Consider the following 113,593-nt stretch of genomic DNA (forward strand, 5'->3'; position numbering starts at 1 on the left):
ACCCTAACCCTAACCCTAACCCTAACCCTAACCCTAACCCTAACCCTAACCCTAACCCTAACCCTAACCCTAACCCTAACCCTAACCCTAACCCTAAGTAACCCTAACTCCTTTTCTTTCTCTCTATTCTTTTACTACTAGTTATATAATCTATACCCCTATCCCCCCTATTCTTAACCCCCCCTATACTACTATTAACGCTAGGTACTATTTACGCTAGCTAACTACTCTAATACGTATTTAATTAAATTAGTATTATAGTCTTAGTTTTACTTAATTTATATATAAACTTTATCTTCTATACTATTACTCTCTCCTTATTTATAATAGATAACTATGATGTAATAGGGCTACTCTATTAGCTAACCTACTTATAACCCTAGGCTAGGTTAGGTTTATTTCTGGGTAAGCCTTTTTATTATAAAATAGGGTTAACCTATAAATTCGAAATAGCCCCCTATATTTTTTTATAGAGACTTTATCGCCCACCAAAAGAATCCCAAATAGCCCCCATTTCATCGCTACATAAGAGATAGGCTATATATAGGTATATATAATATTATAATCTATTAGTTTAGGGGGGGTTAATATATAGGATAGGTTCTTTTTAGTTAGGTAACTTATACTTAACTAACTTAGCTTATATATCTATAATATTTAGGATATCTTCTATAGCTTATAAAATAGCCTTATATATTATAGTTAGTATATTACTATAATATCTTATTAAATAGGTTATTACCTTAGCCTAAACTATTACCTACTAGTATAGACTATAAAATAAAAATAAGAACCTAGGGTTATAGATAAATAGGTATATACTTACTAGTTATTTTATTATATATATATTATATCTATATATTTCCTTTCCTTTTCTTTCTCTCTATCCTTTTACTACTAATTATATAATCTATACCCCTATCCCCCTTATTCTTAACCCCCCTTATATTATTATTAACGCTAGGTATTATTTACGCTAGCTAACTACTCTAATATACGTTTAATTAAATTAATATTATAGTCTTAGTTTTACTTAATTTATATATAAACTTTATTTTCTATACTATTACTCTCTCCTTATTTATAATAGATAACTACGATATAATAGGGCTACTCTATTAGCTAACCTACTTATAACCCTAGGCTAGGTTAGGTTTATTTCTAGGCAGGCCTTTCTATCATAAAATAGGGTTAACCTATAAATTCGAAATAGCCCCCTATATTTTTTTATAAAGACTTTATCGCCTACTAAAAGAATCCCAAATAGCCCCCATTTTATCACTATATAAGAGATAGTTATAGATAGGTCTATTTCTTAGGAAGTAAGTTAGGTTAAATAGCCATAGGGTAGCTAATAAGTAGTTTATAGTAATATTATAGGCTTATAAGTCTATTAAGAGATTAACTCTTAATAGTAGAACTATTACTTAGATTAATTAATAAAGATCTAAACTATTTAGACTAGCTATAGTCTTTTTTCTTTATATAATAGTTTACCTCTCTATTATATTCCTTAGATTATATGGCTTATTTAACTATTCTAATAATCCTATATCGCTAGATTATCTCTATAATCTAGTAAGCTATTACGTAACCTCTTGTCCTAATCGGGTCTGTGGCTAGGCCATCCGGGCGGCCTAGCTTAGCCCCGCGTCCCGTGTAGTAGCGTTCGTAACACTATCGCACTGACCTACTAGATCTTATACGATGGCCTACTTGAGAGCCGTAGCCAGTGTAAGATAGACTGTGGTGCGAAGCCCTCTCGTACGAAAGCTTGCGCGGTACTTATGGCACTTGTAAGTGCCAGCCCAGGCATGGGGTTAACCATGAAATTAGCCAATCAGGCGACTTGTGTTACGTGCGCTGCTTTCTCGTGTGAGGGCCTGCGTACGAGATGACGCGGCTTGAAGATGCGCTGTAGCGCTAGGCGCATCTTGCTAGGAACAATTTTGGTTAGGTGGATGCTAGCCATACCGCTAGCCGACCACAAGGAGCAGCATGTCAACACAACAGCAGAAGAAAACCATTATGCCCTAATCATGGCCATTATCTTGCCGCCGCAATGATGGAGCTTCTTCATCTAGTTCCTAACCAGCCTTCTCATCAATCCACTAATCAGTCTTCGGCAGTTATTTTTCCCCAACATGCATCACCATGTCATAGAAAGTACTCTTCTTGGCCATTAAATCGTTCGGACTGCCAACCTCCAGAATCCTGCCTAAACCCATGACCACCACCATGTCATAGTCCATGATGGTCTGCAGCCGGTGAGCCACAGTTACAAGGACCCTGTTTTCACTGCCTGCACGAGAGAGCTCAGTGCGAAGTGCTTCTTGCACACCAGCGTCGGTGCGTGCATCCATGCTTGACGTTGCCTCGTCTAGAAGAACAAGCTTGGAGCGGCGGATCAGCACGCGACATAGCGAGAGTACCTGCCGCTGGCCGTGGGAAAAGTTCTCTCCCTTGGTCTTCACCATGGTTGACAGTGTGAGCCTCTCTGTAAACGCACTATTGGTCGTAGAATCAGCGAGGCCTGTTGCTGTCGCCCCCGCCTCGTCCGCTGATCGAAGAATGCGCTGGCACACATCTAAGGCGTCCTGAAGTTCTGATTCTGGAACAGTTTCGGAAGGGTCGAGGTTAGAGGCAAGAGTTCCTTGAAACAGTTGTGCCTCTTGTGGAATCGTGGAAATGCAATGTCGCAAACGCTTGTATGGAATCGCTTGAAGATCCACTCCGTCGTAAAGTATTTGGCCAGATACGACCTTTGTAAACCCGAGGAGAGATGAAATTAGCTATCGTTAAGTTAGCTTCGTGAATTACGTTGTTCTAGCTATCAGTACTGACCGTGCTTTTCCCACTGCCGGTTCTGCCAACAATGGCAACGCGCGAGCCAGGCTCAATTCTCAAAGAGATGTTCTTTAGGATGTCCTGTCCATTAGGATTGTATCGAACTGTGACATTCCGCAATTCTACGGCGCCAGTTTTTGGCCAACTCGCTGGCACGTACTCACTGCTCTTGGTAACGCAGTCTTTCTCTGGTGCCAGCTGGGCGTACTCTTGAACGCGCTGGAACTGCACGTCACTCAGCATTAGCAGATGGTAAAAGAACTCTCCATATTCTTCGAGACGTACCGTTTGCATAACAACGCTTAGATTGTTAAAACTAAATATCAGCGCTAATACCTTGTCGCTAAGTTGGGTTGCTTGAGACAAGCAGAAGCCCGCAAAGCCAGCCGACATTTTGCCGCTCTGCGACAATACAAGTGACGCTGCAAGGACATTGATTACCGTAGCCAAAATGCTCATTCTGAATTTCAGCCACTGGCTGGCGTTTGACTGAGCATGCTGTGCCCGGGACGATGCACAGAGCAAGCGGTTCATCTTTGCATGGAAAATTGCAGACGTGGACGACGTCGCACGAATCACCATAGAACCAGTCAGCCCCTCAGAGAACGCAGAAAGGACAGGAGACCGGCTGGAGGACACAAGCTCTGTGAGAAGGTGGCTCACACCCTCGTGCATCCGCGCAATCAAGCAGCCAAGGACCAACAGAGCGAGGGCTGGCAGAATGAAAATGGGGAGTTTGGAGGCAACAGCACCCATCATGAGCATACATTTAATAATGTCGCTAATGACTGGGACAATGGAATGATAGATAGACTGATCCAGAGTTGACATGTCTCCGGACAAACTATTCAGGACCGTTGATATAGCCTGCTCACTGAACCACGATAGAGGTGCAGCCATGAGAGCATTGATCATGTCCATGTGCAGCTTGTTGGCAGCCACCGAGATGCCCTTGCTGAAAGCCATCATACGTACACCGTCAATAGCCTCAGTCAAGTAGCTCAAGCCAATGTACCGCATCAAAAAGTATGAAGTGCTGCTTCCGCTGTCGCCGGAGTGTTCAACCCAGCGCGACATCCAGTAGTTGGTGTAAATGCCAGCGCCGGTGTGAAAGAAGCAGGTGGCCACTGTCAGTGTTGCAAAAAGTGGCCCTCCAAAATACATTAAATAAGTGAACACTGTTTTGTCAAGTTAGCTAGAGTAACTTGACTCTAACGGGAAGTATAACTTGCCTAGTAGCGGGCCAGCAGTACCTACTTTTGACCTTTCTTGGCCAGCAACCAATTCCACTGTTTCTCCAACATCTGCATCCTTGCCCGCTGACAATGAAGTGTGTATCTGATCTGGATGCTCCTTATTCACATTCACATTCGATTGGATGGTCTTAGGTTTACACACATGTCCCTTCTTTTCCGCGACGGATTGAACACGACCGTTGTCCATAACAATAGTCATATTGGCTTCATGTGCAACCCAGGCGTGTTGAGTCACAAGGATGACGGTTCTGTTTTGCACAAGATTTGAACAGAATACACCATTCCATAATTCGAAAGATGTCCTGGTGTCCAGTGCGGAAAAAATATCGTCAAGGAGAAGCAACGACGCGCGGGAAAACAAGGTTCTTGCGAGTGCAACTCTTGCGCGTTGTCCGCCTGCAATCCATTAGAATATAATATCAAGTGCAACAAAGTGCTCTTACGCATACCTGAGAAAGCAAAACCACCATCTCCAATCACTGTCTGATCCCCGTGCTGCATTTCTGCGAAGTCGACGTCCAAGCGGCAGGCGTCAACAACATTTCTGTATCGCGTCTCGTTATATGTATTGTGAAACAGAATATTGTCTTGGATTGTACCAGCTTGTAGCCAAACAGTCTGTGGAGCGTAGGCTGTATCTTGTTGGCGAGTGACACTCCCGCTCTTCTTGACAGTTTCTCCCAGCAGCGCTAGTAGCAGTGAGGACTTGCCACTACCACTATCGCCTGTCACCACATTCAGACCACCTTGGATGAATTTGATGTTGATGTCACGCAGATAGAAAGCAGCTCCGGCAGCACGCTGGAAGGTTGCATTCTGAATCTCGGCAGGCCTATTGGGATAGGTATCGAGCGGCGTCAGACTCTTAAAGAACTTGTCAAGTCGGCGCAGAGATACCATTGCCTTGGAAAAATCGACACTGACTAGAGCCAGAAAGACCAAGCAGTCTTTGACAATCTCCAGTAATTGGATGGTCATGTACGCAGTGGATGCTGTCAGTGGCATTTTCCGAACACTGACATGAAGACCAAATATTGTGACCAGTGACAAAATTGGAAAAAAGTCGGCTATAAGTGACAGAGCTGTGCTGAAGATGTCGATTGCCGTTACATGCTTCTGTTCTGTTGCTCGAGCTCGTGCGATATTTTTTGCGGCCGATTCTTCCCATCCAAAGTACTTGATGATCTTGATAGATCTGAGGTATTCAGATGCCAGGGAAATGCGTAAATCTTGCGCCGTTTTGAGCTGCTCCTCATGGTTTCCGACATACTCCATTACCCAGGATTCAAACGGAGATCCCGACAACGCGAGGATAATACCCACAAGACAAGGCCAACCGACAAGCTGGTACAGCCCAACAACAGCGGCAGCAGCAGCAGGGATGGCCGTCACACAAATCAGTACATCATGCAGCTGAGTGATATTTTGAATGTCGCTAGATATTAAGTTCTCCAGTATACCAGAAGCCGTACTTTGTGGCTCTTCTTTGGACTGGATGTTATCAGCGCTTAAGAAGTCACCGTGAAGCTCGCGCGACGCAAGAGCGCTCTGGTAAACTTCTGCCGTCAACATTGCGCTGACTTGTGCCACAAGCTTGCGGGAATATGAGCTATAAGCCTGTTGAAGTGCCGTCTGCACTATCCGCCCTCCGCAGATGATGGCGACCCATAGCCATGGCTGGAAGACAGCTTCGTCTGGGTGTTGCATGTATTCTAGAAGACGATGAAGACCCATTGGGCTTATAAGCTGTGCAGTTGCGAGAAACACGCCCAGGGTAGTGCATAAGAGCAGTTGTGTCCGAAGGAGTGATAGGAGCGCGCATGTCGTCGTAGGCTGCGTCTTGCGAACATCAGAAAACTTGCGCCGCAAAAGCTCAGGACTGTATGCAGACGGGAGTTGGTCCAACTGATCAATGGTGATTATACCATTTGCCCCTCGAACTAGGCCTCTGGCCCAAGAATACGTCAAGCAGTAGTCTATCCAGCTGCAGGTTTCCTCGTACGTGGGCTCAGACGCATGTTCGAGAAAGTCGTCCGCCTGTGCAATCCATTCATGCGGCGCGAGGACAACGAAACCCACCGAGCAGCAAAGTGAAGCAGCTGCACGAATTATTGGACGCCCAACTGAATATTCTCTGGCAATAATCATCAAAGGCAGCCCTTCCGCTGCAAGTATTAAGCCAAACATGCCGACTAACATCGCGTCAATATGATAACGTAGAGCTTGCCGATTGCCATCTGGACCGATGGCGCGTATAAGTTGCAGAAGAGTCACATAAGCTAGACCTATATTATTCATTGCGAGATTGTTACCTGCAGCAATGAATAGGCTAAGCGTAAGAACATTGAGAATGAGGCCGATGGACTCAACAAGGATGGAACTCTTGGGTTTCTGCTTCAAGACATTTCCAGGCATACGTCGCGGCTGCCGCAATAGCTGGAAGCCGAGAACGATGACCGAAATGACAGCCATGACCATTTGAGGCAGCCCACGCTGATACAGCATGATCAGAACATTGAGCCAGTGCGCACTTCGATACAGGCAATGAGTTAGTATGGGATTCGGAATATACAGAAAAGTCATCGTTCACGAAGGCTTACTCTGGTAGGACGCCATCATTACTATACATCTTTTGATGATTCATTTCCATTTTAATCCGCGTTCCACAGCTCCCAGCGATACAGCTTGCTGGCGAGATGTTGGTGATGTAGGGAAGAATAGGAAAGATGTTGGGTATTGAGCGCTTCTAGCCTTAAAATGGTGGTCATAAATCAGAGTGCAATCAAAGAAGACCGGATTAGGGAGCAAGATTTGTTTGCCATTTTCACTGGTATGCAGCGCTTCAGAATTTATATAGCCTGAGTTATGTGGCATGGGGCTGCAAATCCCCCCCCCTCCGCCCCCTGGGCGGCCCGGGCAGCCTGAACCACCTTTTGCCGTGAACTACTGCACGACGCCCCATGCGAATAGTGAGGCCGCCAGTGAACTCGCAACGCGGGCAACGAAAGACCTAGTCAAGCCCATCATCAAACGACACGACGATGGCCCAGTTCATACTTCCTGTTTTCGACGCGGCCGTTGCGTCCACCAGGGGCGGCCTATACTGAAATAGGTGTGCATGCATGCCCGTTGCTTCTCTAGCGACCGTTTCGGCCAGCGCTTTGCCAACCTGTCCCTCAATGTAACCACCACCAATACCAGTAACGACACCACACGCCCTTTCGACCCTTTCAATGGCATATACCTCCTGATATATCAGATGACACATTGTCTACTGGGAAGTTACGACGTGGCGAATAGCCCACGGCTACTTGCAGAAACTCTAGCAGTCTATGATCGAATGAGTGACTCTTCTGCAGGGCAGACCAAGTTTCTGATGATGCCAACATTGGGAATGCTTCGCAAGCTATGGGGCGGTGCGAGACTGCAGTTGCTATTCAGAAGTATCATGAGAGATCGTAGGAAGTGTGGCAGACAAGAAAACGACGGGATGCAAACTATGATGGATAAGTAACCAACCACTCAACCGTCCACCTATTAACAACTCGTGTCTGATGTAACTACCTACCTAGTTAGCCTCTAACCAAGCACTAGCGACTGGTCTACAGGCACCTATAGTTGCTACCACACCTGGGCGTGACAAGCGATATCAGAAGCTAGCGGCCGTAGTGCTCATTGACCGATGCATGATTTGGGGTTCGTTTCATCTCTGGGCATTTGACCTTTCTTGATGTCGTCTTTGTTACCACTATTGCGGCGCAGCTCAGAGTAACGCGCCCCTTTCTGGTCACCCAGTTCCAACGCAAAGATGCCACAGAATTGGGGCACAACGACTGAGGCAGCAATAAGAGGGCCCGGGATGGCGGATAGGATAGAACCGTATGACAGACTTGGAACGCGTGAACGTGCCGAGAAACCTGGTCGCCAGTCCGGCACGCATGGCCGTCAGGACAACGGCAATATACACTGTTACACTCGCCAGCGAAGCAAAATGAGTTTGGCATATAAACCACTATATACTATGACCAGGTACGGATCTGTACTTTTTGTTGAAGAAATAATAGTGAAATATAGCGCTATACTGATCCCAATGAGCCAAGTATCCGCGCATCAGCGTCAGGACAGGGCGTGTGTTCTATTTTAAACGACTCGGACGCACCTTACCGTGGACGAAACGTTGGTCAACGCGGGGGTAGATGTGTTCGGTGTCCAACGTGTCTATAGCCTCCCCGCCCGCCTGCAATTGCCCACTTCTCTAGAATCACGTAATATGTATTTCGTAATCGCTGTTGCTCGGCATTGTCTACAAAGCCTGCCTAGAAAGTCTGTTTCGAGGGAGAAAACAAAATTAAACCCCTGGGATCTAACACTTAGCGTGAGAAGTTGAGAAGCAATTCAATTTTTAGTGAATTAGAACTGATCTTATCATATCAGAGGCAGGCCAGAGCGGATCATATTAGAGGCGGGCCAGGGCGGAGGCAACTTAGTGCTGCCACTGCAACCCTCTCCCTGCAGGAACTTCTTTTGCACGCCTACGCTATATTGCTACAGTATGTTAATAGACCTTTCTTCTTGAACTGGTTTTTTGGTGTGGTGAGTGACCGGTGTATTGTGCATAAATTTGGCGTAGCGTATGTGTCAAGTGGCAATGGCATGTGGTCGTGTATGAGTGGCATATATTGCCTGGCATATGTGTTGATGGCATGTGGTCGTGCGTTGAGCGCATATGCATGACACTTCTGTCGCGCAGCATGTGGTTTGCGCAGCGTGTCGTGCTATGTGCCCAATGTGGAAGCGCAGCCGAGCCCTGCCAGATCGAGGCTGCCTAACGTCGGACGGGTTCGGCATAATGCGTGCCACGCATGCTACGTGTGGTCGGACCGGAGACCGAAAACCTTATCGACGCCCATTGGCGCTAAGCGCGTCGCTGTTATTTATAATATCTTTCTTCTTTCTTTCTATTCTATGTGTAAAAATCTCTGCCTGTAGAGAAATGATATCCCGCGACTGCGAAATTAATCCATTTTTATGTGCTCCTCAATGTACCCGCAGCGCGTGCGGCGGTCCTCATACGACGCATAGTCGAGCATGCCCTCACCAGGACCGCCCACGACGTACATCTGCGCGTCCTTGCCGTCCCCCTTCGCGTACGCCCCCTTCCACTTGGCAAACGCGCCCCGGATACCGCTCGGCTTGCCCGTCGCCGCAAACGCGGTCCATCCCCGCGTCGCGCGCACCATGAGCGCCTCGTCGTCGGGCGTGACCTTGCCGTTGCCGCCAAAAATGTCCGGGTGGGAAAGGTTGCCAAACACGTACGGCAGCTCCGAGGTGTGCGCGACGCGGACGACGGGCAGGCTCAGCGTGGTCTGGTTCCACATGTACATGTAGTTGCTGGTATCCGGCGACGCGGCGGAGAGGTACCGGCTGAAGAACGCGGCGGGGCAGACCATGATGAGGTCGGTGATGACGCGGCCGGCGCGGTAAAACTCTGCGGGCGCGGCGTCGGGGTCCGAGGTGACGAATTCGGACACGGGGTAGAGGGCCAGCAGGCCGTCGACGGTGGCCTGGGAGACAAACGGCAGCAGGCCGGTGATGGCGCGGCGGGTGTCGTTGGCGGTGGCGACGTCGTCGGGGACGGCGACGTCGAGGTCCTCCTCGGTCCAGCCAAATATGGCGTCGCGCTTGTGGAAGCGGCCCTCGCGGATGAGCTTCATGGGCTCGTCGGGGAGGAAATCGCCGTCGACCTGCGGCAGCCAGATGTCACCGATGTTGTTGGCGGGCCCGTCGAGGTACGTCTCGACGGTGGCGTTGAGCAGGTCCTTCATCGACAGCTTACGCAGGCAGGCCACCGTGTCGGCGGTGCAGTGGGTGTACTCGGCGAGGCGCTGCATGGCGGCGCGCGTGTAGTCGCCCTTGGAGAGGCCAATCTCCATGGCCGACTCGCTCTGCATGATGCCGCGCTCAAAGGGCGCGGGCTTGGTAGACTCGCCGCCGTGGGCAAGCAGCTGCAGGCCGACCGACAGGCCGCCGGACGACTGGCCGTAGATGGTGACGCGGGACGGGTCGCCGCCGAACCGGGCAATGTTGTCGCGCACCCACTCGAGGCCGAGGCGCTGGTCGCGGAGGCCCGCGTTGGTCGAGCCCTCGGCGTCGAGCACCTTGTCCTGGGCAAATCCAAAGGCTATATCAATCCCAAAACACTGTCAGCAACGATTCTCTCTACCTGTGCAGCAAGAAAATGGATATAAGCTGGGAGGGGGGGGCTGTTACATACCGCCGAGACGATAATTGATGGCGACGTGGACAATCGGCTCCCCCGCCCGAACCGACTCAAGCACCGCGCCGTCGGGCTGGTAAAAGATGTCGTCCTTGCTGCCCACCCAAAACGAGCCGCCGTAGATCCAGACCATGACAGCGTGCTTGGCGCCGGGCTGGGTGCCCCGGGGCCGCACGACGTTGAGGCGCAGGCAGTCCTCGGAGCGCGGGTCGCCCTCGTCGATGCGCACCTGCGGGCACATGGGGCCGGCGTCGGTGGCGGCGACGACGGCGGGCGACGACGGGTAGACGTACGGCACGGGCGCCTTGAAGCGCGCCACGCCGCCCGTGTCCTGCCCGAAGCGGATGCCCAGGAAGGCGTCGACGCCGTTGCGGACGAGGCCCTCAAAGGTGGTGCCGTTGACGGTGACGGAGGGATTCTTGGGGGGGTTGGTCGTGTAAGCGGCCGAGACGACCACGGCGGCGGGAAGAATCCACGATGCCTTCATTGTGATGGTGTTGTGCTTCAATCTTATCAGATGGCACGGTCTGATGTCCAAGGACTCCTGCTCTCAAGGATGGAAAATTCTTCACTTTTTATAGTCGGGAGAACCCGACTCCTCTTCCTCATCTGCCGGGTGGCTAGACTCAAATCAGGCTGTCGATGGAGTCCTTCTCGTGGGGAAGCGCCATGTAAGCCTAGCTGGCCTTGCCTTCACCATCATTCGCGAAAAAGCAGTCCCAAGCAGATGGCGGAGAAAATATCCGAGGAGGCTGGGCCCCTTGCCTGCTCTGTCCAGATGCCATGGCATGTCCAAAGCTGATGTGAGAAGCAAGTCAAAACAATGTGTACTGGTTGCAACAAATTGCGAAGGTTGTAACCTAGCATATACGCTGTGTTAATTTGCATATAACTATACCTAATCTAGCGAAGACCCAGTAATTAGTCCACATATTTTTGTAGGGATTACTACCAGCTTTATGATAGAACCCGTAGACCTCCGGAACTTTTAAGAATCTGGCTGGCGCCTCTGGCTAGAGGCCCGGTTGTGACGTAGGCTGCGATATAGCTTCTTGAGGCTGCGAGAAGCTATAGACGTGTGCTGACGACGAATTAGGCACTATTTGATAGGAATTTTGCCCTCCTTATGTTATCTGTACAGCGAATAGGCTTGTGTGAGCTCCTGCCTAAGTGAAGCTATCCTAGGTAGCTAGCTAGTGCCTCTCTCTCGCCGCGCCGCGTGACGAACTCGTTAACGTTGAAGAGCTGCCCCGGCTGCCCCGGCTAGACTTTTCCTCGAGCGCATCAAGGGTTGCCATTTGGTGTGTTCCTGTCGATAGGGGGTAGGCGCGCTGGCTGGAAAGGAGCTACTACGACGTGAAGGGGGCGGCTTTGATGGTCACTAGGAATCCTGGCCTCTTTTTAGTCTATTCGTATACAAGTAGGCCATTTAATAATTAGGATTAGCTATGTGCAAATTAACACAACGTAGTGCTAAATTACACCCTTCAACAATTGCATTGCTTTGCACGCGTCCACGAGTGGGTAACCGCGTAAAAATTATTCGGTACCTAAAAAAGTGGTAACACTATGCGGCCGTTTTTATAGGCACCAAAAAATCGCCCACTTGGTATGCCTTTTTCGGCTGCTTAGTGCTAAACTTACATTTTTAAAGAGAGTTACAGCGGGCGCTAAGTATGCTCAAAACAATAACCTAAGCTTTCTTTAACTTCTTTCATATCTCTAGATTTTTCAATTTTATTATCCTTTTTACTTTTTTCTGTACCAGCTGCAGGACACATCAACTTTCGTTCCCAGGGCGCTGAACGACTATTTCAGCTTTATAGACACCGACACCTCTAGCTACATCGACCAATATTTGGCGTCTTCGGAACAGCCATCATTTGTGGAGCCGTCTCTGTCTGGAAATATTATCCTTGAAGATGTTACCATTGCGTGGCCTTCAGATCATGTCACTAAAATTGGAGACAATCTTGAATCAAAAACTGGACCCGAAAGGTCTTCGTTCCAGGATCTAAATATGGACTTTCCTTTTGGCGAATTAAGTATCGTGTCTGAAAAGACAGGTTCAGGCAAAGCCTTTTGCTCGCGGGTATTCTGGACGAGGCAGAGCTTGTCCGAGGTCACGTCAAGGCACCATCTGCCCACCCACTTCCGTGGCATATGTTGCTCAGGTTCCCTGGCTGCACAGTGGGACAATACAGGAGAATATCCTGTTTTCTAGTCCGCATGACCAGGAAAGATGCAATCGGATGATAGCCGCGTGCGCACTTGTACCCGATTTTCATGCTCTTGCCGAACCAAACCCAAATTGGCCGCCGTGGTGTCAAGCTGAGTGGAGGGCAGCGCACACGAGTCGCGTTTGCTCGGGCTGTCTACTCTTCCGCGAAAACACTGGTACTCGACGACATATTCTCTGCTCTTGACACACATGTGTCGTAGGAGGTTTTAGGCGCTTTGACGGGGAAGATCTGCAAAGGTCGCACCAGGGTTTTGGTGACGCACCACGTCTCAATATGCTTGCCTAATGCCAAGTACCTCGTTCACTTAGAAAACAACAAGGCCTTATACTCTGGAGCACTTGGATCTGCATAAAAACGCATACTGCATCTGGAGGGTCAAAGCCAGTTTGTCAAATGACATTCACGGTACTTCGAATACCTTTGATATATGGCTGAATGTAACACCCGTTGGGGCAATTTTGAGGGCTTTTGCGGTCGATGCGCGATCTGTTGACGAGCTGGCTCTTGCCACTCTAGCATCGTTCATCGACAGTGCCCTCAATGTTCTCACCGCAAAGTATTGGGTATGAAACTTTGTCATCTATCTTTCAAGTCACAGATGCTAATAAATATAGGTTATATACTTGCAAATACACCAGCATAGTCACCATTCTGCTGGTTGCCTGGTGCAGCCAGCTCATTTCACGCTACAAGAAAGCCACTGCTATGGTAAGGCACACAGAGGGAGAGCCGATGGCCGATAATCTCGAGCATGTAACAAGTACATCTGCGGGAATAGCCACCATTAGAACATTCGGCGCTAGCAATACCTATATCGAGGCCATGCAACGTTATCTTGATGCAGAGTCGACAGCGAAGGGACACTTCCACATCTTCAGTCGTAACTTAACTTTGAAGATGGGTCTATTGGGCGTCATGTTTGCCATGGTGACGGGCGTTCTTCTTCTGACATCGGACTCCACGAACAACGTGGCACATGTTGGGCTCTCACTAAGCTTTGTCATGTCGTTGAGCAACATGATCAGCACTACATTTAGCAGATTTAGCTTTCTCGAGTTATACATGGGTTCCATATTGTCTGTCATGCAGTATGCAGAACTCGACATAGAGGATCCAAGTAGCAATGATGTTGCCGCTGACTGGCCGTCGGCGGGACAGATTAATGTTCACAATCTCCAAGTTAGCTCCTCAGCTAGCCTCCCACCAGCCTTGAAATCCATCTCCTTCCACGCTGAGTCAGGAGAAAAAGTCAGGATTATCGGCCGCACGGGCGCTGGCAAATCATCCTTGACGCTGTCGCTCCTCCGCCTTCTTAATGCTCAGAAGGGGAGCATAAGCATCGATTCCATTGACATTTTAACTGTTCGAGTAGAAGATCTACATTCATGAATTGGATTTATTCTCCAGGCTACAACACTTTTCTACGGGACTGTACGATCCAATCCGGACTACTTTAAGCAGGTATCCGATAGCAAGATCAACGACGCACTGTGACACGTCGGGCTTTTGGCCGAGGAAGGCGGTACAAGCTCAGGCCGCTTCACTGCCGAATCGCCCGTCACTACGGGCGGTGCGAACATGTCGCACGGACGAAGGCAGCTATTATGCCGAGCCCGGATCATCGTCAAGGACCCGGCGGTTACTATAGTTGACGAGGCGACGTCGGCTGTGGATAGCGAGACAGATTCATTGGTCCAGGGCGTCATACGGAAACTATTTCGCGGTACATTGATTGTGGTAGCACATTGACTGGAGACGATAGTATCATTTGATAGGATCTTAGTTATGGGATACGGCACATTGCTCGAAGACGAGACTCCGGAAGAGCTGCTGAACCGTAATGGGACCTTCTGCAGTCTAGTGCAAGAATGCCAAAATAGTGCTTTTCTGAGGGGAGTGATTTTGAGTTGATAGACACTATATTTAGGAGTTATACACATCTTTACATGAAATATATTTCGCATTGCTTCCCTCCCAAGGGGGGCGCTAACGGCATACCCTATAGATCGACGTCTTCATATATTGACCCAAGTCATAATGATGATTGGACTTATTTGATGGCAAGAGCAAGATTCGCGCGACCCTTTCGCGGTAGGCTACGGTTTGTCGACATCAGCCCAATGAGCAACGTCCACCATTGCGGGCACTGAATCAAATTAGAACTACGCGACCAATCACTAGAAAAATATGAGGCTCCTCACTTTGTTCATAAACTTGAGGCTGGCACCTGCCCTGAGGGAGGAGAAGCTTGACGTGCAGCAGGATGCCACCATGAGCTGCATCAACCTCTGCATTTAGCAGGTTCTCCGAAGCCTTGAAGATTTTATCCTCAACAGTCGCCGATTCAATTATGGAAGGGATGGTGCTGGGCAGTCGGCGGTTGCAACTCATCCATTGCTCCGACGCCATTGGGGATGATCCTGTCAAGTTCTGGCTGTAATAAAACCGAATCATTGAGTAAAACCCGTCAAATCCCTGTTGCTCAGTGTGCTCTAAAAGAGACTCTATCTGCTTTCTCTGAAGGTATTGGCGCTGCTCCTGTTTCTCTAGGAATCGTATTCTGGTCTTTTGCCTGCCTTGCAGCCTCGCCTGCCGCTGGAGTCGCAGGTGGAAACGTGGTTGGAAGGTGGTGTGGTTTGTTCCATAGTCACCGATCCATCACTCAGTGGCGGGAAATCGAAACACAAAAGCTGGTCATATCCCGAAGGTGTCGTTAAATGATTATTACCTAGCCGAGCATGGCTAACTCTATATATGCCTGATTATTTCTTAGCAAAGTGGTAAAATCGCTATTTAGGGAATCGCACTTATCATTTCATCTGAGAACTTTTTTGAGGCGCATCTCCGAATTCTATCACGTCGCTCGACCCGTATCGCTCCATATTTTCCAGAGCATGCGTGGCACCTGGTAAGTTTGTCTTGGTGCATCAATAGACTCGTGGCTATGCCAAGTCCGTTATGGGCAGAAACGCAATGTGTCGACCTTCAAGCTCGGTCATTGATCGATCCATGATGTCCGCCGCTTTACGGTGAGAGCTGGATAACTCGCGGCGCTTCGGAGTCAAATATTTTTCTGGTGTCGATACGCCATGTGTCGGAGAGGGTGCCAGTGAGGTATCAACTGCAGGGCTTGAGGGTTCAGCGACGCTCTCTCTGACGTTCTCAAGGTCGTCACTGGGCAGTGCAGATGCATCTCCGTATACACAGAGCCTTGCTTGCAGGTTCTTTAGGCGAGCCTTTACGGATACTCTGCTCCCTATTACAGATTGGCGTGCATTCTTTGCCAATCTGCGAGGGGGTCACATACTGTAGTTTCTCTGGGCAAATCGATTCTAAATTCGTTTTTTTCTCTTTGGCATTGTGCTGTTGGTGCAGCTCAGCACTCGCAATTGGCCGATCGGTGCTCTGGTGCTCTGTCGCATCACAGTGCTAACTAGTTTAGCCCGTTGCTCCCTGAGACGTTGGGCTGGCTCCTCGTATGGCGCGCCTGGGGGGCAGAAGCGGCAAGGTTCAACGTGACCATCTCTTCGGGCATCCCCGCTGCTTAGAAATGCCAGAGGCTCTAGGAGCCGCATGGGCGCAATCTCAAACAGGCCGGAGCAGTCAACTAGTTGGTTAGTTCCATAGTTGCGGTCTTTTTAGCGCGCAAAGAAATCTCAAGTGCGGGTGCCAATCAGACAGATCAGGCAAACCTCGCACAGGCTCAAACTCGCCCCTTACGTAGGAGGGTTTTCTTGGCTTTTGAAACAGTCACAAAGTCAACTGGTTGTGTAGTAATAGCCGACACCCGGCAGCTCCGGAGATAGCATAAGACAAAGTCCCCTTGCCTCTTGCGACTGGTAGCCAGCTGCTTCAAGCCCCCCCCCCCAAAAAAAAACTCCAACACAACAAGCGACGGCATAGACATTCTTGAGTGAGAAACGCAGAGACGTCATCCATTACTCTTTTTAGCCTCCTGCTTTGCTTGAACACGCATCATGCCCGCTGGCGGCGTCACCGCATGGCTGAACGTAGGACGACCTCACGCCCACACAACTTCGCAGTGTGGAACGCTATCCTATCATCTTGCCTGCGGGCTAGTTCATACTGCAGCTATTTATTCTACATACTGTAGTCTCGGATTTCATGTGATCCGCATGTCCACTGGTTCCTTGCCGCTAGAGAGGGCTAATTTTTGGTGCTTCTACAGCCGGTGTAGTCAGGCTCGTCAAAGAGAATCAATCCGGATATATCAAATCTTTCGAATACAAGCCTGTGGCTGTGTTTCACAGACACAAAAGTGTACCCCCGGACCAAGAAGGTCTAGCCAAGCCTAGCTACGACTTCTCGCAGTATTGCGGCCTAATAAGCGACCTTAGATCATGCTTCAACGTCATCGTCCCGTACAGCCCCTTGGTCCCACCGCTGCCTCTATATTCAGGGTGGCAAGGCATACTGTACTATAGAATCTGCTAGGTAATATTCTCCTGTGAGCCTCAATGGGAGGGGGCTTTAAATTCGCAAAGGCATGAACAAAATGCCGAAGGTTAATGCCGAAGGTAAATGCCGACCCAACCTCCGTTTCTAATTGGCGAGTAAGCAAGTAGGCCGAGACGATCGCCATCCTTTATGAGTTCGTCAAACGGCACTTCCTCGTGACGCAGGTTTTACGCTAGACTGGGAGCTCTTTTTTTTTATGCGAAGCAGACAGCGCCTAGCGGGGTTAGCTATGCTTCGTGACAGGCAGGCGGCCGGGGTTGGTTTTTCTGGAGTTCCAGAATAAGGAATACTGCAACTTCCACCCGTCAAATGACGCCAATTTCGCCCTTGGCCAGGGTGGCCGGACATGCCCAGTCCTTACCAGACGCTCATAGGAGCAGGAAGCAAAGAGCTGGGAGCCAACAACAGTTGGTACACTAACCGTCCTTTAACTCATGGAGCGCCAAAACGCAATATAGTTAGCTCCTTTAGCATTAGATACTACCAGGAATAATACGAGAGAAGCAGTATACTTGCCGGCTGTTGTGCGTTATACCGTGAAACCAAACTGAGCAGCACCCTTGTCCACATACTCCAGGGTATCGGAGATATTCGAGTCAGTTCAGAGCTATAAACAGCCTAGCCTATCTTTTAAATCCCGATCCTGTTTGGATGTCAAGACGCACGCGAATGCCTTGCAACGTCCAATTCGCAATAGCAATCAGCACATGGTCATCAAGGCTTAGACAGAACTGCACAGTTTGTCCGCCCAAAGAGTGCAACACGGCAACAAAGCAGTTGTGTACCATCCCCGCCGAGGGCTTGCCAGTGGGAGCACAACCAGCTGCCATTATAATCCCGAGTAACGAGAAAGCCACCCGTCTCAAATAACATAGCATCGCCCTGCGAAGCAGAGACAGTCTAGTCGGCTTCTAAAACTGGTCCTAAATCTGATGCTATCAGTATTAGTTAGCACGGTGCTAGAGTTAAGGTGTCGTGGATATACCCATGCTATAGACAGGATGGGGCAACTAGTCAACATGAAAGAGTATGAAACAGCTCTTGCTACTGTACAAGGGCTCAAAAGTAGCCTTTCGGGGATTCAAGAAGCCTGTAGAGCAGGCTAGATCGGGTCAATTCGAGTGGATGCAAAACGCTGCCTCGAATGATATGCCAAGCGCCAATTTCCCGGCAATTGCGAATACAGGCCTCGGTATCGCATGCAAGCCTGACCGGCCTAGATATGTGTCTGAACGAATTCATGTGTCCTGCTATTGAACCAAGCATAGACTATATATCCCAATAGTTGACTCATGGCATTCAATGCTCGGCAGCTGCTTATGCATGCAGACTCTTGTGTCCTGTTCTATCATTGACAGCCCGAATATACAAATCGAAACGGTATAAATTGCCTTCAACCCCCAACTGCCCAAGTAGTAATACCGACAAGTCAACAACAAAGCACAATTTCTCATAACGTTCTCAAAAGCTTCCTACCTTAGCCGGTTATTTACAAGCTCAATCAACAATGGTGAAACAGATTATTCCCCTGCTGGCAGTCGCGTTTCCTGCCATGCTAGTCTCGGCAACGGCCATTGATAAGAGAATTGTCGGCGGAACGGAGGCTAAAGAGGGTGAAATTCCATTTATTGTCAGCGTTGATCCATTGAGCGCTGATACAATCCTGCAATGCGGAGGCGCCTTGTTGGACGATGCGACCGTCGTCACCGCCGCTCATTGCCTCCAAAAGGCCACGGAGTGTGCCGCAACCCCGAATGCGGAAGACTGCCGAGGAAGAGCCTTTAACGTTCGAGCCGGATCATTGGTAACTACTTTCTTTTGTCATGATCAAAGAACGAGCCACGTCTCCCGAGGGCTGGCAGCTCTCTCGGCAGACCTGCCATTGATAAACAAAAGCTAACTGCGATACAGAGCAGGGGCGAGGGCGGGGTACTTGCCAACGTCGCGTCTTTTCATATACATCCGGATTTCGTTCAGGGAAAGTTTGACAATGATATTGCCATCTTGAAACTGTCAACCAGAATTCCCCCGAGCAACACGATTAGTTATGCAACACTCCCAGCAGCGGGCTCTGAACCAGAAGTTGCGTCGAATGCCATAGCCGCCGGCTGGTAAGTGCTATTAGCGCAAGTTTACTGAAAGCTTAATAACGCATGAAGCAGGGGATCGATCAATTTTGGTGCTCCTGTGTCCAAGACTCTTCTCCAGGTTGACTTACCCATTGTCGCTCGTGGCGAATGCGGCAAAAAGGCCGGGGAGAGCCACGTGTGCGCCGGCTCGCCTGGCAAAGACACATGTCAAGGTGATAGCGGTGGCCCTCTCATCGACCAGTCGAAGAGGACGTTAATCGGCATCGTGTCAGAAGGTCAAGGCTGCGGCAGAACGGGGCTGTACACTAGGGTGGGTTCGTTCATCCCCTTTATTGAGGAGTTCCTCGAGGCGAGCAACGAAATCGGCTTTCGCTAGTGTAAGCGCCATAAAACTGTAGAAGGTTATTATAGATGGATAGGCAGAGTTCCAACAAAATCGCAGGAAGAGGTTCCGGCGTTGGATATCTGCCCAAAGGCATGAGCAAACGGCTCCTGTGTTTGGAAGAGTGAATGTCGCATTAGCTAGTGTTCTCGTTGGCGTGGAGTCTAGTTGTTACTTTTGGCCTTCAGACCGTATCTACATCATTTGGGATAGCAAGCACGCTGAAATGGCCGCTCGCACCAGTATGCCACCAAGAAGGCGCTGTAAGTCGGGAATTGCTTCCGCACAAAAGGCGGTAACAAACTAATACCACGACTTGGATTTCATAATTGCATAGATTTAGTCAGAAATTAATTGTGTTCATCAAAACTGGGCTCAAATTTACACATGCTGACTGGCGACGCAGCTGGTCGTCGCTCAGGTGAGCTCTTCGAAGGCTCATTCTTTCGTTGTAAAGCACGTCATTTTGACAAATTGCGCGGGATGCTTGTAATTCTCTTATGCATGCTAGACTGCCGCTGTCTGTCCAGATTATAAAGCTGCTTGGTCATGCACTTGCCTCCAACACATAAATGCTCATCTCAGATCTCTCTATGACTAGGCTTTAATTTGAGTCTAAAACTCTCTCTCTATATATATACCGTACGCGTGGGCCCGCCTCAAAAGATCGTTATTATCGGAGCCACACCCGGGAAAAAGACTCCGGCGTTACTCCGCCAGCGCAGGATATAACTAGAATTGGGTTGGTTGAGCCATAGCAGCACGCTGATGAATAAAAGTGGCGGCGGGTCAAATATATACACCTACATACCTACAATCTGTCTGTCCGAAGAGATAACATTTCACAATTTTTTTTTTCAAAAATATAACATAGCGTGCGAAGTGACATTTTTTCGATAGCAAGGCTCAGATCTGTTGTATTGACGTGTCTATCGTTGAGTTACTCAAGATCTAGCCAACGATGGCCAGCACCCGGGCGGGGCCGACGTCGACGGTGAACTAGATAGCCATCTGGAAGGCTACGGCAACGGACTGTGCGGCTCAAGAAGCCTGATATTTAGGAGAGCACACCACTATCACCATGGAAATGCAAAATAATGAGTCAGCAGGGTGCGGCATTCTCTAATAATAATAAATCCGCGTCCGGGCACCAATGTAGGGCCGTACAAAAGATCTTCGTGACTAATAATAGATCGCGGGGAAACCTTAAAAATGCACACTGCTGACCTTGGGAGCCTGGTAACAGAAGCATCATAGCTGCGCTACCTTTCAGGCACCATTTTACTCCACGCGTCATGGCAAGCCTTCAGAATCAAAGCGTTGTGCCTGCAACGTCGAATTATCTTGGCAAAATTGTCGCGACGGCTGCCGACGCCGCAGATACTGAGCTTCTGCCGCTGCACCCTGGCATAGCGCAGCCTATGCCACTATCTGTGGTTCAAAGAAAAGCCAACATCGACGATCATGCCGAGGTCGCCGTCTCCTTGTCCCAGGGGGCCGGTTCCCCCCTTTCTATACCAACAGTCCGGGCTGACGATGTAATCCAACCTGAACGTGGAATCCGGGTATCCAAGACCAGAGGAGTATTGGTCATTGTAACTCTTGCTGGTATAAGCTTCTTGAATACAATGGGCTCCGGTATACTCATTGCTGCCCTACCTCGCATCGCCAGAGAGGTGAACATACCCCCAGCTCTCGTACTATGGCCAGCCGCAGTATTTGCCTTATCTGCGGGCTGTTTACTCCTCATTTTTGGTGCAGCTGCAGACGCGATTGGAGCCAAGCCCGTCTGGGTCGTCGGCAGTTATCTCTTTGTCATTTTCACTATCGCGCTTGGCTTTGCTAGAACCAGTTTGCAAGTCATCATGTTTCGCATGCTGCTCGGCGTGGCAATATCTATGTGTCTACCGACAGCTGTGAGCCTCATCACCAACACGTTTCCAAAGGGACCGTGGCGCAATGTGGCCTTTGCTATGAACGGCATGGGACAGCCTCTGGGCTATGCAATCGGCCTAGTGCTCGGTGGCATTTTTACTGATACCATCGGTTGGAGATGGGCATAGTAAGTTGATGATCCATTTTGACATTTGCCGACCCCTGTTGTTCAAATCATCTTTCTTCATTAGATGCTAACTGTTTCTAAAGTTTCATGATGGCGACTATTAATTTTATTCTCGCAACAGTGTCCATCTGGTCTTTGCCTTCCGTGACGCCGATCTCGGACAAAAAATGGACTCGTCGCCTCGCTGAAGATATAGACTGGCTTGGGGCTATAATCATGAGCGTTGCTCTTGGTCTATTACTCTACGTCTTGGCCACACTGACGACATCTTACAGGACAATTAGACAGCCGCAGAGTATTTCTTTGTTAGTTGTCTCGCTGATTTTACTAGCCGCTTTTCCGTTGTGGATGAATCATCAGACCAAACATAGTCGGCCGGCTCTTATCCCAAATAGTCTTTGGAGGAGGGCATCCTTCACTTCCATTTGTGTTTCAGTCTTCTTCTGCTGGGCATCCCTCAATGGAATTGAATATTTTACCACGCTCTAGTAAGTCTTCAAGTGAGCGAAGTTATTTGTTACTAACTAAAATCTATCAGCTTCCAGGAGGTCCAGGGTTTATCTGCCTTACAAAGCTCAATTCGATTTCTGCCTCACATCGTGATGGGCATCTGTGTCAACGCTTTGACAGCTTATTTGATATCGCGTGTCAAGGTTCATACCCTCGCAGTCGTATCTGCACTAATTACCATGGTGGCACCGCCATTGATGGCGACTATTACTATGGGCGAAACTTATTGGTTTGCGCCCTTCTGGGCGATGTTCCTTTCGCCAGTAAACCCTGATGGTATGTATCCAACTTTCACACATGTCGCTATGAGAGGTCGGTTTATTCGCGCAAGTAAAGCCCTGACATGTATGTAGTACTTTTCACTCTGTCAAACCTGGTGATCTCCGATGCGTTTCCTTCAGACACACAGTCCTTAGCGGGGGGCGTCTTTAGCGAAGTTGCACAATTCGGTAATTCGGTCGGTCTCGCGGTGACAGCAGCTATTGCTGCATCTGTCACTGAGCATTCGTCAGTTTCAGTTCATAATCCTGCAGCTGCTTTAATGGAAGGCTATCGAGCCGCTTTCTGGACTATTTTTGCTAGCACGGTTGCAGTACTCGTAACGTCTTTCTTTGGGCTACGAAAGGGCGGTTACGTTGGAAAAAAAAACGAATGAGGTTGCGCAGTGGAAAGCAGGGGTGAGCTCACGAAACTCTCCGCCCGCGAGGTCCTGGGATTAGTTTTGATTAGTAGCAGACGAAGTTTGCGGATAGGAGATGCAGTGAAGCTGCGGCATTCAACATCACAAGATATTAAACACCTTCAAGTATGAGCATTGGCTGACTCGACACAAGCATTGCCGGATAGCGTCTCCCATAAGCTCTAGCCAAGTTCTTCCCACTTGGAAACCAAGTTCTCTGAAATTACTCTAATCGGCCGCGGACCTCTCGCCGATGGCAATAGTGACGACGCAGATGGCAATGCTGCAGTGAGTCGCACCTTTCGGAAACCGAGTGCCAAGGCAGTGCCAAGACCGGAAGACTCAAGTTGTCAATATTTCGACAAGTATCAAACGCTCCGAAGATGTCGTAAGAAGGCTTTGAAGCTGACCTGCCCTTTGAAAGTGGACAGGCCACGTTGTTGTGCGGCACGGCTGCCTTCTTGAGTCGTTGTACTCCGTCATTATAAGCCCATTATCATACTGTTAGATGAGGTTTCCAGCCACGGAATATACAAGGTCCACAGCAGATACGACCCCCATCATGCACGGCCACCGGCATGGAGATGAAGGTTAAGTGGGTAGCAACATGTACGCCACAGCCTCTTCTGTCGATATGGCAACGAGCCTTTCTCAGTCGACTTCGAGCGTAAACTAAGACTCCCTACACAAAATGCGACACTCCAGGAGCGTGAAACAGGATAGGCAGGTCCCATTTGAAGGGTGCGTTTTGTCCCTCGTAGCATTTTCTTCCTTATATCAGTTGCGCGCTGTGTTGAAGGCCATCCTCAGAGCAATATATATAGTCAATCTGGAATCACAATGCCGAAAATGCTGAACCGACCGTTTTTCTTTTTCCTTTGAGGTGGGAAAGGGCTCCCGGTACGACGGGGCAAGCTGTAAAGCTGTCTTTACTACGCACACGCAGCATGATCTACATGAAGAACGTCATTTTATGCCTAGCCTAGATAGTTATGCCGTCTCCGGCAGTGCTCTCGAAGACTATCAACACGGCTAAAGAGTCTTCCACAGTATTGACATGCAATTGACGGATTATGTAGTCTCTCGTGCCGATCTCTGTCTTTCACCGTCGCAAACCCTGGTGGATATTCTGAATCGGTCCGATGGCATCCAGGAACTCTGCAGAAGTGTTTGCGGAAATGGAGCCGATAATGCTTGTCCAGGTCACACTGACGCTTAAAGAGCACTTTGGAATTGCACGATGGATGCGGGCATCGTAGAGCGAGACAAAACTGAGTTTCCATGCTTTGGTTGATCGGTGACGAGAATGTGAGCCAGCGGTCGTTGTGCAGCACCGGATCTAAGTTGGTTTCGATATTCTCTTTGGGGGAGACCGAGTCCGGAATTCCTGAGAAGACTGGGTCGTCACCCAGGAGCGAGCCTTTCGGACCCTGGGATCGCTGCTTGTCTCCGAGTGCCAAAGAAGAACTCTCCTCGCGTCCTGTCATAAATTCAAACGATTCGGTTCGCGGGTCAATTGTGCTCATGCCTTGACATATCGACTGGTCCAAGCCGACAAAAGATGAGAATTGTAGCTGCGTCTCGCTCAGCGGGGCGTAAATCATGTCATCGATTGTGAAACCGGCGGTCGAATCCCGTTCGTAATCGTGTTGGAAAACTATTGCCGCGTCAAGAGTTCGCATCAGGTTATCCGGAAGCCTCAATGTATGATCGTCAATGACTTGGCTGGCAGGTAGCAAAGTCGAGCCCAGCCTTTTACCGCGTTGCGGCTGGGGCGTGACGTAGATATTAGGAGATGACGGAGAGCTTTGATCCGTCGATTTTGTAACGGGGCGCGGACCTTGAGACGACGTGTCATAGAACAATAGATACGATGCAGGAATCGACCCCTGAAAGGCAGACGGCTGGACCTCATCGCAACCCGTCGTGGTTTCTAGCATAGCCGGCAGCGGAAGCTTGTTGGATGCCATTCGACTTCGTGAGCCGCATTGCTGATGCGTGCGCCGTATCATTTCCGGACTAGCAACAGGCGGACGTTCAGGACTACAATTCGGCGGGCTGGCCATCGATCTTCAGACTTCGGTGTCTGAGGGTCAACCTGGCCAGCATGATGGCGATTCGCGCTGGACAACTGACAGCCGACTAACAAGATAGGTAACCGGAGTTCTGCCGGACCAGAGGTCTCTCGAGGCTGTGACATTCCATCGCCTCGGTCCTTTTTGATGGTCGTGAGTTTCAACGACAAGTGCTGGTGGTTGCCACGGCTCTGATGGCGTGTTCCAGTATGATGCGTGATGTCTTGTCGAACGTAGGACGAAATCGCAAGTTTTTCGGTAGGAGCAACTTCCATGTGCTGCGATGCTGATGCGCGATCGTCGCGTTGGCGAAAAGTATTGTCGAGTTATCCAACGAACGGATAGTAAACCACCCACAACGGTGGCGGTGCTGCTTTGCGCGGCATCTCTGAAGCGATGGAGATGGCTGTTCAGTTTCTGCGAGGTCTGCCGTTAATACGGCGCCGCACGAACAAGCTTCTGACGGGCGGCGGAAGGTGCGTTCATCTCAAATCGCCGGCTGTTCACACTTTTTGTTGTGTGGAAAACTGGTATCGGCCCGAATGCTGCATTAAGTGTCGATGGGCGGAATCATTGCCAACGCCAGGGAGCGATCTGGGTCCGGTCTCGTTATGTTTGATGGTAATCGTGAGCAACACAAGGTAGAAATTTTGGCGTCGGAGGAACCTCGTAAAACCCGGCCTGTAGCTGGGGAAACAAGCTGTTCTTTATCAACTATAGTAGGTGCCGAAGACCCACAAACCATCTGCCGGCAGTGGTGGTGCATACGGATCTATTGGGCTCCCCAACTCACAGCGCCAGAGTTTTGTTTGCTGAGTCGGTGGACTACCTGGGCAAAGTTCCATCATCCATCTGTCGAATTCGAAGTTGAAGAGCCTCACCGCCTGCGCCCCGGATAGTCTATCGTGCGGATCGCAAGTCTGGGACACTGCGGCAGCTATAATTTTCCAGCTAAAAAAGTGCCTCTCAAGACCTATCCCTTGAGCAGCTTACAGTGGAGCTCCCGACCTCAACGCTGTTCCAGGACCATTACATACATCGTTGTCTCACTTTGTGAAGGCACCTGAATTCCGTTAAAATCGATATCGCAGGCGCATGATGCATCTTCATCGCGCTGTCTCCCTGCTAGCCTTATTTTCTGGCCCCCTCGCTGCCACAACTGTCTCCTTCGCCCCTTCCAAAAGTCACGCGGAAAACAACGCACATAGCATCTTCAACTCGATCCACTCAGCCGGCCGGCAATGGGGCTCGAGCATCAACCACAACGGCTTCGCCCTCGTCCCGGGCACCATCCCACGCGGCTCTCTCTTTTTCCACGCGGCTGCGACGCCCACATGGCTGTCGGTGGGGCCTGCGAGGCTTGATTTCGAACCCGAGGCTGCCGAGGCCTTTGCCGCCGAATGGTTCGGCGGCTGCCGATCGCCTGGTGATGAGGAGGCGTTCCCCAAAGATCGGCCCAAGGGGCCCGGGTTCATACACACGTACCGTAACAGAAGAATCCTCAAGGTTCTGCTAGCTGATGGACTATCGGCAGCGCAGACGGACTACGGTACACTCGACACACAGGATGCACTCCTCCTCGAGAATAGGACCCTTGCCAACGACGCGTGCGAGGCGGATCGCCACCGTGCCCAGGCCCTGTGTGACGTTGTTGGGCCATGGGGCTACGATGGTGTTATTAGAGCTGGACTAGGCTTCGAGTTACTTCTGTGCAACGTCACCGGTACCATCTGGCAGATGAAGGTGAAGCGCGCGCTGTCCAACGCTCAACGACTCGGCGACGGTGCGTTGCGGATGGCGCAATGGGTGCGCGCAGCCGCGCAGCGCTATGATGGACTCGGATCCCGGCTCAAGCTCGACTTCTCGTCCATGGTGACAGGCCTATGGTACCCCGTCAACACAACGAACCCAAATCCGTTGCATCCAGAGATGAAGCGCCTCGCCGCCACGCCGCTGACGCACCTACGCACCATCAAGGAACGCGCAGAGGCGATCGCGCGCGCCGAGTTCCAAACTTTTCTGATTGACTGGCAGTATATTGTCGACAACATTGTGTCGCGCTTCGCGGAGCGGCTGGCTGCCATGGCCGATCCGAACATCGACGACGCCGAGTTTGTCGACGAACTGGAAACCGCAGCGCTGACATACATCGACGCGACTGCGTTCCAGAATGGCGGTCAGGTCCTTGAAACATCGATCAAAGACTGCACCGATCACTATCTTTATCCAGCTCTTCCCTTTTCCAATCACTGGAACGAAGCAGATCATATGCTCTACCATGCTGTCATCACTGTCCTCTCCGATGTCTGCGGTATCCTCATACGTGGCTGGTACGATCTCGCAAGTTCGTCTTCTTCTGCACACATAGGTATCAGTGCACAACAGCGTGCGACCCTGGATAAAAGCAAGGCACAGGTGAGAGAGCTAACGACGCGTCTGGCGTGGACGACGTGGCGCAAGACGCGCGCGTGTGCGGTCGATCAAATTGACATGGTTGCCATGTGGCCATACGGTGATTTGAAGGACCACAAACACCCGGGATGCCGCGCAAGAGACCACCTCAAAGCTAATAGGACTGGGTATTGGGGTGGCAGTGCCTTGAGCGAGAGCAGACCGGCGTTGATTACCTGGTCATCTGAGGAATTATAGATGCATTATTAATGATGTATACTTGGTCCCTGAAAACACAATATCGAGCAAGACTTCTAGTATTATAAGCCCCCCTTTTCTTTTTTTTTCGATAAGTCACTTATCTTACGAACAACATCTTCTCTCTTGCCTGGATAACAAAGTCAAGGAGGGGTTAGTCTCCGCCTTGAACTCTATTGCTTCTTACAGGAAGCAGCCCGATCATCCCAAGACGCCTAGTTGCTATCACTTTTTCTTCCACTAGTTAATCTTCCACCTAGAGTTACTCTTCTTTATGCTTTTCACGAGACAGTCATTAAATCACTCGCCTCCATCGCGAATGTCACCACCTTGCCCATCAGACGGCTTCTCAAAGGTTTAAGTTGCCCAAATGCATCATTTTGACCTAGCCAATAGTTAAATGTAGCAGCTATAGTATCTAACCAATTGTTTTGGTAGCAGACATTGAGATAATAATGTTATAGCGCGCTTCTACTAGCCGCTCCAAGGAAGCGGAGACCAAACAAATTATCGAACTGTCTGATTCTCTAGCTATATTGAGAGATATACTGCCGAGTAAGTTCCTCTGCCGGTTAAAATGAATTTGCGGTTACCTAATTGTAGCCTACCAAAATTCGCAGCTGTTGCCGCGCTTGTGGTTCGAGGACTATGCAACGATCAGATAATAACGAACTTGATTTCTAGCCGCAAACCAACTGCTTGCGCATCAACTTTTAGTGCATATTGGCACACGCCGAGAGCCAGGAACTGCACTTGTGCTTGAGGAGTGGCTTGATAGCCGTTAGCTCAGGGGTGGATCCAACTAACATACGACGACCTCGCTGCCGGTCTCGTTTGACGTAGTCGTCGCAATTTAGCACATAGTAATTGAAATATAACAGAAAAATCTTACTAGTAAATAGATAGTTTCAAAAGCTTATTAAAACAAATTATTATATAATATCTATTGTTAATTATAACCTTTTATAGCTAGCTTCCCTATGAAAAACTAGAACTGCTACTATTGTATTGGTATCTAAATCAGACTCGCTATTCTTTCTGGATGTCTTTTGTGGATGCCTGTCGGAGGTTCGCGGATAGCCCTGGCGAGTACATATATGGATTCTCCAATTAAGTTTATCTCTGAAGTTTATGTGGGCGTGGCTGGCTTCCCCCATTTTATTTTCGTCAAATTTTCTTCACACATGGGGCGGATGGGACACAAGTTGGATCTAAGCATACAATTGGACCGTCTCACATCCACGTTCCACACCGTTGCTAGTCAAGAGTATCGTGTTGTATATAGGTGCTACTGTATGTGGGCAATTGATGAAACCAGGTCTGTATGAGCAGGAAAAGGTGACTGCTTGGCGAAGTGGAGGGGCACCGTCGCATTCTGTTCATGTGTTTACAACCCTGAATTGCGTAGTTAGTGCAATTGATCCAGGACCCGCCCACGTGGATGAAGAAGCTTATGTATCAGTGCGTTCGCCCCTTTTCTGCACACTTCACTATTTACTGATTCTCTTTGTTTGTATTTTGTCCATCACCAGAGTGGCTTGGCCACTTGCAAGAACAATGCGGTCTCCTATTCCAGATTATCTTCAAGCCGTCCTCGACAAGGCGCGGTCGATCAAGGGCGGAGCACCCGCTACCTATATCGAGACGCTCGCTAAGGCTGACACGTCAAAAATGGCTGTGGCACTTGCAATGGTCGATGGCAATCTATACTCAGTAGGTGACGACCAAGTTGAGTTTTCAATGCAATCCATTTCAAAGGCTTTTGTATACGCAATGGCCATTGAAGATGTAGGACTACCAAAGGTCCTCGAAAAAATCGGAGTTGAGCCTTCGGGAGATGCATTTAATCAATTGTCTCTTGAACGTGGGACCAATCGTCCAGTAAATCCCATGATCAACGCTGGAGCTATTACTGCTCATTCTCTCGTAGAGGGAACGACGGCGCAGGAAAGAACGGAGCGTATATTGAGAGGCCTGTCTCAACTTGCCGGCCGACCGTTGCGTGTCGATGAGGAGGTATACGAAGCGGAACTCAAAAGCGCCGATCGCAACATGGCCATCGGGTATATGTTAAAAGCTGCTGGAGTCATATCTGGCGATCCGCAGGATATCGTCAGAGGTTACATTCGCCAGTGCGCAATTAATGTCAATGTACGGGATCTCGCCATAATGGCGGCGACCCTTAGCAATGCTGGAGTCCATCCGATCACAGGGGAGCACATCATTCCACAAGCAAGTGTTCGACAAGTCCTCTCAGTAATGACAACGTGCGGCATGTATGATGCTGCAGGAGATTGGGTTTCAAATGTCGGCATACCGGCCAAGAGTGGTGTCGCAGGCGGAATCATTGGTGCGTTGCCGGGTCAAGTAGGCATCGCAACCTTCTCGCCGAATCTGGATGAGCGTGGTAACAGCGTCAGGGGAGTTGCTATTTGCGAAAAGCTATCACGAGACATGGGGCTACACATGATGGACGTCAGCCAAATCGCGGGCGCGACTGTGCGGACCTCGGTGGCCACGATTGTGGCTGGTGTGAAAGAGCCTGACCATCCCAACCGTCAGCGCGAGATTATTATTTTTAGTCTTCGGGGGGCAGTGCGATTTCCTGGCTCGGAGCGACTTAGCCGAGCTCTTGTGCGTGAGCTCGGCCAACCAAATCCTGAAGACATCGGTTCGGGTAAATACGCCAACACCTGCGCGGTGATCATTTCGCTTCGCGATGTTTACTCACTAAACACAGTTGCCCGCAGAATCTTGCATGAGAGCATTAAGCGGCTTATGCAGGAGGAAAGGAGTGTGGTGGTGGTGGACCCTACAGACATTCTTCAAATGGACGGCCCAAACACTGCACTGCAAGACGATCGACTTCGTGTTGTCAGCTCAGAAACCGAGGCACGCAACTACATAGGTGGTGTTGGATGTTCAGCTGTCCTAGTTCAAGATGATTGGTGAGATTAGCTAGTAGGGATTCTCGAGTGCTTGAGCCGACTACTCTAAGCTACTCGCCCAGAGCAGGTATAACTTAAAAAGTAAAATACCTGTGTTTTGATTTAAATGACCTCATTCCCGGATAGTGTATTAATATTAAAAACTTATTAAAGTATTAATCTAAATAATCTCAAATAATTTTAAAATATACTAGATAAAATAGAATAGAATTCTATTTTAAGTAATACTTCATCTATATATTAACTTGAAGTAGTAGAAATAGATAGTTAAAAAAAAATTTAGAGTATAGAACTTCTAGAAGAAATTTATTATTTAATAGGGAATATATTAATTATTATACATTTAATATTATGTTATTATAATTTAAATTCTATAATAAGATCTTAGGTAAAAATATAATATCTTTGGTTTGTATTCTCACTATATAGTAATATTCGTCCCTTTTAAATTATACTGGTTAATATTGCTTATGCTAGTTTACAACTGTGGTCGACTCATCTAGGCGCATTACCACTCTCCAACATGAAACCTTGGAGCGCGATACTCACCGGCCCGCCTCAGATGCTTTCCCGCTCTGGGTAGTTTCAGTAGGTGGGATCGAAAACGTCTACAGATTACCTTAGTTTACTTCTATCGCCTACGTCCCTACAAGCGCACAGAGTTCTGAAACCTAGTTGGTGTGCCAGCTGGCTTAGCCTCCTGCCGGTCTCTTGCAATGGGTTTAGGGCGCACCAGCCCCCTCACCCAAGTACGGAAGCGCCGGAACGGGCAGAAACCAGCCACGCTGATGACCTCATGAGGCGAGCGTCCTCGAAGGAGCGCGCAATATGAATGAAATATCTTGATGCGCCAGCAGTGATCCCCGATGCTGAACATACGACCGCACTCTAGCTCTGATCAAGACCAGCTCATCTGAAGCGCGTCCTTTGCAGGTGGCTGAACTTTGCGCCATTTACAATATGTCGCTGCCTGTGACGTGTCCGACAGAGAGCTGGCCCCCGGGTACTGTGAGAATTGAAGAGGGTGAGTGCCACGTCGCAGTTGACCTTGGCAGTTTATTGATGGTACAGGCGGTCACAAAAAACTCATTCTTCATCCAACCCCGACATCGGATCCCAACGACCCTTTGAACTGGTCTCGTGGACGCAAGGCAGTGAACTTCTCACTTGTGTGCCTTTATACCTTGCTTACCTTTGTTCAACTGGATGTCGGTTTCACCGCTTGGGACCAATACGCCGACGAGTTAGGCTTCAGCGATGACACACTCAACGGGTCAGCAGCTGTCAACTATCTTGGACTTGCGCTTGGTTGCATCGCCTTCATTCCATTGGTCCACAAGCTTGGTCGGCGGCCAATCTACCTATTCAGCGTAGCACTGCAGTTTGCTTCCTGTATTTGGTCTGCCCGCACGAATACTGTAGGCGACTTATATGGCAGCAACATTTTATCCGGCATTGGAGGTGCCATCAGCGAAACCATTGTCCAGATCACTATCGCTGATGTTTTTTTTGTTCATCAACACGCGACTCTCAACGGCGTGGCCTTGTTTGCCACTTTCACCGGTGCCTACCTTGGGCCTGTAGCCTCTGGCTATGTTGTTGAAAGCCAAGGATGGCGATGGGTGTGGTGGTGGTGCACCATCCTCTTCGGAATCAACACGCTTCTCGTTCTTTTTCTATTTGAAGAGACGAAGTACATCTACGCTGAACGGCCGGCGGATGGAGGCACAGAGAGCCTAGTAGCTAACAATCCACTGTCAAATGTGAGAGAGACTGAGCTGGAAGGACAAATACGGCCTGACAAGGTCGATGCGTCGATTCCAATCAAGCCTTTTCGGCAGAGGTTTGCACTATGGACAATTACTGAAGGCTCGCTCTTCCACGATATTTATGAGCCTCTTGTGATTCTTGTTACTTTTCCAGCGATTACATACACAGCGATCGCGTATGGCGTGATGCTGGCTTGGTTCGCAGCGCTCATCTCCGTTCAGGCCACTTATATGTTTGACGCACCATATAACTTTTCATCAATTGGCATTGGCATGATGAATATTGCACCATTCGTTGCATCTATTCCAGGGGTGTGGATTGGAGGATATCTTAACGATAAGTTGATCATACGGCTTGCTCGCCGCAACCAAGGAATATATGAGCCTGAGATGCGATTGTGGATGATTCTTCCACTTGCAATAGTTGCACCGGCGGGCATTCTCATGTTTGGATTAGGACTTGATAATGTAGGCCGCCCTTCCCTGCTTCATTGCGGTCGCTGACTTCCATAGGGTGCTCCTTGGCCACTCCTGGCCGTGGGCTTTGGGTTATATGGGTTCTGTCTCACGGTAGGCGGTATTGTGTCTTTAGCATACGCTATGGATTGCTATCACGATGTAGGTTACTTGCGATCTGGCTATATCCTCTTCATTGCTAACCTTCCAGATCATTGGCAACGCTCTCGTCGGTGTCACGCTCATACGAAACTTACTTACTGTTGGCATTCTATTCGCTCTGACACCTTGGCTCGACGGTATGGGTGTTCAAGACACGCACATTCTTATAGCTGTTCTCACAGTAATAATCCTCGTCGGGCCTCTTGGTCTCATTCTTTGGGGCAAGAAAGCCAGAGTAAGGACTGCTGCGTCATACAGACGTATGGCGATACGGCAACCGACTCGACGAAACAAGTACTAGATGAGCCATCACCTATTTTACCCTTATGTTTAAAATATATATAATTTTCGGAATCAGACGGCACGAGCGCATGCTAAGGGCATACACAAAAGACCTAGACCAGGCCATCTGTCTTTGACAAGCAGCAAGCAGTCAAAACGACGCCAAAAGCTATCGCAAGAGTGCTCGTCTATGTGTGGCGCAACTGCCTACATATGGTCCGTCTTGCCCTCTTTCTCGAAAACAGGTGGGGGACGAGGAATATCTTTAAAAAAGACATATCGTTTAATGAACCATGGAATCTGTTCCTTCATCTCGTAACGCAGGAACTTCTTAGTCGGTACTGAAAATACCTCTGTAGAGCGCAAAAATTAGCTAGAGTTTCGGTTTTGTCGTCATGTTGCAACTTACGATCAATCTCCTCCAGCGTCAATTGCTTCGTCTCACGCACAAAGCAAAAGATCATCACCCACGCTACCAGGTTCAGGCCGGCGTAAAATCCAACTTTGCTCATCAACATGGAGTACTTCTACGAAACAGATAATGAGACTTACAGGCACCCGTTGATGTCATTACAGTTTTCATCCTTGGAAATGTAAGACCAAGAATTCCGGCTTTTCGAGTGGATTTCGATCAGCTTTTGGAACCACGGAGTATAGGGTCAGATTAGGTGCTCACCAAATGTATTATTGATGCATACTGCCCAGGCCATTCCTTGCTCACGCTGAATAGTTGGAAAGACTTCGGCGGAATACTGGAAAGCGACGGGCCCTTCTCCAAGTGAGTAACATATGGTGAACAAATAGACAAAGCTGTGGATGTGGAATTAGCTCTTCAAATAATCTTTGGTATCGAATCCAGAGGTATTCGACTGACAGGACGACAGGACCAATCCTGGCACCCTTGGGTCGCATGTCATGTGCAGGGTTCTGATCGCCCTGGGGTGTAACATGATATGCGCCGTTAGGCAAAAGCGAAAGACCGGCAGCCAGGAGGAATATACACATTAGCGGAAATGTCTATAAGGGATTAGCCTGTCAGTCCCGAAATACCTCACCGTTTCTACTTACGATCATTGTCAAAGTACGGCGACCTTTTGTATCGATCAAAAACAGAGTCGGGATAGTAGAAACCACCTGGACGGCTCCATATCCTAGCGAAGCGTAAAGCGCCTCAGTATCGGTATAGCCAACACTGGTGAAAATGGATGACGAGTAGAAGCTTATTATGTTGATGCCGCACATCTGCTGTGCCAGCATGACCGTAGACGCTCCGTAGTTGGCTCTTCTAATTCTCGGGACAGCAAAGCAATCCTTTAGCCGAGCAAAGTAACCTGCACCTCCTGCCATCTTCTTTTCCTCCTCATAGTTGACATACGAGTAGTAGTAATCTCTAGCCGCGATGATGTCATGAGCCCTAAGGCGTTGCATAGACCTGAAGCCTTCGGAAAATCTTCCATGTTTCATAAGCCAACGAGGAGACTCCGGGCAAAAGTATATTCCAATGAGAAGAAGAAAGGACGGAATAAAGGCAGAGCCAAATTGGAGGCGCCACGCGATCTTACCGACATCCTTGACAATGATGTTGGCAGCAAATCCCAGGAAGATACCTTTCATCCATTAGTTTATTTTGATCGGTTCTTGCGTAGATGCAGAAAGGTTGTTTCCCGCCGTGCAACTTACCAATGACAACCCAAAGCTGCCAGAACATGACCAGCGCGCCACGAATTCGGTGGGGCGCCATTTCAGCAGAGTAGATCGGAACAGTCGCATTCTTGGCGCCAATGCCAATACCCATGATAAACCGGGCCCAGAAAAGGCCTTGCCAGCTTTTTGCAAACGCGGAACCGATGGGCGTCGCAGTCAGACATGCAGCAGTGAGAAAGATCTCCCCTCTGCGGCCGAGGTAGTGGTTGAGCGGATCAACGATAAATGCGCCACTGCGACAAACATCAGCGATATGCACGACAGCTAGCAGGTTCGGGGATTTGCTGCACGCACATCAAGCCAGCTGTGAGGAAAATGATGGAGTTGATCAAGCCGACAATCCATTCGTCTCTTCCTTGGCCTTTCAAATGAAACTCGTCCGGGAAGGAAAGGTTTGCGCCATTGGCTCCAGTCTGGTCCCATCCTTGTGTTGCTGCACCAATCGCACAGAGACTGATGGAATACCACAGCATCTTAGAACCATGCCACTTGTGTTCCTTTTCATATACAAGGGCCTGTCTTTCGTTACCAGGCAGCTCTGACATCAGTTCAAAGCTGTCAGGGTCTCGAGCAACAAGAGCAGCACGTCCAAAAAGATCGGCGTGCTGTTCCATGCCATGAGACTTGGCCCACTGTTCGGCCTCCAGAACAACATCTTGCTCTGTTTTGCGCTGAGAACAGTTAGCACGGCATACTCTGATAGTCTGCGTTTATTTTGCCTTGCCTTGAGGGGATTTTCGATGATGTTGTGGGCGACAGACTGTCGACGACCACCAATCTCTTGGCTCGACTCCTCCTGGCGAAGCTCGTGCTCCGGAACGTGCTCCGAACGGGGTCCGTCTGGGGGATCAGCGGAGACCTTTTTTTTCATGCTCATCGCGACTGTGTCAATTGTCTATACAGCTCGGAGGCGTAAAGTATAGTGTGCCTTCAGGTGAAATGTAGGTTGCGGATCCAGGCTATTTATGGCTGTTGCACCATGGTACTAAAGCCTTGGTTAGCTCTGAGGCTCCAACTTTTGGGATGCCCCATGGTAGTTTCATTAGGCTTGGGGAAAACTTACTCCACGACTCAAGGGATTGCAATGTGGAGGTGGATAGACAGGTACATGGGCTAAAAGTACTGGTTTCCTCTCCACAGCGTCAGCGGGGTGTTCATAACTTCTTTGTATGAAATGCGCAAGGATCGCCGGGTACAGCCGGTCATAATGCCACTGCAATGGGTTGCCCGCGGCGTCTCGAGACTCCGAGCTCGGTAAAATAGGAATGGGTAGCAATAGCCTTCCCCGGAAATTGAGGGGTGGCGACAGCTAGATCTTACCGTTCTTCGAAACCTCGGGTACAAGAAATAAGAGCAGTTCCAGGCAGCAGTATTTCCAGCAACCTGAGTGGCCGGCGTAATAAGATCGAGGTGTGGTCATATGGGGCGAGGAGCCTGTATGTCAGCCGCCCCGAAAGCCACTGACGCAAGCCTGATCATCGTGGCACTCAGCCCAGTTTGTCGAGTCGCATGGGCCAGGTTTTAGGAAAGCTGCCTGACACCTGAGAGCGTAAGGAAAGCTGTTGAGCTTCATTTCTGGACTAAACTCAGTCGCAGACCGATCAAAGACTAACCTCTCTTTACCGTTTATGAATTATCAAATCGAGAGAAAGCGTGTCGCTGATCGAGAAACGTAGAAGATGACTTGGCGTTTGTGAAAATTCGAATCTGGTCGATAGATTATTGCCGGGCAACACTGCAGAGATGCACTTGGCGTATGTACAGTTAGGAGTCAAATGTATAAGAGCTGGATCATTTCTCACAGAATAGGAGTTGCCAAATGGAATTTCTTCTCGTCTGGCAACGGCTGGACGAACGAGTGCTTCGAGGTAGCTGTTCAGTCAGCTTTCCTTTTTGATGCTGAAGATCAGTCGATGCAACGATAGTGATGATGTTTCTGGAAAGTGATACTGAGCGCAAATGACGGCTGAGTCCTTCAAGTTGCCACTTTCACGGGGCCTTTAATTCACCGTTCCTCACGGCCAACGAAAGTCTGTTCGGGGTTTCATAAACACCGCTGTTGCTTGAATTCACCTTGAATTCACTGCAAGAAAGCCAGGCAAAAAAATTTTCACGGCAAGGATCAGACTTTTCAGAGGTTCGTCTACGAAAGAGCCTATCTCGTGAAATCAATTTCTATTCCGAAAGGAGGAAGATTTTCAGATGAAGCAAGAATGACAGTCAATAGGTACCTGGCGCAACGGTCACTTTACCCTTCGACTGATGTCTAGTGAAAGTATGCGATACCTACACTATCTCTTAATCTGACGATTTCTCTGAAATAATATGAAGTCCTCCCAGCGCCCCCCTCCCCTCCTACTCTCTGTTGCTTTCAGCAGCAGTCCTTTGGCCTGGAGCGGTGGCTTTATTGGAAATCGATCTACGCTACCCTATAGAGCTAGTGATAGTGGCCACCGGGGACTGAGATGACTGCATTATATTTGAAGCAGCGAAACAAAGGAGTGCACTGAGGAAATGACATCCAAGAACAAAAACAAAAACTCTGACACATGCTGCCCTCGAAAGTCCTTGAACAACCGCGGTGTACAGCAACGCTGCGGTGGACCGTCCACCACCGTTTCCTCGAATTTTAAAGAGATCTTGAACGATGAGTCATGTTTTCTCCTTAGAAATGAAGTAATTTTTCTAGATATTTAATAAATGGAGGAATAAAGTAATTGCATAAATGAAATAATTCTATAGACTTCTATAGCTTTGAGGCTATCCAAATCATTTTTTCGGTACGGATAGAGCAATTTTTTGTCGTCTCCACTAGGCACCGCCCAAGCACAATCAACCAAGGGGAAATTATAGCATCAAGTCACCCAGCACTGGCAAATGCATCTCGACCAATCGACCAGCATTCGAGCTCAGTCTTTCGGTTTTGTCGTTTGTTTCTCTCTTTTCCAATCCCCTATAGTCTCCCCTTTCATTTCGACAGACGATAAGCTCGAGTCCTAGACGGTAGTTGACTGCATGACGACACTGACGCTCCAAGGAGTGGGTCTTCAACTGTGGAAGTGTCTCATCAGAATCTCGACGCGATACACGGAGCCAAGTCTTCATCCTGTTGATCCCGAACTAGCCGATATCTCAGCTAACCAAGCGTCGAGACCCGCGGGTATTTCTACATTGGCCCAAGTCAAGCATGCGTGGCTCTAATCGTACGACGCTGCTGCTGCTGCTCCTGGTTCTGTGCTTTGCGACCAGCGTCTCGGCGTTTGGTGCAGGCTCTGTGGCAGATGGCAGTAATTTCAAGGAGTTTGTTTGGCGGCATGGCGACATAGTTGAGGTTTTGCGCTTCTTACCCTCGAGTCTTATCACCCATACTGGGTTTACGCAGCTCCAACGACGGCAAATCTACTTTGGCAACTGGCTGCGTGATTTTTCGCAGGTCGTAGATGCCACATGCCTGGAAAATATCCCCGAGTCGATTCTTCGCGCCATTGTCTCCATTCTCGCCATGATGGAGTTCGGCTATGCGACGGATGAATTTGATGTCACGCGAGAAAGACTTGGCTGCTATAGACACGTCGAGCACATCGATAACCCTCGTGGCTACAGCAGCAACGCCCAAGCCATTGACCCTCGCCTCAGGGGACCCGTGGACCCCGTTGAGCTCGAACTTGACCCGGACACCGGGATGAAGAATTATATTGCGAACTCTGGCAAATCGTGGGAGACATCCTCTGACTATATCCGCGATCAGCTCAGCAAGTGCATCGACCTTGGCCGACGTGGCAGGGCCGGGGACCACGCCGCGCAAAAAGAATCCTTTATCCACCTTGGGGCCGCGCTTCATACGCTTGAAGACTTTGCGGCACATAGCAATTACATTGAGCTCTGTTTGCAGGAATTTGGAGAGCATGCTGTCTTCGCATTTGTTGGGGATGCCTGCCGCGTGCCGCTGCCCGCGCATTTTCGGACCGACCGCAAGGTGCCACCTCTCGTCACTGGCACATTCGGAATGCTTGACATTTTTCACAGCTTGCTCGGAGAGGCTGACGATATGGCTATTTTACAGTCGCAAGGGTCGCTGAACCAAGTGCAGACGCATCTTGGCTATGGCGCTACAGCATTCGACCAGCTCTTTGATGCGATTGAAACGGGAATTGCCTCTATCCAAATATTTTCGACGGAAAACAACGCTCTGATAAGCCAGCTCAAGACAGTCCACCTAATACTGCAGAAATTCGTAGCCGAGCCGTCTACCTCATCCGATGAAGAGGAAAGTTGTGACGACTGTGACAAGAATTGTGACAACTCACCTCCTACCGCCAAGAAGTCGCATCATTCTGTCGATCCTTCAATCATCTGGCAGGCCCTCGAGCCTCTCTTCTTCTTTCATGACAGAATGAAGAAATGGCTGAAAGAAGTGGCTACCAACGATGAGGAATCATCCGGGAATACAAGTTCTGAAATGAGCGACCTGACGAACCAATTAGTCTTCAAGGCCATGCGGATCGTCATTGAATCTTCCGTCAAAGAGCTGCGGGCAACCTTGCGCGCCGCCAAGGCTAGAGTGGACAAGGAAGCAGCATCTTCTGGCTCAGCAGCGGTCTATGACGAAGGCTCCTCCGCCTCAGATCCTAGCCACTCAGATCTTTCCAAGGACCACTTCTGCAATGTTCTCAACAGGCCGGCTGGTCTCGTCGCAACCGTGACTACAAACTGGACAACGCAAAAGATCGTTGAGTGTTGGGACAATACCGAGTTGGATGCTGATGGAGTGATTGACGAAATATTGCAAATTATGCACCACCCAGCATTTGTCAAGGACAAATCTGAAATACAGGAATACATGTACATGACGGTAGATAAATGGTGGAAGGATCTGCCGACAGCAGAGCGCTCGCTTCTCCGAGAGAAGCTGACGAAGGATAGTGTTCGACAGCGTGAGCACGAAGACCATCACTTGCTCGTCCAGCCCAATGGTAGACAAGGACCAGCTCACTTTCCAGGGTCAAAAGCGGCAGTCGTGAAAGCCTTGCCAAGACGATCGTTTCCGTTGGAGTGGGCATTAAAGGAGATTGTTGCCGACTGTCTCTGGGTATTTCAAACGGTTGTTACATATTTGCTGCTGCCATTTCGGTTGATGACATGGGCTAGAGAAAAAACCACGGGATTTTTCCATAGAATTGGGACAAAGACCAGGAAGCAGCAGCCAGCGACATGACAGCAGTCTTCTTGTTAAATCATAGCCGCAGATACTAAAATAGACCTCCTGTCATCGTTTCATAATCCTAGCTATTCAATCTTGATTTGTGATTTGTCAATTCTGTGTGGCGCACCTTGTACGCATATCCGTCCTGACTGTGAGCTACAACTCCTGCGAGTACGTCAAAATAATTGACCGTTGTATTATTCATGAGACATAGGGTGTTGTATTGCGCGTCATCGAGCACGAGAAAAATAATAAAGGCCGAAACTGCAGATGGTTGTTGATGGTTTGTAGGTGGGCTCTTAGCTGGGAGGCATCTGCAAGCTACTTCTGTACTAAAGTTTTAGTTCATAACTAGCTGTAACAAAATAAACCTTACGGAAAATAGTTATACATAAACATGTGAAGCATGTAATTCTTCAGGACAATTCCATTCATTGTATTAGATAGCTCTATGAAGAGAAGAAACAGGACTTTTTAGAATTCAGATACGTTGGTCTGGTTCTGTTCGGATGGGCTATTTGCTTGTACTCGCCTCGCGTGCCAGGACAGTTGAGGCAGCAAAACTGAGGTATATTAATAAGCGTAGTTGAAAACTTGCTGGGCTATTACTATGATCACTTTCTAACTTGCGCAAAACTCTTGGACCCTTCGTTCATTGCACACCCACACGATCTTGGTCTCGGGCACTGGACAGTGGAAGGAACCCTTGATTGTCAAATCCGCTCCGTCAAACTCCCCATGAGTGTCGAACAGTTCGATTACGAGGTCCCGAAGGGTCTGTATGCCATCCCTTCGAACCTTTTGGACTTGCGAAGCGATGCCGAGGTTGATCAGGATCTATTGCGGTACCTCCCCATCACTGATGACAAAAACATCTGGTTTTATTGGCACAATGGGTACGAAAACATGTATCCCACCGCGCAACGCACAGTCCGTGCCTATCAACGTCGCTTTAGCAAGCTTGGCTGGAAAATTCGTGTAGTCAATCGAGAGCCTGATTCACCGCTCAACATTGGCAATTTTCTCGACATTGACGACCCAAACATGTTCCCTGCTGCGTTCCGCGACGGCACCATATGCGGTGACTACCCAGCACAGGTCAACTCTGACCTGGTTCGCTTCCCCCTCCTTCTTCGTTATGGTGGGTTGTATGCCGACACGGGCGTTCTGCCAATTGGTGATTTGAACCGTCTTTGGAATGAGACCGTCGCCAATGTCGAGTCGCCGTACGAAATCTTGACCTTTGGCGAGGCAAAGGGCCAGACTGTGACAAATTACTTTATGGCTGGACAGCGAGAGAATATTTTTTTTCAACACTGCCATCGATTTCTCATCAAGCTCTGGGGCGAGAACGGCGGCCGAACAAGTCCATCGGGCATTCACCGCAGCCCTCTATTCAAGGGTTTGCCATTGGCAGGAGAAGGCAACACAGGCTTGACTTGGACAGAAGATGGCCGCACCATTACCTTGGAGGAGGGCCGCCGTATACTGACGGACTATCTCTTCCAAGGTCAGGCGATAAATATGGTTATGGGAACGGTTGACGTGGAGGCTGATTGGGACGGCCCGCGCTATGGTAGGAACCATATCTTCGCCATTGATTTTCTAACGGGCAGCCAATTGATCAACCATCTTACCAGCTGGAATGGACCTCGCCAGTTTGAGCTGTTTTCTCTGTGTCTACCCACCCATGGTGAGCGGGAGACGGAAGACCAGAGGGAAGCTAGAGAGATTGTGGAGCAGTGCCTGACGCGGAGCTTCGGGTTCAAACTGGCTACTGGATTAATTTTGAGAGTAATGGGCGATACATTAGGGGCTCTATGGAAGAAAAACGCCGAGAGCGACAATAAGCCGAATACATACGCTCACTGGTTTCGATACGCGACAACTTATTACAACCAGAGCGAGCTGCCTGATCCAGTGGACGTTTTCCTTACAGAGCCGGTCAAGCGAGGCCGCCTGCTGGAGGCAGAATAGTCAAAAATAATACCACCACACTTGGCAGCTCGTCAATTTTTAAGATGCAAGCTGCTCTTTCCTCGTTGGCTCAGCACTAAATTAGGGCACCAAGTTAGTGCTGATTTAGCAGAACTTGAGTGCGCTTATAGCACTAAGCGATAGAGACAAAGCTGGCGCAGTTACCCGGCCGCTCACTCATAGGGCTGCGCGTTTCATGTCTGCTGCCCAATCCTCGTGAACTACCTGATTGAAATCGTCATCGGACAGCACTCGAAAACCTACCAGAGCCATGCTCTTTCCCCACTCTACGGCCCGATCGAGGGACTTGTCAAGGCCAGAAGCGTCGGCAAATGCTCTGGTGTGATTTCCTTGCCCCTTTTCCGTGTCAATTCCGAAAGCTCCGTGGAATCCGGGGCATTCGTAAGTAACATTGCCCATGTCTGTGGAGCCGGCAAGAAAGTCGGCGGGCTCGTCAAGAGAAACTGTTCCTTTGGGTAACGTGGCGGCGAATGCTTTACATAATTCCATGGAGGAACGGAGATCCGCGTAAGAGTTGATGGATTCGTATCGGACCTGACAACCTGTGGCAATAGCGGCACCTTCAAAGCATAATTGCACACGCTTCCATAGCCGCTCCGCAGCAGCCAAGGTATCACTGCGCACTATAAGATGGAGACGTCAGTCTGCTGAGCCATCGCGCGCCAAGGAGCTATGCTGCTTACCATAGTACTCGACGCTGGTCGATCCAGGAATGACATTGGGGCGATCACCACCCTCTTTAATAGTACCATGGATCCTCTCATGCGGTCGAATTTGCTGTCTCAGCATGGAGATTGCATTGTAGGAAAGGCAAACGGCGTCTAGCGCATTGAACCCATTCCAGGGCTCCATGGCTGCGTGCGCAGTCTGCCCGCTGAAGAAGATGCGCCACTTGACATTGGCGAGCATCTTGACCGCCGCAACGCCGGTCACATCTCCGGAGAGGAGATACTGGGGGCCTGGGTGCGTCATGAGGCAAGCAGCGGCATCACGATAAGCGCCGTTGTTGATGAGCTGGATCTTACCACCACCGCCTTCTTCTGCCGGAGTGCCGAGGAGTCGTACCCTGCCCGGAATGGAAGTCTGCTTCAGAGCTTCTGCAACTCCCAAGAAGGCTGCGAAGCTGGCAGACGCGATCAGATTGTGGCCACAGGCGTGGCCGATTCCCGGCAGAGCATCATATTCCGCGTTGAAGATGACCAGCCGCCCGCCCGAGCCGTACTCGGCTGAGAACGCGGTAGCTACGCCATAGGCTTGTGGGGTAACATTGTATCCGAGTGACTCCAGTATAGAGACAAAGTTTGCGTGAGCGTTGTGTTCTTCGTAGGCGAGTTCTGGGTCAGTGTGAATCTGCACTCTCTCATGTCAGCGGGGATTGGCGGCCTACTGCGGCAGAGCTGGGAGACGGCGTACTTGATGGTTAATTTTCTTGATGGCTGGTAGATTGTGATCCACAGCTTGGTGGATTATTTTATCCCAGGGTGTGTTCATGATGGGCATGTCGCTCAGCTTGCTTTATTTGCTCTCATCAGAGGTGTGTGTTGGGGGCCTTGGGGTCAAGAGTCGTCACCTACCTCTGCCATGGTCGCAACGCGGGGTAGGGCCCCAGCCAGTCAGCCACACAGCGTGGGGTAACGAACTAACAATTCAATAAAATTCAAGGTAACTCTGCCATTGTGCGGGAGCGGCTTCCGCGAAGACTTTTGAAGCCGTCGCCCAGCACTAGTGGTATACAAATTAGCTGATAGCCTCATCCGGAACGGTTGCGAACGCAGACCGGGGAGGCATTGTTGTTAGGTGGTGGCGGCGTCCTGCAATTCTACTTGATATAACTATGGCTTGGTGGCTGAATGCAAGGCAACGTGATGGCGATTAAGCTCGCAACAAACATTCATTAGATATCTGCAGGGCAAAGACGCAAGAAGCGTATCGAGTTGATGGAAACATCAACACTGATAATAATACTGGCTCCGCTGTAATGAAATAATGTCCAGACCCTTTGTCTTGTCATTTGCGCTTATGGTGCAAGGGAAGCCAAGTAGACTGCTTGGCACGGACCGGATTTGGCACCTGACTATCTAGAACTTTATTCGGGGTCACCAATTTATTTCACACAATCAAGGAATTCTGTAGGGATCTGAATTATGCAGGCAAGTTCTCAGAGCGCGCGAGCTGTGAGTAACCCCCCCGGAAAAAAAAGCATCTGCGCATAAACTTCTAGTACTGAGCGGGTTGCCTAATTCAGCGAGTAGTGAGTGGCATTGTTTATTAGCGATGAGGAAACGAAAAAGAGGGGGGAACGCTTGACAGCTCCATGCTTCTCTCCTCAACCTGGGCCATGAAATGACCACATACTGTAGCTAATTACTGTTGCTAGTCGTGGATGTTTAGCAGTCTCTTCAGTCGAAACGTCAGGATGATGATCTAATTTACACATTTCAGCTGCGAGTTGGCGCTGCCAAGCGTCATTTTGACATGATGATAGACCTAGCCATTTCTGATGATACTGGTCGGGTGGCGCATGCAGTATGTATGTATGTGACGTCGCGGAAGAAATCTAGCCGATGCTAGATGGCTCGCACTATAATGCTTAAAGAAAGATGGTAACGTAGCACTCACTCAGCATACCCAGGCAGGTACTTGGCGGGGTGCATTTGGACAAGTATCCTACTACCGCGATGAGGCTGCCTAGCTCCGTTGCCACCCGGGACACTCGTGCGTTTCTTTTGCTCGAGCGCGCGCGGGCAACTAACCCGGGGGGCGGCTTCGCGCTGGTTTGTCAGTCTGTTGGACACTTTTGGGGGCTGCTGGGTGGCCTTTATTGTTCATCTCGTCCCACCTACTTAACCTGGTAGTTAGCGGGCGCCACTGTTGCAATGCCAAGTTGGCAAGATCAGCTGCCATGTCTACGCGGTTGAGACAGTACATGCAAATGCTTCCTTCTTTCTGGATGTGGCACGAGACGGGTAGCTCTTTGTGTAGTGGTACCGATAGCTCGTACGGGCACCTCAAAGCTGGCGCCGCTTGCACGTATTGTTGGTAATTTTACTGTGTGCATAGTTTGCATGTTGAGACGTGTTATATGACCGTCCACCGATTAATCTTTACCGGTCAACTGGGTATTGATGGCTACTTGGCGACTTACTACCTGTCGAAGGAAGGGGCGATTCTTCTTCAAGGTTCGTCCCTCATTACAAACGTGCCTCTACCTAGTTGCTTAGTAGCGGAGGGTTACATCGCAACACTCCTCGTGGCTGATATATTAAATTACCCAGCATCATTAGCCCCATGTGCGACAGCTCTTTTGAGTCGTTGATCTGTTCCATGCGCAGGTGCCAGTTGGTGACCCTCCAACCCCCCGTTCTCACCTCTATTAGTGCTGTTCGGCGCCTGCGTGGTGCCTGGGCCCCGGCTGGCAGGCGGCCCACAACTCCCGTTCAACCATTAATACAAAAAGCTGGTAGGCGCCCGACGATCTCTTCTCTCCTTGTCTTGTTCCGTACGCCTGACCTGAACTCTCATTTCTCGAATTTCGTCCGCTTCGTCAAGATGCATCTACAGTCACTCCCCTCTGCGCTGCTCATCTGGCTAGCAGCTGCTGCAGGCTGCAGCGCCGTCCAGGTCAACCCATTGCCAGCGCCACAGGAGATCAACTGGGGCACCTCGGGCGCCATTCCCGTCGGGTACCTGTCCCTCCGCCTCGTCAACGCTAATTGGGAGACTCAAAGCAACGTGCAAACTGTGAGCGAGGCCTGGAATCGTGCACACAAAGCCATCACCACCATTCGCTGGGTTCCTCAGGCTGTTGAGAAGCCTATCCCCATCTTCGAGCCCTTTCCCGGCACAAATGGCACCAGCAAAAGCAAGCGAGCCGACGCGCAGGCCGCTGACGCCGCGGCATCCGCCTCCTCCCGTTGGCTCAACCAGCTCACCGTACAGATTGAGGATTGGAATGCTGATCTCAAGCATGGCGTCGATGAGAGCTACACGCTCAAGATCACCTCTTCTTCTTCCGAAGTCCAGGTCGCCGCCAAGACTGCTTGGGGCGCCCTTCACGCTTTCACTACTCTGCAACAGATGATCATTTCCAACGGCCATGGCGGCCTGATGGTTGAGCAGCCTGTCGAAATCAAGGACCACCCAAACTATCCCTATCGCGGTGTCATGGTTGACACTGGCCGCAACTTCATTTCCGTCAACAAGATATATGAGCAGATTGATGGCCTTGCCCTTTCCAAGATGAACATTCTCCACTGGCACATCACTGACGACCAGTCCTGGCCTATCCGCCTCGAGTCCTTCCCCGACTTTACCAAGGATGCATACTCTGAGCGGGAGACATATTCCGCGCGTGATGTTGAGAATGTCATCGCCTACGCGCGCGCCCGTGGTGTGCGTGTCATTCCTGAGATCGACATGCCGGGCCACTCATCGTCTGGATGGCAGCAAGACGACAAGGACATTGTCACTTGCCAGAATAGCTGGTGGTCTAATGACAACTGGCCGCTGCATACGGCCGTACAGCCCAACCCTGGCCAGCTCGATGTTCTCAACCCCAGAACCTACAAGACTGTCGAGAAGGTTTACTCTGAGCTCTCTCACCGATTCTCCGATGAGTTCTTCCATGTTGGTGGAGATGAGCTCCAGACTGGCTGCTTCAACTTCAGCAAGACTATTCGTGACTGGTTTGCCCAAGACTCTAGCCGGACTTACTTTGATCTCAACCAGCACTGGATTGACACTGCCATGCCCATCTTCACCAATGAGGACAACACTGGCAAAAAAGACCGCCGTCTCATCATGTGGGAGGACGTTGTTCTGTCTCCTGATGCTGCTGCCAAGAATGTTTCCAAAAACGTCATCATGCAGTCCTGGAACAACGGCATAACCAACATTGGCAAACTGACTGCCGCGGGCTATGATGTGATTGTTTCCAGTGCCGACTTTCTCTACCTTGATTGCGGATTTGGCGGCTATGTTACCAACGACCCCCGCTACAATGTTCAGGAGAATCCCGACCCGACCGGCGCCACCCCCTCCTTCAACTACGGCGGCATTGGCGGTTCCTGGTGCGCGCCATACAAAACTTGGCAACGCATCTACGACTATGACTTTGCCAAGAACCTTACTGAGGCACAGGCCAAGCACGTCATAGGCGCTTCCGCTCCCCTATGGTCTGAGCAAGTCGATGATACGATAATCAGTGGCAAGATGTGGCCGCGTGCGGCCGCCCTCGGAGAGCTCGTCTGGTCGGGTAACAAGGACCCCAAGACTGGCAAAAAGCGTACCACTTCCTTCACGCAACGCATCCTCAACTTTAGAGAATACCTCGTTGCCAACGGCATTGGAGCCACTGCATTGGTGCCCAAATACTGCCTCCAACACCCCCACGCATGCGACCTCAACTACGACCAGGAAGCTGTCAAATAGACCCAGTTGTAGCAAATCTGCAAATTTCTGTTTTGTATTAAATCAAAATACCATTTTCTTGATTCAATCTCTTCATTCCATCATAATGTGCATGTCAATATATGCTCTTTTATTCTTCTCCAACCCGAGTAAATCTGCTGTACTTGGTATGCAATCCCAAAACGAACGTTTCAGTTATGACAATTACGAGTTCGATTGCCACTTTCATTACAACTGACTCGAGGTGTAGGGTTGTTATATATATAAACGGGTTTATCCGTACTTGAGAATCGAATGCAAGCCCCACTTCCAAACATGGGCGCTTTAAATGAAGATGTGTGCGATTCGCCTCCATCTCGGCCAAGCGGCGACACGGGCACGATGTGCCTTGATTTCTTCCCAATCAAGTTCACGACGGCCAGTATCAACATCGATCTGTGACGTCCTCAGCCAACCCTCACGTTTCCACAGATATCCGATTGCCCAGAAAAAGAGAATGACCGGAGCGGCCAGGTATGTTCTAAAGAAAGATTCGGCTGTGCCAACACCAGACTTTCCAATAGGGGCGGCGACCGCGGTGTAAAACTAGCGACGTGTCAGCAACCTTCACAACGTTTGTACAACATCGGCATACCTGAGCAATGAGAACAATGATGTTCAAGAAAAGTCCGAGATATGAACCCCAGATACCTCCAGCGGCACGGAATGGTATCTCGTCGAGTGTGTGACCATGGTACTTCCACGCGTGTCGGAAGCGAATGTGTGCGAGGCAAACCGACCCCCAAGTAAACAGGGCAGCAAGACCAGAAATTGATTGCAACCAGGCGAATACCACTGGTCCCGTAGCACTAAGGCTGACATATGCAATCAACCCGCAAAGAATGATGATAATGACAGAGAAGAGGGGTCTTCCCGACTTATCTATGTAGGTAAATATTCTCGGGGCATAACCCTGCTGTGCCAGAGCAGTGAGCGTTCGCGATCCGCCGTAAACACTAGAAACGCTGATAGAAAGAACTGATACCAGGATAGTAATGTTCATAAAGTGGTCGAATCCTTTTAGGCCGGCGTATTTTCCGACAAGGACGAACGGCGACGCGTGCGGGTCATTATAGGCACCAGCATTCAATAGCTGCTGGTCAGTATACGGAATCAAGAGGCCGACAAAGAATAGTCCCAGAATATAGAAGAGTGTGATGCGCCAGAAAATTTGTTTGATGGCGCTGGGAAGTGACTTGAGGGGGTTCTTCGTCTCCGCGGCCGCCAATCCGACAAGCTCCGTGCCAGAAAAAGAAAACGCCGCCGTGACAAAAACGGAACAAAAGCCCTTGAAACCATTAGCAAAAGCTCCGGGGTCATACCAAAGCTTTGCTCCCCAGTAATGGTCATATCTTCCTCCCGAAGGTCCACCCCCGAGCACACAAACTAGAGCAATAATCATGAAAATGACGGTAGCCCCGAGTTTGAAGACTGCCGACCAATATTCCTCTTCAGCATAGCCAATGGCTCCAAAGACATTAACGATGATGATGACGACGAGAAATACAGATATCCAGACAGCGATACTGATATCTTGATTCCAGTATTGAATGGTGATGCCGCAGATTGTTAGTTCGAGGGGAAGGACTGAGGCCCATTGGAAGACATAATTCCAGCCCATGGCAAAACCCCACGAGGGGTCGATGAACCGAGCGGAATAAACGTAGAAGCTACCAGAAACAGGGTACATGACGGCTAATTCACCGAGTGCATGCACTAAGGAGACTGTTAGTCTACAACAGAGAAGCGCAAATCCGGATTATCACTGAGGTTCATTACCAACGTTGAACATCATGATACCAATGATGAGGAAGTCGATGAACAGTGAGCCGGGCCCCTAAAAGAAAAGTCAGAGAGTCTCTTTGAACATCTATACGTGGAATCCTTACACCATTGGAGAGAGCACCACCTGAGCCTACGAAGAACCCAGCACCGATAGAACCGCCAATCGCGATCATGTTCAAATGGCGTGGCCTGATTGGCCGCTCCAGTTCAACAAGTCCTGGACCATAGTGGGCGCATTTGAAAGACTCGATGTTGAGCCCGGTTCGGGTCATGAAATCTGGGTGAGGCTGCACGGAAGCGACTTGGCTGAGGAGCGTGCTTGTGCCATGACCTTCGGCAACGTTGACATTACCCTTCTCCGCAGAGCCTGCTTCTTCTTCTTTCCACATCTTGCGCAGTCAGCTCAGGGCTGCAGGTGAAAGAGCGAAGCAATTCAAGTAATGAAGCTTGAGACGACGGGAATCTTGACGACTGTGTTTGCCAAGGAAAGCAAACAGGCGTTGCACGTGTAGAACACAACTTCCCAAGGGAACGGCAGGAGCTTGCGACAGCTACCTAGCAGCTTGGGGAGGGGACAGTATTTAGATAGTTTTCTAGAAGCCTTACGGGCAGTATGCTTGTATTATGCTGCATGCAACAGATAAGGAGATGGGTGCGCCACAGAGTAGCGGTTCGTAAAGGATGAGGAGAGCCTGGTGGCCTCAAGTGTTGTGTTATCCTAAGACCAAATGGGGCAACTAACTAGCTGTTGAGGGAAGGATGCCCAGCGCCACAGCGCCACGTTGGCTTTCTCGAATTGGGGAAGTGCTCCGGGCGGCTTTACGGGAATTGTCATCGTTTCATAGGTACTCTTGGCGACTGCCGTGAGCTTGAACAACGAGGGAGCCGGGCTCTGTCTTCAACACCATCACCCATAAGACTGAATAGCTACCATCGACTATCGAGCAGATCGAGATGTAGAATTAAGAGTGACGGTAGCCCGCAGAATACTCGCACTGAGACCCCATAAACCCCACAGAGAGGGACTGTCACAGGGAGATGAGAAGCCAGCCCGGCGAAGGAAGGGTTTTCGACGCCGATCCCCGTGGAGCTTTACATCGCCCTTGGCTTTCAGTGGTGCCCGCTCCGGGAAGGGGGTGGAGCGAGCTGCGCGCCACACGGCATTATTCATCCGAGTAGGATTCGCAGCACTGCCCAGTTACTTACAGGCAGGTGCAGCTACCTAGCCAAGCGTGGTACTTGAGGCAAAGACTTTAATAATTGACCTCGATATCTTTGACAAAAATCTTCTAGCAATAACCCGAGATTAAAAAACAAAATTAGCCAGTTAGCATAAGTCCCTCGCAGGTACGAACCAGTTTCATCGTTCCAACAGTGACGGGATATTTCCCTAGCCCTAAAAAGCAGTCGTCCCAGGGTAAGTTGGCAGGTTTGGTATTCTGATTTGAGGCGGGCATCTGGCAGCCAGGTAGCTTGTACTTATTTCCACAGACAGCTTTCGTTGAGATGGTCGCGACGTGGGAAAGCCGTCGCCACCTCCAAGAGTCGAAGGGTTCACGTGTTGCATTTAAAAGTCTCCGGTAGTAAATGGAGACTGACAAAAGGACCATTTAGAGTGATGCAGCCAGAGCTTAGCGTCGGCGAGCACAGAGTTACGACCGGAAGCAGGCTGCGGGTCGTCTCATCTTCGGCTAAGAGCTTTCTGGTTCGTTGAATCCTGTCAAGTCGCAATTCTGCACTGCTGTAACGTCCTTTTCTGGGTTCCGTTTTCATCAAAATTGCCCTCGTCTAACCAAGCAATAAATCCGGCCTTGATAGCAGGCCACTCATCATCAGTGATGCTAAACCAGGCAGTGTCACGCCGCCTACCCTTGATTATCATATGCTTGCTAAAAAAAAATTTGCCATTAGTTAGCGTGGATTCTTTATGCATCATAATATCGGCTGCCCAACGTACCGAAATGTTCCCTCGAATGTGAACCCAAGACGAGTCGCGGCAGCTAGACTCGGTGCATTCAGGTGATTGGCTTTCCATTCCACCCGCTGATACCCCAGATCTTCGATCGCATGCTTGATGAAGAGAAAGAACGATTCAGTGGCCTGTCGGGACCTGACTAGGCTTCCACCTAAAATAACGCTGCCGATTTCTATGCGTCGGTGATCTGGAACTGCCGCCATGAAAGACATCATGCCGACGGGCTCGGACGCTGAGTCAGAAGGTGGCCCATCGTAAACAGAGTAAAAGAAAGGATCTTCCTTTGCAGCCCATTGCTCAATTGATCGAGTGCAGTCTTCCACAGTCGCAAACCCACTCGTCATCATATATGTCCATCGCCAGAAGTTTTCCTCCCCACCGAGATGTTTGAAAAGGCTCGCCGCATGTGATGAGTCTAGCCTGCGCATGTGCGTGAACTGACCATGAAGCTCAGCTCCAGTTGGGAGCTGGGCTGGTTCGGTTGGGACAATATCTCCGACAGGTTGTTCCATGATGTTGACGGTATGTCACTTCAAGCTCTGGGTATAGCTCACGGTCCGCGAATGTTTTTTTCGCCGTTTGATTCGACTCATAATGACTCCACTGGTTTGTAGATTATCACGTGTTGAATGAACAACGCGTCAATCCTTTCTTTCACTCGGTACCAGAACTCTGTAGCGACTAAATAATGGTCTTCTGCTTGTATTTATCGTCGTTGCTTGCTTCTCTGCTCGTTTATCGACGGATGAGACAGCGCCGTAGCGAGAGTCTGCATTATGAGCTAGGAATACACGACCCTTGCTAAAGCAGAAGAAGACAGGTTGATGTCGCCATTGCGACGAGACACGGCGATCGAAGTTTGGCGCAAATCCAGTAGATTACTCAATTACTGTGTACTACCTTGTGACTTTTGGCGCTTTTCATCTATACCAACAATCTTATCAGCTGTCGCATCAACCTCTTTCAGTGAGTTCCCAGCTGCTGAATGCTAGTTGGTGGATTTTAATTCCGTAGCCTTCTCCGGGCATTTTCCAGCCAAGGGAAACATAAAACAGGCCCCGGAAAGCTGGTCGACGTTTCTCGTCGCGAAGTAGTGGGCGTAAGGCATTACTTGGTGTAGGTGTCGCAGAATGGTAATATACTGACGAGTGGTGCGGAATGTCGCTGTCACTCTTCGTTTCACAGCGGTGCGAATAATAATTGTCCTTCTACACCGAGTATACAATTGCATAGGTTTTAGGTAGAATTGTCAGTTTTGACGTGGGATGGCATGTTATTTAGGTACCATACTATGCATTTGTTGGCGCTGGGCCGGAGCTGACAGAGGCCGCCGTCGCTATTCGAATCGAGGCTCTTGGTCGGGCGAGTGACCTCAAGCATAGATAGGCTTCCAGTCAGATCGATATCTGCGACTATTTGTCTGTAATATGACTCCTCCAACAACATCACTGTTATAATTGCAAGGCGACAGACTTTTAAACGGAGCTTTACATGCAGGTTTGCCATTAGCTGGAAGCGCCTGTCTCAGCTTGCTACAAGCTGCCTATTCTGCGCCGAACAAGGTCTCACAGTTACCGGCAGAAGCGTTCTTTTCCATCTATGATGAGATGACTTATCTGGAAGTTAAAAACAAAAAAATTGGAATTTTCACGCGCTACATTAAGCTTTCTAGGGGGTTTGGTGAACTTGGTCTTCTGCCGCATGCAAAAGCGCGCAGGTAGGAGGAGTCACAGAGTACGGTCGGTGGCGCTGATCATATTCCAGACTTTTTGTGGCCTGCTGTACAGTAAAAAGGAGAAGCTGGGCGGAGCTGTGACAAGAGAAGTGGAGATTTGAATCGGCCACCGGAACTCCAGCAAAGGCAAGTAGCTTTATGCCGAGGCGTATTTTGCTAACGTCATCATTCTATCAAACTGGTGATATGCTTGTGCACTCTGGAGTAGGCGTCGGATGGAATGACAATAGCCTAGGTACAATGTACATCCGAGGAAAGAAAACACTACGAGCTCGGTCAATCATTTAGCCGTGGCTGAATGAGATATTGTACGTGACTGGCTCGACTTGAGGGTGCGAGGTCTTTGGGTTAAATCTGGCTCGATTATAAATAGGACATCGAAACCGGCGGGGCATTTGCGCACTTGTACTGAGGAACAAACATCGAGAACGCTTTATTGAATTACCGAAAAGATGCCATACTACGAGGTTCATCACTCCCTCCCACTAAGTGATGCTCAGCGTCAAGAATTGGCCCAGGCCATAACGACAGTCCATGTCACTGCTTTCAATACGCCGTCCATGTTTGTCATTGTGCGCTTTGTCGCAGAAGACCTAGCGCAAGGGAACGTTTTCGTGGCTGGTGTGCGTGAGGACAAGACGTCAAACAGCATCATTTCCTACGTGCGCACTTCGCCAGCTCGCACCAAGGCCGACTTTGACAAGGTCGCCCAGGAATTGGAGGACGCATGGTACAGCATCGTCGGCAACGGCCAGAAGACGTCCGCGCACCCGTACCTATCCGAGAAGCCCGAGGCGAGGCTCCATGCCATTGGTATGCTGCCCATTGTCACGGCACGCGAGGCTGGATTTGGTATCCCGGTGGCCGGGGGGGAAAGTGAATGGATTCAGGAGCATCTTCCCGTGTTCAAAGAACTTGCGGGGCATGGAGAGACCAGCTTCGTTTCACTGCTTGCTGAGCTGCAATCCAAGTCTGCCAAGGCGGACGTTTGAAGGGTTCGTAGCACCTGAGGCGGCTAATAATATGGCAGCAAGGAGAACCAGGGATGCTGTTTTCGATTTGAAAACTAATTCTGTCATGGTCATTAGTATAGCTCGTTATGGCTCAACCTTATGGAAGCGACGATTAAATACTACAGCGATTGGCGATCCCCCCACAATCCACCAGGCTACTGCCCAGTGCAGTGGCTAGCATTGTTCATCTCACCTTACCAAGTACTTGGTTTGCTCCCTTGGTTAGCCTGACGCTTTCTACTTTGCGCCCTCCTGCGGCGTGTTCGCCTAGTAGACTGTGACGCCGACTTCGGCTGTGGCTTCTGCCTATCAGACGCCTCACCGTGTTTCTTCTGAGACGGAGGACTTGCATAGAGTGAAATTTTTATCAACTGTTATTCAAATTTGGCATTGAAGGGTATGAACGAGATACATATAGCCATCACATCAACACATCAAAAGGCAAAGTATGAGCATTGGAGAATATTTAATGCCATGTGAGCCATCCACGGACACATGCATCATTCCATGTCTGTGCGCCATCGTGTCCCGGGGAGGGATCCGTGTCGCACAAGCCGAATCTTGCCACCTTCACACTCAGGCCGGCGACTTTTCAATCCAGCCCCTGCGTCTAAATAGAAGGGGAAAAAGAACAGCTCTTTGCGGAAACTCTCAGCCCATGGGAAACTGTTTAAAATATGACTATCAAGGTGCGCGGCAGTTTCGCCGAGGCGGAAGCTTCGCCGACCGGGAACTCGGACGATGCATCGATTGAGCGCAGAGTTGTCAGGAAGTTGGACAGAAACTTTCTGTTCCTTCTATGGGTTCTTTGTATGTTGCACCCAGATCAAATCATCAAGAGCATGCATATTCTGACATCTCCATATTCCAGTCCTTCTCGCCTTTTTGGATCGCTCGAATATTGGGTGCGTCTTGTTCACGGCCTGATCAACCAGGCCACTTCGTTAACATGTACTTTTAATACAGCAATGCGCGAGTCGCTGGGATGGAGAAGGACTTGTCGCTGAGTAGTGACCAGTATCAATGGCTGCTGACAATCTTTTACATTTTTTACATCATTGCCGAGCCTCTCACCTTGATGTACAAAGCGGTATCGCCTCGAAAATGGGTTCCTCTCCTCGTCCTCGGCTGGGGCGCCGCTGCGACCGCGCAAGCCGCGACTCAATCTTTTACGGGAATGATGGTTTGCCGCGCATTGCTCGCAATCTTCGAGGCCGGATACGGTCCTGGTACCATCTACTTGCTCTCATTCTTTTACCTCCGCCGGGAAATCGGACTCCGTATCGGCATATTCTTCTCTGCCGCCCCGCTCGCTACCTGCTTCGCCGGCGCTCTAGCATACGCGATCACTTCTGGCCATTCTCACCTAGCCAACTGGAGGCTGCTGTTTCTCGTTGAAGGAATACCGGTTTTGATCATGTCCGTGGTGACATACTTTGCCATGCCCAACTCCCCGCATGATGCTTGGTTTCTCACAGAAGACGAAAAGAGAGTCGCCCTGGCACGCGGTGTTCGGCAAGCAGGCAAAGGGCCTCGCGTGGGGAAAATCAGTTGGAGAGAAACGTTTTCAGCGCTACTTGACGCGAATGCCTGGGTTACAGCCATCATGTACTTCTCTTGTAATGTATCCTACGCCTCTTTGCCTGTATTCCTGCCGACCATTTTGGAGGACTTGGGTGAGTCTCGAGCTGTCCCCGGTTTCGGTGTGCTTTATTAATCTGCAGCAGGATATTCCGGGTTGAACGCGCAAGGTCTATCTGCCCCGCCGTATTTCATATCTTTCGTCGTCACCATTTGCTCCACGTTTATTGCCGATCGCACGCAGCAAAGAGGACTGACTGTCATTACACTATCCCTCATTGCTAGCGCCGGCTATGTCATGCTTGCAGTGGCGAGCAACAACTCGGTGAGGTACGCTGGAGTATATCTTGCCGCTCTCGGTCTGTTCCCGACGATTGCAAATATTCTACCATGGGTCTTGAGCAACCAAGGAAATGACGAGCGCCGGGGGGCTGGCATTGTCCTTTTGAACCTTGTCGGGCAATGCGGCCCACTGCTGGGAACTCGCTTGTACCCCAAAAGTGAGAGGCCTGATTATGTCAAGGGGCACGCGATATGCGCTGCGTTTATGGGCTTCACGGCGCTCTTGGCGCTGTTCCTTCGGTGCCTTTTAATGTGGAAAAATCGTAAACTGGCGCAACGATGCCCTGCCGTTGAGGATGGCGAGAATATTGAAGGTGAGGAGAATTACGGGCCTTCGTTTCGCTATGTTCTCTAGAAGATGTTCTCTAGACCGCCAAATTCAGGATAGGGACAGCGAAACCTTTAGTAGCTGCTTGAATAAAATGGCCTGTACCTTCCTTGAAACACGTAGGACCTCGCATTGCTACTCTCAAGATCCATCATCTGAAGCATTGACTCGCCACTTTAATACACAGAATGCCGTTGCTGTAGAAAGCTTTCTATTAGCATCGCTTACATCAAGCTACCGCCTGCCATCTAGAAGCCCCTTCAACACGGAGATAGTGCTGTTGAACAATAGCCCGATACCTACATTTTCGCGCTCACAGTTCCCCCCGCCGTTTCCGAGCTACGCTCCAGCAAGTCTTTCCAGAACGTGCTTCACGTCAATTCCGAAGTCAATTATGTCTGCTACTGGTGTCCTGTTATGAATTCCCATCTACTTTACCTTGCCAGAATCTCTTGGTGCCACGTTCTCAAACGAACTTGAGGCGAATAAAGGTCATTGTATTCTGTGTAAGGGCTGAGTTGGATCGTGTCCCTCATACCGCGAAGCTCTATTGACCTAGGTATAGTGGCAGTGAATGGCTGTCCGTTTTCCTCCATTTCTGCTGTGGCTGCATGCCTTGGCGCGAAGGCGGCTTCTGCCCATCGGCCGTCTTGATGTTGAAGACAAGATCGTTTCACGCCCCCTATGTGTCGTTTTTGTCTCGCTCAAACTGTCAGCTTCTTCGTGACCGATCCACATCATCACCCATGACGTGCCACTTTAGAGAGTAGTCGGAAGCTAGTAGCCACTGGACCATGGACGGCATCGTGGAAGTCAAGCGAATCAGGCTCACATCGAATATGCATAAAATAGCATGATGAGTAGATTATCTCAGCAGCCACTCGGTAAAACGCGAATAGCGCCCGCAGTTTTTAAGAGGCTGATTGACATCTTGTCGCGTTAGTTGCGAATTACTAGCAACAGATGCGCACTAAGTCTTGGTCACGGAACGCATATTAGACTTGGAGGAATACGGATAAATCCAGCCAAATTCAAATAGATACAAGAATTCTACATCATGAAAGAAATTTCATCCCCTTCTCGAGTTTGAATTCCTGACTGACCGTTTCTTGCTCCGGTTAGTGCCTTGAGCACTTCCCTGGTCCGAACTTGTGTCTGAGTTCTCATTAGGGGACGGAGGGGGAGAGACCCATGTGCTTGTTCCATCTGAAGAGCTTGACGGAGAGCTTGCGCTATCGTAAGAGGAGCAGTTTCCGGGCCATAGGGCTGTAAATCGGGAACCATGCGCATCTGCGCCTTGTTTGCCATGTTAGCACATCCAGCTACATTAAGCCGGTAGGAGGTGCATACCAAGTCCGATGCATTTTTCACAACAACCATGATCGCAAGTCATTTGAAGTTGGCCGCTGGAACGAGGGTCTATTCCAACTTGCAGGGCAGTGAGTTTTTGCGTACACCAACCCCGGGTGTTGGGGCCCTGATTGCATTGGCAACACACCCAACTGCTGCCTTTGGTTGAAAAGCGGCAGTATTGAAGTGGACACGCGGCCTTTGTCGGCTGGGAATCATTCATTATCGGATTTCCACATGGACTCACCGCCCCCGTCTCCATGTCAAGATACGCAGAGGGGCAATAGTACCAAGACACGCTGGTGTGAGCACAGCGATGGTGTTTGGGGTGCCCACGGCACATGCTTATGGAATCAACACCAAAGATTATCATAAAAGAAAAAAGTTGAAAGCAGCGATTTTGGCTGCGAGTGTTGATTTAGGCAATTGCATTAGGGAAGAAGTAACTGGTAGAGACACCAGAGCTAATTTATACACCCCATCTGCAGCTATCCGTGTCGCCTTCCGGGAATAGACCGGCTGGCAGGGTTTTCCTCGCCACAGCTGGTGGTGCGAATGTGATGAGTTTAGTCGTTGAACAAAAGAAACTTGGTGCGAGAGAGATTACTATTCACCTTGGTTATATTGACGATGAATATGGAGAATTCAATGCCGTGGAACGCGGCACCAACCCAACTTCTTGGATCACTCTCGGCAATGGGACCAGATGGACGTCCCCGAATTGTTTGCCTGGTACGCGAGGGCAAAACCAGGGATCTGGTCAGACCAATCACCTTGGCCCCCCGGGTGGTCTGGTAGGAGGCATTTTACGACGAGGGAGAAACATGTGGCAAGGCAATTGTTTCGGGTGTCGAAGGCATCGGGTGATGAGCACGTCATATGCCGTCCACTGATGGCTGGACACTGGCCCTGCGAAGATTTTCGGTACCGGTTTCCCGCCCGAAGCATGCGTCTCTATCATGTTGTCCACTCAGCTGCCGAGGAAAACAGGGCTGCGGTCCCGAGATCCCAGATTCTGTCACGCAACACACAATGGAAAAAATGGCACAGTGGCGATCAGAACAGCTACCATTCCGTTCTGTGTGCTTGGAGGGAAAAAAAAGAAAAGGGTTATTACGGGGCTACGGCTGAGACATCTGTGGCAGGTTGGTCTGCTTGTTTCTCAGCGGCGTCTACTTTCTTTGTACTCCGTACACCGAGGATGAAAGGAAAGGGTTCGGAGCTTGTGCTTGTCCATTGTCACGCTAAGAAAAGCCACAACTCGACTCGCAGACGCTGTAAGACCTTGACAGCGCACAACAATCCCTGACACAGCCTACAGCCTGCCTGCCTGCCTTATTCCGCGCCCTTGTCACCACTGGAATAGAAACTGCTCGTCGCCCAGCCATTCAAGACATTGTAATTTTGAAGCGGCGATGTCCCGCTGAGGTTTTCGTAGTGGGGTCTCGTCTCGCCACAAAATTGCGTGTTGTCATAAACTTGCACACACCTGTTTTGCATCACCGATGCAATCTGGTAGCCGGCCTCCCGTCCCTCGAACCAGGCGCCGTGTAGGAAGCCAAAGTACTCGGCGCTTGTGGCCTCGCCGGCGAACCAGAGACGGCCCGTGTTGGCGCGCAGGTTCTGGTGCATCTCCAGCGTGGTACCTGCAGGCCAGTTCGAGTAGCTTCCGTAGGCCCACGGCGTCTTGGTCCAACGCGGGTACGTGAATGCAATCGGCTCCGGGACTGTGATGTTGGGGTACATCTCACGAAGCACCCCCATGACCTCGGCTTTCGTTTGCTCATCCGTCTGCTGCTCAACTCGATACGAGCCGTCGGCAACGACAGTGACAAAGATGATGTTGGAGCCGGGCATAAATCCTTCGGTAGACAGAGACTGGAAGACCGGATACCACCCTCGCTGGGTGGGGGAGGCGTACAAGAAAAACTGCTTGTCCTGTGGCCAGAAGGTCTCGTTGAATTGCATGAAAATTTTTGTGTAGGTACCCATGGTAAATTTCTGGATAGAAGTACGCTTCCATCGGGGCAGCTCGGGCTCAAATGCTATCACGTCGTTCTGGAGTACACCAACAGAGAATGTACATATGGCATAGGCTGCAGATATGCAGCTTCCATCGTCGCTGTAAACTGTGACGCCGTCATCCGAATAGCTAACATTTGTGACGTGGCTATTGAGTCGAAGACGCGGGTCCCCTTTCTTCAGGAAAGTGGCCGCTTCTTGCTGTATGATGTAACTGTAGCCGCGTGGGTCAATGACCAAGTTGTTTTCATCGCTGAACTGGTTGAACGACAGGTTTGAGCTTGCCACACCAAATATCAAGGAGGATTGCTCCGGTGGAACGGCACTCTCCCAGTCTGTTGCTAGATATCAGCGGGTTGCTCAACGGGCAATCAACTGCGGGATCCGATCTCACCCCAACTCCACCATTCAACTGCTTGGGCGGCCATATCGCTGTGCTTGGGGTTCCATCCAGCCAGTGCCAACCCCGCACGGGCCGTCTGATCTTGGAGGTTCTCCGCAAGGAGGCGTCCCGCGTGGGCCGAGGCCGTAGTGGCGGCCTCGCTGTATGTATCGAGCAAGTGGGCATACTCCGACGGTCCAGTTTCGTTGTAAGTGAGGATGGAGCTATAGTTTGAATACGTATTTTTCAGCCCGTATTTCTTAGCCTGCGGTTGGTGTCAGTGGTATGCAGAATTAAAAGTCATGAGGAAATGTACCAAACGCCAGACGGGATTTTCTGATGCACAACAAGTCAGCATTATACATTTCCTTTGGCTCCCGTTGTTTCACGTACCCGGTCCACCAGGCCGGCCCAGGCCTTGAATCTATTGAGAGTTAGTACCAGTGACGGCCCGCGACCCTGTTTCATCCCGACTTATTTACCCAGTTAGCGCCGAGCTCGATGACATAGGGCGACCCGTCTTCCTGCATGCCAAAGTCCGTGTGGCTGGCGCGGCCACCTATCCTGTCATTGTACTCGAGAATAATGAAGTCGCTTATCGAATTGTTCGTAAGTGCTTGCTGCCCTCATGTCAGAACACCCCGTGTCATACGGAACGATCCACGCTTACAGCAGCGGACATGCCTGCCATACCACCGCCTCTAACGGAATCATTAGTTATCAAGTACGCGCTGCGGGAGTGGCAGGGCTCTCACAAGATGGCAACCGTCGTTTTTGTACAGGTCCCGTCACCCGTTCCGTTCTTTGCCACGAGACCGGATGTCGGGACGACGAGACTGGCTGCGGCCATGGCCGCAACAACATGGCTAATAGTGGGCATTCTGGGGACTCGAGGGCGGAGGTCAAGGTTACGCAAGCGGCTTTGGTCGAGGCCCGAACCAATTGAGCTCCTCCTCACCACTTCATATACTATTCAGGCTCAGTATCGACGGCGTCCGCGGGGTGCTTGAAAGCTCCGATCGACGATAGACTACACTAGCTCCGTCCGCGGATCCCGTTGTAGTGTGGGGGATGCGGAGGACGAAGCGAGGATATGCTCAAAGATACTCGATTTATTGCATCTGTAGATGCAGGGTGGCAGTTGTTATATGAGACATCAATCAGATCGAATGGCCGAGACCAGCGAGCTCAACTCTAGCTGAAATGCAACGTAGTCGCAGTCTTCAAGGTATAGAAGAAGCTTCCCACATATGTGCATGTGCAAATCGATTGTATGTCGGCCAGAGTGCATGAACTTAGATGCGAGTGACCCATCCATCTGTAGTGTAAGGCGCTGTTTTTACCTACTTGCCCCATTTGGGTCAAATCGCCGGATCCCGGTCAGTTTCTGACGAGAGGCGGTGGCTTATCTGTTCCTTGTAGAAGGCGTCATATTGCTGATGCCAATATTTACCGACACCGTTGTTCGGCTCGCCGACATACTCTGCCCTTCTGTTCACACTAGTTGATGTTGCGCGCATCGCGGCCAACGCAAAGGCCCGCCGCCGGTCCATCGCCAACCTGGGATTGTCATGCAGCACTATCAGGAACCCCATAGAACGCTAATCAGGCCATCCATCATAAACGTTGAACTATATATTGCCCAATAACTTACCCCATTATCTTATACCTGTTATGGTACCCACCTTTGGCACCGCGCAGCAACTCGACGATAAGAGAGGCCCCTCCTCACTGGGGTAATAAGCCAGGCCAGCCTTTCCTTCTCAGTCAATATCGCTACTTACTGCCCTCCACGCAGCAAACGCAAACTTCTTTCTCGACCAAAAACACCATGCGAAAGCTAAGCATACAAGAAGATGACGCTCAGCTTGCGGCCATGGGCCACAAGGCGGAGCTGCATCGCAACTTCTCCATGCTGTAATGTCATTTCTTCGCAGCTCCTCCCCCATCTGTTATGCACAGAAATTGACCGCGCCTCTCTTTATGAGCATTTAGTTCGATGTTGGGTCTGGCCTTTGCGGTGCTAAACGTGAGTTTTCATCATTTTCCGAGGCCGCATTGGTCTTCTGTAGAGTCTGATCAAGGCAACTATTGTTGACGAGTACACCCGTTATCAGTGTGAAGAACTCGACTGGCTGACCTTGCAATTGATAGTCATGGACAGCGCTATCCGCTAGTCTTAGTGTCAGCCTCTCTTCTGGTGGAAGCACAAGTATTGTGTGGGGTGAGTTCTGTGACACAGCAGAGCACGCTCCATCATTTTCTAACATGCGAGAAACCTCAAGGCCTGGTAACTGCAGGTGTGTGTAATCTATGTATTGCAACATCATTAGCGGAGTTTTTGTCCGCATACCCGACGTATGACGCCTCTACGCAACTCGTTACACCCTCCAGCTAAAACCATCCTCAGCGCCGGTGGCCAATACCACTGGGTCGCAGGTCAGACCCCCCACCCACTACGAATTGCAGAGTACAATATCAACTGACACATGCATCAGCCAGTATGTCATCTCATGTACTTGTATCTTCGCCGTCTAGAGCTGACGACAACAGTTTCTTGGCCAGAGTGGGTGCCCATACTGTCATGGGTGACTGGCTGGGTCAATGTGGTTGGATGGGTAAAATAAACCCTCCTTTGTTGAAATGGCACGACGCTCACCAGTTGCTCAGGTTGCACTCGTTGCTACTAACGCGCTGCTCTCCAGCCAACTGATTGTAGGTATCGTATATGCCAAAACCGTGGGTCTCTTATCCATCTATACTTGTATGTGTGCCTGATCTGGTTGTGCAGGAATACGAAGTCACAAATTGGCAGCAGTTTCTGATATACATTGGGTTTACACTCGTTGCATTCCTGCTGAACGCCTTCCTGAACTCTGTTCTTCCCCGGATCTACAAAGGTGCCTTATTCTGGTCGCTGGGAGGGTTCGCCATTGTATCGATTACAGCATTAATCTGTGCATCGCCGAATTACAACTCTGGTCGATTTGTTTTCACCGAATTCATCAACCGTACTGGATGGCCAGACGGTGTTGCTTGGCTTCTTGGGGTACGCGCAGCGGAGAAGAGTGACTCGCTCGTTATCCGTTGCGTCATTGGCTAACTCTTCGCTAGCTTCTCCAAGGCGGCCTTGGTCTCACAGCCTTTGTACGTTGAGAAATGATGCTTCAGATACTCATGGCGGCTCACTCATAACTTGTTAGGACTCTGTGGCGCACATGATTGAGGGTGCGTCACGATTGAGTAATTGTACAGCTGTGGTACTAACATACACCTAGAAATTCCACAGCCCTCAAAAAGAGGACCCAAAATAATGGTCGGTTGCATTGGTATCGGCATCTTCACCGGTTCCATCTTTCTCATTGTGCTGCTTTTTGTCGCCGGAGACATTGACCGAGTCATTGAATCGGCTGCAGGGCCCCTCCTCCAGATCTTAATCAATGCCACCAAAAACACTGCGGGGGCGATCTGTCTACTCATGTTTCCGCTCGTGTGTTTGGCCTTTGCGACCATCTCCGTCATGACAACGAGCAGTCGAATGATCTTTGCATTTGCGCGAGATGGGGGTCTCCCTGGTTCCAAGTTCTTGGCCCGAGTGCACCCGCAACTAGGTCTACCTCTTAACGCGCTCATACTTACTTCTGTCGTGGTTGTTATTTTCGGCGTCATCAACATCGCCTCTACAAAGTGAGAAAGACCCGGTACTAGGTCATCCGATATTTTGCTCACATTGGATTTCCTCTGCAGTGCATTTAGCGCCATTATCTCGGCCGCTGTTGTCACGCTCGACCTGTCATATGCCATGCCCATAGCTGTTAACTGTCTTCAGGGACGAAGGGCCCTTCCAGATCGCGAATGGAAGCTGCCGACATGGCTGGGATGGACTTGCGACATCATTGCTCTGTCGTACATCGGCATCACTACCGTACTCTTCGTCTTTCCCCCAGAACGACACGTTACAGGGAGCAACATGAGTAAGTACTGATAGCTGAATGGCGGATGAGCACTAATGTCGGGACAGATTATTGCATCGTGGCATTCGCCATTATCGTGGCAATTTCGATCTTCCAGTGGATTGTTGATGGGCGAAAGAACTACGCCGGACCGCGAATCGATATTGCCGTGGCTGACATCGCTGGTGTTCCCAAGTTGGAAGAGGAAACTATTCAAATGGCGGAAAACTAACCCGAGGAAACCATTGTCTACTTTTCACCGCTTTCTACAGTCAAGCGATTGCCGAAACATTGGATTCAGCACTTTTTCTTTTTGGTGCCCTTCTATTGAGAATGTCTCTGGATTAATATCAAGACAAAGTGTGTTGCATTGGTGAGCAATCCGTAATGCTCAGGACAGGTTTTGTTATCTTGTGAACGGAATAGCTCTATTCCCGTCGTGTGGTTGAGCCGTTCTTTTGGAATCGTTAAAAACTGGTAAAAGGTTAGACAAAGCCACCAAAATAAAAAGACAAAAACTTGCCGTATTTCGTATGAGCCCGCCCGAGTCATGTACCTCACCCACTTGACGCTTGAGTAATTGCTCTTCTCAAATACCTTTAGGTATCGCACCAGCAGGCCTGAGCTTGTAAACATGAGCAAACTAAAATTTAGACTGAGAGGTGGCCGACTCCACGCCCGTTGGTTCGTCATACTAGTGAGAACAGCCTCGGCGCTCAGTACGTATTCACTCTGACCAGTAAAGCGCGCAATCTTCCAGACGATGCAGTTTTCGCTAGGCTCGTACTTGGCTTTGCCTTGAGTGCACCTCTCTATTATCTTTGCAGTGTTGAGCGGCGTCGGTATGCGGACAATGACGTTGGTTGCAAACAACTTGGGGCCAAAATTGGCCTTGACACCAATGCTGTACTCTACTTTTGATCGGCCGACCTCATTGACAATCGCGTGGACTTTGAAGGGCAGGTTGACATTTTCCGTCGCGCGGTACTTCATTAGCTCGAACTCGCCGTCTGGAGGGACAAAGCTAATAATTCTGTCGCTGTCAAACTTGCCCAATCGAACGCATTGGTGAAACTGACAGTCTTCCAGAGTGACACTGCCGGCGGCGGCCTTTGTCGCTTTTGACCCGAGCTTATTACCACTTTGGAGAGACTTTAGCCCATCGCTGTCGAGAAGTAGCCGGTCATTGAGTCCGAATTTGCATTCGGGAGTTCCAGAAAGGTACGCTCGCATGATGATCTGTCCGGTGACGTCGGCTCTCAAAACCGCACCAGTCGCTGACATGAGCAGGTTCACGTCTTCGATGACATCGACAAAAGCTTCATTTTTCCGGTATCGCACATCTGCTTTGCGCCATGATAAGGCGCCTGTAGCTTGCATTGTAATCTTGGACGTGTCTTCTGGTCGCGATTCGGATTTGACGCCCTCTGTGGTGATGTACATTTTCAGTGTGTCGGTTTCGGTATTTTGGGGGTAGCCGAAGTCAATGATTTCTGAACAAGAGGAAAAAAGTATTAGCCACGCTTTGAACAAATGTCGTACACTGTCATTGCTGATTCCTACCGTCTAATAGCTCGTACACCAGGACAAAGTTGTTCTTGACGGCCTCCTCGTCGAACTTGCCGAAATAGCCTTTACCCAGCTGTATCAGGCGGTATAGAAACTCGAACACTAGCGCAGCGTTTGCATTGCTTTTGGTGATTGCGACGAGGTAGATGTTTTCGTGCTTGACATGGCTGAATGTCGTGCTGCCCAGCGTCAGGATAGGGGAGCGGACCTGAGCATTGGAGATGACTTGGATGCGAAAGACATCTGCAAGACGTGGTCGGCAGTCATTGCGAAAGGCGCGAAAAATGAGGTTTTCACCTTTTTGATTGAATATTAACACGCCGGAGAGCATCCTTGAATGTGTCTCTTTTTGCGACCGCAACCGTGGAGGGGTTGTTCAGCGTAGATTTCGCCATGGTGACGACTGCTACATACAGAGGGGGCAACGGAGACGCCTTTCTGCCGAGGGGTGAGAAGTAAGGCGGTGAGGGGCCAGGGAATCAACCAAGTATCAGGATCCCTACCTGGGTATAGGGTAGGTAGTAAGGTAGCTAGGTACGGAGCAAACTAGGTACTGATAACCACATGAACTAAGTGTAGGGGCATACTTATTAATTTGCTATAAAATCATGTATAAGCAACCATCTTTTCTCCTTGCAAGACTTTCTTTTATAATGAGGGAGGATTTTGGATAGTGAACTGGTGCCACGAAATCATCACACTAGGATAGGACATGCAGCAAAAAGGCAAAACAAGGCTGCCATGCGAATCACACTCCTCACAGGTGCTGTAGAGCCCCCCGCAAGCTGCGCAATAGCACATCTGTACATAACCATTCCCGAACATCCAAGTTCAAATCACACCAGCGTTCCTAAATATTTTCCAGACTGGTTACAATATCGACGACCAGGCTGTACTATGGGCAGAGATTTCGCCTGCCCAGGACTAGGCTTGTAGCCTACATTGCCAAGCTGCACACATCTCAGGATTTCTTTCGCCCACCACATTCTCTGTCGAGACACCAACTGCGCAAATTCACTGGAGAAGCTGTATGATCGCGAGATCAAGATGCTCGCGAATATGACGGATCCACTTACGGCCGCCGGCTCCATGCTGCGCATTGTCACGTCGGGCGTGCAGCTCGCCACGACTCTGCAGACGTACATGGAGCTCGCGCGCGATGCCGAGCATGAGCTGCACGATATTGTCTTCGATGTCAACGCCACGGCCTCTGCGCTCAAGCAGCTTCACGTCATACTCGATGCAGACAAAGACGCCAAGACCGCCGTCTTCAACGTCTCCGGCATCCGTGAGGTAGAGACGGTGGCACAAAAGTGTCACGCGGTGTATCAAAATATAATCAAGCTCATACAGAAAGCCAGCAACTCCGGCAACGACGGCATCACAGAGAGTGCAGGCCGGAGCGGCACGGCGAACCCAAATCTTGACCCGACGGTTTTAGAACCGCTGACTTTGATGGGCAAACTCGCCTGGCCATGGTTGCGGCCACGCATTCTACGATGCCAAAAACAGCTGAGCTGGCTCAAGGTGAGCTTGCTCTTCACGTTGCAGGTGGCAAGTATTGCGCAGTCGCAGCTGAGGTGGGTAAATGTAGCTCTTGCTCCTACGTGGTCTCGAGCACTAATCGCAAATATAGCGGCAGACGTCAGACTGAGGAGACAAACTTGAGACAGGAAATGGCAGTCACGCTGCAGAAACGCCGAAATCTTCTACTGTATGGTATAGCTGGAAATGGAGCGGCGAAGAGCTCCGACGTCGAGTCACCCTCGATCATCTCCAGCACGGCTGGCTCTGTGGCGGGGAACCAGCAAAACAAAGGTAAAGCTTGTGCGTATGGAGAGCAGGACCAGACAAGGCAGAGCAGTCTGTCATCAAGTAGTTCATCGGATAGTTCATCACAGATTGCAGACTTTCCGGACTTGGCCACCGCCTCCGTAACGTCCACGTCGGCAAATTCTGGCGAGGGCGCCGGATTGAACACTGCAGATCAAACGAAAGAGGTACCAAAACCAGGCCCACATCTCCTGGCTTCAGTTCCGCCCGTCGAAGCTGCCGCTATCCCGACAGGCACCGGTGCGGGCTCACCCGGACCGCAACTAGCTGCGGACCTTTTCGAGAACGTTATGGAGCGCCCCCCGGAGACAATCTCAAGGCAGCTTCCGTCTTGCTTTAGCCGCTGGGCGGACCGCATTTTTGGGTCACAGAGGAGATACCTCGACGACGAGCAGAGCACAACGCTCGAGGCATACATTTGTGAGAACATTGCCGGGGCGGCGTATAGCAACGACCGTATAGTCAAAGTTCAGTTTGGACACAAGAGGCTTTTGGCTGGCCTGAAAGCCATGCTCAAGAATAGAAACGACGACCAATGGAGCTATTATCTGGGCCTGGGCCCCGAGAAGCGCAAATATCTCGACCTAGCTACTGAGCTAATACAGAGGGGCAGAAATCATGAACTGACCTGCGTTGCGCTACAGGAATTCGTCGTATGTGACGGACAGCTGCCCTTCTTGCTCATATTCTTCTCTATCGGGCGCAAGAATGAGCCCATCATCCTGCATTTCGAAGGGCAGTCATACTATCTTCCCTTTGCGGCCTGCAGATCAATCAAATCCATCAAACACGCTATCCTTGATGTCTGTTTCAGCTCATCTGCGCGCATGTCAATGCTGCCGTTCATCAGCGAAGACCGCTTCCAGTTGGCCGACGAGAGGAATATTGTAATTCTACCCCGATTTCTCCACCAGTTCATCAAGCCAGGCGCGCACCTTCGTCTCCTCCCGCACAAGGGTTGGCGGCCCAGACAAGGCGTACCCGTCGCTCTTGGGCTTGGCAAATCCAAGTCGCGCAGGAAGGATTTTCCGATTAGGAGACGCTCCACGGCACAATCCGATACGGCTTCTCAGAGAGGAGTCGCCGAAGCCCCAGCATGGATGAGCTCCGCATGTAGTTCGCTTCTATCGGATGGTGTGCCTGCACCAGCGGCGGCTTTGCATGTCGCATTTGACATTTATAAACGACCGGTTACAGTTGATTAATTCTCATGTACATGGAAGGAAGAAGAGCTTTGGATTACGTGGCGCTGCCTTTTGGCCCATCGAAACAGCCTCGCCAAAAGTGATCGTCTGGAGAACGCACTGTGGCGAACTTGGGCAAAGATGCAATATAGCCTCGAAACATGTCCTGCAGAACGCATGGATTGGTGAGTTTGCCTTGTTCTGGGAGACGTAGCAAATGTTTAACAGCAATTAGGGAACGCATGGGCATGTTGTATGGTCCTAAATATCAACGGGCTGATGGCGCTGAGCATCGCTCCTCGAGGCGGCGCGCATCCATCATGGGTTGCCGGTGTCCCTCTACGTACGGAGATGAAGATCCAGGACGACTCGGTATTGCTACAGGCACAGATGCAGACCCAGATCTCGACATTGTGGATGTTGACCTGGAGGCGCTCAAAGGTGAGATGAGTGTAGATCAGTGGCTGAGAAGGTTGACGAATGCATATCAAGCGCAAGCTGGCGCGGGCCCTCTGTAGAATGAAATGTCAAGACGAGCTCGGTAAACAACTAGCTGGGCTGACACAAGATGGTCAAATGGAAGATCAGTATCCTCTAGAAGTTGTCAAAGTTGGGTAGACCTATGCAACTTGTAATTCATATAGTCCATATAGTTATACATCTTGGATATACTTTATCTTATATGTTAGTATTCTATTTGAGAAATTTAATTTTTTTCTTTATTGTGATGACGATTCAGGAGATCATGCTCAATTATCTCTTTGAGGTTTTGAATTTTGTTGCATATAATAACTTATCCAGTTTCTCATAGACTTGTAGTATCATGAGTAACAGTTTCCATAACCTTCCTTACGCCCCCCAACTCACACGGCTGTTCTTGAACGCGTGGCGGCGGCCAGTACTTGCACACAGGGACTTACAAAATGTTGATTTTTTTGAAGAAAAAAAAAGAGAGATATAAACTTGCCATCGTTTTTTGTTTTTAATTCTGTCAAGAAGCAAGGAATATGGTAGAAAGATTCGGCTGCAAGGGAAATTTAGTCAGTCCCTACTTCAGCCAGAGAATACAAGACCTATTGGCTTCTCTAAGTAGGCTAACGTTCCTAGGTAGGTAGCTACCTTGACAGGTAAGTACTAGCTCAGTACTCCGTACCGAGAACGGAGTACCTGGAACAGACCTACATCTACTAGGTAGGCAACTATCCACAGTACCTGCACTGCACTGGTGCAGGGGTACGAGTGGGAGATTACTTAGCGGCTACGAACCCCCCTGAAATCAATAAAATACAACCAAAGCCGGCCGCTGCAATATAGCACACGAGGCTTTAAAATCTCTCTGGATCTGAGGAATTTAAACTGTAAAAGAGACTAAACTAGCACCTACTCTTGCTATGATTAGGTAGCTACTTCTTAAAGGTGACGAAAGTGCATAGGTTCCTGTGGTAAAGATGGTAGTGACCTCTACAGAGATAGGCGGGTTAGCTACCTGGTCACCCACTAAATTAGGTATAGTCATGCGCAAAATTCAAAATCTATCTGCTATATTTCAGCGGCCACCCAAAGCCACCTACCTGTAACCTACCCTACCCCTACCTTGGTAGTTTCTTCCCTTCTTTCTTCACCCACCGAGAGGCGCGATGGCTTCACGCTTTCCGGCGTCCTTTGTCGAGCCTTGGCGACAGCTCATTGGCGCGCACGAAAAAGAGCAATCTGATGACTTTCCAAGTTACAACTCAAACACCATTGACTCTCTCGTCACCACGAGCACCTTGACAGAGCTGTACGTCGGGACCGGACATAGCATCTACGAGCGCGCCCTCCTGCCCGCCATTCGCAATGCCAGACGCTCGGTTCACTTGGTGACTTGCTTCTGGGCAGACTCTCCCACGGCAACGTCCGTTCGGGCCACCCTCTTCGAGCTGGCGGCGTCTCGTGCCAGCCAGAGCCACCTGCCTACACTTCATATCACCATCGGCTTCTCCTCTCGTGGACTCCTTCAGAAGCTGTTGCACACCTCATCGAGAGGGGGCCATGTATATCCGCCTTCCGAATGGAAGGCTCTGAAGCTACCAGACCAGCAGACCCTGCGGAGTGGTTCCATTGAACTGACTGTCAAGACTCTTTTTTTTACACCCTTCAGTGTAATGCATCCAAAGTATCTCATTGTCGACGAAACCGAAGCATGGGTTCCCAGTTGCAACGTTAGCTGGGAAAAGTGGTTTGAAGGTTGTGTCCAGTTACATGGTGGCGCTGTGCAGTCTCTGCTGTCCTTTCATGAACGTGTTTGGGGTTTGGGAACGAGCCGGTCAAACGCAATGCCGATGCAACCTCTGCGAAGTAGTCATCAGCCCACGGAGCGACCAGCAACCGGCATCCTTACCGGCAACACTGATGCACATCCCTTTTCTGCAGCCGATGCCATGTCTCCTACTCAGTCGGTGAAGCTTGCTCTAGAGTCCACTCCCACGATTCTGTTACCCTCGTCTCACCATCGAAATCCTGGCTTCAGTTGGATTCCATTCCTCAGGAAGCCGAACCCGCCGATGACACCCTTGAACGCTGCCCTTCTGACCCTGTTCACGAACGCGAGGACTAGTATCATATTAGTGACGCCAAACGTTACAAGCAAACCTGTGATACAAGCGATTCTCGCAGCCCTGGTTCGGGGCGTGTCTGTTCAAATCAGGACCAACGAATCAATGATGCTTATCGAGCAGCTCGCCACCTGTGGAACAACCACCAGTCGCTGTATGAATAAGCTAATAAAAGAGTATGCAAAACTGGTCGCGGCGCAGCGTCATCGCGCCCAGTCGGACCTCGAAGCTCAACCACATCCTCTCGGAACGCTAGAGATATACTATTATCAGCATCTTGCCGAGCGAGAAAGCCAACCAGATGAGCCCGTTGTTAGTCATTTCAAGATGACAATGGTCGACGACACCTATCTTCTGCTGGGCTCCGGCAACATGGACAGGGCTAGTTGGTGGACCAGCCAGGAACTGGGTATCCTGTTCTACGTGCCCGGATTTGCCGAAAGAGTGCTTTGGGAAAAGGTGCTCAAGGTCCGTGGGCGGCGTGCTTTTCCTCCTCCATAAATTGCATGTTTAAAATTTAAGAACTACAAGTTTTCTGATCATAGAAGTCAATGAATTTGACGTGCCTCAATGCATAGCCGGCATGTGTCAGTATGTATTTCACGGGTTTATCTGCTTAGCCTTTTCTAGCAGCGAAATAAATGCCTCCGGGTCTCTCGCTCCTGACCACCGGAACTGGTCCTGGATGGTAAACGCAGGGACGCCATCGATGCCGCTTGCTCTCGCGCCCGCGGCTGCCTCGTCAACTTCAATCCCGTACTCATCACTCTCCCGTATAGCTTTTCGAAAATCTCCTTCCGGGATGCCCGACGACTTGGCAATCTCACCGAGGACTTCGTACGTCGTGATGTCCTTTTCATTCTCAAAGTAGGCCGAAAAAATACCCTCGACAGTCTTCTTCTCAACTTGGCTGCCGTACTTTTTGGATAGTTCGATCAGCCGGTGAGAGTCGCGAGTGTTGCCGACGTTTCCGCCCCAGCGAAAGTTGATGCCGAGAGGCGTGCCGACTTCTGCGAGCCTCCGGTGACCCTGCTCTCTTTGCGCGGCGCCAAATTTGGCCTTGTAAAGAGTCTCCTTATCCATACTCATACCGGAACCTCTTGGAAACTCTGGCATGAGTTGATAAGGAAAGAATTCGATTTTGAAGGTATCCTTTGATTCTGGGTGCTTGGCGTGCCAGAGTTTGATGGCTTGCTCCAGCTGTCGGTGGCCGACATAGCACCACGGGCATACAGTGTCTGAGACGACCTTGATGTTGAAAGTCGTCATTTTGGCGCGTAGATAGCTCAAAAAAGGTGAGAAAAATTATGAAGAGATAGTTCTTCTGGAAAAGTATACTTGAGAATCTTATATCTACCCTTCGGAGCATATTACTAATGTATTGTTCTGAGAACCCGCCGAAAGGTTCTGCTTCGTCCCCGTATCCAGCGCAAATACAGTGGGCGAATTATTAATGATGGCCATCCCGCACGCCATTCCCCCCAATCAGACTCCAGTGCCGCCGCAATGATTGTTGGTCGGGGACAACAACATTAGCGCACAAAGATTGACCCTCTATATTCCCATTGTATAAGACGGATTGGTCGTGCCTGCCACCATCGCCAATGCCCAGCTTTGGTTCTACAATTGAAAGGGTCATGCGGTCAAAGGTATGTTCAATTGAGGCTATCAGAAATATGTACGTAGTTTTGTTCTCTCTTATAAAAATACAAATGGACTCGAATTCAACGCCTACGCTGTGTAGCCGCCGACATAGACGGTCAACGTCTTCGGGCGCCCGGAGGCGACTGTCCCAGAGGCGTTCTCATTGCCAGCATTGACATCGTCATAAGGGAAAGCATAACCTCGACCGTCAGTCTCGTGCTCGTGAATCAGGCGACCGTAGTGGTTCGTTGGGTTCGCGGTATAGTAAGCGCTGGCAGGCAGGCTGGGCTGGACGTTGCCGCCAGGCAGAAGGAGGGTGGTGCGGACAAAGGCGGCGCAGATGCGTGCAACGGCGGCTAGGTGAACACCGTTGCCGCGGTTCTCGAATGGTCCGCTGTTGCAACCCCAAATATCGGCGGCGGATGGTTTTTGGAATCCTAGATTGTCGCCGGGGCAGCTGATCTGGCCACCAGAGACTTTGCAGCTCACGTTTCCAGCATCGCCTTGCGTGTTGACAATCAACGGTTGCTTCGAGTACTTGTCCCAGACCTGGTTGACATAGCTTTCCCAGTAGTTGGCAAACCCGTTAGGATCGATGACGGTATAGTCGTTGGGCGAGAGGACGCGAACAGCAGCTCCGGCACTGTTGGCGATGCACATTTTACCCCACGGTCGGCCATCCTTGGAGCCCTGCTGGCGAACTCCATCGCAGATGGTCTGCATGGCGCCGTTGGTGAGACCTTTGGTGACTTGCTTGGGAGTACCATCATCAGTAGTGAGGTCCATGCTAAGGATCATGCCGACAAAATCAACATAGCTGATGTTGGCGTAGATGGCTCCCTCCTTGGTAAAGGTCAGTTCGACAAAGCCCCAATCGGTTCCGGCACTGGGGTCTCCAAGGTTGGTGACGGAGGGCTGAACGAGACCGTCACCACCATCGCCAGTACGGACCATGGCAAACTGCAGTTCACCTTCGGCAAAGTAGATGCGGCCGGACTCGAGTGAGATGGGAAGATTCATGGATAATTTCTGGCCCTTGCCGGGTAGGGAAATCTTGATATTCTCCTTCACAGGAACAGGTACTCCAGATCCCCCAGAGCTAGGATAGACAAGGGTACCATCTTGTCTAACAAAGACAACGCGCTTCTGAGGGTCAAGACCGACAATGTATGCATTGACGGCCCTACCAGAAAAGTTGTTGACGAACTCAAAGGGAATGGAGTTACCTGGACGCTCAGAAATCTCCGAGAGGGCAACAATCTTGGTCTGTGCCCCGTTGTATGTGCCGTTAAGTGTATTTTCTTTGGTAACTTTCATATCTTTAACCGTGCCGGGATGAACAATAGTAACATCCGAGCCGTCTCGGAGTGTAATTGTCGGAGCGGCCATTGCAGCACCCAGAAGGGCGGCGACAGCAGTCAGTAGCTTCATATTGACTATTGATGGATGTGTTGTACTTGGTCAGGAGAAATACGGCGAGTGTGTTGCCACTTTGAACTACTTTCGAGCTTTATATATAGTCATGGTGCTTCGCAAATTGCTCCTTGCATGCTGAGATATTCTAAACGGCTGTTCTGCGAGCCACGCCATGAGCTTCCCAACCATCTCCACCACGACTCCTCAATATGGATCAACGTTACTACTTTCGAAGCATACTTACTCGGAATGCTATTCTCTAGATTGATCCACAACGCATTCTGTCAGCGCGAGGGGGAATAAGCGAGCGAATTGCTCCTCAGCGTGTGATCAACTCCACTGTAATCTCCATCGTCTTGAGTGATCTCGAGAAGCTCAAATGTACCGTGAGAATACAAGACGTGTTTTTGAATGACCTACTACGCTATATATTTCCAGCAGTTTCCCATGTTTCGCATAGCAGCTCGTGAGAAGCATAACTTTGGAACATCCTGTGAGTAGATCCAAACATACCATAAAGTGTACTTGACAGGCAGCTAGACCAGCAAAGCTATCAATGTTGATCCTCAACTGTGACGGGCCGATTGATTCGAAAGGTATTTGATTTAGCTGCTGTAAGAGACAAAGAAGAACCAACTGTTCTCTGTCGGCTCATCACCCCGCTCCGAAAGGATTTCGAAGCCACGTTACCACGGACTCTCTTCGGTCCCGGGGCATCAAGAGGATTCCGCACCTTCCTAAAGCTGTCCACGACCGAATTCTCAACTGTCGACGCTCTGGGCTCCGGCGGAGCTCAGGGGTTGTCCGCCACGGCTGCGCGTGAACCCCTCTTGCTCGGCTCACACGGTCTACTGCTTTTGCTATTTGCAGACAAACCCCCCGGAGCTACTTTCTCTAGTGAGCTAGTTGCAAAAAGTCTGAAGCAAACTACTGCTCAGTAGTGCCTTGGTCAGGATTCGTCCAGGTGACATCGGCCCAAACCTTGCGCGGCCATTGTTCAGGAGCGCCCACGCCGTCGGGTCTTACTCAGCCGAGATGACAGTGAGGACTCATAACCGAACGTCGTTTGTGGACCTTAATACCGAGTCTGCAGCCGGATCTCCATTTTTTTCTCTGCAAGAGAGTTTACCCCAGAAAGCTGGTGCCTGAATATCATTCTCCCGCTAATGCAAGCTAGTCGCTCAAACGTCCGAGTACTGGAGCGTTGGAGTTGGGCGCCGACGCCAACCTCGATGGTTCTCTCATGTTGCATTCGGTGCTTTGATCGGCCTAAAAACTACAAAGGATTATGATGAGATCCTCCAAGCAGCTATGAGAATGACAGCAGCATACTGATACTTCCCTAGTTCAATTGCTACCAACGGTCCCTGAAGTGGCACCAACGTGTTGCGCTACGCTTATATATCGGCTGGTATGGCAGAGCCTAAATTCGTTATACACCATGTGACAGAGTTCTGCCTACTATTCTGGTTCATCTAATAGCAGTAAGGAGTCATTCTTCAACCTGCTCCACATCCCTGGAGATTCTCCGATGCAGTGTTGACATTGCTCATGCTGGTGGCCTGAGGAAAGCACTAATATTACATGTTGCCTCATGCAATGTAGCGCCTCATACAACTTGGATGTTGCGAAGAGAAGTGTTATTCGGTGCTTTCTTTTCTTTCAGGGATAATGCATTGCGTATTCCCAATTTATAGCGCGGTCCGGCTACATAGTGTCTCATGCGCACAAAGAGCTTAGCCGCCGTCTTCCAATACGGCCCGACCGAAAACGATGGATAACATGCAAATATTTAACCCAGAGCACCTAGGCTTTCCAGAGTAGTTTGTGTTCACTTTTATACCTTCGAATCTACATGTCTCGCTCTTCAGAGCACCTATTTAGATGTGAACTAGCTCTAGTCTCCATTCTCCATCTAGATGGCCCGAGATTGGAAAATAGACGAGCCATCATCTTACAATTCGAAGCATTGAGCAACCTTCAGATACTTAATAGCCAATTCCGCCGGGTGTGCCGTCTTGAGACAAAGCGAGTCACTGCTCTTGGCCGGCACAGGTTTCCCGGCAGTAAGGTTCCACGACACACACCCCGCAGTCTGTGGCTGCAGCGACGACCGGATTGGTTTCGTGTCTGAGCCATAGTTGCAAAAGACATCTTCCTTGGCTGTACTCTCGTCCGTAAAGTAGTCAACCACGTCCATAGAGTACTCCACTCGCATACCGCACTTCTCAAGCTGTTCAAGCCACGTGTTGCGCGCTTTGGCCTTGAAAGCAGCGGAGGTTCGGGTACTCCTTGGTGCCCTTCTCTCTCATTCTAATGAGACTATGTAAATGCTCGACGATCTACAAACATTTTGAGAATAACACGCCTCAGGCAACCTCACTTTAGTACCGCTTTACCGCTGTATCTCAAGTCGGTATCTCAGCACTTCCAAGACAGGACGGACTGACTGACAACAAGCGAGCTTCGTACAATTCTGTTGATCAAACTGGCAGGAATATCGACGTAGTCCAATCAAACTAATAATTTATACTTGCTGTCAAATTTTTATGGGATCTCTCGATATTCAGACGTCACAATCCTGTCACTAGAGTGCAAGGGCGGTCATGAGGCCACTCACTCCAGTGCCACTATAAGACCGAGATGCAGCTGGTGGTTGGTGGGCTAGGCTGAATATCATGGCTGTTATGCATTATTAGCGATGATTTGCAGATTTATGGTTCACGCTCCAGATACTTCTCGAAAGGACATATACTCATGGCAGATGTGATTGTATATCAGGCTTGACTTTGGTGCACACGCCTTTGGGCAGGGGTGTGGACGAGTCTCAGTGCTCTTGAACGGTTGAGGAACGCCCAGCAATTCGTGAAACCCGCAAGAGAGTAGCCCCAACTCAGTACTTTCTGTATTAGAGTTTCTAAAATTATATATTATTCATGATTGTGAAACTTGGGCCATAGCTTTCATCTGATGTACCACCAATGTAGCAGCTTGTACCTGGAACCCGCTCCAGTACATGTGCCATACACCAACAGCGCTGTGGACACACATCCATACTCGGGATGAAGGAACGCCATTGCAACAGAAGTAACAAGCATCCGGCTACAGGTTTTGTATTACGCAAAAGCTGCGGAAGCGGCCAGCAAAGTGCCAGCTAGTGGAAGAAGAGACCGGACGAGATGCAGTCTTGCCCATTTGACGACAAGGTCTTTGGTAGCTGACAGCATCTCAGCTGCAGAGAGCTGAGACAGGTTCGGGGCGAGTTCAAAAAGCTGCCTGTTTGTGGCGGCCATGAAGGCCCACGTAAATGGTGCAATGCTCACAGTGGCGACGCCAGCCAGAGCAAAAGCCCAACACGATCTGTCAGCGCACCGGCGCTTGACGATGGCAGTATAGCCGTGGATAAGGCCTATCCCGACAGCCATAGCAGGGAAGATGCGGTGGCCGTAATGGAAAAGTTGTTCCCATTGTCTCCCGAGATGTTTCGCATCTGTGGCCGTGTCTAGGATGACGGGAACAGAGGTGAAGCATAGTGACATCATGGCCCCTGTGTAAAGAACGTTGAGGAAGAAGAGAGTTAGTCACGCAGGCCGGTCCTCGACATCCCCGCAAATTTCTCGCCTCAGAAGGGCCAACGTACCAGAGAGGAAGGCGCCTGCTAGAACTCCCACGTGCTGGCTGGTACGGCTAGTGCCCGTTGCGAGAGTCATTGTGGGTGGCGGTTGAGGCTTGTAAGGTTGTAGAACGAAGGATGACCCAAGAATAAGAGACTTTCTCGGTAGGCCGTCGCCAAAATCGCCACCTCAACAGCGATCTGTAGATTCGATGTGATTTTGACAAGATCGAGAATGGAAGTGGCCAGAAAAGGCCCGCCTACAGCGTCTCGGGTCAAGGGTGGATGGTTCTTGGGCTTGCCCGTATCCGTCGGCAAACTTTATCTCAGCCATGGCAGCCTTGAAAACGGATCGTCCTGCCGGTATGGACTGAATTCATCCCGATGTGGGGCGCCAAAAGGACGGGAATAGATGAAGATGCCCAGACAGATCTCCCCGGCGTGGGGCGACAGCATCTCTGGACGGATTGCGCCAACCATGGCAATGGTGATGCCCCAGCCACCTCCTTGGGGGGGTCACACATATGAGGGTTACGATGATTCGCTCCACATCACACCAAAATACGGCATCTTTAAACACTTATTCCTCTACGAATTCAGTCAGCGCCCGTAGCTTATAAATTGATCCGGCCGTTTGAGACTTGATAGAATTAAAACCCTTGGATAGGCTGAAACTTACAGTTCCTTAGTAGAAACTGCCAAGAGCCGACGAATGGCACTGTGGTGGACGTGAAAGCCGGCGCCTTCTTGTGTACCTTTGGGCTGTATGACGTATACAGCAATAAGATGGCGAAAGGTACCAGCATAGTAGTCAAAGTAGCCTTTGTAGCCGAAATGTCGTTCATCCCCACATCCAACCAAAATCCCATCGTTTTCTGCAAAGTCGCGCTACAAGCCATATTTATAGTGGTCTCTTGACTGAGTGTATCCAGGTAAGGATGAAAGGTGAAGATAACGATACAGTGGTGTACGGAGTAGAGGCTGGAGAATCATGGGTGTGCTTTTGGTAATCGCTAATAAAGATGCGGTAAATAATAAGAAAATCTTCGAGTAATCTTTTCGTTCCGACCGCGCAAAGGATCAATGTAGCTGATACCGACAGGTCGGGGATTTCATCTTGCTAGTGGAGCGACACAACCACAACGGGACGCTAATAACTGCCCGAGGACGGCTGTTTCCTACGACCCGATATGGCAGCAGCAGATGAGGCTGGCTGAATTAGTGCGGCAGCGAGGCTAAATTTGTGGGGAGCAAATAAGAAGGCCGAAAACAGATAACCAGGGCCAAACTTGATATGGTCGCTAGACACGATTGCGACGAAGTATACTTGAGGACTCTTTATTTCTAACGAAGGAGCACTTTTTTTTCTTCTTTTACTTTACTTCTCGACTGCTTTTGCCTCTTCCTCTCTTCTTCACTCCTTCGAATTTCCATCTACCTTTCCACAATGACACAATTACCCGAGCTTGACGAGAACAGTACTAGAGTGTACATCTTCGGTGATCAAACATTCAATTACGAGCAGTCGCTGGCTCGCTTGATTCTCTCCAATAATGTACACCTAAACAGATTCTTCTCGTCCTGCTATACCGCTCTTCGAACAGAGCTTGGCCGTCTACCCCTGCATTCTCAAGATGCAACTCCTAAGTTCTCCAGCATTGCCGATCTTCTTACCAGAAAACGCGATGAGTGCATAAGCCCTGCCCTGGAGCAGGCGCTTTGCCTCGTTCATTCTTTTGCTGCGTTTATATGGTGAGTGCCAGAACCCCTTTCACGCGGATGAGGAAAGGAGTAGCAAGACTTTTGGCTGATACCGGCCATCCAGGGTCCATTCCGAAGGCAAAATATCATTTCCCAAAGCCCAAAACAGCCAGTTGTTGGGTCTGTGCACAGGGTCCATCGCAGCTGCAGTGGTGAGCACCTCAATAGATCTGGACCAATTGATCCCGTCGGCTGTGCATGCCGTTGTTGCCGGCCTACATACGGGCCTTCGGGCCTCTCAAGAGGCTGCATCGATGAATTGTGGCGGCTCGGCGACATCCCCCACGGACTCGTCTAAATATTCCTTGCTTTTGGCTGGCATGTCTGCGGACGAAATGTCCATCTTTCTCAAAGGTTTCAATCTTCAAAAGCCTTCTTCCCGTCATGCCTACATTAGTGCGACTGCTGGCACAGGTCTTACCGTTAGCGGGTCGCCGGAAGTGCTAGATCAGTTGATCAAGGAGGAAGCCCTCCGTGAGTTTGAGAAACTTATGCTACCCATTCGGAGTCCTTACCACGCTCCGCACTTGTTCGGCCAAGAAGACGTCGTCAACATTCTTGAGCGATGCAGACATACATCTCCTTCAAGAGCCACCATTGTGACGGCAACGCCTATACCATTACTGTCATGTGGCACTGGTCGTCCCTTCTGGGCCACGAGCTCTCTGGGGAGACTAGAAGGTGCTATCAGCGACGTGCTGACGCGCCCAATGAGGGTGGATAAGATGATGGAACATCTTGTATCGTCCTTCAACACTCATGGCTCGGAAAATGTAATAATAGTGCCAATTGGTACTGACGCGGGTGAAACGGTTCGAAGTCATCTAAGCTCTGCCCTCGACAATCGAGTTGTTGAGTTGGCACCGGTTCGAGAGGTGATAGGTCAGCTCCATTCCTGCCATGGCCCAATGGGAAGATCAAAGATTGCCGTCATCGGCATGGCTGGAAGGTTTCCGGGAGCATCGACCCCAGAGGAGCTATGGGAGCTCCTGCAGAACAGAACAGACATGTGCCGTGAGGTCCCTGAAATGAGATGGGACACAAATACGCATGTCGACATGTCTGGAAAGTCAAAGAATACGAGCAAAGTTCGTTGGGGCTGCTGGATCGACGATCCAGATCTTTTTGACGCTTCATTCTTCGCCATCTCACCCCGTGAGGCACCGCAGATTGACCCGGCTCAGCGGCTTGCCTTGATGACCGCGTACGAAGCGTTGGAACATGCAGGGGTCGTTCCAGGCCGCACAGTCTCTACCAGACAAGACCGCGTCGGTGTCTTTTACGGGGTGACGAGCAATGATTGGTGCGAGTCCAACAGTGGTCAAGATGTGGATGCCTACTACATCCCCGGCGCCAACCGCGCCTTCATCCCCGGACGTATAAATTACTTCTTCAAGTTCTCAGGCCCAAGCATGGCGATTGATACAGCGTGCTCCTCCAGCCTTGCTGCTATACACGCGGCCTGTAATGCATTGTGGCAAGGAGACATTGATATGGCCGTGGCTGGTGGCACCAACGTGCTGACGAACCCAGACATGACGACCGGGCTTGATAAAGGCCACTTCTTGTCGACCACGGGCAATTGCAAAACCTTTGACGAGACTGCAGATGGGTATTGCAGAGGCGAAGGGGTCGCTACTGTCATCCTCAAACGCCTCGAGGACGCTGTCGAGGACGGCGACACCATTCATTGCCTCCTCGGTAGTGCCTACACTAATCATTCAGCCGAGGCCGAGTCTATTACGCGCCCTCATGTTGGCGCCCAGAGAGATGTCTTTGAAAGGGTGCTCAACGACTCGGGTACTGCGCCATATGACGTTGGTTATGTCGAGATGCACGGCACCGGCACGCAAGCGGGCGACACGCGAGAGGTCAACTCCGTCTGCGACGTCCTGGCTCCGCTCGGTACCAAGCCTCACCGGCGACCATCTGACCGACCTCTGCACTTGGGTGCGCTCAAATCCAATATTGGTCACGGAGAATCCGTCTCGGGAGTAAGCGCTTTGATTAAGGTCATCATGATGATGCGCAAGCAGGAGATTCCGCCTCACTGCGGCATCAAGACCCGTATCAACCCTGCATTTCCTGCGGATCTTGCAGCGAGAAATGTTCGCATAGAGCTGGAGTCCACGTCCTGGCCGCAGTTTGATGGGATGCCGCGGAAAGCCATCATCAATAACTTTAGCGCTGCTGGCGGCAACACGTCCCTTTTGGTCGAGGAGCCGCCTCGTTTCCTCACAGAGGCGCGTCCTCTGAACAGCCTCGGTGATGCCAGGACCACCACCTACCCCGTGGCAGTAACCGCGAAATGCTCCAAGTCACTCCGAGCTAACATGGAGGCGCTGGTGGCCCATCTCTCGGGCTGCCAGTCTCGACTGCCTCCACTGCCGGCCCTGTCTTACACGACCACAGCGCGACGCCTGCACTACCGTCATCGCGTCATTGTATCTGCCAGCACAATTGACGGCGTGAAATCTCAGCTGGCCGAGGTTCTGGACAGCCAAGGGTGTGCGGCGGCCACCCGCGCCGCACCACCACCACCCAAGCACGTTGTCTTTGCCTTTACCGGCCAAGGGTCGCAGTACCCCGGCATGGGCAAGCGGCTCCTCGAAACGCTTGGCGTGTTCCGTGAGCAGATTCTGCGGTTCGACCAGCTCGTTCGCCGCTTCGGCTTCCCCAGTATCATGAGTCTGTTCAACGCGAGCCGGGGTGAGGAGGTCGGTGACTACGCACCGACCGTCGTTCAGCTTGCCAATACCTGCATGCAGATTGCGCTGGCTCGTATATGGATCTCCTGGGGTATTTCACCGACTGCTGTCGTTGGGCATAGCCTCGGTCATTACGCGGCTTTGAACATTGCAGGCGTTCTCTCAGACTCGGACACTGTCTACTTGGTGGGCCGCCGGGCGCAGCATCTTCAGGACATGTGCACTCCCGGCTCCCATGCCATGCTCGCCGTTTTTGCTTCAACTTCTGAGGTTGGCCAGTTTATCCATGATAGTAGCGTCGAGGTGGCTTGCATCAACGGACCCAGGGAGACTGTCTTGGCTGGTACGGTCGCTTCTGTGGCCGATGTGCAGCGGGCGCTGGCCGCCTCCGGCATACGAAACACGCTGATCAACGTTCCTTATGCCTTCCACTCATCTCAAATTGCTCCCATACAGGCGGCCTTTTGTCAGGATGCACAGGGTGTGGTCTTCCGCAAGCCGCAGATCCCCGTGCTCTCGCCACTCGCCGGTGACGTCGTCCGAGACTGTGGCGTGTTTGGGCCCGACTACGTTGTACGCCACGCAAGAATGCCTGTCAATATGAAGGGTTGTCTCGAATCTGCGTCCGCTGAGGGAATACTTTCCAGCGGAGCTTACACCATAGAGTTTGGACCCCATCCCGTCGTGTCGGGCATGATCAAGTCAACTCTCGGCCCTAGCGTTACAGCTCTACCTACACTATGGCGAAACTCCGATCCATGGGATGTTTTATTAAAGACGCTTTGCTCTCTTTACAGCGCCGGTCTATCCGTGAAGTGGGACGGGTACTTTGCTGATCATCCATCTGCCAGGAACGTAGTCGAACTTCCTAGCTACAGGTGGGATCTCAAGTCATTCTGGATTCCATATAGAAATGACTGGACTCTGACAAAAGGCGACATTCCTTTCGCAAGCTCAATATCCCTACTGTCTGCAGACAAAACCTCCATTCCTATGACCCCGCCAACACCGCCCAGGATTGAGACTAGCAGCACTATTCACAGAGTGCTCAAAGATGTGAGCAGCAGTGATGGTTACGAAATAACTATTGAGTGTGATGTGAGCCGCGAAGACGTGCAGCCATTTTTCAAGGGTCACAAGGTGGATGGCTTCGCTCTATGCACGCCGGTAAGTAGCATAGTCAAAGGCTTTCGGCTTCGTCTGTTCTGACATTCTATGGTAGGCCATCTACGCAGATATAAGCTTTTCCATTGGATCGTATGTCCTCGAACGCTTCCGCACGCTCTTTTCTGGCCACCCTGTCGTCAACATTGCCGATATGGACATTACAAGGGCTTTAATTGGCTCTGCCGACTGGAACCAGACGCTACGCTGCACAGTCAGGTTTGATTGGGCATGCCGCGAGGGAAAAGCGTTCTTTTCCGTCCTCGACGTAAGAAGATCTACCAAGACTCGATACACATCTTCTCTCCAAGGTGATGATTACTAACAAAGCTGATAGAAGAATGGTGCTTCGGTCGGGCAGCTTGCCAACTGCCAGATTAAATTCGCAGACACGTCCGAACAGCAGCGTCTCCAGCAGAGTTTGTCTAGTTACCAGGGCCATTTCGATAGGATGCGCCGCCAGTGTTCCGAAGGAAAGTCGTGCCGCTTGAGCGGGCCCATGGCTTACCGCATGGTTGCCACACTTGCCGAGTTCGATCCAGACTACCACTGCATTGACGAAGTCTTGTACGACAACGACAATTATGAAGCCGTCTGCACAGTCAGCTTCAATCAGATGAAAAAGGGTGGTACTTTCTACATCAACCCCGGAGGAATCGATGGTTTGACACAATCCGGTGGCTTCGTGATGAACGCCAATGACGGAACCAACCTCAGCACGGACGTTTTTGTCAATCATGGCTGGGATGACTTTCAAGTATTCGAGCCTATCCGCGATGACTGTCAGTATCGCACGCATGTTTGCATGGCACCTGGAAAAGAGGAGCAGCTCTGGAAAGGTGACATTGTCATCTTTACCGATGACCGCGCAGTAGGCTTAGTCAAGGGAGTACGGGTAAGTCAATGATACGACTCGCTGCGTCAGAATTGAACATGTCCATTGATTGATGACGCGACACGATATAGATCCAAGGCCTTCCTCGCCGGCTTCTTAGGTTTATCCTGACACAAGCCGCGAAGCCACCAAAGGAGCCCAAGGGTAAGAGCGGCGGTGAAGTGTGCAACAAGACTGTCCCGGTCTCTGAATCACCGCCAGTACCAGCACAAGGACTACTTCCTGAACCAGCGTTTGAGACCATTAGGTCACAGACTGCAGTCTCCCAATATGTAATGGAAGGCGCAGCTCCAACGACGCAACCGCAAATCATCTCACAGGCCAGGACGAACACCATTACTGAGGCTCCTGACAGTGCGGAAAATTACGATGATGTGGACGAGCGATTTAGTGAGGTGCTCAAGATCATTTCGGAGGAGGCTGAAATTGACATTGATCAGCTGACTGACGATGCGTCGCTTGTTGATCTCGGTCTGGATTCACTTCTGGTGCTCATGATTGGGAGCCGTCTCCGCGAGGATCTCGACATGGACATTGATACTTCTTCCGTTCTCTCGTCACTGGGGTCGATTCGTGAGCTTCGGAAGACGCTGTTTCCGTATCAGGGCACCTCTAGCTGCAGCTCCAGTTTCGTATCCTCAATCGACGCCTCCCCGTCGCCCAATGAGCCTGGTCTGTCTACCCCTGCCTCGTGCCCGTCTCCCACGTCTCCGGCCGCCACTATTCCTTGCGCAACGTCTGTAGTCTTGCAAGGCAGCTCTCGGACTTCAGAAAGAGTTCTGTGGTTCTTCCCAGACGGAAGCGGTCTGGCTTCGTCTTACGCGCCTTTGCCGAGAATCGCAAACGACTTGGTGGTCTACGGGCTCAACTCGCCGTATCTCAAAAAGAACACGCACATGGACTGCAGCTGGGACGAGCTGGTGGGGAGCTTCCTCGCAGAGATCAAGCGCCGCCAGCCTCGTGGGCCGTACAGCTTTGCCGGCTGGTCTGCCGGGGGCATCCTGGGTTTCCGCGCCGCGCAGATGCTCATGGACAGGGGAGAGCTGGTCAGAGATCTATTTCTCCTCGACTCTCCGCCGCCCGAGAATTTGCAGATGCTCCCGGAGCACTTCTTCGAATACTGCAGCTCCGCCGGGCTGTTTGGCGGGCAGGGAGCGGCTCCTGAGTGGCTCATCCGGCATTTCAGAAGCATCAACCGCGTCCTCAGCTCGTATAATGCCATGCCACTGACAGTCAATACTCTGCGCAAGGTGCACATTCTTTGGGCTTGCGAAAGCTCCGTCAATGAAACATTCCATCCACGGCCAGACGATCCACCGCATATGAAGTTCTTGACGGATAAGCGGACAGACTTTACCGCTGGAGGCTGGGCGCGGTTATTCCCCGGCATACCAGTGCAGGTTGACCGAGCAGTTGGCCAAGATCATTGGACTCTGTTGGTAAGTTTTTTTCATTTTTTTTTCTGGCTCAAGTGTAGCGAAATTTTCTTTCATCGTCTGACTGACTGGCTCCGCAGAAGGATAAATCGGCGGCCGATGTGGCAGCATACATGGCACGGGCAATGGATCAGCCTTGATTGGATTTCGATCAGAGAATTATTTCGTGTTTTTGGTCCGTTGTTTTTCTCAGTAACCTTGAATTTCCTTCATTTCAATTCTTTCATCTACCCTTGTTCCTCGACATCCAAATTTGCAAAACATACATCACGATACCCTCCTAGTTACAGAATTAGTAGACAAGCTTAAATATACTCAAAACGAGAAAAAAATCCATTACGCATGTGCCTTTTACTAACGTCTTACTGTCTCTCCTGGGAGCAGAGCGCAGTTACTGTAGCGCGATATTTTGCGTCTCGCCTGAGCACACAACAGCGTTACAAGTCTCTCGATGAATGGCTCTGGGTTTCACGCCAATGTAACCCCATGCTTCCTTTATAGGAAAAGAAACGTGACTGATTGTAGACAGTTGACGATATTGACACATCCTATAGCACAATACGTGGCATTTGCAGCCAGATTCCCTTCTAGACGTTGTCCAAAGTAAGTCTAATGGCTGACAGCAATCACTTATTACGCCGTGGCGGAGCATTTCTACGTTTCTCTTCTTGGAGCAAATCTGCCTATGCCGCGCTGCCGATTGCCACTCACCTGATACGCGGCTGCGCGCGGCGAAGATGCTTGTTCCCTGTCACAACGGCTCTGCGGCCCTGCAAGATTGCAACCCTTCAGCTACATAAAACAGCGCCATTGTGATGCCATTTGGACTTGTTGTTAGGCTTTGGCCCTGACGAGTCAGCATGCCTATAGACCTCTACAAATGGCATTGAAGCTACGGACTTGGCGTGCTAACTGACTCAAAAAATATGCTTCTGTGTTTAGTCGCTGGTTTCATGCGCCACGTCTACCTTACTCCATGAGCATGCTCAAGAGACTCGCAGGTACTTGTTATTCACTAATAAAGTATAATCATTAATAGAAGAATGCGCTCCCAATGTAGATGTGAGATATAACAAGAACAATTCCTTTCCAAGAGTTCTATAATATTTAGAATTGTTTCCATAATAGATGCCGTTATAGATAGACATATACTTAGACGACCATACCTGTGGTAGCTCGCATGCCTCCCCAGCACGCCGCAGAGGTGGGTGCTTGGTTCCTTAGCAGCTCCCAGCGCTCTTCATCCCTCGAGTCATTGACTTGGTATCAGAACTCGAGCCATTATTTCTTATTTTTTTGCTCCTATAGCTGGCCCCTACAATTAGCCCAAAACCTCGTTGAATATGAGTGCTGACTCAAATTGATGTACTGGTTAGCACTCATCAGTCGTTCGCTACGCTCCCGGCTCCTCCGGGTCGGTCTGCGGAATGCGTTTAGAAACTCGGGATTGGACCATTTAGGGTACTGCAGCGTCATGCAACTGAATCTGGAACTTGAATTTGGGGTCCGAGCCCTCATTTGAGGTACCAGTTCATCAACGCCTCGGTCGGAGTAGCGTCGGCTAGCACCTTTACTTATCAACATGGCGTACGGATTACAACAAGCTTCGACAAGCGGGTTCACCTGACTGGGACAGCCACCGAAATTCAAGAGAGGAACAAGACGAAATTGTTTAACCCGGTTAAAATTGGAAGTAAATTATTTATCAATATAAACAGTATCAAGAAACAGAATAAGCCTGTCAGAAGAGATCGACAGCACCCTCAGGGTAGTTGGCGCCTCAGATGACCGTTGCCCGCCATGGGGCTAAGACTGGGTGCTGTTAGTTGAAAGCTGCTGGCATGAAAAAGGAGCCGAAAGAAGGAACGTACCTAGCCAAAGAATGTTCCCTTTACGGGAACGGCAGAGTTGGAAGCATCAGGATACACATTCTACTGCTTGCCCTGGGCACCCTGGCCGACAGCCGAGGTGATGGGGGTGACGAGGCCCATGGCATCCTTGGGGATGTCAGTGCCGGCCTTGAGGAGGTCCTGGAGGAGACCGGTGGCGGCGCCGGCGGGGTTGCCCTCAATCAGCTTGCGGATGGTGTCGCCGGGGATGTTGAGGATCTCGTCGCCGAGCTTGAAGAGATCAGCGACGCCGTTCTGGACGGAGCCGCCGACGGGGGCAGAAACGCCGTTGCCGCCGAGGAGGCTGCCGAGAGGGCCGGCGATACCGCCAAAGTTCATCTCGCGCTTGTCAGCGACGGGAGCGGCGAACACGGCCGAGCCAGCGGCGAGGGCGGTAGCAACAACGGCGAAGGACTTCATTTTGAATGGAGGAAGTTGAGGAAGGGTTTATTCTAAAAGAAGGAAAAAAAATTAAAAGAGAGAAGGGAAGAGTAGAATGATAGGGCTGAAGATGATGGAGAGGCTTGCTGATGATCTGGGAATAACGACAACCGGCGAAGGCCCAAGTTTAAGTATTCTACGAATGCGGCAGGGAAATCAAAAGGTTTGCTTGACCTTGCGCCATCCGTAACAAAAGCCAAGAAAACCATCCAAATCACGGTATTTTGCAGCCCAGAAAAGTTTAAACACTCAGGCCCAAGGACCGGGACTGAGGGCTTGGGCTTGAGCGCTACCTAATCGGGTAGTGAGAATGACCAGGGCGCAGCGGTCATTGGTCGCGACCCCGGGCAAAATGTGGGTGAAGCCGCTCAGATGATTGTATCAGGAACGGTGACTGACCATTGTTCAGGTGTAGCTGGAGGGGGGGGGGCCGACGCGCTCAGTCACTTTTTTCCATTCAGGGCCGCTAGGGGTACGAAACGAGAAGCCCCAAGCCACATAAAGTGGGCGTCATAAGTTTGATGTTGTATTTTTTTTTTTCTGTTTTTTTATTATTATTTTGCTTGGTGCAGAAAACAGCCACTGGCCCTATCACGTTACAAAGACCGTGCATTCATGCGAACTCGATCTCCGCGTCGCACAGGCTTGAGCAATGTAAGCAAATGTCAGGGCAGACTTCATTAGAGTTTTGGAGGGGGGGCAGAAGTGAGAGGAAGCCAACCAAGCCACAGCCGCCTTGCAAAAGTCCGGATACAAGAGACTAGAAAACTAAAATGAAGATCAGAGGACCGGCGGCGGGCGGCTTCATGAGGCCCGGCTGTGATACTGATGTTATTCACACCAACAAGGTAAAAATAGAGCGCCTCAGTTTCCTTGATTCGCGCTGTTGCCCACTTCTTTCCTCGCTAAACTTCGTCAACCCCGGCTCAACCCACGTTTATACATCTCTTATTATGCAGCAATTATATTATGCGAAAAACGCCAGCCGCGCTGCAGGGGAACTAGACAGTCAAGGGTCCACGGAGGAGCGGAGGAGGGAGGAGGGCAGGGGGCGGACAAACACCCGGGCAGGGCTTCCTTGTTTCGCCTTTATGCTTCAAGTGTTTCCAACTGGTCTTTTTTTATCTCGCCAAGCAAGACGTCCTGTTCAGCTTGTCCCGAGTAAAAAGCGTGTGTCTTGCATGGTGATCGTCCAAGCTAGCAGAGCCGACAACTCTAGCGAGGGCCGGCTCTGGGATCTGGGATTGCATAATGTTTTCCAGAGTCTGCCGCACTCTTTGTTTACTCAGCCGCTCCCCCTTTTTTTTTTTTTTGTTTTTTCAATGCGTTATCCAAAGTTTTTGGAGATGAGTCCGGCGCGCTATGATGAAGCAGAGCGAGAGCACTCACGCTCCGCAGCCCGTTCATCATCCCCCCGGCGGCGCCGACGGCCACCGGAGCGAGAGAGAAACTTGGTCCTTTTCGCGCGGGCCACAGCGTGGGCACGTCCAGCTGAACAAGTTCCCAAACACTCGAGAAGAGGAATTTCCGTCCTAGCGGCCCGGAAACTCCAGTTTACCAAATTTGGATACTTTGAAGCTCCGCCGCCCGACCCCACCATGAGCGCTCAGTTCGCCAAAGCGTTTCAGGCACGGCGATTTCAGGCCAAACTAACTAGTTTATGGCATTGCCGTCATTTACGAGTCCGGGCTCCAGGGCCCGAAGAGATGGAATACCAAGGCACCGTAGCCTGCGCAGGGACAAGCGGTTGGGTCGTGTCACAAGCCAGTCCTTGCAAAGCCATTTTGAGTTTGGTCGCAGGCCATGGTGATACGCCACGGACGATGGTCCGAGTCCAGCAAGATGGATATATTAGAAGCGAGTTGTTCCCGCATGGCCATCTCGCTTGCATACACACACAGCAAGTTCAGCTTTAATACCATCGTTTGCAGATTTCTTTCTTCTCTTCTTGTCCCGGAGACAACAGCAATTGGTTCCTTCCATCCAATCCCTCTTGACTAATATTTCCCATTTTCTCATCGCGTTCGAGCTGCCTGTACACAAGATGCGCTACTCTATTGTCTTTACCACTCTCGCCGCCGGTGCTTCGGCCCACGGCATCATCCGCAACGTTGTCGGCGCCAACGGTGTTTCCATGCCTGGTCTGGGAGGTCAGTAGACGCTATTTCGTCTGTGAACCGTACGCCCCCGAGGGCATGTAGCTAACTCGAGATGCAAACAGTTGCCGATGGCACTCCCCGTAACTGTGCTGCCAACGCTTGTGGTGCCCAGGCCGACACCTGCATCATTCGTGATGCCGACATCGCCGCCGGCAAGAGCCCTCTCGGCTGGACCCAGGGTAACGGCGAGGTCGACCCGGCCAAGGTTGTCGCTTCTTTCATGGGTCAGGGCAGCGACGTCCCTACCAACGAGGGTACTTCGGGCGCCACCGGCGTCGAGGACAACATTCCCGCCAACATCCTCAGCCAGCAGCGCCAGCAGCGCCGTGAGGAGCACATGGTCCAGATGCGTAGCGTCTTCAGCGGCCTCTTCAACCTCCCCGTCATCGGTGTCCTCGGTCTCGGTGGCAAGCTCAACGACTACCCCAAGGAGACCATTGTCGGCGACATGGCCGGCCAGGGTGCCGAGAAGGGCATGCCCACCAGCAACGACAACGGCGAGGTCAGCCTGATCTACCGCCAGGTTAGTACCGATCCCCATCCAAAACTTTCTCGTCTCGCAGGATCCCTCTAACTCGTCTCGACGCAGATCAACCAGGACGGCGCTGGCCCTCTCACCGCCGCCATCGACGGCACCTCTGGCGGCAAGGACGCTGCCGCCTTCAAGAGCGCCAGCATGCCGCTCAACATGCCCGGCGTCGGCATCTCTGGCCTCTCCGTGGCCACCAACACCGACTACCCCATCACCGTCCGCATGCCCGAGGGCATGACCTGCGAGGGCGAGATTGCCGGCGTCAAGAACGTCTGCGTCGTCCGCGTCCGCAACCAGGCCTTTGCCGGCCCCTTTGGCGGTGCCGCCGCCTTCGTCCAGAGCGACAAGGCCCGCAAGCGCGCCGTTGCGTACCGCCTGAAGAAGCGTTACGAGATCAACCGCGAGGCTGAGGAGTAAACTTGGACACCTGACTGTTCTGTGCGGCCGATATCAGTGCGGATGAGGCCCCGAGATTTACTATTTCTATTCACTTATTTCTCTATTGTTTAATTTATTTGTCAAATACATATATTAACCCAGTTGGCAGTTTCATGTTTTATAGAGTGCTTGCGTGTAAATAGCCAAAGTTTATCCATGTATACTTGACCAGCATGAAGAGACTAGCAACCATCGAGGCAGTGCGTGTTGAATCGAATTTACCCAACTAAAAATACTTTTATTTAAAAGAAAGAAAAAAAATCCAATGTTCCCATCTATCACACGTACCACAATTACTGCGTGCCTACTGGTACCAAGCAAGTGTTGTTCGCCTTGCAACCTATAGCAGTGGCAACAATAAGGCCCCGCCGCCAGCCCACTCCCTCACTCTAGCTCCCGCGTTTTCTGACCAGACATCATCAACGGCTTCGCTTCTCACCACCGTCGAATCTTGGGCGCGTTGCAGCAGCAGCATCGCCGCTTTTGGCACGGGCGCCGCAAAAACACAATGGCCACCGAAGACGAGCGGTATCGGCAGTCGAGCCAGTTCCGGCTCTGGTCCTTTTCCCCGGCCGGCCTCCAGGAGCTTCACCACAAGACAAACGCCCTCGCGAAGCAGCAGATTGCTGCGCGTCTCGGCGGCGGCGGCGGCGGCGGCGGCGCTGCGGACCCGCCGCCCGACTTCCTCACCCCGGACGACGAGGTGCGCCTGGTCAAGTTCTTCACCATTGAGCTCATCCGCGCGGCGCAGTTTTGCGAGCTCCCGACCGAGATCCGATCGACGGCCGCCGTCTTCCTGCGCCGCTTCTACGTGACCAACTCGGTCATGACGTACCCGCCGACGGAGCTGCTCAAGACGTGCCTGTTCTTCGGCTGCAAGGCCGAGGGCTTCTACATCCGCCTCGCCAGGCTCGCCGACAAGTTTCCCAACACGACGAGCGAGCAGATTCTGGCCGGCGAGTTTCTCCTCTGCCAGGGCATTAGGTTCGCCTTTGACGTCAGGCACCCGTTCCGAGCGCTCGAGGGCGCCATTCTCGAGCTGCGGCGCAAGCTGCCGGCGGACCAGCAGGACAGGATCAATTCGGCCCACATGCGGGCGCGCGAGATTCTCAAGTTCAGCGCGCTCGTCACAGACGTCTACTTTCACTACGCCCCCAGCCAGATCATGATGGCCGCCCTGCTCATCACCGACGCCGGCCTGGTCGAGACGCTGATCCCCCTGCCCGAACCGTCCGCCAAGGAAGACGTCACCGCGCAGACGGCGCTGCGCGACAAAATATTCCAGGCGCTGGACTCGTGCCGAAAGATGCTCGAGGAGGAGCCTCCGGAGCGCATGACGGACTATTGGGGAACGGTACGCTTGCAGTTTGCTGCCCCCGAGAAAGCTTTGAACCCCAACCAACACCGCAAATCTCTGACTCTTTCTTAGCCCGAAACCGTAAAGTCGATGAAGCCGCTGCGGAAGAAACTACAGAAATGCCGAGATCCCGACCGGGCGAACCTCGTGGCGCTCCAGCAAGCGCGCCGCGAACAGGCCTCCATGAAGGCGAAGAAGCCGGGCGCCCCGCCCGCCGCCGAGGGAGGCGTCCTCGGAACAGACGCAGAATCTCGCGATGCCAAGCGCCGAAAACTCGAGGCGGCGGATGACGTGTTTGGGCCAGCCCTGGGCTGAGCTCGTTTCACCGTGAACGGATTGGAAAATACAAACGCGCAAGACCCGATAAGCATGCGGCTCCGTGCTACGGCATTATCAGCAGCAGCAGCAGCAGCACTCGAGAAACCACCATGTGCTCATCATTGAACGCCTTTTTTTTTGTAATTTTATCAAGCATAACGCATGCCTCGTCGCCGACACCCAAGTTGTGTGCACGCGTCGCAGGTTTTATTGTCTGCAACAAACAGCAGCATTAGCTCGGTCCCAAATCAGGTCAAAAAGTCATGCTTCAATATCGCCTGCACAAGGCTGGCACGGCATATCAAGATGTTGTATTTTTAAACTGGAGAGGACGATAATAAACTACATTGGCGACATGCCTCGCATCCCCAGCCCAAGTCGCTCTTTGCATCTCAGATTAGACTAGCACACCCGTATGATGGTTTCTGATATCGCGCGGGTTTGGCGTTGGCCGCTGGTGAGCCACTCAACAAATGCAATCGTCCACATTCATTATTCACAATGTGCTTCTCTTTGAACGATCATTTCCTCAAGAGCGTCATTTTGCGGCCCGGGACGACGGCCACTTGTGAAAAGCACGAGGCCCGAGTGGAACGTGCCTTTACCCTCCCACTGTCTTTATCCTGTATGCGGTTCGTATGCGCAAGCGAAGCCTGTTCCTATTCGTTTCTCTGTATTTGTGGTCACCTTTTCGCGTGTAGCAGAAAGTGTCTACACCTCGCCAGCGCGCGGAAATTCCATCAGCCAGCTTGTGTAACTCAGTCGGCGTAGGACGAGGCTCCACGGCACACACCACTTGCACAGTGACAGTCTGGCAGATGAGATCTCAAGTCGCAAAGACAACAGTAACGTAAAGCTATAAAAACCATACGAGGATTTCCACTTCAACCACCGCCTTGATGTCAAATCGTCCAGTTCTCGTGCAAGCTAGTGCGACAGGACAGGGCATGCCTTAAAAACAAAAAAAAGCAGCTCCAGGGTAGTATTCACCCATTGCAAACGGAAACCCTTGTCAGGCCCGCCTTTGATCGCGTCTATTATATCTTCTTTTTTATATTAACATGCAAGGACAGCCCCATGGGGGGCCAGAAGCGCCGGCGGTGGGTGGGTGAGGCCGGCTCGGCCGACTTTGCGGCGCCTGGGCGCGCGGGCGTTTTGAGGCGCAGACGGGGACACCCGTTCACCCGGTACAGGATCGGGGCCGACGAGAGCCGCGCCTTTGCAATGCGAGGAGCCGTTCCAGTTTGCGGAGACGTGGCTCCGCCAACATTGACACTGTGGAGCGTAACTTTTTTTTTCAAGTGTGGTGGTATGCTCAACGTTTATGCCAGAGTTTTTTTACACAATGACGGCGGTTTTCTGCATCAAATTTTGACAAGAATCCAAAGAAAATTTCCATTCTCGAGCAAACCCTCTCTTTCCTTCCTTCCTCCATATGATAGAGCATAGTGACCCCAGACGTCGAACATGTCCCCTGGCATCTCGGCATCTCCTTTCTTGTAAGCAGTATTGGCGAATCTCTCAGTCGAGGTGAACTATCAAGGCATCGCCGTTGCAGGTGAGGCGCAGCCTCGCGCACCCATGTTTTCCGTTCCTGCAAGACTGCGGCGGCATTCTGCAGTTCCCCTTGCTAGTTGCGATGGCTCCCTTGTGCGACTGACTCGTCTGATGACGATGCTGTTTTCTTCTATTCAAAAAAAAAAAAAAAAAAAAAAAGGTGCCCAGTTTATTTGCTTCTTTGCAAGGTCGCAGTAGCCCGCCGCCCGCCACCCGCTGGATAGATCGGGACGATGGAGGCTAGGCTAGCTAGCGAAAAGGGGACTAAAAAAGAAAAAAAAAAGAAAAATGTAGACAAGTGGTTAGTCTTTGCTTGGGTGAAACGGATCAACAAGGTGACAAAATATGGAAAAGAAATGTATTGCAAGTATTGTGATATCTGGATATTCCGACCCAACGCCGTCCCAAAGAAGAAAGAAAAAGAAAGAAAAAAAACTGTAATGGGTATGCTGTAGACGGACGTGTAGCATGGACAAGAAGCAGAAGCTTGTAATCACAGGACCCCGTGTTACGTCAAAAGTGTAAAAAAAAGGCAAGAGATGATGTGTGTGTACAGCAGCCGCCGGTTTGGTATGCCATTCCTTCGTCAAGTCTCAAAAATCATTCCTAGACCAAATGGCTGGCTGGTGTATCGTATGGCCGCAAACAGGCGTAAAAAATAAAGAAAAGGTAAAAAAAAGGCAAAGTCAACGAGCCACCCGAATGCGAGTTGAAAGTGTAGTTCCTCTGTACGTGGTGGGTTCTCGCACGGATTGGAATGAGTAGACGCGTCGTCGATTCGTGTGTGGTGAATTGGGGCGATTGACGAGCCCATTGTTTTTTTAGGCAACCTTTTCGACAAGCTGCTGCTTTTCCGAGAGGACGTCCTTCTTGGGACGGGGGCGCATGACGGCGTCCTGGGAGCTCATGCGTCGGTCGAGGGCGCGCTCGAGTTTGGCACCGAGAGCCAGCTTGCGCAGGTTATCCGTCTTTTCCTCGTCGAGGGCGACGCGCTGGGAGGTGAGGGCCTTGTTCTCCATGCGATCGAGGCCTGTGGCAATGTCGCGAAACTCGGCCTGCGCCGAGTCGCTGGTGGCAAAGGTCGGGGTGACGGAGGGTGCGACGCTGTATGTGCTGTAGCGGACCGAGGTGCGCGGCTTTGTTGAAGTCATCATGTCAGCGGCGAGCGTGGGCCAAAGGAAATTGAAAGCAAAAATTTGGAGTGATGAAGGAGGGGAACAGAAAAAACAAGAGAGAGACGAGGGACGGAGTGGAAAAGCAAAGGGGAGCTTTGGGTATAAAGGTGGTTGGTGCTAGGTTGGTGGCATGTGTGTATGGCTAGCGCAAGCAAGGAAGGGTGTGCGGGATAGTATGGTTTAGACGGGGTGTTAGCAGTAGATGGCTGCTGGCAGCCGACGCAAAAGCCAGAGGGTGGCAGTGGCCAGATTGGGGCGATCCGGAGCAGGGAGCCAAAAGGCGCACCGCGCATGGAAAGTCTGAGACAGATGGAGTATTTGATGGACAGGTTGAGGGCCGCCAAACAACGTGGCGAGGCTCAGGGAGGGGGGGGGGGGGGGTTTGTCGGCACTGGACCAAGGCAGGCAGGAGGACATGGCGATGAGCATAGCGATGGGACATACCGAGGGGGCCATGATGGGGCGCGCGGATTCGAGTGAGGTGGGCATGGTTATGGAACTGTTGGGCGGAAATGCACGCCTAGAGTAATTGAATAGTAACTAGTTACTCGGTAGTAATAGCGAGATGGCGAGAGGGGCCGAGAGAAAGCCTGAGAGAGAGCGCGAGAGAGACAGAGAGAGCGAGAAGGGGGAGAGAGGAAGAAAAAAAAGAGGGGAAGCAATTAATGAGCGACGAGATGCAAAACCACGTTAGTCAGGGGTCAATGATGGCGTGTTTGCAGTGCGGGTGCGGGTGCGGATGCGGATGCGGTGGTTGAGAGGAATGCGTCGCGTTTCGAGTTGGTTACCAGTATTTGGATGGAATGGAGGAGGAGGAGGAGGAGGAGGAGGAGGAAGAAGAAATGGATAGAGAAGGGAGGTTGAAGAAGAGTGGGCTGGTGGCTGCGAGGAGAAGAGAGAAGGGGAGGGAAAACAAGAGACAAAGAGGGTCGGAAGCAAAGTCTTTGTGATTTCGGCAGCCAGCCAGAGTAGTGGTGGTAGTAGCAGTAGTAGCACTGACTAGTAAAGGCAAGGGAGGCAAACAGTCCAAGACGTTGGTAGACAATAGACGCGGGGAGAGGATAGATGATATCAAGTCAAACAATGCAATGGGCGGATGGATAAATGCCCATCGAAAGCAATCTGTACAAAGGTTAAATAAATTGCTGCCAACGAGGTAGTTGCGGAGTACCAAGTAGCAGAAGTAAATGGGGTTACAATTAACTAAGTAGTAGTTGGTGCGTTGGACGGGGTTGCAAGAGAATGAGAGAGAAGAAGTAAGGCTAAAAAGGTAGAAGAAATTTACAAGAAATTTAAAAGGAAAAATAAGTAGTTGGATAAAAAAAAGGGGGATAGAATGAATGAAAATAGAAAAGAGGGACGGGATCGGCGCAAAAAAAGAGAAACGATGCAATATCCGCATCACAATGCAGTCGAGGCCATGGCCATTTCATGAGAGACCAGGTTCTGGTTGGGCGTCAGGGCGTGTACAGGGGGGGACAAACTGGTGGGCTGGGAGGATTTGCGCTGCGTGTCAGTACTTAATAAGTACTCACTTATTACGGATACATGGACCAGATTGGCGATTGAGGGGCGAGGGAAGGAAGAAGAGAAAATATCAATAGCAGTAATAATACAAAAACAATGACGCTAGTAGCTGCAATGTTATAAAAAGAAACAAGATGCAAAAATCGTCCCATGATACTTATGCTGGCCGACCCAGAAAGAGCCTCCTGCAAACGCAAGAGCCTCCTTGCTGACGGGCTGCTTTTTTTCCTCTTCTTTTTCAGTGGACTCGCCGCAAACTCCAGGCGACACAGGGGTCGATGAGGGGCAGCCCGGGCAGGCAGCGACACGAATAAATTTGCACGGTGCCTCTGTGGCCCAGTGGCCCAGTAGCTCAGTGGCTCTCAGGCACAAAACAGAGGGGCCGCTCGCTCGCCTCGCCGTTTTGCCAGCGTCAATCCCTGTCTGCCACGCTACTGCTACGGAGTACTCTGGACTTGCATCACTGGCAAAATGGCCGCTTCTTTGGCCCGCCACCAGAAATGTCATCGCCACCACCACCACCACCATCAATCACACTCGCCGACTTGTGGCAGTATGGATACCTCTCCAGCAGCCTTGCCCATCAAATCCCTTCTGCCTTGCATACCTCCATCTGTCCGACGCTCATGCCGTCAAGGCCTGCCACATGGCACATGGCCGCCACCATCCGTCCACCCCCACCCACGTCACGACTCACCGCACCGCACCACTACTCAGTTGCTCAGTACCTCAACACCACCACCCACCCCATCAAATCATCACACGACGCTGACCACTTCTCGACTCATTACCCTCGTACCCCGTCGCCCGCCCATCTCTCCCCTCTTTCCTCCCCGCCGATTCTTACCCTCTCGGGCCAACCGCGCCCACCAGTGGTGGGTGTCAAGGTGTGCCCCCGTTGAGAAACACAAGAGGGGGGACCGGGCTGCCAAAGAAAAACAACCTTACCTGATGCCGCATTCCAGCCACTCAACCACTCTTGGCCGCAACCCAAACTATAACCGACCCAAGACAGTGTGTCGCGGGCAGCCCAGACAAAAGCAAGACATGATGGCCAAGAAATTTACCGACAGACGCAAAACACCGGTACTATACGGATAGCCAATTGCTCCCGAAACACACCCGCGTGGCACTGGCACTCGGCGACAAGCTTGGCAGCTTGGGTGCTTCGACCGTTGAACGGCAAATTCCGGTTAGTGCTTGATACTGGCGCAAACCGGTACTTGAACGCGCCTCCCACATTGGTACGGCTATGTATGTCTGACAAGTTTGAGCACGCGCCGCCATGAGGCCACTACTATCCGTACTGAGTACTTAATCAGTAAGTAGTACGATAACAATGCAGGCCAGAAAAAAGAAAAAGCAATGCTGGGACACACGGCTTTTGCTTTTTGCACGCCTGGGGCGCTCAACAGCCCTCGCACCCGAACGCGGCCCCTGCATCCGCCCCTTAAAAAAAAAGGAAATACAAAAAGAAAGAAATGTTGACAGGAACTACTGAGTATGACGGTGAAACTTCAGCCTCCCGAGGCCACGTCCCGGTCAGCCTTGAATCAGCTCATCTCATGATAAGTAACTCGTCAGACCAGACGCCACCCGCGCATCGCCGATATCAGCCTACTGATAGTTGCGCGGCCATGATGCGACTCACAATCTTTGGTCCAACTTGTCATGATCCTTGACACCATGTGTACTCGGTACCTCGTAGGACTCTCTTGAACGATGCAAGTTAAACAATCAACCTCTAGCCACGTTTTGCCAGTGGCTAGCGGGATCGCAGCGCCACGCACGACATGTCAGCACTCGGACGACACAGGATCAAGACTGGATGAACCACCACTGTGCCAACAAACGGCAACATGGGGTTACAAACGCTCGAATTAAGCCTGTGTCGTCATGCTGTCAAACTAACACGCTCCAGCCGTTGCACCTGGGTTCGTGCAAACCTGCCGGAGATGAACCAGTCGCCTCCATGCCCTGACAGCTCGCGTGTTTGTTGCGCACGGCCGCCTTTTGTCTCTGCGGGCCACGACCGTTCAATCCATACAAGAGGGCGTTTGCCAATGTACATACGGATACCAGAATAACGAATTCGGAAACTGGCCGGTCTTCTCTCTCTCTTTTTTTTTGGTTCGTTTCCAAGAAAGCCACGTGCAAAGAATGGACCTTGTCGACATGCCTGCGCAGACGGCCTGATCGGGGAAAGGTGAAGAGGCGTGTCGCTCATTATCAAACTCGAAAAGACCGTGCACTGGTGCCGCGGCCGGCAAATGACCAACCTGAATCTGAATTCCGGCTTGCCTTTTTTTCGTGGTTTTCCTCGACGGTACGAGTAATCCAAACTCGTCGCTCATTTTTTAAAAAAGAAGGAACAGAAAGAAGAGAAAGAAGACAACGAAAAGAACGAAAAGAAAAAAAAGTATTAGGACACCGGCCAAATCGTACCCGCTGGTCATTTACTCTTAAACTTCTTGATAGCACGGCATTTTGATACCCGGATGGGTGTTTTATTCGTAGGGCTGCAACAGAAAAGCCGGGGTCCCATCTGTCAATGATACAGTCACCAAAATTCCGAATATTGGTCAGACTGGCTCTCACAGTACAGAATGAGAAAATAAGAGAGAAAAACGGTCAGTCTATAAAAAAAAATCGCAAAAATAAAGATCCTGTTGCCTCGTCCTTTCTACCTGACTCACGAGCGGCCGTCGACAATCTCGGCCGCGACCTTGGCCGTGGCGCTGACGATGAGGGCGTGCTCGTGGGCGTGAATCTTTTCCTTGAGGGCGTCGAGGTCCTCGCCCTCCCAGGGGATCTCGCGGACGAGGATGGGCTCGCCGCGGTCGACCTCGGCGATGACGTAGTGGGCCATGATGCCGGTGCGGGTGAGGGTGCCGGCGCGGAAGGCGGCAAAGGCGCGCTCGATGGCGTTGGCGCCGTCAAACTCGCCGGGCATGGCAGGGTGCAGGTTGATGATGCGGATGCCGGCCCTGTCGACGGGATCGAGAAAGGCGGGCGAGAAGACGTACATCCAGCCGGCGAGCACAATCAGCTCCGGACGCTGGTCGGGCGGCGCGGCGAGCACCTTGGCCGCGAGGGCGGCGTCGTATCGTTGACGGGCCTGCGCGATTTGAGCCTCGTCCGTCTCTCCCTTTTTCTGGAAGCCGTTGCTGATGAGGTTGAAGTATTCCCATGGTATGCCTTTTATTTCAATTTTAGTTTTTTTTTTTTTTTTTTTTTTTTTTTTTTTCAACATGAAGCTTTTTAATTCTTCTGTGCCTCTTTTCTTTTCTTTTTTGTTTACATATTTATAAGAGGAGAGAAAGGGATACAGTGTAAAGAAGAACAAGAACAAAATTAAAAAAAAAATAAGAAAGAAATAAGAAAAAAAACGCACCAGCTTGATCGGCACGAACCGTGGCATGCGCGCTCTTGCGGTTCGTCACGAGCGAAATGATGCGGCTCCGTGGCAGGGAACCGCTGGCGATGCCGTCAATCAGGGCTTGAAAGTTGGAGCCAAAGCCCGAAGCCATGACCATGATGCGGCATGGCGACTCTTGCGTCTCTGCCATTGGGGAAAAATAGGGGGGGGGGGATTGGTCTTTTTTGGTCTTTTTCCCCTTTTCCCTTTTCTTTTCTTTTCTTTTCCCCTTCTCCTTCTTATCGTATATAAATCACGAGGTCTTTACCCCATTTGCTTGTGGAAGATGGGTTTGCAAGTTTTTTTTTTTTGGTTGGCATCACGTGACGATGCAGGATAGATATGGGGTTCGATCGTGGGATCATGATTTGTTAGTGACTTGTCATGGTGGGCTTTTGATGATTTGATATCTGCAATGATTTTGTAGGTGGCTTTTGTGTGTCTTTTTTTATGGTGATTTGTGATGGTTGTTGATGACTTTTGATGATTCGCGGTAACCTGTGGAAATCTGTGGAAGTCTGGTAAATATCATGTTTCTTCCTTGACGTGGTGTCGTGTGTGTGTGTGTGTGTGTGTGTCGGTTTTTTTGCGGAAAGCGCCAGGAAAAAATGGAATACATTACATGAGCAAACAAACAAATTAAAAAAAAAAATAATGCACAAGAAATCGAGCAAAATTAACGTGACATGGAAGCCTGATCGTATAAATAAATTCATTCCTGTTCTTGATTCCACTTCTTTTGTCAGCAGAGAACGCAACGGAAGTTGGTTGATTCAGCATCAGAGTCGTCTTACACGCTCCTTTCCTTCAGTCGCAGCTTTTCGAGACAAGCAAGAATCCACGCAGACATTGTCCATAAACACCATTCGGTACGCACACACATTTCCGAGTTTTCCCATTAATCACTCCTGAGCAGCCGCAGCAGAGGCATCAAACGGCTATCCCGTTCACTCTGCCCCCCTCCCCCCGGATGCCTCCTCGTCAAGCACACTGTGCCACTCCGGCACCTCCCTCACCAGGCTCCACATGTACTTTTCCACCTTGGCCGCGCACTTGTGGTAGATGGAGTTGACGTCGTTGTACGTCCGGCAGTTGCTCAGGATCAGCTTCATGTCCCGGATGAGCTCCCCGGGACCGGCGTACGCGTCCCGCGCCAGCCTCTCCTCCATGGTCGCCAGGTCCATGGGCTCCGTGATGACGGTGTAGTAGTCGGGCACCTCGTCGCGGCTCACCGGCGCGAGAAACGGCCACGCCTGCTTGTGGTTCTGTATCTGGTACAGGAAGCGCCGCAGCTCGTTGAAGTGCGGCCCGTGGCGGGGCTCGCGCGCCATCTCGTCCATCTCCGGACACCAGCCCGTGGCGCGGATCGCGGGGATGGACAGTGGGTCGATCGGTGTGATGACGCCGCCGCCGCCGCTGCCACCGCCCGCCGCCGCCGCCCACTGCGCCGGCGGCGGGTGCACGACGTGGCTCCTGCTCAGGGGCCGCGTCTTGGCCAGCACGGCCTCCTTCTGCTTGAGCAGCATGCGGCCGGCCTCGAGGTAGCGCACGCGCGGCAGCATGGTGCACTGCATCAGCGTGCCGCCCTCGTAGTCCTTGATGCAGCCCGCCCAGAGGGCCCGCTCCAGCGTCACGTCCTTGGTGAAGCCTTGCTTCTGGAAGTAGCCCGTCGCGTAGTTGTCGGCGTAGGTCAGGAGGTGCACGATGGGCGGCGTCGTCGTGGCCCGCACGTAGTCCTTGAGGTGCGACATGATGTGCGCCCCGTAGCCCTTGACCTGCTGGTCCGACGAGACGGCGCAAAACACAATCTCGGCGAACCGGCGCGCGCCAAACGGCCGGTAGCAGATGCCGCCGACCACCTCGATCGGCCGCTTCACGAGCGCCAGCGACAGGTGGTTGCGGTCGTACACGAGCCGCGCAATGTAGTCTTTCGGCATGTTGGGCAGCTGCTTCTGGAACAGGCACTTGAGCCCGGTCAGGATGATGATGCTCTCTCTCGCCCCGTCGTTGTTCACCACGCGATACTCAATCTCGCCAGCTCGCTCTTCCAGGACGGCCGGCTTGCGCGCTCACTCGTCAGCATCGTGTGTTTTTTTTTTTTTTGCAAACGGCCCCGAAGCGAATCCGAATACCTTGTCTGGGAATGGAATAGTCAAAGACGGAGCTGGCGGCTGAGTCTCCTGCTCAGACTTGTCCTCGTCATCAGTCTTGAATCGTTTGGCGTCCATGTTGCTGCTCAGCTCTTCGGGTGCCGGGCGCTTGATGCCGAAATGTAGTCTGTCGCCTTCTAGGCCTGTGTTGCCCACCCGCCCGAGAGAAGAAATCTGCTGCGGTTCGCCTTTGCACCAGTTGTTGTCTGGGCGTTGGTATATGCGCGGGATTTGCTGCGTTTGTGCACGAGTCTCGGTTCGGGCATGTTCAGGTCTGCAGTCGATACGGGACCTTGCTGCGTCTGCAATCGCCACGGGACCGTCTGGTGTTTCGTGCACCGCGGCAGTCCCTGCGCCAGCATCGTTGGTTGTGCTCGGCCCAATCGTCAGTGCATGCATATCTTTTGGGGCGGCACCGAGGATGCGTGTGACTGTACGACTTTGATGATAACGTGACTGACGTGTCGGGGAAAGTTGGTTTGTGCCTGCGATGCTGAGCAGTGCAAAGGGGGAACATTGATCCGAGCATGTGCAACTTCCGGCGACCGGTATTTACAGGTGATGGAAACAGTGCCGTTTTTTCTTTTCTTCTTTTCTATCAAAAGCGTTGCTGAGAAACAAGTGAGATACTCTTGGGGACCAGCTGCAGCGCGCCATCAACAGGGCCAACTTGCATCAGACCGCAAACCACAGCCACCTAGAAAGCATGACGCAAATCTGGGCTCACGGGTTGAGGTTGGAACAAGTCACCCAGTAAATCTTTGTCTGTTGAATCACAATCAAAGTCAAATCGAAAAAAAAGGTAGACTATTTATCCAGGACGGAGGAGATTATTGGCTGCGTTGGTGTAAACGAGTGGCCACGCAATAGGTGCAGGGGTCAGCTCGTATCCGCGCGCCGGCGTTGCTACGCATCACGGGCTGAACCGGGAGTGTTGAATACTATCATTGGCAGGAGGAGACTAGATCTGTGGTTTCGCAATCCAAGGTAGGCTCTGTTGCGAAAGAGTTGAGTATCGTCGGTGGGGACCAATCACTTGGTTTTCACGCTCCGACAGTCAGCAGTTGCCTGAATATTTGGTAATAAATAGAGAAAACGTGCAAATGCTCGAGACGTCAGAGAGAAACACGGACTGGAATGGACAACAATACAAGGCCATGAATACTGAGTAAATAACCAGCATCTCAGCGTCAAAGTTTCGCCCTTTGTTGCGTTGACAAAGTGTCTGGCCACATCATACAGCCCCAACTGCGGGAGAATCGAGTTCGACAACGCTGCTCCAAGTTCTCTTGTGTATCTATTGACCTCGCTCAAGTTTCTGCGCCGTGCTCCGATGACCCGATTCAATACCATGGACCAGCGTGCCCCCCTCAACACACGTCTTGACAGCAGCGCGGCTGCTGAGGTGCAACAATGTCACATTTTCCTCTACAAGACCATCGTAACGAGATTACTGCTCAATCGCCTCGGAAATGACTGCGTACTCGAGAGCCCTGCTTTTTCCAAGCCCGTCCGCGGAGAAAACCTGCCTCACGAGGCTACCACGCGTTGCCATGCCAGGCTTTGACAGCAGTTCGCCACAGAAACGTCGGTGCGATTTCGATTGCTAGACGATCGGGGTTTACCCCTTTTGCAAAGACCAGATAATAATAGCACTCTTTGTTTACGTCTAATCTCTTTCCGGCCAGCAGCTTCGCAATACCCCAACGCTTGCAGTTGGTCGCCAGTAGTAGTCATGTCCAGACACCTTGACTACTCTGATGTAAACATTTGCTCCTTTTTTCAAGGAGAGGCTTTGCTGTAAAACCGGCCAATTCATACTTGCTATTCCCCTTCTAAATTCTTGCAAAGTTTCGACTTTGGTTAAATTCCTGGGATTGATATGTAATCAGTAATTGCCAAATCGTCAATCCGGAGTAGGACAGTATGACTATCGCCAGATTTGACTGGCATATGATTCAATTTTCATTCTTTCATATTTGACCATTCATTTCTGGCCAAATTGCTACAAGCTAGTCTCGTCTGTAACCTGTCTAGGATACAAGTTTGCTGAGTACGGGGGGCTGGGAACGCCGCTATCCCTTTGGATATTAAGATGCGCTCGTTTCCGTAGAAGCCGCCTGCCGTGAACCTTCGACAAAACTAAGTTTGCTCTCTCCGGAGCCGCCTCCACTGGCAGCATCTCCGAAGCCGCCTCGACTGGTAGTATCGGCACCCCGCCGTCAATTTCGACATCAACATCCATCTCTCCATCAAGGACAATCCTCACAGCCCGTTTCTGGTTGTTTCGAGCCGCTTGCAGCAGAAGCGTCCGACCGCTAGCACTCTTCACGTCAACAACGGCCCGTTTCTTGAGAAGTAGCCTCACACTATCCTGATGATCAGTGTTCGCCCCTTCCTCAAGAAGCACCCCCACAGCACCCTCACGCCCGTCCCCGGCCAGCGGCAGCAGCGCTGTCCAGCTGTCAATCTCCGCCTTTACATCCGTCCCTTTCTCAAGAAGCAGCTTCACCATAACCTCGTTTCCTTGCTGAGCTGCTTGTAGCAGAAGCCGGGTTTCGGAACCAGCCCATTTCTCGAGAAGCAGATCGAGAATGTGGTGATGCCCGCCCAAAGCAGCCAGTTGCAGCGGCTCGTACTCAGAGCGTGCCCCTCTATCAAGCAACAGCTTCACAATATCCCGATTCCCATACGAGACTGCCAGTTGCAGCGGCGTCTGATGTTGATTGTCTTTTGTCTCAACACAGGCCCCTCTATCAAGCAGTAGCCGGGCAATCGCCCCATTTCCATTTTTGATGGAATTTGCCAGTGGCGTCCTTGCATAACAATCCTTGGTCATAACATTCGCACCCTTTTCAAGCAGCAGTTTGACAGTAGCGATGTGCCCCATAGTTACTGCATGCGACAATGGTGTCCCCAACGGGCCACCTTCCGCCTCAATGTCACTCCCCCGTTCAAGGAGGCGACGCACGAGATCGACGTCTCCTTTATAAGCTGCCCACGTCAACGGTGTCTTATTCCGAGCCTCCCAAAGCCCAAAGATTCGCCAATGATCGGTCAATCCAAGGATGTTCTCTGGGGGGTGGCCTGTCTGCGTCTGTAAAAGTGCTTCAACGGCGTCACGGTGGCCGTTGGCCAAGGCGGCAAATAGTGGATATTGGTATCGTTCTCCCTTGATCTCAATTCTTGGGTCGAAGCGCAAAATACAGTTGACGAGGTGTGCGAGATTGTTCTCGGCAAGAATGTAGACCAGACTTGCGTTGACGGTATGGCGCCGAATTTCCAGTGTCTCGAAAAGATTGTCCAGCAAAACCCAGGCTTTGACTGGAAATTCGAGTAAAAACGTTTCCTGTGAGTTTTTCTTGGCCGCAGCATTCGCGTGGTAGAGAACATAACGGGTTGCGTACTCTAAAAACGGAAATTTGCGCGATACATGGTCATGCATTTGCTTCGCGGCATCTGACGATGCGTTCGGGACTGAGTGGCACCTGGATTGCACAACCTCGTTGAAAGTACTTAGCTTGAAATAGGAGTAACAGTACTCGCAAAGCTGGTTGTGGCTTACGCTTTCAAAGTCTTCTGCAGGGAGATCAGGCCACAACTCCCGTAGGCCATCTTTGAAAAAGTAGTCTCGCACCGACTCGTGAATAAACTGAACCGTTCGGAACTTGGACCTCGTTACCTCTGCGAGTCCCTTTGAAGAACTAATGACAAATCGGCTCATGTCATCGGGAGAAACCTCCTCCGGATGCCATTCTTGTAACCGACCCGGGCTACGAGCGGCTACTGCTGCGAAATAGTATTCTTCAAGTCTCAAGGGACGTTTCGCAAATAAGATCCATTGAATGCACAACTTTAGATCTCCAGAGTTTAATTTGTCTCTAGAAAGGATTTCCCTGAAGAGATCGCCTAGTTGGTCCGGTAGAGCAGCAAGCTGCTGCTTGACCTCAAAAATCCGACCGCGATGGTATAATCCATTGAGAATCTTGACAACCAGAACAACCCATATGAAGATGCCTTTGGCCTTGGTTCGAATCTGAGTCGTGACTTCCTCAGCGGTCTGGGTATTGTGAATCTTCAGCTTGTTTCGTATATACATTGCGATATCCTTTTCGTGGCCATCTTGACACTCCAGCGTAATCTTGAGACTATGCTGAATGTCAAATTGTGGATAGTAACGGCTAGAGAAGCAGATGCCAAGTCGCGACTCACTTTCCATGGCGTCTTGCCCAAGGTCTTCGAAGTAATCCACCAGTTCTTCCATCTCATCAGGAGCGCATTCGTCGAGAGCATCGACAAAGATTATCAGCCGCGTCTGACCAAGCTTGGCCAGTGCACTTCGCAGCAAGTTTTGGAGCACCAAGGGCATCCACACAGGGCTTTTACGGCTTAATATAGCCTTGTGGATCTCATCCAGAGAGTCCTTTTGTTCTGGCTCATCAAAAACAGCGCAGAGGTTCGGTAGTGCTAACAGGATTTGAAACAAGAGAGAGCGGTACATCCCCGGAGTAGAGCGCTCTAATATCTCGCCCCGGGCATTGAAGAAAAAAGACACAGGTATTACTTCTTTATTCTTCCTCGCTTCTCCATAGGCAAAGCTCATAATCGTGGATTTTCCCGTGCCAGGTCCCCCTTGTATCCACAGGAAGCCTCCATGTTTGCCAGTTTGGTTCGAGTCGAGCCAGTTCAGATAGGCCGAGTGTGTCAGCAGCCATTGGCATGTTGTCGAATACTTTGGTTTGATGTTGGAGCGGCGCGCGTATATTTGCTCGAAACTCAGAGAATACAAAAGGTCTGTCTGGCGATCTGGTCGTTGAGGCGGGCTTAGTGAGATTCGCAGATGAAGGCTGTGGATGTACTCACCAATAGTGTCAGAGGGTGTCACAACCCTCGGCATCGTTGTGCATGGGTCAGAAGGCAGTGTCAGTAGCAGCTCCTTTGCATAAGCCGCGGCTACTGCAGCAGCCACCTCTTGCCATTGCTTGTTTTTATGGGAGTCGGAGTAGTCGCAAATTCCACGAATGACCAGCCCTGAAAAGCCATCCATCACGCCTGCCCCTTCCATCTCAAAGCAAAGAGCATGCAACTCGTGTGCTAGCTCGGTCCTGGTCTTACCATGCTTCATGACCTGGTTTCCGGAAGCGATGGTCCCGTAGTGGATCTTTGGATTCAAGTCACTTCGAGGCGGTCTGATTTCCAATCTGGACTCATCGCAAAGCTCACAGTCATCTGTCGGGTAGCCACTCAATTCAACATGGTTGTATTTGCTGTTGAATAACCAATCTCGGAGTGAAGGGCGATGAATATACTGCGTCATGTTCGGGTGTCGTTCTAACATGTCGGAAAGAATGGAAGGAATTTGGCTAGGGCCCAAGTCATGTTTCGCTCGTAATTTGGTAATGGCCGTCAGCAGCTCGTGCGGCGGGCTTCTCAGGCTACCTGTTCGCATAAAATGGCCATCTTTGGCCAGCTTCCCCAAATCATATTGCAGTACCCCTTCACTGACGACAACATCGCCGAGCCGGATGTCGGCCTGTCCGGGGACTCCTCCGCCGATGCCTACCATCAAGCAAAGGCGCGCAGAGGGAAACGTGCGGCGTAGATTGCTCGCAACAGTCGCCGCGTTGTTGTTGCCATAGTATCCGGAAGGGAGGCATGTAATGGCAACATTGTGCGCGACGTTATTCGCGGCAATGCTCCCTAGCGTGTAGGCATTGGTATCGTTTTGGGCCCTGGGCAGTTCGTTGTGTAGGACGTCCAACATGGCTTCTGCTGCTGCCATCTCCTTTGACAGCGCGCAAATCCATCCAACAGTGTAGTCGCCATGCGAAAATGTCGGGGAAGAAGCATTTGCACGTGTCGAGCCTTGCGACGTCCGCCTATTGGGAGCCCTAGCCATCATGCCCCTATCGCCAGCGGAGTCTCGGCTTGCGCTGGCACCCCAGAAGGGCATCATGGCCAGGGCAAACTGCCGGCGCAAGTGTCGAGCTATCTCAAGTCGAGTCGAATGGCATGTTTCTCGAGAGTAAACGGATTTGCCGTCATTGCAAGCCACGCACGCCGAGAGACGTTGGGCGCGCCATAAAGTCAACCCGGATCAAGAGCCTTCGATTTTGCTTTCTAGAGATCGGCTCGAGGCCTACTTTTGCGACGTAAACACACCCATGGCGGAAGCAGGCTGCATCCAGGCAAAAACGCAGTGCTGCTGCAGCGCCCAGCTGACAGTCTCCTTCTCAGCCCAACCCCACCCTCATGCTTCAAGAAAGCCATACATTAGGCAGCTCGAAATTTTGAGATCGGATAACGATATCATATGTCGTGGGTGAAGACATCCTGGGCGATCAATTGACGTAAAATGCACAAAGACGAAAGAATATCCAGGCCAGAGACCACCCCTACCATACGCCCTTCTTGTTGCACCTGCTTGGGAATGGAAACCAATGGGCGGACGGCGATCTTGGTTCGCATCTTTACTGTCTTGACAACAGCAACTACTTATACAAACTCTCAAATCAAGCCGCGGGAAGGAAAAAAAAATACTTTTAACAAAAAAGGATGTACAACACCCGGTGTTCGCTGGTCGTCACCGACCCAACTACTAATCTGGCGCTCAAGTGGTTATCGATCGGAGATCAGACGGGATCCAGATTTTTCACTCGGCTATGGTCGTACATGTTAAGAAGCTGAGCTTCTTTATCTTATATCCTATTGCCATGTCCCGTCCCAAATCGCTTCCTAGGCCGATGCAGGCGGATTTGCTTCCCTGTAGCAAAGCTTGCCGCTTGCATGAGCAGTTCTAGAGTCTGATGAACCAACATGTGCTCGAGACACGTTGGAGACGCAGTGGATGGACAGAAAAAAGAGAAGAAAAAGAAGAAAAAGAAAAGCTCGACACGCGCAAATCTGCAGCTCCATATGAGCTTCGACTCGTAAACACACACTGCTCTTTCGCTGGCTACAAGCAAAGCGGCTGCCATGGTCCTTCATCAAAGAAGCTGTACCATACCACCAAGTCCGTCGATCAAACAGCCCTCTTTCCACCGCACAGCCAAGGTAAAATTCATGTTTTTCTATTCATTAGATATCGGGCTCTGTTCTTTTTCGCAGAAACCACATGACAAGAAGCGCTATACACAAAAGCAAATGGAAAAATAACTCAGACGTGCCCTTGGTACACGATTTTCCTCCTTTCCTCCTTCTCCCTTTCCCCCCATCTCCCTTTTCCAATGACCTTCCTCAAACCCCTCTTCCAAATCTACTGCTCCGTCTTTTGCTTCTTGATCCTCGCCTCAATCTCCTTGAGCAGGCTAACGAGGTCGGCCTCCTCGCCCTCGACCTCGAGCCCCTCCTTCACCCACTCCCTGGCCTCGTCGAGGCGGGCCATCTCGTAGAGGCAGCGGCCCCGGCGCCACCAGGCCTTGGCGTTGCCGAGCCGGCGCGCCTCGACGCTCGCCAGCGCGTCGACGGCGCCCTCGGGCCACGCGAGCAGGGCCATGTGCGCCTGCGCCCGGTTCGCCAGCAGGCCCGCCACCTCCTCGCGCGCCAGCGCGCTCGGCTCCCACAGCGGCCGCGCCAGCGCCATCTGGATCCCCAGCGTGTAGTGCCGCACCGCCTCCTCGTACCGCTGCTTGCGGTACTCGCCGTTGCCGTTGTCCCGCAGCTTCGTCACCTGCGCCGTCCGCTTCGGGTTCACGGGGATCGGCGGCGGCGGCACCTGGCCCGGCGTCTCCAGCGCCAGCATCGCCCGGTGCAGCTCGTTGAGCTGCGCGAGCTCCGCGCCGAGCGCCCGCGACCCCAACGACGACGACGCGCCGCGCCCCAAGGAGACGTCCTTGGAGACGCTGTCCACGCTGAGCGGCACGAGGTCAAAGTGGTCGAGGTCGGACATGGTTGGCTTCTTTTGCTTGCTGCTTTTTTTGTCTTTTTGGTCCTTCTTTGTAGCTGCGGTTCTGTGGATTTTATTTTTTGTGTCTTATTGTTCGGGTGTGTGCGACTCTTGCCAGTATGGTAGATTCTGGATACGTCGCCGGAATAGCGTACCGGGAACAATGGTGGTGGTGAATGGAAGCTCGGCAGGATGAGCTGTTCAGTCTGTTGCGGCCAAGTGCGTGTATGTATATGGGCCGCGACAAAGGACACTTCATAGCGCAAAGTCCGGCCCGCGCGCTCGCTATCTTATCGCCACATGATCTGGGGGAAGCAAAGTGACCGAGTGGACACCCACTGTCGCTACATAGCAAGCCAGCCCACTTACCCTAACGCACCGTGGAGAGTAGGCATGAAATTGGCAGCGCAACGGGTGCCTGTCATGATGCTTGAACATAATTTTCGGTTATTCTTGGTTACCGGCTCATGTTTCAGTATTGTAGCGTCGATATAAATAAAAGCTCATTTCTCATAAACACAGCATCGTTGTTGCGCTTCGTCTTTGAGAGCCCACCGTTTGCAACGGAGCCAGCATGACGCCTCACAATGGCCACCGACGGCCGACAATGTCGTCATAGTCCATGGTTCAATATGCCCACATCATGGGCAAGCAAAGTCCAGATAAAATATAATCATGAGAATGTATTCCATTTCTACTCCTAATGCAGCAGCCCACGTCCCCCGCTCTCCCTTTTTGTCGACAATATCCCCTTTTCTTCCATCTTCATCCCAAACGCAAGAGAGAAGAAACAAAGAAGCCAAGTCGTGGGGTATTGGCCGGGAATAAAATAACCGTTCATTTTATAATACCGAATAAGAAAACCAATTGACCGGTTACATGTTTGTCCTTTTTGTATGTTTTTTTTTCTTTCCTTTGTCTTGTTTGTCTTTCCGTCGTTTCCGTTTTTTGAATGTCATTCTCCCGCAAAATTGTCCCAGCCACCCGCCGCCATCCCTCGATTTGTGTCGCATTCGTTCACGAAAACCACAATGTTGATCTTCTTGTCTCGTATGTGAATTGTGTGTGTTTTTTGGGATTGTTGTTGTTGTTTTGTACTGGAGGTTGATTGGTTTTCCTTTCGTCTTTTTATAGAACAACAGGATTAAAAACAATCATCCATGTCTCCCCCCAAAATAAAAACCGTTACCACCATCCCGTTGTGCCATCACGCATCAAGCAGCAAAACCATGTTGTTATTCCCTTTGAACCACCGCGCCAATCTAATGAAACGCACGACAAATGACCAGACAATGCGAAAGTGACACCTCTCTCTCTCTAAAAAGTCCCCGTAGGGCATTCAGAGACAGACATCTGCCACTTAGTAGCCGAGAGCGGCAAGCTTCTTGGTGGCCTGGCTCTTGCCAGCAGCAGTCTTCTTAGCGTCGGAGATTTGGCGGGCAGCAACGCGCTTGCGCTCGTAGTAAGCGGCGCCCTTGGCCTTTCTTCTCTCCTCCAGGCGGGCGACGACGTCCTGGTACTTCCAGCCAACCTCGTGGCTGAGACGGCCGACGGTGCAGTACTTGCGGCCGGGCTGCAGGCGGAGAACACGGAGGGCCTGGGGGACGACCATCTTCTTCTTCTTGTCGTAGGGAGGAGGGACACCCTCAAAGACCTTGAGGCGCTCCAGAGCGGCGGCACCGCGGGCGGTCTTGTGGGGGATCATGCCACGGACGGCCTTGTAGAAGATGCGCGAGGGAGCGCGGAAGTGGAAGGGGCCTTGGCAGAGTTAGTCGATGCGCAACCGTGGAGAGCAGGTTCTGAGCAAGGAGGATTGACTTACCACCGCGGGTAGGGTTGAAACGGGTCATCTTGCGGAGGTAGGCGTGGTACTTGACTGTGCGAGGTCAGTATGGGATTCGGGGTCTCGATTGGAGCCTGACGATGCGCTCGGAAGAGCCAAAGGCACCTCGAGGCGCTCGCCGGTCATGTGTGATGTAAACGTACGCTTCGCGCGGAAGAACTCGCCAGAGATGTTGAGAGCCTCGCAGCGGACAACAACAACCTTCTGGCCGTTGAGGAGCTGCTTGGCAACAATGGAGGCGAGGCGACCGAGGAGGTGGCCCTTGCCATCGACGATGACCTGTACGACAATTCCGTTAGCCCAACGCTCTGCGATGCTCCTGTTCATTCTCCATGGTTCCGTCCCGTCATTCAAGCATCGTCCCAAGCGCCATAGCAGCGGTGCATCCAACAATTTCGCGGGCGAGGGGATGCATGGCCCAGAGGTAGTGCAGTGCGTTCGTCGTCGGTCGTGAGATATCACCGCGGTGTATAAACACAGCGTGCCCGTGCACCATGCATCCAGTCGTCCATCCCTTGAAAGTTTCGGAATTCCCGTCGCGGGCGATCTTGTGTGCGATGCGTTGAAAAAAGGGCGATGGCCATGACCTTCCAATGCGGGCGGATCAACTCACAACTGGCTCGAAGGAAGACATCGTAACCGAGTTTTGTTTCTTTTTTGTAAGTGTGAAGTGAAAAAGAAAGAAGAGGAAAAAAGAATGTCCAAGTCGACCAAGGTTTGAACAAAAAACAAACCCTCGAGGCGAAACGAGAATCTGATTTCCTTGTTGTTTGCTGTGGGTTAGTGTGTCGTTCCCTGGGCGAAAGGAAGTGGTTCGCGATTTACGAAAGAAAATCCAGTTGAGCACACTGTGCTTCGAGGGCTGAGGTTGTGCCTTTGGCTGGAGGGGGGCGCTAGCTGCAATTGGTTTAGGGCAGAATATTTGGCAAGCGAACAGGGCTCGCAGATGAAGAGTGCTTAGGGCACCAAGACCTAGCTGAGTGGCCTGCCGAAGATTGGCCGGGCCGCGTGCGTGCCAGTAGCCCAGTGTGTGGATGAGCAGCGAGCCACGTGATTTTTTGGATAGTATGTATCTGTGCGAGGCTCCAGCCTGTGGAAGCGA

At 50.9% G+C, this 113,593-nt stretch overlaps 32 protein-coding genes across 32 annotated transcripts; 14 read left to right on the forward strand and 18 right to left on the reverse strand.

Moving 5' to 3' along the window:
* Positions 1 to 2,129: 2,129 nt before the first annotated feature.
* Positions 2,130 to 6,732, reverse strand: V2A60_008457 (uncharacterized protein; the record flags this gene model as incomplete). The annotated part of the gene is made up of 6 exons (XM_083259730.1): positions 2,130 to 2,792; positions 2,845 to 3,072; positions 3,133 to 3,974; positions 4,553 to 6,295; positions 6,416 to 6,633; positions 6,704 to 6,732. The coding sequence occupies 6 exons, from the start codon at positions 6,730 to 6,732 to the stop codon at positions 2,130 to 2,132; spliced, it is 3,723 nt and encodes a 1,240-aa protein (XP_083115856.1).
* A 2,386-nt stretch (positions 6,733 to 9,118) lies between these two features.
* V2A60_008458 (uncharacterized protein) lies at positions 9,119 to 10,867 on the reverse strand (the record flags this gene model as incomplete). Its single annotated transcript, XM_083259731.1, has 2 exons — positions 9,119 to 10,284; positions 10,378 to 10,867. 2 exons carry the CDS (start codon positions 10,865 to 10,867, stop codon positions 9,119 to 9,121), a joined length of 1,656 nt encoding a protein of 551 aa, XP_083115857.1.
* Positions 10,868 to 18,609: 7,742 nt separating this feature from the next.
* On the forward strand, positions 18,610 to 19,568 carry V2A60_008459 (S1 family serine peptidase; the record flags this gene model as incomplete). The annotated part of the gene is made up of 3 exons (XM_083259732.1): positions 18,610 to 18,888; positions 19,014 to 19,213; positions 19,265 to 19,568. 3 exons carry the CDS (start codon positions 18,610 to 18,612, stop codon positions 19,566 to 19,568), a joined length of 783 nt encoding a protein of 260 aa, XP_083115858.1.
* A 1,301-nt stretch (positions 19,569 to 20,869) lies between these two features.
* V2A60_008460 (uncharacterized protein) lies at positions 20,870 to 21,637 on the forward strand (the record flags this gene model as incomplete). The annotated part of the gene is made up of 1 exon (XM_083259733.1): positions 20,870 to 21,637. One exon carries the CDS (start codon positions 20,870 to 20,872, stop codon positions 21,635 to 21,637), a length of 768 nt encoding a protein of 255 aa, XP_083115859.1.
* A 2,290-nt stretch (positions 21,638 to 23,927) lies between these two features.
* Positions 23,928 to 24,795, reverse strand: V2A60_008461 (uncharacterized protein; the record flags this gene model as incomplete). The annotated part of the gene is made up of 2 exons (XM_083259734.1): positions 23,928 to 23,983; positions 24,039 to 24,795. 2 exons carry the CDS (start codon positions 24,793 to 24,795, stop codon positions 23,928 to 23,930), a joined length of 813 nt encoding a protein of 270 aa, XP_083115860.1.
* Positions 24,796 to 25,998: 1,203 nt separating this feature from the next.
* Positions 25,999 to 27,549, forward strand: V2A60_008462 (uncharacterized protein; the record flags this gene model as incomplete). Its single annotated transcript, XM_083259735.1, has 1 exon — positions 25,999 to 27,549. The coding sequence occupies one exon, from the start codon at positions 25,999 to 26,001 to the stop codon at positions 27,547 to 27,549; it is 1,551 nt and encodes a 516-aa protein (XP_083115861.1).
* A 1,773-nt stretch (positions 27,550 to 29,322) lies between these two features.
* On the forward strand, positions 29,323 to 30,501 carry V2A60_008463 (glutaminase; the record flags this gene model as incomplete). Its single annotated transcript, XM_083259736.1, has 1 exon — positions 29,323 to 30,501. One exon carries the CDS (start codon positions 29,323 to 29,325, stop codon positions 30,499 to 30,501), a length of 1,179 nt encoding a protein of 392 aa, XP_083115862.1.
* A 2,872-nt stretch (positions 30,502 to 33,373) lies between these two features.
* Positions 33,374 to 35,747, reverse strand: V2A60_008464 (uncharacterized protein; the record flags this gene model as incomplete). Its single annotated transcript, XM_083259737.1, has 8 exons — positions 33,374 to 33,519; positions 33,576 to 33,693; positions 33,865 to 33,976; positions 34,041 to 34,183; positions 34,235 to 34,773; positions 34,847 to 35,103; positions 35,165 to 35,541; positions 35,595 to 35,747. The coding sequence occupies 8 exons, from the start codon at positions 35,745 to 35,747 to the stop codon at positions 33,374 to 33,376; spliced, it is 1,845 nt and encodes a 614-aa protein (XP_083115863.1).
* A 2,310-nt stretch (positions 35,748 to 38,057) lies between these two features.
* V2A60_008465 (uncharacterized protein) lies at positions 38,058 to 42,050 on the forward strand (the record flags this gene model as incomplete). The annotated part of the gene is made up of 2 exons (XM_083259738.1): positions 38,058 to 39,843; positions 40,660 to 42,050. The coding sequence occupies 2 exons, from the start codon at positions 38,058 to 38,060 to the stop codon at positions 42,048 to 42,050; spliced, it is 3,177 nt and encodes a 1,058-aa protein (XP_083115864.1).
* Positions 42,051 to 42,227: 177 nt separating this feature from the next.
* Positions 42,228 to 43,562, reverse strand: V2A60_008466 (M20 family metallopeptidase; the record flags this gene model as incomplete). The annotated part of the gene is made up of 3 exons (XM_083259739.1): positions 42,228 to 42,694; positions 42,755 to 43,421; positions 43,485 to 43,562. 3 exons carry the CDS (start codon positions 43,560 to 43,562, stop codon positions 42,228 to 42,230), a joined length of 1,212 nt encoding a protein of 403 aa, XP_083115865.1.
* A 2,058-nt stretch (positions 43,563 to 45,620) lies between these two features.
* On the forward strand, positions 45,621 to 47,501 carry V2A60_008467 (beta-N-acetylhexosaminidase; the record flags this gene model as incomplete). Its single annotated transcript, XM_083259740.1, has 1 exon — positions 45,621 to 47,501. One exon carries the CDS (start codon positions 45,621 to 45,623, stop codon positions 47,499 to 47,501), a length of 1,881 nt encoding a protein of 626 aa, XP_083115866.1.
* Positions 47,502 to 47,804: 303 nt separating this feature from the next.
* Positions 47,805 to 49,693, reverse strand: V2A60_008468 (uncharacterized protein; the record flags this gene model as incomplete). Its single annotated transcript, XM_083259741.1, has 4 exons — positions 47,805 to 48,065; positions 48,115 to 49,235; positions 49,299 to 49,356; positions 49,409 to 49,693. The coding sequence occupies 4 exons, from the start codon at positions 49,691 to 49,693 to the stop codon at positions 47,805 to 47,807; spliced, it is 1,725 nt and encodes a 574-aa protein (XP_083115867.1).
* A 3,773-nt stretch (positions 49,694 to 53,466) lies between these two features.
* On the forward strand, positions 53,467 to 54,006 carry V2A60_008469 (uncharacterized protein; the record flags this gene model as incomplete). Its single annotated transcript, XM_083259742.1, has 1 exon — positions 53,467 to 54,006. The coding sequence occupies one exon, from the start codon at positions 53,467 to 53,469 to the stop codon at positions 54,004 to 54,006; it is 540 nt and encodes a 179-aa protein (XP_083115868.1).
* A 698-nt stretch (positions 54,007 to 54,704) lies between these two features.
* Positions 54,705 to 56,305, forward strand: V2A60_008470 (uncharacterized protein; the record flags this gene model as incomplete). The annotated part of the gene is made up of 4 exons (XM_083259743.1): positions 54,705 to 54,837; positions 54,899 to 54,932; positions 54,994 to 55,703; positions 55,755 to 56,305. 4 exons carry the CDS (start codon positions 54,705 to 54,707, stop codon positions 56,303 to 56,305), a joined length of 1,428 nt encoding a protein of 475 aa, XP_083115869.1.
* A 2,658-nt stretch (positions 56,306 to 58,963) lies between these two features.
* On the reverse strand, positions 58,964 to 60,882 carry V2A60_008471 (uncharacterized protein; the record flags this gene model as incomplete). Its single annotated transcript, XM_083259744.1, has 7 exons — positions 58,964 to 59,985; positions 60,045 to 60,297; positions 60,349 to 60,368; positions 60,426 to 60,456; positions 60,515 to 60,652; positions 60,703 to 60,733; positions 60,788 to 60,882. The coding sequence occupies 7 exons, from the start codon at positions 60,880 to 60,882 to the stop codon at positions 58,964 to 58,966; spliced, it is 1,590 nt and encodes a 529-aa protein (XP_083115870.1).
* Positions 60,883 to 62,675: 1,793 nt separating this feature from the next.
* On the forward strand, positions 62,676 to 64,217 carry V2A60_008472 (uncharacterized protein; the record flags this gene model as incomplete). Its single annotated transcript, XM_083259745.1, has 7 exons — positions 62,676 to 62,747; positions 62,824 to 63,081; positions 63,147 to 63,179; positions 63,236 to 63,260; positions 63,311 to 63,719; positions 63,780 to 64,006; positions 64,054 to 64,217. 7 exons carry the CDS (start codon positions 62,676 to 62,678, stop codon positions 64,215 to 64,217), a joined length of 1,188 nt encoding a protein of 395 aa, XP_083115871.1.
* Positions 64,218 to 64,452: 235 nt separating this feature from the next.
* V2A60_008473 (Mu homology domain-containing protein) lies at positions 64,453 to 65,885 on the reverse strand (the record flags this gene model as incomplete). Its single annotated transcript, XM_083259746.1, has 4 exons — positions 64,453 to 64,459; positions 64,542 to 64,605; positions 64,681 to 65,478; positions 65,549 to 65,885. The coding sequence occupies 4 exons, from the start codon at positions 65,883 to 65,885 to the stop codon at positions 64,453 to 64,455; spliced, it is 1,206 nt and encodes a 401-aa protein (XP_083115872.1).
* A 716-nt stretch (positions 65,886 to 66,601) lies between these two features.
* Positions 66,602 to 68,592, forward strand: V2A60_008474 (uncharacterized protein; the record flags this gene model as incomplete). The annotated part of the gene is made up of 2 exons (XM_083259747.1): positions 66,602 to 67,134; positions 67,191 to 68,592. The coding sequence occupies 2 exons, from the start codon at positions 66,602 to 66,604 to the stop codon at positions 68,590 to 68,592; spliced, it is 1,935 nt and encodes a 644-aa protein (XP_083115873.1).
* A 1,616-nt stretch (positions 68,593 to 70,208) lies between these two features.
* On the forward strand, positions 70,209 to 71,666 carry V2A60_008475 (phospholipase D-like domain-containing protein; the record flags this gene model as incomplete). The annotated part of the gene is made up of 1 exon (XM_083259748.1): positions 70,209 to 71,666. The coding sequence occupies one exon, from the start codon at positions 70,209 to 70,211 to the stop codon at positions 71,664 to 71,666; it is 1,458 nt and encodes a 485-aa protein (XP_083115874.1).
* Positions 71,667 to 71,765: 99 nt separating this feature from the next.
* On the reverse strand, positions 71,766 to 72,434 carry V2A60_008476 (thioredoxin-like protein; the record flags this gene model as incomplete). Its single annotated transcript, XM_083259749.1, has 1 exon — positions 71,766 to 72,434. The coding sequence occupies one exon, from the start codon at positions 72,432 to 72,434 to the stop codon at positions 71,766 to 71,768; it is 669 nt and encodes a 222-aa protein (XP_083115875.1).
* Positions 72,435 to 72,896: 462 nt separating this feature from the next.
* V2A60_008477 (glycoside hydrolase family 64 protein) lies at positions 72,897 to 74,240 on the reverse strand (the record flags this gene model as incomplete). The annotated part of the gene is made up of 1 exon (XM_083259750.1): positions 72,897 to 74,240. The coding sequence occupies one exon, from the start codon at positions 74,238 to 74,240 to the stop codon at positions 72,897 to 72,899; it is 1,344 nt and encodes a 447-aa protein (XP_083115876.1).
* Positions 74,241 to 76,179: 1,939 nt separating this feature from the next.
* Positions 76,180 to 76,577, reverse strand: V2A60_008478 (uncharacterized protein; the record flags this gene model as incomplete). Its single annotated transcript, XM_083259751.1, has 2 exons — positions 76,180 to 76,488; positions 76,572 to 76,577. The coding sequence occupies 2 exons, from the start codon at positions 76,575 to 76,577 to the stop codon at positions 76,180 to 76,182; spliced, it is 315 nt and encodes a 104-aa protein (XP_083115877.1).
* Positions 76,578 to 77,341: 764 nt separating this feature from the next.
* On the reverse strand, positions 77,342 to 77,935 carry V2A60_008479 (anthrone oxygenase family protein; the record flags this gene model as incomplete). The annotated part of the gene is made up of 2 exons (XM_083259752.1): positions 77,342 to 77,772; positions 77,866 to 77,935. 2 exons carry the CDS (start codon positions 77,933 to 77,935, stop codon positions 77,342 to 77,344), a joined length of 501 nt encoding a protein of 166 aa, XP_083115878.1.
* Positions 77,936 to 79,919: 1,984 nt separating this feature from the next.
* Positions 79,920 to 85,942, forward strand: V2A60_008480 (uncharacterized protein; the record flags this gene model as incomplete). The annotated part of the gene is made up of 5 exons (XM_083259753.1): positions 79,920 to 83,474; positions 83,530 to 83,739; positions 83,809 to 84,366; positions 84,438 to 85,805; positions 85,883 to 85,942. 5 exons carry the CDS (start codon positions 79,920 to 79,922, stop codon positions 85,940 to 85,942), a joined length of 5,751 nt encoding a protein of 1,916 aa, XP_083115879.1.
* A 1,791-nt stretch (positions 85,943 to 87,733) lies between these two features.
* V2A60_008481 (uncharacterized protein) lies at positions 87,734 to 88,111 on the reverse strand (the record flags this gene model as incomplete). Its single annotated transcript, XM_083259754.1, has 1 exon — positions 87,734 to 88,111. One exon carries the CDS (start codon positions 88,109 to 88,111, stop codon positions 87,734 to 87,736), a length of 378 nt encoding a protein of 125 aa, XP_083115880.1.
* Positions 88,112 to 90,176: 2,065 nt separating this feature from the next.
* Positions 90,177 to 91,240, forward strand: V2A60_008482 (DUF3129 domain-containing protein; the record flags this gene model as incomplete). The annotated part of the gene is made up of 3 exons (XM_083259755.1): positions 90,177 to 90,282; positions 90,354 to 90,814; positions 90,881 to 91,240. 3 exons carry the CDS (start codon positions 90,177 to 90,179, stop codon positions 91,238 to 91,240), a joined length of 927 nt encoding a protein of 308 aa, XP_083115881.1.
* A 529-nt stretch (positions 91,241 to 91,769) lies between these two features.
* Positions 91,770 to 92,933, forward strand: V2A60_008483 (FAS1 domain-containing protein; the record flags this gene model as incomplete). The annotated part of the gene is made up of 2 exons (XM_083259756.1): positions 91,770 to 92,615; positions 92,691 to 92,933. 2 exons carry the CDS (start codon positions 91,770 to 91,772, stop codon positions 92,931 to 92,933), a joined length of 1,089 nt encoding a protein of 362 aa, XP_083115882.1.
* Positions 92,934 to 95,314: 2,381 nt separating this feature from the next.
* On the reverse strand, positions 95,315 to 96,124 carry V2A60_008484 (uncharacterized protein; the record flags this gene model as incomplete). Its single annotated transcript, XM_083259757.1, has 2 exons — positions 95,315 to 95,629; positions 96,113 to 96,124. The coding sequence occupies 2 exons, from the start codon at positions 96,122 to 96,124 to the stop codon at positions 95,315 to 95,317; spliced, it is 327 nt and encodes a 108-aa protein (XP_083115883.1).
* Positions 96,125 to 99,887: 3,763 nt separating this feature from the next.
* Positions 99,888 to 100,764, reverse strand: V2A60_008485 (phosphoribosylglycinamide formyltransferase; the record flags this gene model as incomplete). The annotated part of the gene is made up of 2 exons (XM_083259758.1): positions 99,888 to 100,393; positions 100,590 to 100,764. The coding sequence occupies 2 exons, from the start codon at positions 100,762 to 100,764 to the stop codon at positions 99,888 to 99,890; spliced, it is 681 nt and encodes a 226-aa protein (XP_083115884.1).
* Positions 100,765 to 101,560: 796 nt separating this feature from the next.
* Positions 101,561 to 108,716, reverse strand: V2A60_008486 (uncharacterized protein; the record flags this gene model as incomplete). Its single annotated transcript, XM_083259759.1, has 3 exons — positions 101,561 to 102,673; positions 102,746 to 103,113; positions 105,614 to 108,716. 3 exons carry the CDS (start codon positions 108,714 to 108,716, stop codon positions 101,561 to 101,563), a joined length of 4,584 nt encoding a protein of 1,527 aa, XP_083115885.1.
* Positions 108,717 to 110,018: 1,302 nt separating this feature from the next.
* On the reverse strand, positions 110,019 to 110,651 carry V2A60_008487 (uncharacterized protein; the record flags this gene model as incomplete). Its single annotated transcript, XM_083259760.1, has 1 exon — positions 110,019 to 110,651. The coding sequence occupies one exon, from the start codon at positions 110,649 to 110,651 to the stop codon at positions 110,019 to 110,021; it is 633 nt and encodes a 210-aa protein (XP_083115886.1).
* A 1,357-nt stretch (positions 110,652 to 112,008) lies between these two features.
* V2A60_008488 (60S ribosomal protein uL13) lies at positions 112,009 to 112,987 on the reverse strand (the record flags this gene model as incomplete). Its single annotated transcript, XM_083259761.1, has 4 exons — positions 112,009 to 112,406; positions 112,471 to 112,524; positions 112,635 to 112,770; positions 112,883 to 112,987. The coding sequence occupies 4 exons, from the start codon at positions 112,985 to 112,987 to the stop codon at positions 112,009 to 112,011; spliced, it is 693 nt and encodes a 230-aa protein (XP_083115887.1).
* Positions 112,988 to 113,593: the final 606 nt, after the last annotated feature.

This window comes from Cordyceps javanica, chromosome 6 (assembly GCF_051103115.1).
Source record: "Cordyceps javanica chromosome 6, complete sequence".
Taxonomy (NCBI): domain Eukaryota; kingdom Fungi; phylum Ascomycota; class Sordariomycetes; order Hypocreales; family Cordycipitaceae; genus Cordyceps; species Cordyceps javanica.